The sequence below is a fragment of the Trichogramma pretiosum genome, unplaced genomic scaffold (genome assembly GCF_000599845.2).
Source record: "Trichogramma pretiosum strain Unisexual culture from Peru unplaced genomic scaffold, Tpre_2.0 scaffold21, whole genome shotgun sequence".
Classification (NCBI taxonomy): Eukaryota; Metazoa; Arthropoda; class Insecta; order Hymenoptera; family Trichogrammatidae; genus Trichogramma; species Trichogramma pretiosum.
In genome coordinates this window covers 2,236,859-2,364,373 of record NW_019640940.1, presented here as the reverse complement: position 1 = coordinate 2,364,373, position 127,515 = coordinate 2,236,859, and the positions used below count along the sequence as shown (strand labels likewise).

Genomic DNA, 127,515 nt, shown 5'->3' with positions numbered 1-127,515 from the left:
TCCAGGTTTAATATCCGGGTTGAAAATCCGGGTTAACAATCCAGGTTTAAAATCTGGGTTAAAAATCCGAGTTAAAAATCCAGGTTGAAAATCCGGGTAGAAAATCCAGGTTAAAAATCCGGGTCATAATCCGGTTTGGAGATCCGGGTTAAAAATCCGAGTTAAAAATCCAGGATTAATCGGATGTATAATCCGGGTTATAAATCCAGGATTAATCGGATGTATAATCCGGGTTATAAATTCAGGATTAAAAATCCAGGATTAATCGGATGTATAATCCGGGTTAAAAATCCAGGATTAAAAATCCGGGTTATAAATCCAGGGTTAATCCGGGTTAAAAATCTAGGATTAATCCTGGTAAAAATCCAAGTTCAATCCAGCTCAAAACCCGAATTTAATCCTGGTAAAAATCTTGGTTAGAAACCGGTGAATAATCGAGCTTTAACCCGATAGAATGTTGGCCGATACTCAGATGTAAAAAATCATATAAAACTGTTTACAACCCGGTTATAAAGCTGGTGAGTAACCGATGGTGGTAAAAATAGATTAAATGTAAGATGAAATCTAGTTAAAAACCTGGTTGTACACCAAGGCTCAGGATTAAAACCTATTTTAATCGGTTCGTACCCGAGGTGCGAATCAGTTAAAAGCCCAGGTTATCACTCAACTGGAATGCGTTCTAAAAAACAATATTGTAAATGAGTGCGAGTAGGAGAACACCGGGCACTATGCACATTTTCGAGCCGGGTAAAATTAAAAAAAGTAATTTAAATAAGCAGTTTGCAATAACCGTATTACTTGGTTTTATTTGTATCGTAGCTCTAGCCATGCTAGGAAACCCGGCTATCATGGCTACTGTGGACGCACCCATAGAGAGAGAAACGAGGAAAAGCGGAAAAGGCTAGAGATACGCGGGATTTGCATATCATTCGGAATTTTCGTACAACCTGCAGCTCGCTCGCTCTCGAATTCGTTGTCTTTTCGATATATACGTATAGCGCGCGACCGCGCAGGGTTTGCTGCTGCTGCAGCTGCGGAGCACACATGTAAAAGAATTTCCCTTTGTATCGCGAGCGGGGCGCATAGCGACTTTGTTTGCTCACTACGTGTACGCAGGCTGACTCTCTCTCTCTCTTCACCTGTGTGCAGCGCAGCGCGTGGTTGGTACAATATATTATACATCCCGTGGTTGTTTTTTTTCCTCTCTTTTCTCTGCGTATGCACGAGCACCGCGCATGTATATGTAATAAATTTGATTCATCGCATGACGCGAGAAAAGAGAAATGTTTGAATAGGTTCTCAATGATAACTCGATATCTGTAATACTTCAAAGGTTATATGTACGAATATATGTGTGTGCCAGCGTTAACCCATTGTGCATACATCTGTCATTCGTACGATGATTCGTTCCGGCAGACGTACATTGTGATTTTTGTACACATTATGGCTGCGAATCGTTTGCAGCGCTCAATTAGGAGCCGCTGTAAAAATCAACGCTAACGAGCAGCACACAGCGCTTTCCAAGTCTCTCGATATTTTTTCATACCTCCCAATTATTTCTGGCCCAGGCCATATTTCAATATATCCCTCTGTTCTACGCGCGTTTTCATAAAAATATGTGGATTTTTTAAAAGTTTGCCCTGCAGGTAGAGAGCGAATTTAGCGAAAATTGCAGAGGATATTTAAAAGGACTGACGAATTTTCAACCGGAGGCCTCTATCGTAGGGCAAGTTTGGCGCTTTTTGGTATTGCTTAAAACAATCATTTTCATGAAGATATAAATCTACGTAAACTACTCGGTAGAATTTTAACAAAATTGTTGCTCATAAAGTAGATGACACTCGCCATTAGTCTGCGATTCAAATAATGTTCAAGTATCGTCGTAAAAGACACGGCATTTCTCGATAAGACTACAGAACGAGTAAAAAGTTCACGATGAATACTCGTGAAGTTGAAAAATAGCAAATCGATCGCTCACCAAGCTCGTACATATACTATCTATGAGCCATTTCACGTCAAGCTTCAAATGGCTCGCGCACGCGGCATTATGAGGCGAAATCACATAATTTTCAAAAAAGCTCGATTTTAAGAAAGCTCCTAAAACCTCTTAGAAAAAATAAATGGCATATAGTTTTAATGGTGTATTACTTCAGGTTTACTATTTTGAAGATTTTTAAAATAGTTTAAATAGAAAGAGAAGGAAATTTCTAAGTAGAAAGAGACGGAAATTTACCGTTGAAATAGCTATTTTTCAAAAGGTCATTTTTTGATTTTTAGCAAAATATAGCGAAAGAAAGAAGAAAAACTAGGTTTTGGACTTTCAAGCCCAGCGCGCGCGTATACCACGTTTTTTCTTTTATAAATCTTAAAGGAGGTTCTCATCCAACACGACCAAAAAATTGATTTTTAGAATACGCTTGTGAAATCCATTTTGACGAATTCCATTGATTTTTAAGTTATAATCAAAAACCCGAAGTTGGCTTTTTACTTGCTCACAGCAAACATGTTAATCAAGGCCAATACAATGGCTGTGTGTCAATGTTGCGCCAATTGGAAACACAAGCAAGGTTCTTAGTATATGGAAGGAAAGTCATGAAGAATCATGCAGTGCAAATCATAAATGGAGTGCAGGTAAATGCAGGTAGATGCAGTCAAGGGCATGTTTTCACGCTCAAAAGATTTGCTCGACATGCAGTATGAATTTTATATTGATAATGGCCATACGAAAACTTTCAAGGCACTTTCAAATTTCAATTCATGCGACGAAATTTCAGTGTAAGATTTGAGAGATACACTGAAGCCACATGTACTAGTACCCTGAAGAATTGTTTATCTTTTGCGGGTACATCTGTTTCCGATGCTGCGCCACCTGGTAGTTGAACTAAAAGCTTCGAGTGGTAAAAGTGGAAAAGTGTACGTGACTTAACTATTTGAATCATAATCGTCACAAATCCGAAGGCGAATGTATCCGGTGTACCTTCGGAGACGACTGGCACTGTGCTCCTATAGGAGTCGAAGAGTGACTGCTAGGAGTGCTCTCAAAGTCAGAGTCCGAGAGTTGACTGCGTCAGTGAAAGAAGATAAAACGTGGTTTTTGGACGTTTAGCTGGCCCCGCACGCGCATAAATAAAGTTATTTCTTTTTTCTCTCGCTGAATTTCGATAAACCAAAAAACGGTTTTCTAGAGGATAGCCATTTCGATGGGAACTTTTCGTTTACGAAGTTTGTTTTTCGCAAATAACGTGCGTAAGAACGAAAAAAATTGCCATGCCTTTTTTTCTCACGTATATAAAGCAGAGATACGCACGTCAAAAAACATTTTTTTGTTGCGAAAATCATAGCCCCATGCATACATGATTGCCATGTGCCGTCGGCGCGTTGTATTCCATTATCGAAAGTGGCGCGCGAAGCTCGCTCAACGACGACGACGACGACGACATCGACGACAGCGCGGCAGCATATTTTTTACGAGGCATATATATATGAGATCATGTACGTATCATATGCATTTATGCACACACACTCTTGCTCTTTCTCCGCGTCCTCGGTATGTGCATGTGTGCGTGTACGAGCGCGTACACGAATAGCCGAACTTTACAATATATAAACGTACATATAGATATATATTTAAACCGGGGAGGTCACACACGTAGCTCTGTATATATGTATATAGGCAGCAGACGAGAAAAAAAAAAGCAAAACACAGTACAGGCGCAGTCGTCGAAAAACTCGCTATAAATATAGGTATGCGAAAAAAGCTCGCGCAGGATTTCTTGCCAGTCTCGAGTTCCAGAGCTTTTCTCGAGCTTCGCTCGCTCTCGCATACATTTGCGCGTCAATATATCGTGAAGGTATCTCTCCCCGGCTCTCCTCTCCTCGGCGTATTTTCCTCCTTGTCGCACTGAGCCGCGCGCCGCTGTTACTGCTGCTTTTTAATTTCGCGTCCGACTTTTCGACTTTGCATACATACACACGGCAGCCGAAATGATACTGCCCGTATATCGGAGCTTCTGCTGCATCGTATGTCGAACTGCAGTACCTCGCGCCACGCGTGGCGGTAGTAGGAAAAGATCGAATACTATTATATGCGAATATATATGAAATAGTTAAAAGTTTTTTCATTTTGTTGTCGCTGGGGTGTGTATTCGGCGTTTGTGAGCTACATGCATCCCGGGGAGAGAGAGAGAGAGAGCTTGAGTTAGAGGAAGCGTGTTTTCTTTAAAGAAATTGAAACGTGATTGCGTATCGCTGCAAGTCAAAACGATATGCAAAACAAGACGAAGAGCGACGGCAAACAAGCTGAAAAAACACACACACACACAGCACGGCACCGCCTTGGTGGCAGTAGTATATGGAACGCAATAGAAACGAGATCGAAGGAAAAAGGAGAGAGAGAGAGAGAAATAAAGGTGAAAGCTCAGTGAAGCCAGAATCGATGTGCATCCGATACGAAGCTATTTTGAATTTAGCTCGTACGATCGAACTTGACTCTCTCTCTCTCTCTCTCTAACTCCGTCTCTCTTTCCTCTATTACTACTACTGCAACTGCTGCTAGGCTGCTACTGCTATTGCTGGCGTAGCAGCCATTCTTGCAGCTTAAGAGGCTGGAAAATAACATGTATCCAATATTGTTATGTTGGGCAATTTTAAAGAGTTTGGAATTTCACTTCCGGACTTTCTCTCGCTCATGCACAGCATCAGCTCCCTCTTATCCCCCCGTTATTCGGATACTTTTGCGATACTTGGCCCCCCCCCCCTCATCGCGTAAAAAGTTTAACGACGAATTTTTCGTCTTGTTTGCGCGTGGTTCTTGGAATTTTTTATCCTTTCGTTTTATTTACATTCGCGGGATAAATTGCGCCGCGCAAGAGCGCTTTCGAAATATTTTTCGAATTTTGGCCATTCATTGTTACGACGAGGAAAGAAAAAAAATCCGACGCAAAAAAGAGTCCTACATATAATTCCCAAACGTATTCTCGGCACACACGCACACACTCTTGTGCAGTGCTTGCAAGCGCACACATCAGAGAAATTGAAAAAAGCCACGCACTCCGGCGCACCGCCACCCGGGTATGTACGTCGGTACGCAAAAATGAAATATTTCCATGGCCTATACATTTACGAAAACAAACGTAAAATCAAGGACAAATAAACGCGCGCGCGCGCGCGCGTGCAAACTTGCGTCGATGCATTTTCGCCGATATGTGTATGTATATAGCGCAACAACGCAGGACACGACTGTATCAACGCGTTGGTGCAGCGGTGGTTATATGTGCGCTTGTGTAGCTCTCTTTGTGTCTGTGTCTGTGAGTGGTGCAGAGTGAGTGAGTGAGTGAGAGAAAGGGCGCTCTCGCACACGTTCGACGCTCGCGCGCGCATGCAAATCAACTTTGACGGTAGTCCGAGTGAAAACAAAGTCAGCCAGACGCGAGAAAGCCCATTTCCATGGTAATTTCAATGGCTTTTATGTGTATATATATAGAACGCATCGAATATATATGTACCTGCAAACGTACACATTCAAGCTTTTGCCCTTACCAAAGAGAGACTGCGGAAGTTGCAAATATTCTCTCTCTCGCAGCCAGCCAGCCAGTGAAAGACATTATTCGACGTGTATATTTCGCGACGTGCTATGTAGGGCGCGCGACGAAGGTGCAGCGCCACGCACTGAATGACTTACAGCAGCAGTCCTTTAATGAGTCCACGTATATACCTCTTATACTCATGTAATTATGAACTGCAGGTTCACAATGGACTCGCGAGCCACGACTTATTGAAAACGCAGAATAATTCAAACGAAAATTCTATATTTATCATAGTGTTTAATACAGCGCGCGCACAACGATCTACTTCCCTCCTCTGTTTGTCCCTCTCGCTACCTTTCTCGCTCTTTTTGCGCTTGACAAAAGCATCTGCATTCATATACGCGCGTACTCTCTCTCTCTCTCTCTCTCGTCCTCCACACTGGGTGGATGCATGTGTATCGCAGCCTCGAAGAAAAAAAGACGACGAGTGAGCAGCAGCACCAGCAGCACCAGCAGCCACACAGCTGGTGCCGTGCGCGAGTCCGACTTTTCGTATAACCAAGAGGTGGTGTACTAGTGCTGCTCCCGACGCCACTACCGCCGCTGCTCCCCGTGTGTATACATTTTTTTTCCTCGTCGAGATAATTTGTTTTACGGCACGTCCGGTATAAATCATCTGGAGCTCACGTAGCTCACCTTTTTTTTGCTTCTTATTTTTGCTTTTTCCTCCCCCCTTTTTTTTTTTTTTTTGAAGCTCGCTCATCTCTTTGCCGGCTGAATAAATATACGTCGCAAGTACGACTGTAAGCGCACGTGCGTGTATGTGCGTGTGTACGTATGTATGCGTTTTGACGCTCATTACGCTATCTTCAACGCGTTCTGCACCCCCGCAGCCGCTGCTTGTGAGCGTATAAGGTGGAAAAAATTATGCACCAGACGTCGCGCGTGTATACGCTGGGGTGTATAAGTACACACGTTTACACGCCGTTTTCTTGCGCCATCCGTTTGTCGTTAAACGAGATATTGCGATGCCCGTAAAACAAATTATTTACCTGACCTGCGCACCTTTCGAGAGAAAAGACAGCGCAACTCAATTATACCTTTTCGTTGCGTATATACAACAACGCAACGAGCCAGCGAGGCAGCACATCGTATCGAGAGAGCTTTGCTGTATTTTTGCTGCGAATCCGAGTGAACGATATAGGTCAGAGGGAAAAATATTACATTACGTACACACATCACGCTGCATAAATATATTTTGGGAAAATCGAAAATTTTTGTGTACAAGTCATTAAGAATAGCCCCCGGAGCTGCAGCAGCAGCGAAATTCGCTTAATTATTATTTCTCGCGACGTGTAATTTTGGAACAATTTTCAAGCTCGCTAATCAAATATGCCGACGCGTCTCTGCGTAAATACTCTTGCGTATAAATACGTGTGTGGGTGTGTGGGTGTGTGTGTGTGTGTGCTCGTGTATTCACATTATACGGCTAAAATAAACAATTTGATCCGCAGCCAGCAGCAGCAGAGAACTCGGTACTGCTGCCGTTGCTGCTGTGTGAAATGTGCACCGGCGTATATATGTGCACGCCGCGTAAGACTATTGTATCTGTGAGAAGTGAGCAAATTCTCGCGAGAGTTGCGCGCCGCCGCGTAGATAAATATTACCTCCGGCACACACACGTGTAATTTAAATATCAAAATTATTCGCGTATAAATAATCACCGCTCGGCTGCTGCCTTTTTAACGCATCGAAAGTCACCTCCTCTTCGCGCGCGCCAAGTACTCATAAAATCCTGCAGCTTGATTGGGCGATGCGTTAGCTGGTGCGCGTCTATATACTTTGCAATGTTTATCGTAGGGGCCGACGCGGCGCGGCATATAATGAGGTTGGCTCGATGGAAATATCCGAAAATTTTTCAATTAATGTCAATAACAGCGATTACACGGCGAGCCCCGTAGATCGGACTTGCTGCGCGAAAATTATATCGCGCGCGAAATATTCGCGCTCGTGGATATAACGATAGCAACGCACAGAATCCTGCAGCTGCTGGATTAAGTGCAAAATGCAGGGGCTAAGTCACGCGAGAGAATTGATATTCGAGCGATTCGCGAGGGGCTCTCACCGGTAATATGTAGCAAAACAGAGCAGCAGCGCAGGTTTACATGTTTGTGCACGTGTATATTAAACGCTCATGGGCGCGCGTTGCGGGCTGACCGAACTCGGGCTCTTTCTACTTCGTAAATCGCGGTCGTGATATTGCGAGCCGTGCTCCTGCCTTCCGAAAAGCGGTCGTGTCGGCTCGTTGCATGCGCATAAATACACGCATCGCATTCGCAGAGCTTGATTGTGTAACGTCGGGTTGATACGTTATAATTCACTGGCGAGAGCGAGTTTCAGGTCTGTTTGTTTGTTTATTTATTTTATTTTTTTATCACCACCACACTTGAAAATAACAGTCGTGGCATTTCGCATTTAATATTTATCAACAAATATGTGATTAGCCAGGCAGCAGCATGGAGATTCGTTTAAACAGACGTGATTACTTAATTTTTTTTTTATTTTTCAAGAAAAACCCTTCGTTTTTGTTAATTTACACCAACTGCAGTAAATCAAACTTTACGCCTGCATTTATAACGCAGCGATGTGTCGTACGCACCGCGTACATATACTCGAGACCGAAACGAACGATTCTTCACCCAAGAGGTGTGTGGGGCCGAATGCTTAATATAATTTACAAACTCAACTCGCGCGCGCACGTGTAGAATCGTCGCATATAGGTATATATGCTATATATAATAATATGCGAATGCAGAGCTGCGTAAACACGTATACGTACGTACGTACGTACACACACGCGCGAGCATGAATTTAATTTAATGTTTCAGAAGCAAACGATTTAAGGGGTAAGGGGATTAGGAAAATACTAATGTAACGCCTGCCGAGTATAAGTAAAGCAGCCACAAAGCTACAGTACAAGTCCTTTAAAAATTCAATTTACCCAAGCGAGATTGGTTAAGAAAAAGAAGAAAAAAATTAAAACGAAAATCGCTTGGTTAGGGTAAATTAACGTCTTCCCGAGAGTAAACAAAATTGTTAAACTTTTTCGTAGGGTTTCATTTCGGTGCGAGGATGAACCACGTCACGATGGATCAAGATATGCGGTGGTTGAGAAAAAAAAAACGAAGAGAAATCCTTTCGAGATCTCCACGTCATAGGTCGTTACACAATTGCGCTCGCGATGCACGCGAGAGCGCGAGGCAAGTGCATTGTGAAAATTGAAACTAGCGATTCGTCGAGGGGGGGCGAAGAAGGGCGGCGAAAAGCTCGCTCGCAAGCTCGCGCGCGCTCTCGTCGAGCAAAAGAAAGAGAGAAGTACAGTGGAGAAAGAAGAAGAGAAGAGAAGAAGACGGGGCAGAAGCAGAAGCGCGGGCGAGGAAGATCTAAAACTCCCCGAGCCAACAGCCGGCCATTCGAAATCCATTAACCGCGACCGCCTGGAGTTGACTCTAAAGCGATGCATCATCCGCGCCACTCCGGCGTCAGTCCGTACCGAAATACGTACCGCGCACTATACTCTCTCTCTCTCTGCCAGCCATAGCCAGTCTGCTTGCCTGCCTCTCTCGCAGCTCTTCTTTGCAGTACTACTGTGTGCTGCTGCTAGACTTATAAATCAAGCATATATATATCTATAACACTTCGCACTCTCGGAGCCGACAACGTGTATTCGCGAAGCTTTTTCGCTCTGCAAGCTGCAATACACTGCACTCTCTCTCTCTCTCCTGCTTTCTATGTATATATAGCTCTGGCACACATACGCACGCGCACACACGCGCATTAGTAGCTCTATATTCTTTTGTTGTTTCCCCGATTGCACGTATGTATGTGTGTGTGCAGCTTTTCTCTCTCTCTCTCTCTCTCACTCACTCATCTAAACCAGCTGCGGTGATGTGCACACGCGAAATTTTCCCTCCGCAAGCTGTACTACTCTCGCTTCGTACAGCTGAGTTTTTTTTTCTCTCCATCCATATAGGAGAACGGACTGTCTGCCCGGGTTATATGTAACGTGAACGCGCGCGCGTTGCATTGATCGGACACAAATACATATTTCTCTCTCGGCTTGCATCCATGCTGCCACGCTGTATAAAGCCGTGGCGCGCTACGGCTGCCGCTAATGCTTTTTCTTTCTTCCTCTCTCACTCCGAGGCGGGGGCCACTACCACAGCAAGCACAACCTTAACGAAGTAAAAATGACTCGTGTATTGCGGCCAGCGGTAGCAGCAGCAAGCAGCAGCAGCGACTGCCTCTCTCGCTTTTTACCTATTTATTATTCATCGCCGCGGGTAAGAAGTTTGTAATCCGTTATTACTCTAGAGCGGAGAGTGAAGCTGCTGCTGCAGCTACTGAGCTTGCGAGAGGGAGAGAGAGGTAGTACATAATGCATAGCCAACCCTTAATAATAATTTTAGTTAATAATACAGGGGGAAATTTTTTAAGTATATTAACATTTGAAAAGTGCGCGCGATAAAAGTCAAATGAATAATTGAAGAGTTTGCCGGCCGCCGCCACGGTTATATATCCAAGCGCTCTCTCTTGAACTGCAGCTCCTTCTTTTCGTCCTCGAGAGCGCACAGAGTAGATATACGGAGAGCTGCTAGCTAGCTGACTCTTGAAACTTTAAAGCTTCCACTAATAAAAAGTTCTTCGTCAAAAACGTTTTCACACACACCGGGCGCGGGTAGCAGCAACTCGAGAATCGTCGCGGAAAATGAAACTTTATACAAACTAGACGCGCGCGGCTTGTAAGCGTGATATCGTATCCCCGAGATCTTGTATGAGGAAAATCGGTACTCGCGTGGCTTACGTGATACTCGAATTCTCGGGAATATATCCAAGCGAATTAGAGGGTATATAATCTCGCGCTTCGATTGTATAATAAACGCGTGTATAGTTACGCGTTGTTGGATTATCATTAATCGCAGCACATACACTACACTACAGTTCTCTCCCTCTTGAACGAAAAGGAAACGGCAGCGCAAGGAGATCATCGCGTTCTCGATCTGCAAGGGGCAGAAGCTCGAATATATAACATTTGCTCTCTTCCTCGCCGTACATATAGCTTTTTAACGTAAACGCGAGCGAGAATCTCCCGCATTATGGCGCTCGAATTCCAGTCGTGCGTGGGCATTTGCCGCGATCTCGTCTCTCGTTGCTGCTGCTGCTGCTCGTTCCACGTGAATTATGCCACGACGTAGAGCGAGGAGAGGAGGATCGCCTAATACCCGACAAGTTTGCGCGCTGCTAAAGCGGCCGGAATCCATACGCTGCTTCTCTCTTATACACGCCGCAGCCGACTTCGTAGTAGCAGATATGCGCGCGCGAGCTCGCAAGCACGTATATACATACGCACACGCTACTCACTCACTCACTTGTGCGTGCTTTATATACAGGAAAGAGCGACGAGCGATCAGACCGAGTTTAGAGAGAGTTTCGCCCCGGCAGCCGATCATCGCTCACTTGGCAGTTGGATTAATACTTGCGGGTTTACAGCGAGTCGAGTGCTACAATATGATCCGCCCGCGCGCTATCTCCACCTCGATACTATACACGCCGACGTGCATTACTACGTTTCGCTCGTGACTACGTGGCGCGCTTACAGTTCGGTATCAGAAACCGCCGGTTAAGATAACCATCGCGGTGACGCGCGGCAGCTGCTGCTGCTGCTGCTGCTGCTTCTGCTAGAGAAGGGTAATATTTGCATTGCATTTACGCCGTCGCGCGCGCAGTCACCCCCGGTATAGCCCCCAGGCGATACATGTATTTTTCACCCGTTCGTTATGCGTATATATAAGATCTCTCTCGATGTGCGCGCAAAGAATGAATGCGTCGAGCAAATGTAACGCTTTTTATCGCCTCGCGCTTATGTACCATACGGAGAGGAGTAGACGCGTCGTGTGTGCGCGGGGGCGTATAGGGAGCCAGGTGAAGCGCACACGCGTATACATAAACGATCCTCGCGGTGCCTCGAGGCGTATATGAGTAGTTACGCTCTGAGCTCGTCTCGTTCGCGCGAGTCTGACTGACTGACTGACTGCCTCTCAATGTGTATTATACAATACACGTACGTTTGCCCCCGCGTGCGCGAGAGTTTATCCTCTTACAACCCTCTCCTCTAGATACTGTCGCGAAGTAATTTATAAAATTTACTTCGCGGCGCGCTGCGAACAAAAAGTCCTCTTATCCTCCTCGACGAGCGAAGAGAAAAAATGTTTACTCCTTCCGCAACGAGGAGATCGCGTTCTATATATATATACACGCTGTGTGTATACGTCAACAAAACAATGCCGACTCTCGAGCTTTAGCGCGCTTCGCATCTCAGTAGCAGCAGCAGCAGTAGTAACAGCAGCAACAGCGGCAGCAGCAACCAAGAAGTTGAAAGTACACAGTCGAAAGCCTCGATTGCTGCTGCTGCTGTTGCTGCTGCATCGCGTGGCATGCCAAACTTTGGGTGGATTTGCAATGCCAACTCGACTATAATTGAGAAGCGGTATAGCAGTGGCGGTGGTGGATGGCGTCGTCGTCGGCTGTGTGTGTGTGTGTGTGTGCGAGCGCTAACAGCACCCGATGCACCAACAACCGGAAAGCTCCAAGTAATGAGAGCAAGTAATTTAACTATTCATAGTCTATAATGTTTCAAAGTGCAGCCGCACACTCGCTATATACTAATTTCTACGAATTCTCGGCTCTCCCAGCGCACTAGCGTAGATAGTGTATGACATGTATACAGGAGGAATTGCAGGAGCTGCAGCCTCTGTATGGGTGCCGATCACCGTCGCAGCCGCCAAGTCAAAGCTGTATAGCTTTGTAAGGAAGAAAAAGCGTATATATAGACTACACATAACGGAACCGCGAGAGTCAACGAAGATCGATTTTCACCAGCCACAATTTCCGACGAGTCCGTGAGAGAGAGAGCTGAGAGAAAGATTTTTCTTTTGCGCTCGTGCTCGCTCGTGGAATAATGGATTGATCAACTGATTGATTCGTACTTATTAGCCGCTCAAAGTTTTTATAGCTCGCGCAGATCTCTCTCTCTCTCTCTCTCTTTTCAGCTTCCACTTTTCCAAGTGGAATCGAGTCACGACGTGATATAGGATCGCCTCGACTTCAGTGCGGTTATATATACCACCATTCACCGCCGCGCTGCGCTCTTTGAATTTCATCTGATTCAATAACAGTTTCTGATAACCACGCGGGTAGCTTTTTTTTTCCTTCCCGCGTTGCAATGCTCGCGCGCGCGAGCTTGCGAGAGAAGGAAAAAACGAGAGATATATAAGTATTTTTGTCCGAGCTTTCGTTTAAGGTCGTCGATCGAAGCCCGCCAAAGAGTACGAGCGCGCGCGGCTGGCTCCTTTCCGATTCTCATTGTTCGCGTTCGTATAATACGACGACTGCAACGAGCGCGCGCGCAATCAAACAGATTGTCGATTGACTTTCAAATGGTGGAAACTGCGTTATATGCTAAAAAAAGCACCCTCCTACCCGCGCGCCGCGCCGCCTGCGCTCTTTGAAAAATGCCACTCGCTGAATACTCAAGCTCGTTACCAAGAGGGAGAGAGAGAGAGAAGGCCAACTCGCGAGCTGCATTGCGCCACTGCGATAAATAAACGGCTTCGCCGGGTAATCAGGAGAGGTAAAAAATATATTAGATTCAGCTCCGCGGAAAACGACGCGGCATTTAGTCATTCAGCTCCCCCGCGTGATTGCGAATATTTTATGGCGGGGGCTACGCGCGCGCGCCGAGAGTATTTCGAGCGCGCGAGTCTCGATAAAAGAATCGAAAATAAACACTGATAATGCATTCGGCGAACGATAAAAAAAGCACACGAGCTCAGATAAGAAATAAAAGAAGACATTCGAAGCTCGCGTAAGTATGCGCATATATGCGCCCCTCCAAGAATAGTCGTGTTGTGCCGCGCGCAAGCTCCGTCGCTGACGTTTGACGTTTTGAAACTCGTATTATATATATTCGAGAGATAGAGAGAGAGAGAGAAAGGAGAGTAGCTGGCATGGCACAGCGTCGCGCGTCGCGTCGAGGGACGTTCCACGTTCACGTTGATGCCGCCCGCGCGCGCGCGCGCACGAACGAACGGCGCTAAAATATACATGGTGATCCTCTTTGGCATTATGGGTCCTCTCTCACACGCTCGGCAGGTGTAAATTACTCAACGCGCCGCCGTCGCTTCCAAGGTCCATAAGCCTATGCATAAGAGGATATAATAAGCGACGATAGTGTGCGCTGCAGCCCTTGGCTCGGATTATAATAGACGAATCTCTCTCTCTCCCCCGTTCTATATATATAGGTAAGTCTCTCTCTCTCTCTCTCTCTCTCTTAAACATGCGAGCTACCCACGCGTGCGTCTAAGATGTAAGCGCGCCGAAGCTAAAGCTTCATGGAGATAGTTTGAGTATCCTAAAATCTAGCCTCGAAGTTTCGAGTAGCGGAGGTGGCGTCGGCGGTGGCGGGGCAGCGGAGAGGCGAGAGCGGTCGCTGCGTCCGTTCGCCTCGAGGGAGCGATTTTCCTTCATGCATCGAGTGCACAATGACCCTATACCCCATCTGCTAGTCTCTCTCTCTCTCTCTCATTCGTTCGCTCTCTCTCTAGCCCAAGGGACAGCGAAACCGGCCGTAATCTTTGGCTCGAAGTTTCTTGTGATGCCCCAATGCTGCGGTCGTAATATAATGTGAGCAGACCCGGAGAAAGATGAAAATCGTGACCAAGTTCGGGGCTCTCTCTCTCTCTCTCGCAGAGAACGAGCTCTTATCTGGTTGCTCGCGCGACTTGACCCCCATGTGCAGTATAGATATATCTGCGTGTGTATGCAGTAGCATCGAGTATGTCCTGGAGCACATGTATACGAGACGTTTATTTTGACCGGGAAAAGTTAATGCGCCGAGCGCCGATTGAAGACTACAATAACGCTGATACGCGCGAGACTATGGTATCGTATTACACCGAGAAAAATTAATGTGGAAACTTTTACTTTAACAATTTACTTTAACAAATTGCCAGTAGATGGCGAAAGAGGATTTTTAGCATATCTCGCAAGTGATAAGAATTTTTGAAAATACCATATACAAGAATTTTTAGACAACTAATCTCATTTAGTAACTCCTGGTATATTTTCGAAGTAATCCCAATAGTTTTGTTTTGAATAAATAAAAATTAACAAAGAATTGTTTTATAGTGACAAAAACTTCTCAAGTTCAAAATACTCGTTCTTCGTTTTAGCAGAAATGCGCACAATTCCAAACGAGAATTGGCTGAGGCCTCGCGATCAAAAGTATAACAAACAAGTTATCTTTTGCAATTACAATAGAAGATTTTGTGGCGAAAAGGATATGGAGAGCGATTGACGAGTCTCTCTGGAGGCTCGCTCGACAATAATCTTTCTCGTCGTTTTTAAATAACGGTTACGTATCGAACGAATTCGTTGATAATCTTTGCAATTTTTCAAGGAGGTGGGCTCAAAAATAAAAATAAATCAAGGGACACCTCAGTACGTGAAGTCGAAAACGGAGTATTAAAACTTTCCTAGCGCGAATTACAAGCGGCATAATGTATTCAAAATTAGCGCGAAAGAGCTGGAGAACCGCTTGGGCACGTGTTTGTGCACGTGTTTGGCTGCTGCTGCTGCTGCTACGCACACGACGTTATATTATGTCTACGACAAACACAGTCCTTGATGCTACGTACGGATTATATGTACGGCGTTATATATACGGCGATGCAGTATAGTGAGTCGCGCGCCCGGGTCAAAGCGCAAAGTTTGTTGCAACAACGTGTTTGCCGGGCCTTTGAGCTTTGCATCGCAGCTGCAGAGAGGCAACATCGTCGTCGTGTCGCGCGGTACCGCATACACACACACACATACACACACACACACACGTACACTCAGGCAGGCACACAGATACGCAACATTTGAATAATTTCGCTGCTGTTGATCCTGCTGCCTATTCGTGCGGCTCCTTAACCCGAAGCAGTAGCTCTGTGGTGGGCTTTCGTCAATCAAGCGGTGTTTATTACTCTTTTTTCTTTTTTATTCACAAAATGTTCACAACAGGATTAGCCACAAGGCCAGGGCAACTGATAGCAGTCGGGCGTGCGAGTTGCGTCGTTATTTTAACACGAAACTTTTACAAATTTTCACTTTTACGAATAGGGTCAATGATTCGTTTCATACACATTGTTAATAAATAAAAGTTATCATTGGTAAATAAAAACTCAGTGCAACAACGAGTAAAAAATAAAAAAAAATGTTTTAATCAAAATAGGAAATACATCACAAAAGCCAAAGCACAGGCAATTGCCCAAGCCAGCGAAGCTCGAACTACTGCTTGTGGTTCTGCGCCGTACTAATAAGCTCGTTACGCAAATTTTCAACTCACTTTTAATGCGCGGAAACGCGGGTAAAACTTTCCTTTTGGTTTTACCCTTGCACACACAAAAGTGTGCCACCAATGCGTGAGCCACGCATGGCGCGACGGCTGTACATTAAGCAATGGTCATCGTCATGTTAAATAATGGCAAAAACATTTCCAACTCGCGTTCATTGTGAAGCAAGCGAGCGTCGGCGTGACGATACAAAACACTCTGGGCGATATATAGAAAAATTTTTCGGTTCTAGGCTTTTGCAAGCTGCACCGCACCACCTCCGCAGGGCGTGTATATACCTTCGCGTCCATAATTACAAAAGTTTCGGGGCCAAGACTTTTTCGTCCTCAACTTTCTTTTTCCCTCGGTTCGTAGAATCTATAGAAAAGTTCTCTCCTGCTCGGCTAAGGCAAACTTTCGTTTCTTTTTATATATATACCCCGACGCTTATACGTTCTTGCGAGTTTGATGATTAATTCGGGCGCAATCGTAAAAGTCCAAAGTCACGCAAAAAAGGACCACGCGCGCGCCCGCGCACTTAGTGCGTAAACAGAAGGCGCAAAAGTAAAGATTCGACTTAACGATTATACAAAAATTGAACGAACTAAAAAAAACAACAAAAAACAAAGTAAGAATGGAAAGAAAATATATCGCCGATTTGAATCATGCAGCGGCCGCTGCGCAGCGAGGGCGGATAAGTTGTAGCCGGCAATGGATCAAGGTTCATTAAATCTGCTATTCTCATTCGGTTTGAAGGCTGCTATTTGCTTTATACGGCTACACACATTCCATACCAATCAATTTTGATGAAATCAAAATGTTTGCTCAATCGATTTTATTTTTTTTTTTCTTTATGCGAGCACCTCGGAATCGAATCTCCACCTCGAAATAGGAAAATGTGATTTTTAGTATCGATCGATCGCCTCGTATAAGTGTTGACATGTACCGACAATCAAAAATCAGTTAACTATGTAATCTTGATTTACCTTGAAAGTATCGTATATGATATATTCTTCGCACACTGATCTTTGCAATACTTTTTAATTGTAATTTTCAATTCGAAGAATAAGGATTATTTTTTTTTTTTTTTGGTAATTTTCTCTCAAAAAAGTTTTTTTCCAATTATATTTAATCTAATAATTATTTCTATCATTGTTCTAATATTTTCAAAATAGAGAATTTTTTCAATTTATTGAGATGACCTAGTTCACAATCACACGCATATTGTTAGTTCAAATTAAAATATTTACAAAACAAAATTATAAATCAAATTCCTAAAAATAAAAATAATGATGCATAACAACAACAAAAATTTACAGTAAGTTATTAATAAATTAAATAAAAAGAAATGAAATTGAAACCCCGTACATAAAATATACACGAAATAGAAGCAGCCTTTCACGAATGGCCAAGTCATAAGTACGAGCTCTCTCTTCTACTTTATGTCTCGATCCTCCTTTTTGCGCGAAAGAGAATTTATGGTTGCTCTTGACAATAGCAGGAAATATAGAACAGGGCAACTTGGCAGATTTGCCAACTGAAGGTTTCTTTTATACCTCGTCATTTGCCCTTCCATTATTTACATCAAGTATTGACACGTGAATTTAGACAAGCAAAGATGAATGTATAGAAATACTTTTTGGCCGGTGAATGTAATAAGTTTTAAATTTCTACAAAGGCAATTTTTATTCACTATAAAATCAATGTCAATTAAACGTCTACCTTCCAGTTAGATTAGCGGTATACATTCAACGATGGTGGTTTTATTTTTGACTGCATCATATATAATACCTATCACTCTGCCGTTCCATTTAAAGTTTTGCTCAGACTTGTCTGTCAGCTTCAATCTTCATAAGTTTATTTTTGTACCCGCTATCGATCCTATTACGGAATTCGAAGGTAGTGAAACCATACCCTCGAAATTTTTAAATAAAAAATGGTCACCGCAGTCGATTTTTGTAAATTAAAATGTTTCACGATGTAAAATGTTGTTTTCTAACGGTAATCATTTCGGAATATTATTAATCTTAAAGATGATATATTTTCAACCGCATACGTTCTAGGGCAAAGGGAGGAAATAAATCGCCACTTTGTAGGTAAAAACGTATGCATTACAGAAGATAAAGTTTTGGCATAATTCCAAAATATCGAAAATTCGAAAGAATTGACAAATTGAGAAAAAGCACGGCTACTTTAAGCTCTTATTGAACATTTTTTTTACGCGTGCCGTTAATTCAACTCTCTGAATTTTCAGCTTCGGGGTCATAGGGCAAAACAAGAAATAGATAGGGAGCGAGTAAAAAGAATAAATAGTGCAGGCGCGGTCGTCGTAGTCGTCGCGCACGAGGCACATGCTCGGGCGTAATAAGCGTAATCGTTCGGCTCAGAAGAAGCTCTAAAAAGCCGGGTTAAAGGAGCCTCATAAGCTGAATTCTCCATGCCCCCAGACGTCCCATACGTTTGTTTTACCTCTGGTGCTCGCGCGGTGAATACTCCCCGAAGCGTAAGCCCTTCGGGATCGCAGCGAGCGGTAAAAATTCGCGCCAGGGAAGGGAGCATATAAGGCAGCGAACGTAGCGTCTAGACAAATCTTCGCATAAGCTACCTATGCAAATGTTCAGCCGTATGTGAGATTATTTTTTATGTGTGTAATGTAAGGGTCGGTTGAAGCTGCGGAAACCTCAACGACTCCGAGAAAATAATCTCGCGGATGAGATATACATCGAGGAATGATTCCTAAAATCGAACGACTTTTGGGTTTTACAAATAATCCTTCTAGGAAAAAAAAATTATTTCTGAAAACTATTATATGTATAGAGAAAATCTCGTTTCGAACGAAAGGGCGGTCGTACGCGCTGTACGGCATCGATGCATTGTGATAATATCAATGCCGAGCATTAGCCATATATGCGGAGAGCAACATTCGCAGGTAGTAAAAGCCGATCGAATGGCCGCGCACCGTTGTATAAGCTCAATAATAGCTACATCTTGGCTGGCAATAGTGGCAGCGGCGCTCATAACACGTAGCACGTGGCTCAAAGTCGAAACTTTGCGCGTATTATATACACATACACACACCCACACAGCGGCAGTAGCAACATTCAGTTAAGAGTGTATATTGTGTGCTGCGGCACATATCCTATGCTAATGGGTTAACTTGAGCGAGAAGCACACCGAGCAGAAGCAGCAGCAGCAGCAGCAGCACACCACCGCAGCGTAGGGTTAGTCGGAGTGGCTAATCTCGGACCAAGTTTGTTGCCAATGCCACATGCTTTACCTGTCTCTCTCTCTCTCTCTTGAAGCTATGCTGCACTCTTGAACGTATGTGCGCATGGACCTATACGTATACATAGACGCAGGCGAATACATTAAAGGAACGTCGAGGGTGCTTGCGTTTTCGTGCGCTTATATACCCCTACAAACACGCGCACACACACGCATAGATACGATGCCCGGATTAATGGAATAGAGCCCACAACCACGAGAAAATCTCTCGTGTTTGTATGGAGCTATTATATATACGCGCGCGCGTTTATCAAGTGATTCGACCAGAGTCGTGACTTTTTCATCTACGTCAAAGTCACGCGCAACGAAGGTAAATATGCGCAGCTGCTGCGTCCACCTCGCTCGCTCGCTCGCGCGTTCTTTGATTGACAGAATTCGGCGATTAATTATTCAGGAGCAGAGAGTCGAAGTTAACAAGACGCACGCGCGTTGCAGGTGTGATATTAACTCGAGGGAATTTCTCGCGAGCCATTTGAAAGCTCTCGGCCCAATACCAGTATAGTACCGCAATGGGCCGGGGGCTCTGACTCTCGCGTATACATGACCGTACGCCGTGCAAAGTATACGTATACCATGTGGATATATATACTTTAATGGTGGTCTAAGTTTGCAGAATATATATGTACGCGCCGCGCGGCGTTTAATACGGATTAATTATAGAGTGCGACTCGGTGTTTCCCAACTCGCGCGGCGCACTGCAGTGACCGCTCTCTCGACTCTCGACTCTCGACTTTCAAAACATAACGATCGTAATATACTGCGCTCGAACGAATATCACAATGGGCATGCGTGCAAGTGCATCCGCGCGTTATATATAATATACACCCGATGGACATAATATCTGTCCGGACCTTACTGCCCGCTAGACATGAAAAGTTCTCATAATCATCGGAACAAGTGAAGTAAGGTCCGGACACGATATTATGTCCGTCGGGTGTAAATCGTTGCGCGCGGCGGTAATATTAAAATTATTCTCGAAAAACTGTATCGCGCGCGTGGCCCATTGACCACGTGTGGCTGCGCAGCTATTGTATGCATAGCGAATAATTGAACTTTACGCGCACGCAGGACAATCAAACTTCAAACGTTATGTACGCGGAGAAGCGCGACATATTACGAGCGCACGCGTAAAATCTGCCGAGACGCGATCGACAGATATAGAAGTTTACGAGAGAGAGGCCAAAGTAATTAGAAATGTGCAACCGGTCGGCTTCTTCGTTCTGTAAAGCGCGCGCGTGAGATAGATCTTATATATATCGCTCTATGCTTACGCCGGGAGCGTCAATTTCTTGGTAAAACGGTTTTTTCCTTTCCTTTGCGCCTCCGCCTTCTCTTTTCGTCGTCAACTTCTCGCCCAGACAGCGACGACGACGTCGGTGCGGCCAAGACGAAGAAAGCAGAAGTGAGGAAGCACAACGAAGAAAATGCCGGGGCCAAGAGCTCCGGCGCGTGCGGCGCGGGAAATTAAAAGTCTACTTTTTTTCTCGAGTTCTTTTATGCGTCGAGAGAAAGACGGAGAGAGAGAGAGAAACTAGCTCGTCTAGCGAAGAACAAGTGAAAGATGTAAGTGCACTATAAGTACTCGAGACTTTGTATCAGTGTCAAGAAATAGTAAAGAAAAAAAAAAGAGAAAGAGTCCGAGTGTTTCGCGCGACTGTCGCGTGGACTGCGAATTAATTAGAATATGCCTCATCAGGTCTGCTCGATCTCTTTTCCGCGTTCCATTTTTATTTTTTTTCGATAAAATAGTGTCTGCGTTATTTAACGCTGCGCCATAGATTCAAACGTTAAATTCGAGATGGCGCTCGATAAACGAGGCGTCGAAGATATCGGTGTCTACTTTACGATAACAGATGTTGCTGCGATGTCGTTCGAGCTTTATACGCACGCACTTGCAACAACCCTCCGCATGACGAGCTACAACGCACTCTGAGAAATCCCAAATAAGAAGCAGTAACACGGAGCTTCCGCGAGTTAACAGCCCTCGAGGCATGCATACAGCACATATATACACAAGAAAATATAAGTTTTGCGTTTTCCGCCTATCCAGACGTTGCATTTGCACAGTGCACTGCGCTATGATACATGCGCGGTGGATACTTGATGCGTGCACTCGTATTTCTCAACTAATTTCCAGAGAATAAATGTGAGTTTGCGTTTGGGAAGAAGATTTCAAAAAGTATCTCGTCGGGTCGGAGAGAGAGAGTTATGATTATATTCGTGGCGAATATATTCGACGAAGACGACGCGAGAGGCCAAGCATGACAAATGCCTTAAAAGTTGCAAATTTCTCCGAGCGCTCGAGCATCGTCTGTAGTTGTATACAGGGTTGCTGCTGCTGGTAGTGCTGGTGGCATAACCCAAGAACGATTTATGCGTACAGAGAAAAGACGAAGACCTTCGAGCTAAAACTAGACTGTTTGTTTGTTTGTTTGTTTGTTGGTTGGTTGGTTGGTTGGTTTGGCTCGCTCGTGTTCGATTCCCCGCGAAGCTCGTTTGCTTCGCGTACACACACATATACACATATACACAGCGTGTTCATGGAGAAGCTCGTGCGCCGTGCGTTGCCGCGACTAATGATGAGCTATAGTTGCCCCCCTCCGACCCCCGGCCGGCGTTCGCGCAAGGATTATCATGGGACCGCATAAATTTCCTTTCCACCGATGCAAATTAATGTTGGATGGCTTAATCAGAGCCTCGGACTACACGGGTATATATGCGCTTGGCGCGGAGGATCGGATTTCACTTCCATGCAAGGCTTCCATTTATATATAGACATGGGGAACGTACGATAAATTTACAATTTTTTTTCTGCGCGTCAACGCACCTGCGCGATTGTGCGAGATTTTCGCGGTGAAACGATCGATAGTAAATACAATTCTTATATAGATGGGATGTGTAATAAAACTTCCAATTTGATAGGACGTTTTTTCCAAATATTCAAATATGTGTATAGGGAGAAAAATATTGTAATAATCTTCATAAATATATAATGCAATAATAAAGCTACCTTAATATTATCCGATGATGAACTAAAAAGTATCATATCTTTTCTGGCTTGGTGATTGGTAATTAGCATTTGGTTTAGTGGTGCAGTTGCTAGATTGGATACTGATTGAATATTAATTTTTGATGAAACCATGTGATTTATTTTGATAAATTATTACTTATTTAGTTTTAACCTGAAAAGATAAATAAAAAAAACAATGTTTTGTTTCAATTGTTATCACGCTCGTTTTATTATTCGTTGGCTTAGTACTTGTAAATAATATAAAAATTGGGTAAAATGTATCTGATCTCCACTTACTATTTTTTTTACTTTCAAAATTTTTTTCTCATATCCATTTTTTCAACGGTAGCTACAAGTTGATTGAAAAATAATAACACTAGTCCGTATATAAGTTTAAAAATATATATTTTAAAGTCAAATGACTCAGAAACGCTAGTCGTACTTCAAATAGTACTACACCGTGATCCTAGTTCTTTCAATACTTTTCCGAGTGTTAAACTTATATTATATCATAAAAACGAATTGATCTGAAGTACAAAACTTCATTTCTTTACGTTCGGAATCGATTATGACATCTAGTGGTTAATTTGGAAGCTCGAAACCGATCGGTTTGTTAATGTTTTTTTTATATAGAAATTTTTTACTCGTCGGGAACTCGTACGGGATATGAGAGATTTTCTCTTGAGTCTTGACTCTTGAAAATTGAAATGAATGATGTACATATTTAAGGGGACTCAAAAAAGGGGCTGTACCATTATAAAAAAATCTGATTTTTAGCATGAGTCGATTTAGTAACTCCATCGGTATAAGAATCTATCCGTCAATCGGGATCATAAATATTAGGAATACAACATTATAATAACTTATATGTTGGGAGAATATAATAACCAATTCGCATCACGTCATTTAGAGGTAAAGTGGCAATGCTAAGGGCAAATGGCAAATAGGCGCAGTAACAATTTTATAATTTTTATTTCACTCAAATATTTAATTTATTTAATATCTCTTACCTTTTTGTTACAGAATGTATGTATATCATTACTAATTCATAACAATAAAAAAACTGTAATTTTATAAACATGAAATAATTTTAACAAAAGAATTCTTAAAACGTACCTGCCGTTCTTCAGAAGATTCGATTTTCTGAGCAAATGCACGTCACAATTTAAAAATCGCACAATGCGTGCAATTAGGTAATAGCGCAAAATGTATTGATACAAATATACAAAATATATTGATTTTGAAAAATATATGGTTTGACTACTTACCCATGCGACGACCTCCCCAGCATTTACCTTACCGTCAAAGTTAATTTTTGATGTTGTTAAGTGTTCCATGAATGCACCTTTAATATGAATAATATTCTTTCATTAATTTAGAATTGTCAAAAACTAGACACTATTCAAATTATTTTCCATAATTCATAAATTTCGTTGTACCGGGCAAGCAATTTAGAAAACATTTACGAAGTATGATATCATTGGGCTGCATCATTAAAATAATGAACTGCTGGGGATTTTTATTTCATTATCATTCGACAAACGACCTTAAACACTTTTTAGACGAAAATTGTTTTTGATATCAAGTGGGTGAAACCTTTTTTCCTAAAGTGCGGGACAACACTGGTCGATACTTCCGATCTTTCTCAGTCAATTTCGTTCATACCTAGACGATAGCACTCCTCAACCAATACTTTTCCGATGAAAAAGACCTTTAAAAATTCGATTTGAATGTTTGGACTTATTTAATACTCTCTACATAATGTTGCTTCAATAAGACATCTGTTTTCTTTATTTTTGCTAGAAATTGAAACTTCCCCTAGTTAAAATATAAGCACGGTAAAGTTTCTTATTATTAATAATATAAAATAAGTTTAAAAACTTAAACGCGGATGAGAGTGTACTTTCGGTGTTTATTTGCATACAGAAATAATTGAACGTCTTTCCGAAGTTGATTTTTCGCCTGAGCTGAAGTAATGACTTTCGTCTCGGGCGATAACGAGCACCAGCTATGAGCGAGACTCCTCTAGTTTCCGCGATGAGACCACCCACCCAACGCCGCCCTCACCCTTGGGCAAAATAATGACATTATCAGACGCTACTCTTTGCCTCGAGCCTGATTACATGGATAAATCTTTTCGCACTTTGCAAGTTACGCCCGAGCATATCCCGAGATTTTTTGCGCTCATAGGAGCTGAAAATAGTTGAAAGCAATTAAGCAAACTTTGAACCGGAAACGAGTCAAGCAAATTGACGAGTTTTTGTTCTTACTATACACAAAACTGCTTTTTTGAAACTTTGCGCAACCATGGTCGGAATATTTGACATTTTAATTTTCTCCGCATTATTTACCTCGCGCGACAACTTCTAACAGTGAATAATATACGAGATCAAGTAAAAAGTTGACGGTAAACTTTGAATGGTGAAAGATAACAAAAAAAAGTACGGGTTGGTTAAATTAACATCTTGTTTCGTACGCATCACGTCCGAGACCACGAATGAGAGATATATTTTCAAATCGAAGAAATCGATGATTTCTGCCAGGCAAGTCGCATTGAGTAAACCATTAAAGTTTTTCTTTAATCTTACTTGGAGCCTCGCTGGAAATGGCCCCCGCGCGCGCAAGTATATAACGTAGAGATCCTCGAGGAAGAAAAGTATTGGGAAACAAAACAGAAGGAACGGGAGGAGGGAAAAGAGCTGATGGTGGCGTGTATATATATCTATACGCGTATAAGACCAAGCCGAGCCAGTAGACGTTCTTGCATCTAACCAAAGGACTTTTATTGCCCGAGACTCGCTCGCGCGTATATATATAGCAGTCTCGCTATATATGTAAGGCGGCGCGCATGGACGTCTCGACGTTATCTTTTTGTTAAAAGCTTTGCACGCGCATTGCTCAACTTCGCTTTATCCTGTATGTTATTTTTCTCGAAACGCCGAAGACAAGAAAAAGTTTTCCATGTATACACACACAAACACATACCGTGTATAGGATACGGCGTGTTCGGGAATTAGCACGCCCGAATTTAAGGCACATCGAACATAAGTTTTGTTGTTGCCTTGGATTATCTCGATGAGTGCGCAAACACGCCAAGAGGAAATGATTTTTACGAAAAGCGCCTGGCAAAACAAAAGGACGCGATCACGACAACGATGGCAGAGGCGAGTCAAGAACCTCCCGATCGATATTCAATCTTGTCGAGGTGGCGGCGAATAATAATGATAATATTAATAATCCGTGGCTTGCAAAGTGGGCATTATCTTACACTTTGAGAATTAGGTTTATAGAAGAGAGAGAGTAGGAGAGAGAAGGACAGAGATAGAATACAGCGCCTAGGGCAAGCTCTGCTCTCCTCGTGGCCGTGTTGTGTGCGATGGCGCAGGATCGAGGTGCATATCAAGCGTGCGGCTCTCGCGAAACGTGCGCACAGCCCGCGCGAAGCTTCTCAGCATTATATGCTGCTGCTTCCTCCTCTCTCCCTCTCTCTCTCTCTTTCTCTTCACGCGGTATGCATACGTACGTATACTACGTGTGGGAGTCTCGGAGTGGCGAGGATGTGGAATAGCGCGCACGCGAGGCTAATATTAATTAACGCCTCGACGTTAATTAGCCTAGTGCTTCTTCAAGGACGTCAACGCGCGCTTTTGGGGGAGGCGTTAGGACGGAAGAGGGGTGTTAGCGAGAGAGAGACAAGTGACAGTGTACTATATCTATACGTGTGCAAGCCTGAGAAAGCTATATGGGCTTCGAACAATGACCAAGCGCTGCCGCCGTCGTCGTCGTCGCACACCAGCTCGGATGTCTCTAGTGCGAGAGAGAGAGAGAGAGAGAGAGCTCGTCGTAGTGTGCGTATTATATATATACGTAGATATGGTTTATGTGCCAGAGGCCCCCCCGAGTGCCTCTTGTGCCATTCACCGAGGCACGGAGTGCGCGACGCGCGAGAATTATATATACTGCGGCTTTTTACTCCGATGTCTTTATTCAAAATTAATGCGCAGATGGTATAGTATAGTTATTATGACCCAGATAAAAATTAGACGCGGAGGATTTCGAGCATCGACAGCGCGAATGAAAATTATTCGGAGCTCGATTCTCGAGTGCCATATATACGTAACGGGAAGGTTGCAAAATAAAATTATCATCGTCATTAAAATTTGAGTATTAGATAAATCCGATGCGGAGAGAAACGTAACGAATATATATCATTGGATGAATTCGTAATAAATATTAATGATCCCATAAACTATTTTTAATTTGAAATAAAATAATTACGACAACGATTACGTTATAATTTTGATGGATTTATGAAAAAATTGTTGCGTAAGGATAAATGGCAATTATTATACTATTGGCAAAAATAGTGCTTATAATTTGTAAAACGTAACATTTTGTATCGCCGTAATTACTATATGTACGCACGCGAACAAAAAAAAAACTCGGAAGAATGTCGGGTGAAAGTGAGCTAGATTTAAGAGTCCGAAAACTGGATTAAAAATATACCAGTTATCCTGCAAAATATACACTTCATGATTATCACCTTAATCTATACGACATTTCAAGTAATTACCAAAATCCAAAGGATCAGCTGTTTCTCAGTGCCCTTAGCCCGCCGTGGAATTAATTATTTATATTTTACTTTTCCATTCACTGATATACAAATGAATCAATGATGTTGAAGTGTTTACCGTTCGTTAAACTTGACATGCATAATGCCGTTTCTTCAATGATATGGATATAATGACTTCGTTTTGCTTCGTACACATCCCTGCTTGTAGCTAATGTGGTATACAGGACAAAACATCGTGTCGCGCAATACACGCAGAAGTCATGTATACCCGGCACAACGTGAACAACACGACGAGCGCAACTTTGCACTCTTCGCCAGTTTTCCCGTAAATTTAGCTTGATAATCATAGAAAACACAATTGTTGAAGGATATTCAAGTGACCAACATGGACCCTATTGGTTTATTTAACTGTGGTGCCAGGTAATTTTAATTTTATAAGATTGATACCGTAAAAATATAATAACAAATTACTTGAACTTTTTGAGGTTATTTCAGAGTAAAAGAAGAACCTTCTGATATCCCCACTACTGAAAATAATAGTGAAGTGATTGTGACGAGAACCACAATCTTATAAACACTGAACTCTTACCAATTCCATGAGAAAATCCAGTAAGTTATATGTAAATTTCATTGTAGTAGTTTCTATTCTAAAAATTCTCACGTAGATTTAATTTTTCGATAGACCCAAGGGTTTCGAAAATGTGATGGAAATCAAGAAACTGAACTCAGCAACGAAATGGAAATTGTTTTTGAATGTGAAGACGTCAAGCCCAAAATTGATTCATTCATCGTTAAAAAAGTTGAAAATTACTCTCCAAATCATTTGCATAATGAAAAAGGTGACAACGTTTATAAAGGCCAAAACATTATTAAAATGGAACCTACGGACGAAGTAAAACAAGAATTTTTGAGTGACAACGCAGAACAATTAAAATTGAATTCAGACTGTAAAGTTCAACAAAAGACAAAAAGGAATATTAAGAAAAAATTTAACAAAAAACTTAACCTCAAAACACACATTGGTGCTGGGCATACTGATACAACCCGCTCATGCGATACATGCGGCAAAACATTTTCACAACGATGGACTCTTAAAGTCCACATTAATTCAGTACATAGGGGTATCACACAGGCGTGTGATATTTGCGGCAAGAAATTTTCACGAAAAAGTCATCTTAAAAAACACATTGATTCAGTGCATTATGGCATAAAACATACATGTCTTAAATGCGGCAACACATTTTCACAGCAGTATAATCTTAAAACCCACATTGATTCAGTGCATAATGGTATCACACCTACATGTGACGTTTGTGGAAAGTCATTTTCATACAAGTGTAACCTAAAAAAACACATTGATTCAGTGCATAATGGTATCATACCTACATGTGACGTTTGTGGAAAGTCGTTTTCACACAAGTATAACTTAAAAAAACACATTAATTCAGTGCATAATGGCATCACACATACATGTGACATTTGTAGAAAGACATTTTCATACAAATATGATCTTAAAGCTCACACGGATACAATACACATTGGTATGGCACTTGTGTGTGATATTTGCGGCAAGAAATGTTCACGAAAAGGTTATCTCAAAAAACACATTGATTCAGTGCATAATGGTGTAAAACATACATGTCTTAAATGCGGCAAGGCATTTTCGCAGCAGTGTCATCTCAAAACCCACACTGATTCAGTGCATAATGGTATCACACCTACATGTGACGTTTGTGGAAAGACATTTTCATACAAGTGTAACCTAAAAAGACACATTGATTCAGTGCATAATGGTATCAAAAAGTCATAAATGCGGCAAGACGTTTTTAAAACAGTCTCATCTCAAAGCTCACATTGATTCGGTGCGTAATATTATTACACATGCGTGTGATATTAGCAGCTTGAAATTTTCTTGATATTTTAATCTTAAAAAACACATTGACTCATTGTATAATGGTGTTGAAAATGATTGCAAGGTATGTTGATAAACTCTCACACGAAAAAATTATCTGAAAAACCATATGAATCAATAAGGTGCATAATTATCTCACTGATACATGTGATACAAGTGGAAAGTCATTAAAACAAGAGGGTAACCTGAAAAAACACATTTAGATAGTACATCAATGCATCATTCATGCTTGTAGTATAGGCGGAATGAAATGCTGACCGAAGTGTAATCTAAAAAACTAATTGAAAAAATGGTATTTATCATAATATCTTGACATCCTCAAATATTATCTCATTATTGAATAAAGAATGTTCAAATGTAAACAAATGAATAAATTTTGTAAAAACACAAGTATTGTGAAAATGAAAACAAGTATTGTGAAAATAAAAACAAGTATTGCAAAACAAATACAAAATTAATATTTCAACAAAAAATAATTTGTCCCAGCGATGCTAATTTTAACGACATCGTCCGATAGCGTAGATAGAAAGGGGCGCGAGAATAAGCGAGGGAAATTAAACTCGAGAGAGGCAAAATCAAACAAGCCACGTCGACAATGTTGAAGCACATTAACTAAGTCAAAGGTTAACCCCGAACTTTTCATAACAACTGCTCGACGCAGCGGTAGCAGCGCCCACATAGGCAACAGTTTTAAAAGTTCGAAGCCGTGCGCGAACTGCTCCCCGAGGAAATCTGCACGCGCGTCTTCGACGGCGGCCCAGGTCCTCTGTGCGCCGCGTGTGTTATGTATAAAAGCTGCGACGACGCGACGCGACGCGCTCTACATTCTCTACTATATAGCGCCAATTGTAATCCCAATCTCGAACGCGTAGGTAAAAGGTGGCAACTCCACGCGGGGTTATTAAATTTTCTCGAGACCAAAGAGGCGTGAGTAGCCTTCGAAGTGCTGCTTTTCTTTCGTGTCCGCCTCGTCCCAGTGCGCACCGACACAGAGCGCGAAGTGCAGTCTTTATAACACTTCACCGAACGTTAACAGCCGAATTCACAGCTGCAAAACGGAATCGGGTAACTGTTACGATACGTTTGCGTCTCCAAAATGAAACAATCGCTACAATTAAACAATAAAATACAATGAATGTATGATTACGCGGCAATGGCGTACACGCAAGTAAATTAATGCAATTATAAAAGGAGAGAGAGAGTTGCTGCGCGCGCGCGGGAATCATAATAATACGAGAATGTCTCTGGGGCTCGTCTGCGCGCCAGGAGGGACGAGAAACGAAAGAGTATATTATATATAACTGCAGCGAAGAGAGAAGAGCGACCAAAGGACCCGACGAATGATAAATAGCATAAATGTGCACAAAGTGAGCCGGAGAGAGAGAGAGAGTGAGTGGCCGAGTGAGAGATGCTATTAGAGAGAGGCTAACCTCGTTTCGTAGCTATAGTTATGCTCTCGCTTGGCAATGTTTAGACAGCACTGAGAGACGACATCATCTTTCTCTCTCTCTCTCTCTCTCTCACTTCTCTTTCGTTGCCAGGTACGGGTTCGATGTTCCATGGTGTGCCATCGCCATCGTCGTCCTCGTTGGTAGTTAATAGAATAATTACTGATTACCAACGCACACCATCGTGTGCGCCGTGAGCCGCCTCTTCTCTCTTGCCTTTTCGAACCCTTGGGCCTTGCGCCCGAACTTTAATCTCGTTACACTCGTGTGTGGCAAGACGAGCAGCGACCGTGTATATCTATACGTAAAACTTCTTCGCGCCGCAGATAAATTAAAATTAGATATCGAATTTTCGACTAAATGAGGCGTTTTTTCAATTACGTTAAATTTATCTCGTCTCGCACTTAATTATGCGTCGTTCGCCGTTGCTGAAACGCTCGCAAGGATCGTCAGTAGAAATAACCAAATATAAGTACTCGCAGGGCTGCTGCTTCACGGGCTTGAATATAAGAGATCCCCGAGAAGGGAGGAAAAACGCGGTCGAAAGATAAACGCGGGAAAAAAAGGGTGAAGAATTAAAGTACGGAAATATTACGTAACGCACCAAGATAGAAGCTTTTTTTTATACTTGTCCTGCAGTTACTTCTCCGCGCGAAGCGCCGATTTGTAATACGAGCTTTTTATCTTTCGTATATATTTTATAAAGCGGCTCCACCTGCGACGCTCGCGTATATATAATGCTCGAGTTATTGTAGGGCAGTAAAATGACGCTCGAGGCCAAGATCCATACTACGTACGTTTTTCAATTGAATTCCGGTTTTAATCTTTCGATTACCGATTCCACATATGCCGGCTTATGTACGACTATTTGCCAAGATATAACAATCGCATCGAAGCCCTCCATCGTCAAACACAGAGCGAGAGAGAGAGAGAGAGAGAAATGAGCTCGAGCTCGAGCGAGTCATCGTACACGCAAGACCATCGTCAAACAGCTGCAAGTATGCCGAGTGTAGTTGCAAGGCTCTGCTCTGATGCACGTCGTACTCCACGGCATTTCATTAAATCGTTACGTGGAAATAGCTTCAACATATCGTTTATTTGCCATCCCCCTCCGTATATAACGCGCGCGCGAGCAGACAGTATATATATAGAAGTGCATTTCACCTCTCTTCGTTGGGATATCGTACGTACGGTCTACTTATACACATCCTTCCTTCGCGTCTGCAGCTCGAGGCGAGAGCTTGAAAAATAAATGACTACCTGGCACGTCGCATATAGGTTTTAATCCATATAACACGCGCCCAGCTATAGGAGAGATTCGAAGATTTGGAATTTTCACTCAATTATATAATGGCGCATCGAGCGAGGCGACTATGTGACGTCGCGTATAGGCGGCGCTTTATGCACATTATGAGCGAATTGCCCGAACCAAGTCCGCGCAGATGACAATAGTACAGGAGGTATGCCTATTATGCTCGTGTTTCATATATCTCATAGCTTTACAGAGATAAAGATACGTACCGAGCGAAGCTGCATAAAATGTATGGTCTCGCTCTACTCTGAATATGAGCTTATATTAATTCAGCGCAAACCATTGTATCGTATTGATGTACGTTAGATGTGAACTCAAATTTTACAGCAGTAACGCGAAAACGCTAAGAATCTGAACTATGTGCAAACAACCAATTTTGTTGTAGGTTTGATCGAATACGAATACTTGACACGCATCACAGCTTGCTTTACTGCGTATATAGCAAGTCGACGGTAGAGGGGGTAAGTAGCTTCAAGGAGCTATCACAAATGCGCTGGCAATGTATCATCATACGATCAAGTCCAATAAAAATACACAACTACTATCACAAATGCGAGATCATCTCGCTGATGCACGAGTACAGTTCGTTCGGTCGCTAAGGAAGAGCGAAATTCTTCGAGTGAGCGAGTTGTTTAAAAATCATATCAGCAAAAGTGTACATAGGTGAAAACGAGAAACAGTGTTGGCTACTCTAGGCTCATAACCTCTAATACTTTCTCAGTGTGTAAAGTGCAAATTTTATAATCGAGCGAGAGATGGAAAACTGCGAGGACATAGTTAGGTATAACTATATTTGTGCATGCCATTAGTATTTTTTGATCTATTGTTTTATCGAATTGAATTATTCTTCAGGATAAAGCAGGAGTCGAACGATTCTTGGCCAGACCCGGTGGACCCTTACGAAGCCAAATACGTTGAAACATTCACGTTTGATAAATCATCGGTGAGTTACATAATTTGATTAATGTTCTGTTTTTTTTTATTATAAAAAACTATTTCACCTTTTCTATTCTAGGAAAATCACATGAATGAGGTTATGTCGTTAAAAAAAGAGTTAGATGAAAAAATATTTATAGATTTGGAGTGCAAATATGTTAAACCAGAATTAAAGTCTTCATCGACAACCGTTTGCAAATATGAGAATCAAAGTTGCCTTCCTATTTTAAAAGTAGAAAACGAAAATCGAACCAAAACTCACATAAACACAGTACATGGTTCGATCAAATATTTTGAATGTGAGGTTTGTCACAAATCATTTAGTCGAAAACATTACGTAAACTATCACGTAGATACAGTACATAATAAAATAAAACCCTTCGAATGTGATATTTGTCATAAATCATTTGGACTAAAACAGCACCACAAAAGACACATAATTACGGTACACAATCGAAGCAAAACCTTCGAGTGTGACATGTGTCACAAATCATTTGGGCGAAAAATTAACCTTGAAACTCACATAAATGCAGTACATCATCGCATCAAACCATTCGAATGTAAGATTTGTCACAAATCATTTGGATACAAGAGTTCCTTTAATTCTCACATGAATGCAGGACATGATCATACCAAACCCTTCAAGTGTGACATTTGTCAAAGATCATTTTCATCAAAGGGTAACCTCAATAAACACATAAATATAGTACATGATCGTAGTAAACCTTTCGAATGTAATATTTGCCACAAATCATTTGGACAAAAGAGCCATCTCAAAACTCACATGAATACAGTACATGACCGTAGCAAACCTTTCGAATGTGACATTTGTCACAAATCATTTGGAGAAAAACAAAACCTCAAAAGGCACATAAACGCAGTACATGAACGGAATAAACCCTTTGATTGTGAAATTTGTCATAAAACATTTAGAGTAAAGGATAACCACCAAAAGCACATGAAAGTACATAATTGTATCAAACCATAGGAGCAGGAGTTTGTTCCAAGACATATGTGAACTCATCGGAAACTTTATTTTTACACTCACATGAGTACAATATGTTATTTTGGAAATCTCTCACATGAATATCATTCAATTTTCAAAACAATAAAATATTTCAAACTTTAACTCATGTTTTCGTGACTATCGTTGTACGTAAACCCTACTATTAACCCAGTTTTGTATTCAATTCAATAATCAGTTGAACAATAAGTTGAACTCTTGCTTATATTGTACGGTTTTGTATCTATGTAAACATATTATTATTGAAAGCGCATTCGGGTTTTTTTCGATGACACGATCACGCCGTCATTTTTTCAAGAGTGCATTCATCAAAAATAATTGTTATTACTTAAACGCATCACCGAACAGCGTAGTTGGTTGCTCGCGAGTGTGAGAATCTCTTTCATCTTGCGCGTCGAATGCCTAAATTATAGTGTGGCAGCAACACGCGTGCGTGCAAGAGACGTGGAAAGTGAAATATTTACCGCGGAGAGAGGGCGAATTTCAAAATTTTACACCTCGGTGCAGCACGATGATTACAAAGCACATTATAAGTTGTGTGACTTTTTAAGAAACAACGTATGCGAAAACGCATCCTTGCACGCACACATGCGACGAATAATTTTTTTTTTCATAAGTATATTGCGTATTAGATTTCGTCGCGCGCCAAGAGACATCATAATGGAGGATGTTCGTCACATGGGTGAAAACTTTCTCGAGCACGAGTCTGTCCACCATCACTACGTTCGTTCCTCATGACCATAAAAAAATTTAAATACTGACGCGTTTAATATAAGTCGTTTCTCTGGTGAGTATATCCAAGTTTAAGTAATCCGAAAACATTGAAAATCTTTTCGAGTGCATGTGTGATCCATGCGCCACGAGGCTATCGGCTTTATAGAACTATTAGGCATCAACGAGGCTTTCAGACACTCGATAAGAACTTGCGTAAATAACGCGACCACATATAGCAAAATTGGCTCCGAGAGAACCGATATAAAATCGGGGTGCTTCGAGCTAGTCGATATTTTGCATGGTGCGTTGCGTATACGTGTATCCGTATGTGCCATGCGCTTCATCCTCGCGTTAATCGGTGCACGCGTGCAGGGTGTGAGAGCTCCGGTGTACGTATATACGCACACAGCATAGCGCCGCAGCACTGCACACGAGTAACATCAGAAGCAGTTCGATATTGCCGCCACCGCCTCGTCCCTCCCGATGTTTTTGGGTTAGCCGTTAATGGCCTGAGCGCGAGTGCATAAATTACTTGATTACCCCCCCCCCCCCCCCCCCCCNCCCCCCCCCCCCCCCATAGTAGACGTGTACGCAGCTAACGCTAATGCCTCCCACATCTCGACCCCTCGATGTTCCTCCAGCCATCCTCTCTTTCTCATATACCCTCTATGTACACTTTGCCTCGATTTTCCCGCGCGTATACAAAATGTATCTATATATCTTGGGTAATACACGTTTTTTACACCTCAATTAATTGATCGGGATATACGTGCGATTTCATTCCAAAAGCGCAATGCCGATATTCGTTGTAAACAGATAATGCAAAAAAGGAAAATGTATGAATAAATTCCATGTGAAAGGTTTTTTTTACCGATTCAAAAACATAAGTACTCTTACGTTGGTACTAATGGTGCCACTATAAAATAAAACTATTACACTAGAAATCGAGAATTCTACAAAACGTTCGTACGAGTGTAAAGCACTAGATATGCTCACTTTTATTTTTATAAATTGGAAATTTTTTTCTTCTTACTTTCCTTTTTCCATTTCTCTCTTTCGACACGTCTCTACATAATAACACGGACTCGAACGCGTCGGCGTTAGCCATTACGCTCTAGGTGCAGAAGCAGTAGCAGCAGTGGTAGTAGTAGCTCGGGGAGCAAGAGTTTTATCGCCCTAGAATTCGCAGCCTCGCAGAATAATGCCTCCGACTCTTGAAGGGCATCTCTCCTCCGAAAGTTCGCTCTTTGGAAAATCTCTGCTCGTCACGCTGCGATCTGCTGCTGCTGCTGCTGCGAGTATATGGCATGCATGTATATGGCGCCGCGCGCGCGTGTGCACGTGTACGTAAAAGTTTTCGGAGCGTGAGTTACACGTAGGTATATATAAGGAGCGCAAAGAAAACGACGACGACAACGAGCTACGTCGCCGCGCCACCCCGAGAGTTCAAAAGCCGTATATAGAGAAGGCGCGTAGTAGTAATATAGTTGCTGAGCGACGAAAGGATTTATGTACGTTCTTTTCTCGGGTCGGTATACGTATAATACGCTAATTGCAGGCACCCGCTGAATAAAAAACGCTCCCAAGTACATTCATAATTTTGCCATCGTAAATAAATTATAACGATCAATTATCGGTACGTATAACGAGACGAACAATATAATAACGTATCAGAAGCGGCACGTATCGTATGAATTCTCTGGGCAAGCGAGAACAACGAAAAAAAAAGAGAAGAAAATAAAAGACACAGCGATTCCAAGCATCGAAGCTGTACGGTACGGTTCGATCGCGTGTAATATCTGATTTACGCTAGTATTGAACAGTCTGCAGTGTCACGGAGTAGAAAAAGAGGCAAGGAGAAAAAAAACGCAGAAAAGAAAAAAGCGAGATATAGAGAGACATAGAGAGAGAGAGAAACAAACGGGCAAGCGGCGCGTATATAAGCACATTTCCGGTGAATGTGCCTGCATTGCGCAAGAAATAAAAAGGGTGTGCGTTCGTGCAGCGTAATACTACGTACGGCTTACAGGTTAAAGAGAGTATATAGAGCGACCGGTTATGCATACACGCACAGGCACACACACGTACGTATAGCTGCGATCTGTTGCGGAATAATATTTGTGAAAGAGCCTCGTGCGCTGCGAGCACAGCGTATTAGACGTTATATTGTGAATGGCAAAGATCTAGGTTACGCCGGCGAGCGAGAGTGTACTATAGCGTTTGCTCGCGTTCGTATATAAACGATGCAGACCTGCTGCAGCTGAGAAATGATCTGTCATAATACTTCAATCGGGCGTCCTTGATTGCTGCTGCAGTGAATACCTGCAGCAGCCTATAGGTATGCATTATAATACACACGCGCGCGCGAGAGCGAGCAAATTATTCGTCGTTCGCGCGCAAAGCGTCGATCGCTGGCGACTGATTAATCAATGCATTTTTACGTCGAGTCTCCCTTGTTTTTTCACTTCGATTCCTCGGCGCTTGGCGATATGAGGTCTTTTGTGCCTCCGTACTACATTGTGTGTATGTGTTATTCTTTGTTGTGTACTTGTACCGCGTTCGAGGTTGATAAATCGTGTAAAACAACTTCGACGATTTTCTTGCGCACCGAAAGCGCGAAAGATTAGAAGCCCCGTGTACTTTGGGCCACGTTTCGTACGTACTGTATAGGCATCGCGAATTAAAACGCCACCGCCGCCCACGCGCTGCTCTTCTTTATATAGCGAGTAAAAATTAAAATTTTCTTTCGTTCATGAATAATTTAACAAATTTCCATTTAGATTGATGTCGCCAGATGCGTGCAGTCGTGCGAGCTTGAGCACGCGCCTGTTGTTGTGTTGCTGCCCCCCTCGCGCGACTCTCTGCACTGTGTTTTGTTGTTGTTATAGTACAAACTGAAAAACTTGCCTAGTGTTTTCTTTTTCACCGTCGAAAAGGCACACACAGAAAAAAAATTAATAAAAGTAGTTACCGCGTACTTTGAATATCGTATCAATTTAGCCCCGCGCTTGTGTATCAAGCTCGTTGATTTACTCGTTACGCTTATGGAATTGAAAAGAGGGAAAATTCGTGAACACGGGGCGCGCGTAATGTTATGAAGAACAGCAGCACATCGCGCCGTAACAAACTTACAATGAAGTTAATTCGTCGAGTGATCAATTATAAACATTATATAGGCGCGGGTTCGGTCGGCTTTCGCAGGTACAGTATCCATAATCGGCATCGTATAGATAATTACGAATGTTTACGAAAGATGAACAATTACGAATTTTTTTTAGCTATAAATATCCTAGATATAATAATATCCATAAATATCCGTATAATGCACGTATACCGGGCTATATATGACAAAACAAACATCGATACACACAGCGAGAGAGTATGTTCGAAATGCAAGCGTAATAGGTAATGTAATAAACGTTGCGGCGTAATAAGGCGCGCGCGTAACAAGGAACTCCTCTCCTATAATAGGGAACATGCACACAAATAGCTCGTGTGCAAGTGCGGCTCTTTCTCTCTCTCTCGCGCGGGATATTTATCGTTAGTTTAATGCATCTATGAGACGCGCGGCAAAAACTAATGGTTAAATACAGATACACGAGTTGCATTTACTACATATATACAAATCGGTTATATAAACGAACAAGTTCTCATGCGCGTGTACGTAAATATCGTATGTACGACACTTTATACGTCTTTCTATCGGTGAGGTGAAAGATTACTGACCTTATGTCACGCTGATTAACGACTGCGGCAGAAGTTAAATTTTTCTTACCACGTGTCATCTCTATATGCCACCCCGAGTCTATATAATTCGCTTGTGTCGAATGTTACATCGTTGTATGAAAAAAAAATTCAGTCAAGGATTGCATTGTTGTCAATGAAAAAAAATCTAGTCGCAAATTCATTTTTTTGTTTGTTTTTTACTATTAAAAATAAATTGTATTTATAGAGACGTGGATACAGCTGACGAAATGGCCCACTGTACCAAGACAGGGATCCAGATCCAGCGTGTTATCTACAATTTGGCATGTATGAAAAACAGATCATGGACTTATAATGCTCTATAATGGTAAGTGCGTCGACAATTCGTCACTGAACCGATCTATCGGTCAGTCGATAGATCCCAGTGACGCGGCTCGACGAAGCTCGCGCGCCGCTATTTGCGTACAAAATAAAATAAGTATTGTTTTAACATTAATCGAAGCTAATCTCATCTGCACATTATAAATATTTACACCCGTGTTTCTTTTTCTTTTTTTTCATTTTTTTTGTTCAAATTTATTAAAAAATAAGTGAAGCTCGAGAGCCAAGACGATTTAATGCCAGATGTCGTGTCCGTGATGATGGCCGTGATCCTTGACGAGGTAGGGCACGTGCTCCTTGACGACGTACGGCACCTTCACGGGGTAGGGCACTTGTTTCTCGACGTGCACGGGCACCTTGACGGGTACGTGGACCGGGTAGGGCTCCTCGACGGGCACGTTGACGGGCACGTGGACGGGATAGTGCACCAGCTTCTCCACGGGCACGTGGATGTTCTTCTGGATGTGCACCGGGTAGGGGGCGGGCACGTGATAGGGCACCGGGTTGTCCACGGGCACCTTCACGTGCACCGGGTATGGCACGGGGATCTGCTTCTCGACGGGATACGGGGCGGGCACGCCCACCTTGACCTCCTTGTGGATGGTGACGTCGGTGATGTGGCCGTGATCGTGGTGGCCGTGCAGCTCCAAGCCATGGTGGCCGCCGAAGTCGTGGCCGAGGTCCAAGCCGCTGTGGTCAAAGTCGTGAATGCCCAGGTCGAAGAGACCGCGCTTCGATTTCGAGTCGGCCTTCTTGTCCTCCGCCTTCTCCTCGGGCTTCTTGCCCTCTGGTCGAGCCAACGCCAGGCTCACCAGAACGCAGAAAACAATCGATATCTGTTTGCGGTAAAAAAATTTTGATGGTATCTTGATCGTACTTGGTAATGTTTGGGAAAGGTGGCTTATTTTAATTGCGTTCGTCACTTTTTTTTTGGATCATATAGCCAAAGCTCTTTAAAAAATTGTTAGACTTGCCTAGTATAAGAATTACCGAGTAAGAGTTCATTTGTCTTTTGCGTGACAGGTTAATTTATATCATTACGAAGTACTATTCGCGTTATTAATTGAAAAATCACACGTTAGCATTTTACGACCACAAGATTGAAATTTGTAAAATTATACAGTAGTTGTCCAAGGGGCAAGTTACGATCGACGTAAGTGATACAGGAAAATTTAAAATCTACAGTGAACGAATAATTTTGAAATCCAAAAATATCACACAAGCCTTACTCACGCACTTGCTGCTACGGTTATCCTTTGATAACCAATTGATTTGTTAATTGAGACTCACATACAAGCATCACTTTTCAGAATTTAACTATACAACCAGCACAAAAACGTTAAACGCGAATAATAATAATACACCACGGAACCGCGAAGATAAAAAAAAAATCATGAAGTTAAAAAAATGCAAGGGTCGCTCTACATGGATACTCGAAAAATGCTCGATATCAAAGTTTTTCTCTCTCACCTGTACTCTCATGGCGGAAACTCACACACGAATATCAAACGGACTGATCGCTCTTGGCAACAATCAGCTACCTATATACCTGAGACTTTCGCCTGGCGCGCGGGTACAAGGCTCGCGCCATACGCCATAGGCGGCGTGTGCACAGGCGACGGCGGTCCACCTCCTCCCCGCTTTTAGCAGCAACCACCGCTCCATAGCTCTCTTTTACCCGCGCACTAGACTAGACTATATTACGGAGTGTGTGTGCGTGTAAGTGTGTGCGTTTATACACACGCGCGCTCAGCCTCGCGGACACAAATGCACGCAAGTACAAATACGACATAGTGGTAGCCCGATATATGGTATTAAAAGGCTTTTTGCCTGCGTGCGTTTATGTGCATAGCATGATTTCTAGAATTTCTAGAGCGTCCAGCTCTGCCGCCGCCGTCGCCGCCGTCGTGTGTCGTACGCGTCGTTTTCCCACGAGTCGCACACAACTCTATAACCGATCGCACGCGCTCGCGAGCACGTCGATTGCCAAATTATCCAGTTGCACAAATGAAAATATACATTTCAATGTATTTTTTTTACGAAACTCCGAAAGCTAAAAGTTCAAACTTATTGCGCTACATTTGGAAGTTATCATTTTAAGAGAGAGAGAGAGAAGTTAAAAAAAGGGTAGAACAGATGCCAATGATGCGTGACACAATCGAGAGGTGTTTACAAGCGCCGCGCGCGATCGCGACTGCATAATTATTATGCATACAGCGCCTTGCGTAACGCGAGCCTTTGGAAGCTCTCAAGTTCAGCTCGCAAGACCATAACTCATATCGCGGATTGAAAAAGCAAACATTAAATTGATTCTATGAATTGATAGTGATTTACTGTGCGCGCGCGGCGCGATTTGAATAAACACAGAGCTCTTTCTTCAGATGCAGCGCACGCGCATGTAACAAGGCGCAGGCTCGGTAGTATGGGCAATAAAAAATTAATCGAGGCGTCGATGCGAATTTATGAAAAGAAAGAAAAACAAGTCGATGCGAGAGAAAAAATCCGTGGTTTCTCCATTCAGTGCGCCGCGGCGTGCACATACCCCCGTACACGCCTCTGTGCGGCTCGAGCTCTATACACACACACAAGACTCGCGCGCGAGAACTAGTTTTTATGCAAAGTAAGATGCACTCATTAAACGACATTCTTGCGTGAATAATCTATATATATCTAGCGTGTGTGTGAGTGTGTGTTGTGTATTACACGCGTCCACACTGCGTAAACGCGATGTTTATTAGCACAATCGAGCATTTCAAAACGAGCCAAGAGCATTTCTCTCTTATACGTCTCTATATCGCAATTGTAAATCCATCGCAGCTAGTCTCGGCTCGACTCCATAAATTGTAATAACAAAATGAGAGAAAAAAATATATATACACGCATAATATCTTTGTCCGGCGAATTCGTAGTATATACGACACGACACGCGCGCGCGCGCGCAGGACATCTGAATTTCCAGTGGCTAAACTCGCCGATTGAATAATCGCGCGCCGCGGCAAGGGCTTGTTGGTAGTGTGTGCCTCATGCCTGTCGATTCGCATAGACATGCAACTGCGTAAGATCGCGCCGAACGTTATGTGTTGTACTACGACGCACACACATACACACAGGCGGGCGACAAGGACTTTCTCTTTCCTAGGCCGATTGTACGTATATATATATTGAACAATGTCATAATGTACACCGGGGAATATATAAGTTTTGCCGCGCGCATTGTGTTATATTACGCACACGCGGCACAAAAGCTGGATCGACGCCGCTGCGCTGATACATTTGCGGTTGGAATAATTATTAATTTTTTCTCTCTCTCTCTCTCTCTCTCTCTCTCTTTCTTTCTTTTTTTCTTCATCGATAATGTATGTAATTGCCAACGCCGCTGCATAGGGTACGGCGCTGCTGCTCATACAGCGATTTTAACGCAACTTGTTAATGTCAATATGAGAATTTAATACTTTGACCAATTACACAGCGAAATCTTGCAATTTTTCATCTCAACGCTCATATTAATCGATGAGGTTTCCCAACGCGCGCGCGCACGCGGCGCAGGTTAATATTGAAAAACAAATATCCCAATGCGCAATTCTTTACGCGCGCGTATTTTCTTTAACGCATAGTAATATCGATGCCGAAGAGAGGTGTGTGTGTGTATATATAGCAGCGTTGATTTGACTAATTGGAAGAATTGAAATATTGATATCTATATCGATATTCTTTTCGTAATTGCCGTCAATTAAAATTCATTCATTATCGGATGAAATCGTAGAGAATCGATACAACAGCTCTTCCAGCTCGAGTATCAGGGAAATGAAGATTTCAAACGACTTCTCTCTTTCTCTCTGCGTATTAATAAATAAGCAAAACGTCAGTCTCGGATCCTATTTATATACATGCGCGCGAGCTGCCTGGAGTTGCTCTGCTGCACAATTGAATTTACGCAACTTTATATGCACGACGCACGACGACGAAAAAGAAAGAAAGGGGGATATTACAACTGCGCGACTGCTGACAAGAAGACGAAGAAGAAGAAAAAAAAACGCACACAGAGAGACATTTTACGTAATGAATATAAAGATTTATAGGGACGATAAGCTCTCGAGCGCGCGAGTACTAGGAGTTGTTGAAAATTTGAATGTGGAACACACGAGAGAGCTGTTACAGTGCACGTAAGAGCTTACAGTTGCGGCAGCAGCAGCAGCAAACGTATGTGCGTCGTGCAGGCACTGCACACACACAGACACACACATACACAACGCTAAACAATATAACGATCGTTTCGCTTTTCGGAGAGGGTGTCCCTAGCTCGTTGCGCCTATGTTATATGTATGTATACGTTTGTCACCTTATCTCTCGTGTCTCACTCTCCGGCACACATTTATAAGCACACGTATACGAGCTTTGTGTGTTTTGTCTATATGTTACGCCGGGCCCGCGTGCACGATCGAGAGCTATGTATGTTATAAGACACAAAGCTGCTGCTGGCGCGTGTTCGCTTCGCGTAATCTTGGCCAATGAAATAAATAAAGACCAGAGAGAGAGAGAGCTTAACAAGTATTTTAATCGCTCGAAGCTAAATTTACAATTGTAATATTTTATGTAATCCGCCGTCTCGCGTATATAAGGGAGAGAGGGGCTTATAATCATAGAGTACGCAAAGCGCGTTTATGCTATATCGTGCGTAAGAGTTTGACCCCCTTCTTCCCCCCCGTTATGCGAGAGCACTCGAGAGAATTGTCGTTTGACTATATTTCGTTACAATTATAACAATTACTTTGCATAATAATTCTCTCTGTCTCTCTCTTTCTCTATATATTCTGAAACAGCAGAACGTGCGTCATAATGTCGCAGCTCCGTAATTTCCTTCCGATGAGAGATCGCGAGGAGTGAATTGCTCGAGCGAGCTGTGTTTTACACCCCCCACGTGGCAATGCAACATTTTTCCCTCGCGTCAATGAGAGAACATTCAACAAAGGCGCGTGTTTGTATCGATGTTAAATCGCCCGAAAGTTCGGTAAATTATTTCTCAAACCGACTCGAAAAACTGTACAAACAGGTGCAACAATGCAATAAAGCATATTGTGTGTCGATTGCCGTCCAAAAATTTTTTTTTCTTCGTCAAGCACACGCCAAGCCGGTTGAATAAGTATATGTAACGCTGATTAAGTAACAGGTGCGTGACGCTTAGGAAAATTCGCGCAAGGTCAAACATCGCACCGTATCGTTGATTTATACACATCGGATTATCGAGCGAAAGTTCAAAGTCTCTCGCAAGCTTTATTGGACTCCTTTGTCGACGATTCCTTTTCCTTATCAAAAATCAACGAGTCATCGAAATCGCAACCGCACGCGGGAGTTTCAAACATATATACTGTCGAAATGTGCGCGCGTGGACGAAACCTTTTGACACAGGCTGATTATCTAATAATATAACGCGCGAGAACATAATATACATGAAAACTTATTGCACGTATATATACGGTGGAACACGTGTATATAATGTATAATAAATTAAATTAACTCAAATTCAACTACGCGCGCGCGTGAAAGTTTTATACATTATATTATTATGCACACGCGCGGAGAGATTATCATGAAAAATCGTAAACTAAAATGTTTCAGTGTCGAATGATCTCGAATCGCGTAACTCCGCGTACAGCATAGTTATACGTAAGTTTTCTGTGTATTATACTTATACGCGCAGCGCATTGGGAACTTTCAAAGCTCGGCGCGATCCCCCCCGCCCCCGCACTCATTGGTTATATGTGTATGAAGAAACGCGCGTATAATATAGAGCTGTAATTTCACCCTTAATTTTCCTGGTAAATTCTGCGCGCGATATTAAAGTCATCCCGCGCGGGTAATACTCGGCTTACCTTCCAAGGAACGACACAAGTCGAAATATCATATCGCGTCGAGTCACTCCGAGCTAATTCAGATACGCGAGCGCGGCGGCGAAAGCTAGATAGCAGATATCGTAGATATGGACAAATATCATATCCGCGTATAAAATTATTCATAAAGCGTATCGGAAGTACTTCGTACGTATAAAATATATATATGCATGTATTATGCGTGTGTGTGTGTGCTCCGCAACTATGTCTCCTTTACATAAGAAAAGGAGGCCCAACGAGAGCAGTACGTATAATATTTGATGGAGCACACTTGGCGCATTATGTGCGTGTATGTGTGTGTGTATAAGCGCGACTTTCTCAAAGTAGGCAGTATCAGCTTTCGACCGCGCGCGGCATAGCACAAACGATCGTAGTACGTATAATACTGCAACTGTAAAATATCCCGCGAGTTTGCTGCTGCGCGTGTTTCTCGACACGCTTACGCGTGTATAGAGACGACGACGATGACGCCTCGTATTCGCGTATTTATGCGCTTTATCTGCAAATCGGAAGTGTTTTATTCGATTACCGCGAGAGAGAGAGAGAGACTCGCGAGACTCTCTGTATAAACGTATACCTGCCGTATTATAAGTTTACGGTGCACATGTATATTATACGTACAAGTGCCTTACGTAATGGGACAATTGCACAATTCGTGCATGTGTGTGTATGTACTGCTGTGACGTGCCACTCGCGCGCATACATAGAGAGATATAGAGAGTGAGAGTAAATAAATCATCGGTGAGACGCGCGTGAATCAAAATAATATATCAAGTTACACATGCATAGCGCAGTGCGCGGCTGCAATGTATATAGATTATTACATAGTACATCCTCGGCTCGCGCGCTCGACCGATCGCGCATAAATTTTCTCCTCTTGTTTTCTTAGCTTTGTTTCGCTCTCTCGTGACCGCGTGGTCGAGATTTGGCAAAAGGTCACTCTTAACTGGGTCGAACGTTTATCCACGATCTAGGCACTCTTCAGGACTGCTGCGAGCGCTCGATCCGCTGCAAATGTATAATCCTCTTTAATCGATCACACGCGCGGGGGTTACGCGAGCGCACGCAACAAGACGAAACGCACACATTTTCTGATATGACCTTCTGCATGAACGAAGATTTATATATGTGCGACTCGGCTGGGCTGCGAGCGCGGAAATTTAATGACGCGAGAGTAAACAACAATTTCTAAAAGTTCAATGGCCCACGCACACGTGCACGCATTCTCGATTGTAACGTTACAATAACGCGTGGATTTGTTACAAAGTTAAAAGGATCGCAGCGACGTTTAAATAAATATTTGTTAACCCATAGTACGTACGTATGCCTCGCTTTGTGCTCTTTGTTATTCGCGCGCGAATATCATCTCCGAAATAATTGGCAAAAACACATCGGCGCGCGCAATTATAATTGCTCTCTCTCTTTCTCTGCGTATACGTATAATGAGATTCAATCGGACGTGAAACTGAAAACGCAGCCCGCCGTAAAGCCAGCCGCCGCGCAAAATCTCGACGCTCATTATCGAATTACAAGTAACATTTAATAATTATTATACGCGCGTCGAGCCGATTGGAAAATATTTTATATAGAAATACCCGAGCTCGATCGAGCTGCTGCTCATGCTGTGTTTGGTCAAAAAAGACCTAGGAGCGACAAAAAAGAACACGTAGTCTCGCGACTGCATTATCGAAAAGGGAGGGTCGAATGGAGAGAAAAAAAGAGTCGTTTTCGAGTCGCGCCCGATTCGAGCGATCCTATATGGAATCGGTCAGGAGAAAAGTAGTTTATATCGACGTCGCCGCCGCCTAGATCGATTCCGAAAAGTGTCAAAAACGTGCGCGCCATAATACGCACATCTAGGTATGTAGTACAAGGCGCGCGTAAGAAAATGTAAAATGGCCGAGAGAAACGATCGGCGCTATTTATCGCGCTCGCTCATAGAGTTGCTGCTGCTGCTGCAGTCGTATGGCGTTGTGCACTGTAATATGAACAACCTTTGCCTAAAACGAGTATGTGGGTCAAGCTAACGAAAACGATTCGCGAAGATTCTTGCGTTAATTCGCGCTCGAGCTCTCGCGTATAGTATACATAGCGACGACGCTCAATGACAATCGAAATTCCTCCGATACGCTGCTGCGCGTATATATACGAGCTGTCCGTAGTCAGTCACACGTATATATATTTGCCAATCAAACGATTTTACGCAAGCAGCCGCGACGACTACGACGACTACGACGACGACGACACTTTATTCACGTATACACATGTGGCTGCTGCTTTTGCTTCGTCGTGATCCTTAACGACCGAGTCGATCGTGTTTTTGCTCCGCAACACATATGTATCTGGTTTTTCCTCGCCGCGCTCGTATAGAGCAATGGGATTAGAGGTCGTTGCATTTTTGTCATTTTTCTTCTCCTGCTGCTGCTGCAGGTGGTGCACCGGGCAGCAAGACACAGCGCCAGGCACGTAAACACAAGCGCGTGACAATTAATTATTCCATTAAGTAATCAATCGCGTCGATATTACCTATATATGCCACGCGGAGATAGAGAGAGAAAAATCATAACGCGCGAATACACATATAATCTCGCTGCTCCTCTTCATAATTCTCATTTCGAGCCGTTCGTTTTTGCGCTTTATTTTCCCGCCGGCAATAGCAATTTAAATATTCATCAGTCAATAAACAAAAGCGCAGATAATTTTGTAGACTCGAGCTGGCAAAGGTATTTAAAAGGCCCGGTGCGCGTGCGCGGCTGTCTCTTTCTCTCTCTCTCTCTTTATCTGTGGTTTCTGTTTAATCGACCTAGTTTCGTTCGAAATTTGCTTCCAAATGAGCGATCGATTGTCACTATGCATACAGCTTTTTGCGCGCGCGTCTGTAAATAATCGCTAATTGTGCACAGCGGGCACGAAGCAGACAGCCAAGCACATTCGATGCTTCGTACAGTCGAAATTCTTCCGATCGAGAGAAAATATTATGCATTTATACGAGATCGGCAAGAGAGAAAAGGAGCATCATGAACTTTGCAGTTTAATATCAGTCGAATCGAAAAATAATCGATGTAGTTGACTAATTTGCGTACGATGCATCGATAAGTAATTATAACGCGCTGAACACAATGAAAAGTAAAATTCAGTCAAGATTTTACAACGACCTGCAAATTAATTGGCGCATCGCACGTTTGGGATGTACTGCGTTACTCTTTATTATACTTGTATCGCATATCGAGTTTTTGCGAAAACGAAAACAAAAAGTTTAAACAAAAAGAAAGGCGCAAAAACAAGGGCCCGCGCGCAGGTGGAACACGATACACGCACACACACACCGATACTTTGCGCTCGAACGAGCGAGCTCATTGTTTTAGAAAAGGATGCTATAATTGGAGAGGAGTGCAGTATATACGGAGGAGCAACGGCGTAACAGAGATACGCGTTATCGCGCGTGCTGTTTGTTTTGTGTAAGTATGTGTGTGTGCATATACACGTAAGCGATGCACGCACGATCGAACGAACAAATTAATTGGACACGATGCTAATAAAAAATGCCGATCGCTGGTACAATACGCGTGGCTCGATTCGTACGTATACATGTTTCACGTCGTATCGATTATATCTTTTTAAACTATTGCACACACGTCGTTCGTGCTCGCGCGTGAAAAACCATGATGGCCCGTCGCGTCCCTATATACTACATCACCACCCCCCGTTTCGGAGCTGCGCTCAACGAACGCGTATACGTTTTATGATGGTTCGAGGGCGAAGAGGAGGAGGAGGAGGAGGGAGGATCCCCGCCGAGTGCATCGATTTTTATACACGAGAGATTAAATAATTTTCCGAACTTTTCGCCATTGTTCATATATCTCTCTCTCCGCATATAAATTTTTCGTCGTTACCTTCGCGGAGCCGTGGCGATGATGTCGAAACGCGCGATGGAAATCGTGTAAAACAATTTGCGCACAATGACGATGATCGCGGCGATCATGATGATGATGATGATGACCGTCATTCGCATACACACACGTACACCGCGAGATTCTATGTGTGTGTACGTATACACCATATACACGATCCAACACACAATAATTAGAATTGCCAAGCGAAATCGCTGCAACGTAGCAGCAGCAGTGGTGGCGGCATAGCGACGCTGCAAGGGCCAAGGACGAAAGAGAAAAGTCAGTGCAGCGGCGGCGGTGGGATCTCTCTCTCTCTCTCTTTCTCTCACACGGGGGCGTTTGCAACGAGTTGCGATGGTCATCGCGGCTACGTCTCGGTCGTCATCATCATCGTCATCATAACAATAATCGGCATAATGTGCACTCGCACACACACACACGCGGGTAGCCCGCGCAACAGACACGTACGTACACACGCACGAAGGAGATACGTATGTATACACACAACATGCCCACTCTGCAGTACACACACCGTGACTGCTGCTGCTCGCCTCTCGCCTTATATATACAACTATCTCCTCCTAGACTATAAAAGCCGAGGGTAAACGCTCGCTAGGACTCAGTACGCGTTACTCTCTAAAACTCAGCTCTGCCAGCCCACAAGCATGGACGGCAAATTGAAAGTGAGTAATCATGCGCATTCGTCGCAATGACCCGGAGATTTAAGTGTGCCGTAGTATCATTATTATCAGTGACCGTAAACTCGATTCTTGCTCGAAACAGCAAAACTGCTTTTTTTTTTTCGTCAAAACAAAAAAAAACAAAATTTGTGTTACCCGCCACCTCTCTCTTCTCTCTATCCGGCAAAATCTTTTGCAGGCCCTGTTATTCCTGAGCCTGCTGGCGTTCACGCTGGCGGCCGAGGCCGAGAAGGCCGCGGAGCCCGCCGCAGCCGCCGAGAAGAAGGACGACACGGTCGCGGCCGCGTCCAGCGACGAGCCCAAGAAGTCCGAGGAGAAGACCAAGCGCGGCCTGGGCCACCTCTACGGTGACTACCACAGCTACGGTCTGGTGGATCACGGCTACGACTCGCATCACGGTCTCGATCTCCATCATCACGCGCCGATCATTCACGAGCAGCACCACGTCAAGACCCACGTCGTGACCAAGCACGTGCCCGTGCTCCAGCCCTACCCGGTCATCCACGAGAAGCACGTGCCCTACCCGGTCAAAGTGCCCGTCAAGGTGCTCGTCGACCGTCCCGTGCCCGTGCACGTGCCCCAGCCCTACCCGGTCGTCCACGAGAAGCACATCCCCGTCACGGTGGAGAAGCACGTGCCCTATCCCGTCAAGGTGGCCGTTAAGGTGAGTGATCGATTTGTTCATTTTTTTTTCTTTTGTGTGTGCAGGACATGATAAATTATGCACGCGCCACGCAAGCGTAATTAATCGACGCGCGTTATCTCACTGCCACATTCTCTCTCACACACACGCACAGGTGCCGGTGAAAGTACCCTACGAGGTAAAAGTACCAGTCCACGTGCCCGTCGAGGTGCACAAGCCAGTCCCGTACCCAGTCAAAGTGCCGGTCGTCGTCAAGGAGCCCTACCCCGTCTACGTTAAGGAGCATCATCATGGTCATCACGACTATCATGGACATCACGGTGGTCTCCTGGAATTGGGACACGGACATCACGGACTCCACTATTAAGAAATAAAACTCACTCAAAGTAAAAAAATTACCAGGACCGAAGATCTCTATCTCGATTAATTTTTCCGTTTAACTTGAACTATGAACAAAAAAAATGAAAGAAAGAAGAAAGTAAATAATTAACTCGAGTTGTCCCGCGACGCGAACTAATTTTCTTTATATTATACGGATGACGTTGAACGCGGTACGCGCTCCTTTATGCGGAGCCGATCGCGTTTTTAACTTAATTTTTTTTTTTATACCAAGAGAGTAATACAGCTCGAGAGACATGTAACCATCGATTAGAGGCCGTTAATTGTTATTATCGATAACGGCGGCAATATAAAAAAAAACAACAAGTCTTTGTACATGTAAATTGTGAATAAAATACCATATTATTTATTTTTTACCTAAGATAAAAACACCTGTTATCATTTCGCAACCACCATACACCTATAGATGTGGCAGCTATTACATGCCTCGTAATGCACGCAGTACCACTCCATCCATCCGAGTAAACACTGCGCGATGTTTTTTTTTCTTTTCCTTTTTTTTCAACTTTTTTTTTTGCCGTTACCAAGTCGCGCGGCAGCGGCGCGCGTATAGTATATACAGTGGTTTGCGCAACGTATCATTTGAATATCTCATATATTATCAGGCGCGTATTTGCCCTTGATGTTTATTGATCCGCAACGCGGGTATGTACTTATACGTATGTATTTACACCCGAGTGGAGAGAGAGAGAGAGAGATCTCCGCGAGAGCAATAGAGAAATGATTGAGTTATGCGCTTTTCGCAACCCTTATAATAATTACTTAGAGAGGCATATAAACACACGCGTGCGCGCGCGCGCGTCACGGGTATTAGTGCTGGATTTCATTACCGTACGCAATTCGCGCGTGGATAAATACCCGCCTGAGAGAGCACGGAGAGCATTAGACAAGAGCGATTATCCCTTTATGAACGAGAATTTGATAGAAAAAAAAGGCGCGCGCGCGGGATTAAACGCGCATACACACGCCTCTCGAAAATTGCTTCATTTTTCCAGCGCGCGATATACGATACCCTCGCGATAGTAATTGAAAAAAAAAACGATTTTTTCATAGCGCGATTGCGGATACACGCGGGCGCGCGCGCGCGCAAGCGAGGAAGAATTTTTCTTTATGCGAATAGAAAATGCACCGCCACCACCGACATTACTGCTGCTGCTGCTGCTTCAGCGCGACGTTATTATTGTACGTATATACGTACGACAACGATGCGGCGCATACATACACGGAGAAAAATGTATAATAAGTATTCTTATTATTAGAAGAAAAATTACTATAATGCTTAGTACTCGTGGGACATCTAAGCGTTGTGATGATTTCTGTTTTTATAAAAATAATTTTTACAACAATTTTATTAAATTATTGCTAAAAAATATAGTAAAATTTCATCTATTACATAATTTAATCCTTATTTTATTAATATTTAATATATGTTTGGGAAATTTTATTAGAATAAGAATGAAAGTTGAAATTATTGTAGTAAATATTCATAGCTACTATAGTAAAAATTCTATAGATAAGCGATTCGAACAGTTTACATCAACTGACGCTAGGAGCGCGAACGCGAAATAGACCACTCAGTGTGTGCCCCGCGCATACGTGCAAAAACGTAACCCCTACGTAATACGAGTCCTTGAAGTTACATAAAAACTCGACTAGTCTCAAGGAAACGTTTTTGCTTGACTCGACTATATTTTTGATCCTGAATTGAAATTTTTGGTGTGTTTACCTATGATCATCGTTTCACTGATTAAAGCGGTATTTAATCTGAGAACAAAATCGAGAGAGGCCAAGATTATCGTCAGAGATCAAAATTGAGGTTATACCATCTCTGCAGGTCCCAGACACCGCCTAATCTCAATTGTTATTCTGGTAAGTATCGATCATATTCATTTAACATATATTTAAGTTTAACATAGTTAATGTAAAATCATTTTATTCATACTAATCACAATTGGTAATAAACATATATAGATATATTGGTGTCAGGGGTTTTTGATCATTTATGAAAAACAGGTGAAATGGCCAGTTCACAGGTATATCACATCTATGTTTCTGTGCAATTATAGTAATTTTTCATTCTGTGTGTGTTGCATTTATTAGATACTAATTGATTTTTGTGGTTTTCTAGCCGTCAACTTCAAGCTGTAACCCACAGCTCAATCCAGAGCTTGAGACTAGCAACGTTGAAGTAACTTTGAATGACGAGTCATCACAGAGAAGAAAACAGAACACACGGGATTTAGACAAGGGTGGAAAAGAAAATGTTGCTACAGTACCAGGTGTTCATGAACCACGTATAGAACCACAACACATTAATACCGTATGTACAGCAAATGTAGTTTTTTATTGTGAATTATACGTATAGTGTTGAGTGTCAGTGTTTATAAGTACATTTGTGTATATTATTTACAGGGGCTAGAAGAGTACATAAAAAGCACATCTGAAGGCAAAGCGATCATCAAACAGTACGAAAAGTTCTCTGCTCAGCGAAAACCTCTCCCAAAGAATATCAGATGCAGACTTGCACGATTGGTCATTAAAAGAGAAAAAGACCTTGCTCTTCGAAAGATCTCTGCAGACCAAATACTAGAAAAATTTGTGTAAGTTGCAAAAGTGCAAGTTTAACCTATGTACATTAATTTTTATCTATTAATTCAAAATTTTGTATAGAATCACAACAGAAAGATTCACCACCCTTGCCAGTGAAATTGACAGAATATTCAAATACGAAAGTGCTGAAGTGTACTACTCTCCATACAAAAAATCTGGTAAAACAGTAATCAACACATCTGGGACACTATGGACTCATTTTTGTTACAAAAAGGATACTATGAAAGCTGATGATATTCTAGCACAAAAAGAAATCATCGATGAGGACCAGATTATTATTTCAAATAGTGGTACTTAAAAACACTAAGAATGAAAACATTTTGTTTTCATAATAATCTTTCATTTTGTTATCATCTTTTCTGAATTAATATTCTTGATTATAGAGGAAGAACGTATCGATTGGTTGAGTGAAAATATTGACCCATGGACTAAGGTGGAACAATACTGGCAAGAGACTTCTGTCGCTAGACGACAACTATTTCTGAAAAATACAGAATTCACAGTTCATGCCTACTTTGAGAAATTCAAGTGCTTGTCTACACAAAAAGGAAAGGAACTGGTACTTGAAATTTTAAATATATATATTCTCTGATTCCATTTATTTTTTTTTATTGTAACTATTTTATTATTTTTGTTTTAGCTAGAATTAGATTTTTCTCTATTGTATACGAATGTTACGCCTATTGATTATAGCGAATGGAAGAGGATTAGAGATTTATTGATGAACCAATTTGATATGCACAAAATTAAAAATGCAGAAGAATTGGGACTTATTAATAGTTTGAAATCTGGTGATCTGAGCAACGGTAACATTTTTTTCGGTTCTTACAATTGATTTTAACATTACGTTAAAAAATCTATTATTTTATTCTTTCAACATAAAAATACATGTAATTCTGTTTTTTAGAGAAACAAGATTTTTTGCTTATGTACTTATTAGTACACTTGCTTCCACCAAAATCTAGAGGAAGAAAGAGAAAAGCAACGAGTGAAAATCAAGAAATTGTTAATCAAGCATCATCGAAAAAATCTCTAGAGGAAAGAAGAGAATCATTTATTTTGCATGTTGAGGTAATGAATTCTCATTTGAAAATGTGTGCAAACGAAGGTAGTTCGAGAACCTTTCTACTAGCGCTACTACGATGTATCAAGTACAAATGAAATACAAGATACATTTATGCGTCTTCAAAACAACAACAATTAATATATCTTTTGTCACTCTCGTGCTCAATTGCAAGTCGCTTGGGCTTGGAAAACTATAAAATATAAAATACTCGCATTGTTCAATTATATAAAGATTGAACTTTTTATACTCGCGGCCTTCACAAGTTCTATGAATGAATCGTCGTCGAAAGTAGCATGTACTGTAGCAATATATTGAGCCTAAGCCGTGTATTGGAATATTATGAATAACATTTTTTTCGAGTCTTATTTCAAATCATCTTTTCGAGCAAATAACGTACCCCTTCTAGAGGGTAGTCCACGTAATGCATAATATTATATTAAATACATATACAGCTGCAACACATCAAAATCTAATCGAATTCATAGTTAGAGATCTTTCTGTCATTTTTTCTTCCGCTCATTTCATTTTCCTTGTGCTCTCTCTTTACGAATCTTTTTCAGTCAGCAATTGTTGCCTTTCGGTAATCACATCATTTGATACTCTTTATTACTGCGCCATTGTATAAAATGGTGTTAATTGTAATGAATTTTAGAAATATATGATTTTGTTTTTACTTTTTCAGAGTGATGCTGAAGTAGAGCCCAAGATACTAGAATTAAAAAAACGTCTACAGATTGCAAAAGAGACGTTTCAACCTCTTATAATAGCGGTGGGCAGAAATCTTACAAGTATAGAGTCCTACCATATAGCTGTGAATGATCAGTTGTACGAGTTAAGTAACTGTTTAGAAACAGTTGTAGTTGCTTTGAAAATATTTTTCAGTTTAGACTGTGAGTACCCCGAAAATACGCAAGTAATTTGGAAGTTCTTACAACAAGTTTTGTTAAATATTAAGGAAGAAAAGGTTGTTACCGTACAGATGAAAACTTATTTCGGTCTTATTAAAATTTTGCAAGACAATATTTAAAAATGATTACGTGTAAAAATTGTTTTTTAGAGTATGAAAACTCGAGCGAACTTTATGATCACATTGTAATATTTCATAAGGATTTGCAGAGTTATAGTTGTATGTTTGAAAATTGTAATCGCGTTTATAAACTGTTGAATTCGTTAAAAAAACACGTAGGGAATAAGCACATTGTTGTCCCTGTCAGAACTCAAAGCCCTCCTCCTGAACAGTTTTTTACTGACCAAAATTTTCAACACAATGTTCAGAGAGAAGAAGAAATCCTTGACAGCGACAATGACATGAGCGACGACGACGTTTATGAAAATTTTCAGTCTGTTGAAAATGAAAGTTTCGATGATATAGATACTTATGAAAATATTACCTGGGAAAGTGACTTGAAAAAAGCTGTATCAGTATACGTCGCAAGTTTATTTAATTTAAAAAATATTCCTAGAAAGTGTGTTAACGATATAATTCTTAAGTCGGAGGGATTTATAAAAACATTGTCAAATATTTTGAAAGAAAACATAAAAAACGTATTGACCGAGTCAATATCTCAAAATTTAGTAGAATTAAACAAAATGTTTGACACACTTTCAAAATCTTTGACGACTGTAAATTCTGAGCATAAACGGTTAGTAGTGTTTAAGAAATTAAAAACGTTCGTACCCCCTAAGTCGTATAAAATTGGTGAGAGAAGGGAATACCGCAAAGTAAACAATGCTATGAAATTAATGCATATCCCAGTTAATATTCAAATGATTCCTCTCAGATCTGTACTCAAATTGTTTTTTGAACTACCTAACGTTTTTGAAGAGGCAAATGAGTATATGAAAAGTTTAATTTCTGATGACACAATTGTTAGCAACTTAGTTCAAGGGATTTATTGGAAAAATCGCTCGAAGTTTCACGGCAATAAAATAGTTTATCCTCTCATATTTTATTTTGACGACTATGAAAATAATGATCCTTTAGGTTCTCATAAAGGGATTTCCAAGACAGGAGCAGTTTACATAAGTATACCCTCTTTACCCCCTCACTTCCAATCCAAATTAGAAAATATCTTTGTTTTTGCTCTATTCAATTCGTTAGACCGAGTAATATTTACTAATTCTGTAACTTTTTCTAAACTCATTGACGAAATCAATTATCTGAACGATTTCGGAATTGTTATAGATACTTCATTAGGTACTATAACAATTTTCTTTGAACTCGTTCTTTTAATTGCTGACAATCTTGGACTCCATTCACTTTTAGGTATGACTGAGAGCTTCAAAGCGAATATCTTTTGCCAACATTGCTTAATAAATCAGATCGAAAAAAATGATGTATTTTTAGAAAAAGATTGTATTTTACGGACTGTTGACAATTATGAGAACTTGTTTTTAATGAATGATTCAAAACAATCTGGTTTGAAAGAAAAATGTACTTTTCATAAGATAAATAATTTTCATATGAGTGAAAACATTTGTGTGGACGTGATGCACGATTTGTTTGAGGGCGTGTGTCGGTATGACGTTGCTTTAATTTTAAATCATTACATATTTGTAAAGAAATTGTTCACTCTTGAAAAGTTTAATTTAAGGACTCGTAGTCACGAGTATGGGCCAAAATATAACGTAAATAAACCCCCAGAGATTCAGGAGAGTTCGGTGAAAAAAGGTTACATTATTATGTCTTCCTCGGAAATGTTATGTTTAATTAAGAATATATGTTTAATTATTGGTCCTTTGGTTCCTCAAGATGATGAGGTATGGGAATTATTAATAATTTTGAAAGAGCTTGTTACAATGGTATCAAGTACTATTATAGATCAATCGTGGTGTAAAGCCCTAGACATCATTGTGTACGATTATTTGTCATCGTTGAATGATTTATTTCCTAATCATCTGAAACCAAAGCACCACTTTTTAATACATTATGGGAGATGTATGTCGTTATTTGGTCCTTTATGGAAACTCAGCTGCCTGAGATTCGAAAGCAAAAACCAAGAAGGTAAACAAATTTCCAAAAGCACAACGAGTAGAATTAACATTAATAAGACGATTGCTGTAAGACATCAATTATACTTAAATTATAGGTTCTTAACAAAAAAATCGTCTTATGAACTTTTTAAATCTAAAAAAAAAAATGAGTGTATTTCAGATGTTGATAATTATGTACAATTCATGAACTTGTTAAAGAACAAAGAGCTTGAACGTTTGGTACTTTTGAAGCATATTGATTATGCAGATAAAAGAATTAAAAAAAATACTGTTTTAATAACATTTTGTGAAAATGGGCCAATTTTCAATATCGTTCAAGAAATTGTACAATATCAGTCTGAATATATACTCATTTCGAAAAAATTAAAAAACTCGATTTTTGTTCACCACTTGCAGGCTTTTAAGTTATATGATTTTTCTTCGTTCGAGTGGGTATTATTGGACAAATCAGATATTGAGAATTCTATTATATCTTATCACATTTTTATAAAAGATGGTGTTTATGTTAATAAATCTTGGGTTTAATGTTTGTATCGTATGCATTTACGATGATTGATATGTAATATGTTATATTCAATAAATACGTATTATTTTAAAAATTAATATAACTTTTTTATTTGCGTCTGAAAGCATCTCGATTTTGAGACTTTTTCCTCCTCGTTTTTCTCAACAATCGAGGCACGCGCGCGCATATTAATACATTTTCCTACCCTCATTTCCAAACCGTAAGTCCAAGTATCAGCATGTTTTTCCCTTTCTCTGACGAAAAGACTTGCCTCACTCACGATTTGTTCGGGGTGCTCTATCAAAGCTTGCACTTCCTTTCTTAGTTTCGCGAACATTATTAAACAATCTATTGGGATCTGAGATGGAAGCGGGTATTAGCTGCTCGGATCGTCAAATTTACATAGATTATATACCTATATTTATAGAAACATGGCCACCAACGATCCGAGAGTCACGTTTATTTTGGATGTCTATTTATGGCCATCTCAGATCTCAATACCTACTACATAGCCTCCTAACATCTTCACCAGCAGGTGGCGTATAAGAAACCCGCATGCGGCAAAAAAAAAAAAAAGATTGATATATAAGGAAGATCCAAATTTCCTTTAGTATTAAATATGCGAGGCAATAGCCAACTATAGGTAGCTAGATATAAGTTAAAGCGTAAATAAATGTAATGCGATTTAGAATATGTACAATGCGAGCGATATATGTAAATTAGTGAAACATCGTAATTATAAAAATTTGTCAGAATCGTTATAAGTTAAAATTAAATTCCCTAAATTACTTCGGTAAAATATTCTAACTAATAAATCAAAAAATATTAGTTTGAATATAAATCCGAACATCTACATTTTTGATATTTCAACCACGGTTTTAAACTGCTCCTATCAAAGAAAAAAGTACTCTTTACATTAGAAAAAATGGTTTTTTTAGTAAGAAAAATTGTTAATATTCGTTGGAAAAATTAATTATATTCTTTAAAAAAATTATTCATATTCATAAGAAAAATTGTTCATGCTCGTAAGAAATATTGTTCATACTCGTGAGAAATATTACTAAAATACTTAGTAAAAACTAATATAAGTAATTTTTGCTATGGTGTATAGTAAAATTTCAAATAGGGTCGAGATGTCACACTTTTACTATAAATTATAGCAATTTTTCCTAAAAAAATAGTAACATTTCTTATACTATTTTTCTCCGTGTACACGCGATTTCGAGACGCACCTCGCGCTCTTTCGACATTTCCTCGATTGCAGCTATCTCGCGCCGCGGTTAAATTTTCTCAACTGCGCGAGGATGCTTCTATACGATAGGTAAGCGAGGAAAGAGGGAAAAAATTGTAATTTCTTATCGTTATTATTAATTATTTGACACGGGTGCGCGATTACGACTACACACGTATATTCCATACGCGCGCGCGCGTAGAGGAGAGAATTTTTACATGTGTACAGCGAAACGGTGTGTGTGTGCACCCTTGCGTAATACACGGCCACGCTTGATATGATTTTTATAAGGCAAGAACGGGACGCGGCGCACTTCGATGCGGCAATGATTCGTACGAAAATATTATTATATGGTCGTGATGGTACATCGTGTACCATTTTTTTAATCAACTCCGCGTGAACTTGGGCGTATACGTATGAAAAATGCTACATTCGGTATATAAGCGAGGGATTACTCCTTTTTCCACAGAGTTTCAAAACAAGCTTATGCAGCGCGAAAACTTCGGCAAAGGAAACGCGCAGGTATATACGCTGTGTGTGTGTATAAGCCACGCAGCTGAGAATGGAAGACAATACCGTTTAATCTCGCATCGGCATCGCGGCCCGTTCTCAACGTGATTAATACCGCTTCGCGTGTAGTGCATTTTTTCCCTATACATGCATACGCAACATATATACAAATACGAGCGTAAAAGTGTCGCTGCTGATCTCCCGGTCACACCTACGAGGGCCGTACTACAGCACATGCCTATACATAGGCCGCGCGAAAGCAGAAATTTTAGTTTACAGCCGAGGCGTGCAGTATATGATACGCAGCTGCATCGACTTCTTGATTCATTGTTCGAGTGATAATGGAGATTAGTGAGAACCGGCACGGGGTCAGGGAGGGCTGGCTGGGCACTATAGACGCTATATAGACACTCTCTGTAGGCACGAGAGAGATAAAGAGGAAAAATGTGCGCGGCACGACGCCTGGAAGTTTAAATCGAATCTCAGCTCCAAAGCCGGGAGAGTATAGTACTGTGGTGTATTGCGACACTTTTCGTATGCAGGCATGTAACACGTAATAATATAAAAGGCCCCCGTGAGCTATTGTTGCCGCGCAGAGACGCTGAGAAACGTGAGTACACGTTTGTCTGTGTATGCGTACGAGGGTACTTTTTATTGTCTCGATGACCGATATTATTCTAACGATTTCAAGGAAAAAATTCAAGCGGACTCAAGGGTTTAATGGGATAATATTATCGCATTATATGGCTAACTTTTAACCCTCGAGCATGCAGAGATCCATTCGACGTCGTAAACTCATATTAATAAACATTCAATGTACAAGCGATAGCCATTAAGTGATTAAATTAATTTCGTTAAGATGCAAGGCAAAGCACCACGGAATGCGAAGTATCGCGCTTTTATGATCGAATCCACATTTTATCCTGGAAACCGAGGCTTGGAATTACGATAAATTTACGATAAGTTAATTTACGACAAATTAATTATACCTCTATGGTAAACAGTTTCCATCGATAGAGAAAAGTAAGTTTTCGAACTAACTGACATTGATATTCTCAATGAATCAATAAATTTTCCGTTTTTAGCGCGTAACGCCATAAATTAATTTTTTTCAAAAGTAGCCAGTTTATATTTCAACAATTTCGGTGTAATGAAGTCAAGGTGAGAGTAAGAGCATAGTTTTGAGCCATAAAGTCGATATATTGTATGTTTAAAGACACTTTTTTTTAGCATGAAAACGTAATTTTTTGTATTAGGTGTACAAAAATATATGTAATACACGTACATCACCAAATAATCGCTTATTTGCGACTGCCTTAATAAAATTTTTGCATTCGATTTAAGGCCTCACAGTCTTCAGGATGAAACGTGAATTTGCTTATATAGACAAGCTCGGCAGCTCACGCAGATCCGCCTAAAATCGCGCGAGCATTAAACAATTGCGACACGTGCTCATAACGGTGATGGCCAGCGGCTGCTGCTGCTGCAGTTGCAAGAAAATAAACTCTTACTCGCCGATACGAATCACAGCTCGCGTAAGAAATTGCTTAATCGCATCGCGCTGCATATACAGCTCTCGCGCGCGCGTATGAGAGAGAGAGAGAGAGTGAATCGGATGATGTGCAACTCTCGCGTGCGCGGCGCGAGTGAAAGAGACAGCGCGAGATGCCTTGAGCCCTAACTGCTTCGGAGCTATAGCTGCGCGCATACCGATCCTCGCGAGAGCTGTCTCGAAATGCATTTTTATTATTTTTCTTTCTATGCCCGCGTGCCACGCTGTGCGATGGTTATACATTTTCAACCGTGGCTGTCGCGAACGAGATTAAACGATCTCGAAAAAAATTATTTTGCAAATGCGCGAGAAAGCCGGAAGCTGCCGCTGCTGCTGTGAATTTTTTCGCAACCGAGTGGTCGCGCGACGACGACGACGAGTGGCGTTATCACCGACGCACAGACGTGTTACGCGATTCAAAGTCCGGTGCATATACGCGACACTGTATAATATACAGGTAGAGACGTTAATGCATAATATAAACGTGCGTCGCGTTGTTACGCGTCCTTGGAAATTTTCGCGAACGTATATATAATACTTTCGACCGTGTGTGCACACGCGTCTATATAGCGATGCATTTGGCTCGCGGCCGGCGGCGGCGGCCCCGCATAAGGAGGACTGGAACTTTCCTTTGCAGTCGCGCGCTGCATAGCTCCCTGAACTATGCTGTTATACTTGGAGTGTATGTGTTATAAGCGCGCACACACAGAGACGCAGACAAAAAGCGGAAGTCGCCCGTTGACCGACTGAACCCGCCGCCGCGCGCTCGCAATTAAAGCCGGTCGCTCTCATAAGCCGGGGCTGCTGATTATCATGTACACGATACGACGCGACGCGATTTAGGTGCACATATAACGAACGCTGTTGTCTGCTGCTGCTGCTGCTGCTATTGCCGGCGGGACATTTTTTTTATTTACTACCTCTTTATACTTCATTCCTCGCGAATCTCTCGCGGGAGAGCTATTACGACGTTATGCACGTGTACGAGCGCGGATAATTCTCACGAAAACAGGACAACGACGACGACGACGACAACGAGTGCAGGTCAGGAAAACCACTTGCACTTTTAAGCGATAGATATTCCGCGTGCGACACACATAAACGCCTGCGAAAATTATAACGTACGGGCAACGTTTCGAGCCGAAAATTTATTATCCATCGAGCGTTACTACTAATTAAGGAGTCCGGAGACGCAAGAGACCGCGTGCGCGGTATGTCCAAACACACACACACACACACACGCACGCAAACCACTTCTTCTAAAATTTCGCAGGCACGCATGCGAGAGGCCGAGAAATGCCATTTAGGCAAAAAGAGAGACAGAGAGCGAGAGAGTGAAGTTTTTCAACCGGTTTCAACATTTGACAAAACGAGAGACTTTAAGGCTTAATGGTGTGTATATAAGTATCGTGTATCGAAACACGTGTAAAATTACTGTTAAAATGGTATGCAAGACATCCTAATTTTTTTTAATTAGAATCGCTCGCTATATAACGTTCAACGCGTTCGGCCGAAAAGGAAATCGATACGCGACCGTTCGTGCTACCAGTGCGCACGAACTGTTGTATGTTCCTCGCGAATAATCTGTTAATTTTTTTTATATTTAAAAGAAACCGATGCCATAATAATCGATGGGAAAAGAGCTGCTGCTACAATTGCGATCACGGAAGTCTTGGAGACGCAGTATGCGACCGGCTCGTCGAGCGATGCTCCGTGGGACTGCACGCGAGCTGCAGGCACAATCACGTCCAGTTACAAATCGCGTGACTTTTATATACTATCACAGTTACAACGAGGTGTAACGCGATGAAATTTATACTTGCGACGGAAATTTCGCGTGAGAGTAAATGATTGAATGCACATGTGCAAGCGTTTATACATGATGTATAACTTTTGGACTGCCAATAAACTGGTCGAACATAATTTTTTTTTGACAAAGTCAATCATTACATTTTATTAATCAAAAATTAATATTTACTCGAAATGATCGACTCGTGAGTACACAGAAAACGACACAAGTAGACACACGTGTCGGTCGTATAAAGGAATTTGTCGAGCTGCATGGCATGGCATGGCATGCATACATGCAGCAGTTTTGCTTTGCTTCCGTCACCGTGACCGATTCATCAAAGTCCTCTCATTATACTTATTTTATACATACAAAAGTCGCACCGCGTCTACACAGAGTCTCTCTGCGTATAATACAGCTGCGTGCACACACGCGTAGGTATATATACGCGCAAAACTTTTACCTCTTGCGCAATACTTAGATGTGTATACATATAAATTTGTCTCGTTTGTATACATACACGCGCGCACACATTTAACGCGTGCCGAAACCGAAATCTTTATATACTTGTTCGCGGGTAATGTAAAAAAAAGTAGATATACATGAATGCGCGCCGGCTATATTAGGGCTTTTGTGTGCGCGCGCGCGTGTATATATATCGAAGAAAGTCAAAGTGTCAAAACAATTTTGCCCGTTGAGCGATCGTATTCCGATATATCGCAGACAGCGCCCGCACGGCCTGGATGTAGGTATTCATACGCGTATATAATACTATTTAGACTGTATATAAACCCGTGGTGGGCGCCATTAATTACCAGCTGAAAATTATTAGATAATAATAACGGATGTGTGTATTATACGCGCCCGCGGCGGTGGTTGTTCTGGATAAGAACGGAGAGCGAGAGAGAGACACGCGGACACAATGAAAAGGCAGCTGCTAATGCGACTATGACGTGATTTCATATATAGGTACACATATAACGACGCGCGTATTACTTTGTGTGTGTATTATATATAGGACCGTGGCTTGATGCGAGCTAACGCGTATATGGATATTATGTATTATGTTATGCATTATATATGCGCTTACAAGCGGTGAATATTACAGGGTGGCTTCGTTGATCGCTATGATTGATGACAATTACCAACTTGCGCCGATGCGCAGCTACGAGGCTCTTTTCCCGCGACGATGATTAAATTACATCGCTATGGTAGACGTTGAGGTTTTCTTTTTTTTTTTTTTTTAAACTTTTTCTTTTTCAGGAAAGAAATTCGATGCAACGACGAGAACTCGGAATTGGGTTGCTTGTTTATCGAACGATTTGATGTAAAGAAAATGGATAAAAACTTGTCGATTTGGATCATACTTGAGAAAATATATGGCAATTGCATGAAAGTAAGAGGTTCGGAATAATAGAGACAATAACAGAATTCGATCGATTAATGTGCTTTTGAAAGCGAGTCAGCTGTGGTGCGGTTTACGGAGTCGAAAGATAACAAATCGAAGGCAAATTTTATAATTAGTAATTGATTTCGCGCTGATAATGTACTTCGCGATCTGTGACGAATATCGTATACTACGTTTGACATTAATTATTCTTTTGAGATCGACCAAGTAGGAAACATGTTATTCATAATATTAAATCTCGCGCTTCTTTTGTTTTTGTCGCCCGCGCGAGCTGCTTTGGAAACGAGTGAGTTTTCTTCTTTCCTCTTCTAATAGATTTTATGTTTTTACCGACGAAATGTTCTTTTTTTCCAATACAGAATGTCCGGTGGATTACGCGAAGATTATCGAATTCGAGCAACGTTTCCATTTCAGAATTCATGGACTGGATGTGAAGTTGCATTACGACGATCACGATCTAGCCGATACTACTGTCACTGCAGGAAATGAGACGCAGATATCGATACCCACGGCTAATGTCGCTTTTACGGGTAAGCTAATTTTGCAGATTTTATACGAAGTATCTTGTATCAAACATAATCTCGAAAATATTGCGATTGCACAACCGACTTCGCCACGTTCTTTGAGGTTTGCTAATTTAAACTTTTTTAGCCTTCGTGTCGAGAGAGAACGGCTTATCCACGGAAAAAATCCAGGATACTTTTAAGACGGGACGTTTTATCGTCAAGGGTGTAAGTAGAGCTATTTGCAAAATATGATACCTCGCGAAACATCTTTTTTTAAGTACATAAGTCAAACTTAACTTGTATCTAAATTCTTACCAACCAGCCATCGAAAAGCGTCAACGGGAGCGACGGATGCAAATTAGTGAAAGAGGAAACGTATTCATTGGGGTATACATCAATTAATAAAAAATATCATAAAATTGTTTATTCGCCTTTTTAATTATTTTTGAATTATTTTGACAGTCAAAATATACCATACGATGTTGGGCCTATCGTCAGACACTTAGTAAGAGAGTGCGGAGTGAAAAAAGTCTGCGCAGAATTGCAATCATTGAATCACAATGGCAACCCTTGTATTCGCCCAACTGATGAAATTTCATTCAAAGATCATCAGCAACATTTGCTTGAAATATGTCCGACATCTATGATCGAAGATATTAAAAAAAACCCACAGGTAAGTTATTGCGGATACGAAAAAGTATCCATCGCTACAAAATACTATCGTTTATTTTCAGGAAACGGTCAATGCTTTGATTGATTTCGTAATATCCAAAGGAATTAATTCAGTCACTAAGAATAGCTCCGGTATTGTCGATATTCCTCGAGTTCACCAACCTTTCGCAACTGGACGTTCGTTCTGGGAGGTTCAGGGAGCTTTTGATATTTTCAATGGAACTGTTCGGTATACACAATTTTGTTCGAATTCATGATATTACCAATTATTGATAATTTTTATTCACAACATACTTGAATCGCAGGGATTTGAGAACTTTGGAAAGAGTCGGAGATATCGTTTTCTCTAATAATCGTCAAAGATTCGAAGTATCTTTGCTCTACAAGCTATCTGATTTATTAGTTGAAATCGATCATTACAATGTGAGTAAAAGAATCGCAGTGGTATCTACATTTTTAATGCTTGATTATTGACCATTAATTGAATTGTTTTCAGATAAGGTACGGAAAAATTAACATCAATGGAAATGTTACTATGGCAGTTAGCGACTTGGAATTGCTCGCTGATTTATCCGTGGATTACAACGAAAAGCCGTGCAGAGCAACATTGAATCAATTGGTAGAGAGAAAACCTTATAAGGTGGAATTTCATCTAACCGGTCTATGGATATTAAATCGTCCAGTCTCAAGTATAATAAAATGGTTGATACCAAAATATGCCATTCCTCAAGCTCAGAAGGCGCTCGCTAATTTAGTAGCCAATTTTGATTGCGAAATGTATAGGCCTAAAATTCAACTGTAACATTTATTATGTTAAAACATTTTTTGTACGAATCAACTCAATTTTTATACGAAGAATAAACAAATCAAATTTTTTACGGAAAAATGAACTGTAAATATTCAAATTATCAGACCACATTTGCATAAAAGCCACGCTTAGCCGCAAAATTTGACTAATTTAATATTTGTATATCTGACGTAGTTAAACATGTTCTCAATAAAAAAAAATAATGTGTTTGAATAATATGATTTGACAATTAAAAATAAAAATAATGGCAAAAGTTGTTTATCTACTACACGTGTATACACTTTGAATGCGTGTGAAGTTTAACACTGAATGAATTTCAATCGGATGTAATTACGTATAATCTCATTCAAATTTTAAAAATATCATTCCACATCTGTTATCACAATAAGACATGAGTTTAATTGTTGCATGGATTACTTCTTTGAAATTTATCGTGCAATAATCAAAATTCAAGTCGATCGATCTTCAATATTTTAAAATTGTCTTTCAGTCATTGCGCTCACGCATCGCGTTACATAGACGCATAAAGATTAATATTTCCGTTGTTATTCAAAGAAAAAATAAAGGCAAATGTATTTTGTGACGCTATTTGTTTTGTTTATAGAATTCGAAAAAAACCTGAATAAACGCAAATAAAAAAAAATAAATCTGTCGAATTAAAGTAACTAAGACATTATCAGTTTTAATTAGACTCTGTGCTTAAGTGGTTTGTTGTAAGTGAATAAAAAAGCTGCGAAGATGAAATTACAGTTGACGTTGGCCTGTATTTTTCTTTTACAAATAGTAAATTCATACGCGGTTGATACTATAAGTAAGTAATTTAAATTCTTTAAAGAAGATGAAATTGATTGAGTATAGTTCGTGCAAAGTAAACGTCTCTTTCTAGACTGCAAACCAGCTCTGAGCCACATAATTATTCTCGAGAAGACTCATAGACTTCATATACACGATGTAGATTTGAAATTGAATTTTGATAAAGCCGACCTGAATGATCAATCAGCAAAAAATGGAACTCTATTCTTGAAAAAGGCTAATGTTCATTTTTCAGGTGAAATATTTTTCCTTTTTCTTTTTACGTTCATAACAATAAACTGAAAGTTGATTTTATTTAGGTTTTGTTGTTGGAAACGGAGAACGAATAATACGTAAAACCTTGAATTTTAAAACCGCTCCGTATGCTTTCCAGTTATCAAGAGTAAGTTAACAATACTTATAATTGAAGAAAATTTTAATAAATGTTCATATCTCAATTTTTTCAATAGTTCAATGATTGGGGTTTGCAAGAATGCAGTGTCAACACAGGAATGAACAACAGATTAAGGTATCCAACTCGACACGCATTTGTATCAAATTTTTGGAAATATTAAAACAAATTTTTACATTCAACAGTTTAGGTCTTTCTCCAAATGTTGAGAAAGCTATTGCTAGTCTAACGGAAGAATGTTTGAAGTCAACTATTTGTCACAATGCAAGAGCCAAAAAAACTTCTCTTCAAGTTTTGAGTTCGCCAATAAAAAATGACTTTAACGCGGACTATCAATGCGGTCACTACAAAAATTTGGTGTACAACCCAACTGTAAGTAAATATATATCTTAAATTTATGAAGTTAAAAATTAAACCCACGTCAATGAACAATTATTTTTGTAGAAAACCCTTAATGTATTATTCGATTTTGTCATTGATTATATGAGAAATAGTATTTCAAACAATGGAAACTTCACAATACCAGATCTCCACGTTGATGGAAGTCTCATGGTGCCTAAAATTGTTGCATATAACGGAAGCGTGAGGTAAAACAGTTTTTAAATCATTATGGCTTGATTGCATCAGTTAAATTAAATTACAACTACGTGAACTTTAGTGGTCTCGACACCTTGAAGAGAGTCGGCGATCTAAAATTGAAGCACGACAAGCAGCGTTTTAGCTTTGGTATCGCTTTCACGGTAAAGGAAGCAAAGATACAATATCAAAAATACAAGGTAAGCCCGTATGAAACTCAATGAAAGCTCAAAAGGTAAATGTAAAATTTTACTGCAGGTAACGAGGATGGGCGTCGGACCCCAAGGAAAAATTTCCGGAAAATTGAAGGATGCTCGGGCAGAAATACATATCGTATTTAATTATAACTTGAAGCCTTGCAAGGTATTCGTCGAGAAATTCGATCTGTCTACTAAAACGGAGCTAAAACTGACTGGATTCTCCGTGCTGAACAGCGCCGTTGCGAAGACCCTAAATTTTACAATAGGAATGATACTGGAAAAGTCGGCCAGAAAGGGCATCGAGGCAGCATTAAACAATATTCAATGTGAGAAGTTCCGCCCGTGAAACACAAAATATACTAAATTCAATTTACCATTAATTGTATGCGTGAATTGATTTTTCAATCTTTATAATTTTATAGTTATCTTTTTATAAAATATCACCTCGCAATTGTAAAAAATTGGCCAAGAATAAAAATGATCGGAGACACGAACGGTGCAAAGTGGGATATTCCGCTTACACTCGAGATGTTATGAAGTCTATTATTTGATCGTAAGAAAAAAACAGAGATGAACATTATTCATCGATTCTATATATAACACGTGTATTATCTCCATCTCTTTCATCTCGAGACGCGGAGTAAACTGAGAGAATAGAAGTAGGGAAAGAACAGAGAAACAAGACGTCGCGTCGTCCACTGTAAGTCGGGACGAATAAGCGAGAAAAACGAGTTCTCTTGAGACCTAATAGAAATCATTACAGCTGCACAATGAGAAGCGTAGTAAGAACATCAAAGTCTGCGTATATAGTTCCCCTCCAATAATGTAGCACACTATACATAAAACCCAACCGTGGCGATCATTTGTTGTTTATGAATCATGGCGAGCGAATTGCTCAGTCAGCTTCGAGTGACCGCTCGCGAAAGGTGTTGAAATACAAAAAATAAAATCGTTCTTCCTCTGTCACGTCGATGTTTTAAGCTCCGATCAGGTCAGTGTGCAGTGCGATACAAAAAACAAAATAAAAAATAACCACCGTATACTACTGGTAAACCGAGTGGGCCGTAGGCGCGTATAATATAATTTCGAGCGCGATAAACATGGTCTCTCGTTTTTATCTCGCTCTGCCAAATGCGTGACGCAGTCTCGACGCGCGCGAATTCCAACTGCGTCGTTCGGTGTCAACTATATATATATAGTAAAGTACACGTGTAGCATGATAATAAGCATCGAGAGTTCAGATATCGTTCGATACGCGGTATATTAATAAAAAAAATAATAATAATTATACGTAAATAATCGCTTGAGAGTCCGAGCAGGTAAGCGTACGATATATATGAGCGATGTTTATGGCTTGTTATACTCGCGAGCCCACGCGTCAAAGAAAGAGAGAGAGAAATTCGAAACACGAGGGATAAGAGGTGTCAAGTTTTCACGCTACTCGAACTTGTCCGTATCGATAAACGCGGAAAAAGCCGAGGATAGAATAATGCACGAAATAGCAACCGCACTAAAAGACTATTTTGTGCGAGTGCACGCACGGAGAGTAGTAACCGTAAAGCTGCAAAGATCGCCTCTTTCTCTCTACTATATATGCACGTTATAGTACAATCACGCCTGCCGCTGCTGTTGTTGTTGTTGTAGATATATATACTCCGCGAAGCACAAGGCCGATGCGTAGTGCAAATAGGAAACGACTGCTATGACTACGACGACGATCACGTTGGCGCGCGTTCCTTTGGCGATCGCCACCGCCACTGTTCTGCTCCTCTTGAATCTGTCCACGCCGCTATCTGCCGAATGGATAGGTAAGTTTATTTATCTCTCCGTATACTCTCGCCGATAAGCCGCGCAAAAAAAAGTAAAGAATTCGATGTATGTAGTTCATATAATAATTAACGCGTGGTGCGAATCGCTGACCGTTGAGTCAGTAATTAAATATTTTTTCTCTTCACTGTATCTTCTTCTTTTTTCATTTTTTTTTTTTTTGCACACACCAGATTGTATCTCGCCGTCTGACGCTACTTGGATCGTACAGTCGGACGACGTCGGTCGCGATCAGCAGCAGCTCGCCGTTCGCGATGCCGACGTAAAGATCGCCTACGAGAGAGACCAGCTGGCCGTCTACGAGTATGTGGGCCACGATCTCGTCAATGTGCTCTTGAACGATACGCTCGTCTACTTTCAAGGTAATGTTATTATAGAAATGTGCATAATGGAGTGCGCGTGCAAGAATCTTTTGTGCGTTCGTATTTACCTCTCACTCTTTCTCACTCTTGAAACTCCTCGACAGGTTCCATAGTAAATACGGCCGACGACAGCCAAGACATGAGTTCCAAGGCCAAAACGACCAAGATGTTCAAGTCGAACTTGGCCGGCACCGCGAGATTATCCGTGAGTTATACAAACAAGACGGTGAAATCGACGATCGGTGATCGTGTGGTATAGTTTGTTGGTAATGATTTGTGTGTGTGTTGTTTTAGCAAAGCGGGCCGAATCTGACCGACTGCAAGTGGTATTTTTCGAGGAATCCAAAGAACGCGTAAGAACAATAAGCTCGATTTTGTATCAAATTCCATTGATTGATTCGAGTAATTGAAGATATTGTGTTGTTTTCTCTCATTCAAGTGATCAAAATGTGCCGGAAAACGTGGAAGTATCGATACTGCGAGAAGCAGCCTCGTGCGCCAAAGCGAAATTATGCAAGCGAATCGGATCGATCAATTTTCAAGACACCGTGAGAGCGATCAAGCACCCCTTTCAATTCGGCTCGATCTCGGTGCTCACGAAAATGGTCAACAAGACGATCGACGACAAAGCTCTGAGGCAAGAGGTCAAAACTCTGCTGCGCCAGCTCAATCCCGAGGATTTGAACTCGCGCGACATGACGTCAAATCTACAGGTGACGAGTTAAATTGTTCAATTAAAGAACGAAGGTTCGATCTATTTTAACAATGCCTACAAATTGGATTCGATACAGATGACGATCAATCGATTGGTTGATCTAGCGGTGCTCGAGATCGTGAAAAAACTGCGCAAAGAAAATATGGAGCAGATCAACATACCCGATTTACAGCAGAACTTCACCACCGGCTCGTCGTGGTGGACGACCACCGGCGATTTTATTGCTCAACGTGGAACATTCGAGTTTGTTTTTAATGAAATTATGATAATTAATCAGGAAAAATTATAAAAAAAATAATGATATTCATTTCATCGTTTTACAGAGATCTCACTACGCTTTCAAGGACAGGAGACGCGAAGTTGTCGCACGACGGGTTCAAATTCATAGCCTCGGGCAGTTTTGGCCTATCCACCGCCAACATGGCTTATAAAAAATACAAGGTAAAATTGAAAACGCGTTGAAACGTCTACTTTAAAAAAGTCAGATTGATTTTACAAAAAAATGTTTTTGTCCAACGTAATTTAGCTTCGTTACGGCATCATCAAAGTCAACGGTAAATTGTCAGCGGACGTTGAAGATGCAGCCATAACAGCGACAGCGAGCGTCGATTACAATCAAAAGCCATGCCGCGTTCAACTCAGCGATCTTCGAGTCAGTAACGTTGGTAAAGTTAAAGTAAAGCTCACAGGCTTGGGGCCTCTCAATAAATTATTGTCTAAACTTGTCTCATGGATTACCAAGAAATGGACCAGTGAAATAGTGAGCCTAGTTGAAGATAAACTGCGAATTATCGTTGCAGAGCATCTAAATAATTTTGATTGCGAAAGATTCAGATTATAATGAGACTGAGCTTGTGTTGAGTAAACAGAAGCCATGAACATTTTTTAAAATTATTCCAGGAGATTATTAAGCATTTTGCCACAATTAGTTTAATACTTAGTTTCTAAAAATAATTTGTATGAATTATATTTACATAATAGTGTTATGATATATATTTTTAATAAAATCATGATATACTGTAAAAAACTTGTTTTCATGAGAAAGTTTTATAAGTTTTCAAAATAATAAGTCAATCGTACAAAATAAAAATGTGGACTTACCACTTAGCTCAGTTGAGAGGATTGATAACTTTTCCAACAATGACACTTATATCGTAGTACATAATCATAAATATGAATGGTTTATTTACATGAAATTCTGGTGGATTAACGTAATGACTGGTTTCACTGTTTAAATTTGAAACTATTTGAAAGAATATAATACAATTAATACTTTGGTTTATGAAAAAATGTGAATTGCTATAGATCATACATACACACTGTAGATGAGGGTTCTGAACCGGCTTCCACGATATTCACAAAGCAATTTTGAAAAATGCTGTTCAAGACTACAGATTTTTCACATGTAATTCCACTCAAGTCGGCTTTTTCCAAAAATAGATTATACAAGCCCAACTGAAACATTAAAAGCACCATGAGCGTTAAAAAATAAATCATTTTACCTTCAGTATAATCACCTCTCACAAATTATATTCACCTCTTTTAAAGAAATTTCCAAATCCAACTTTTGATCAATCTTGAACTTTGGCAAAAGAAGCAAATAGGTAGCTCCTTCTCTTTTTGTAAAATTAGAAATTATTTTATCAAGTTCGTTCTCAACAATAGACAGTTCACTCGCTTTATAAGGCATAATAATTAGCATAGAAAAACCATTTACCTGTAACAAAAATGTTTGTATTGATTCATCAAAAAGTTCAAATAGGCTTTGAATACCATAACTTACATTATAAGGTATGTTTACCAACTCAGCGTTATGGGTCTTTGCATAAGTTAGATCAATGCGAACTTTAGCTTTCATGGTAGGGACATCAATACTCATAGAATCGTCAATAAAAAAAGGTAACAATTTTGTATTTTGTTCCTCAAATGGATATTCCCAGGTAAATTTAGGAATCACAATACTAAATATTATGATGGACGGTAAGCACGTCTTTTCAAAATGCTCTGCAAAAAGAAATTTTGAAAATCAAAGTTGCAGTTGGAAGATTGGCAGTTAGAATTCGTTTTATCAACGAATTAAAATTTCAATAAAATACATACTTGAGGACGCAATATTATTAACCTTGCCATCGGTTTTCTTTTTGCACCAAACATTTGTAACACGAGCCACTTCCTCGCGATCATGCAAGTCCATAACGTCGCATCTAACGTGAAGTTGCGAGTTGATGGTACTTTTGAATCCGTCAACGATTTCAGTATTCTTAACGTTCTGAATGTATATTCGGTTAGCTAGATAAAGTTGCTCATAACAGTTATCGTATATCTGAAAGCAAATAAACAAAATCGCAAACAATAATCACTTTCCCATGTCGAGTATGAGCTTCAACGTACATTCAGATTCGTAACGGTCAGCTCGTGGAACAACCTGTTGAAATTCGCAATCGCGCCATCAATGGCGTCGTTGAAGTAAAGCGAGATGCCCATATCTTTTCGAGTTTTGCCCCTTGCACCAGACCCGATTAATGCCATCGCAAAATGAATGCACAAGGGTGAACAAACGACATTTTTTGATTCTTGACCGCTCAACGTCTAAATCAAGTATGAAATATTACCCGTCAATGAAAGAATACAATGCGAACTTACGAGGAATTGGATATTGTACTTTGTAAAAGTCAACGGTAAAACTTCGAATGCTCTTCAAAAACTGTAGATCCATGGCCGTTATCTTAAAGTTTTTAATTATTAATTGATTTATTAAAAGTTCAATACAACTAATAAAATGAATCTAATCACTGAGCATCGGGGTATATAATTCAGCCGATTGCCGGCAACCGGTAGTTCTGAACATTGGCGGTTATGAATTCGGATTTTCATAGGGGTTTCGGCGGGCTCCGTAGTGCCAACTGCGCAGATACAAAAAAAATAAGTTTGAATTTTCGAAGTATTCTTAATTTGAAAATTCATTTCGTAAAACGTTTTCTAATTAAGAACTTTTTTAATAAATAACTTTGAATGAAGTAATAAATAATAAATGAAATTTTTGGTTTAGTTTTAAAATAAATATTACTTTATTCTCCAAGAACTATCAGCGTCATGAGTCATATTGTACATGAATACAATTATTTACACTTCTTAACACATTTTTTTGTACTATAATAGAAAAAAATATATTAATAGCCCACAAACAAATGATTGAAAACTACTAGTCAATATTGTAATTAAGCTTTTTACAAATTATTCACTACTCGAAAATTTAATCTGAGTACTATTAATTGGGCTGTTATTCAACAAAATATTTGAAACTTTTAAAATCATTTGATAAGTTAAACGAAAAAGTATATACAAAAAATTTCTTAATTTATCCATAATAGTAGTCTATAATTTATATTACTAGCACTAGTCCATTAAGATTGCTTTAAGTCCTGCTCACTTTCAATCTTTGATACTTCATTATTTATTTCTTCTGTACAGTCAGTCTTGATATTAACATTGGATATATAAATATCTTCAATGATTCTCGGATATACTTTTACTGGTTTTTCCTCATTTAAATTTTCAATTTCACAAGGTTGATTGGAGGTCGTTTGAATTTCGTTTGATACTGAATCTCCAAGTATCTTTGCTACTGTCTCTACAGTAATATTTTTAGAATCAACCGTTTTCTCTGAACTAATGGATAACATTGGTTTACTTGTAAACACAATTTTTTTTTCTATCTCTGGAGTATCATCTCTCTGTTCTGTCTCTGGCGTACTTACTTCTTCAAGAGATTTATTCTCCTCTAGAGGTAAATCTTTTTCAGGAGTATTTTCTGCATCTTTTTCATTTTTAGCATTCGATATACCCTTTAGTGATAAATATTCTTCAACAGAGCCAATTGGTTGAACAGAATTCTGTTCAGAATTTTCCTGAATCAAAGGTTTGGGTTTGAGTTTTATCTGTCTTTGTCGTTCTCGAAGCCTTTTTCTAATTTCTGATTGCATCTTTGATTCCTTTATCACAGATTGTACTTCATCTTTCTGATAATATCTTGTAGCCCAGGTTTCAGAAGTCATAGATCCTTCATCTTCATTTTTCTGTTCAGTCTCTGGAGGTGTATTGTTTGATTGATTATTTATATTTGACATGTTTTCATCATCTTCATCATCAGGATAATCATCTAAATTGATAATTTCCTGAATGTTATCGAGAGCTTTATCAAGTTCCATATCATCAAAAATCTCCTCTTTGATCTCTTTTAAATTTTCAGGGGAATCTGGAATTTCTATTGGTTCATCATGTTTTATTTTTTTTGTACTTTTTGATGATTTAATGGAAGTGTCAGCAGAGTTCATTGATTTTTTACTGATTTTTTGTGGTGACCTTATGTGAGGATTTTTTTTTACTTTCTTAATTTTTTTCCCACTTTCCAAATCTTGATTACTTCTTTTTTCAGAGTTTATTTTTTTCATTTTTTCTGAATCTGTTTTAGAAACAACATTTGGGGTATCTTTCAGAGAATCAAGTGTGACTTGAACATTTTCATCTTCATCACAAATTTCACCATCTTCTAAATCCATAGGTTTTTCTACACTTACAGAGGTTCCATCAACTTCCATACTTTCAGTAACACTGATAGGTAAGTTTAAATTTATATCTGCATCTATTTTTTCTTTAGGATCTGAGGTTTTATCTGTTCCTTTTTCTTTTTGGCTATCTTGATTGTTGTTTGAACTCTCTGGCATGCCTTCAATCTCGTTATTATTTGTTTTAGTAATACTTTTTTCGTTTTGTTCTTGGTTGACTTTTTTACTAGAACTAATTGAACTTTTATCTTTCTCACCCATTAAATCATTTTCATCTTCACTGGAAATAAGTTCAATTGTTGGAGCTGGATTAATAACAATAAAAAGATCTTCGTCATCACCATGTTTCTCCATCAATACATCAATTTTTTCAAGTTGTTCCTTTAACTGGTTCTGTCTTACTTTAGATGCAGAATCAATTACAGTCTTAGAGCCAGATGAAGTTGATGCAGTTGAATTATTAGTTGGTCCAGATACAACAGTACTTGTAGTTTCTTCTTTACGTATTAAAGCTCTGATAGCTCTTGCTCTCATTTCTAGTTCAAGCAAATCAAGTAAATTTTCACCATCTTTTCCTTTTTCTTTTCCTTTTTCTTTGTCTTTTTTCTCTGTTTTAATTTTTTCACTTTTTATTTTTTCATTTTTAATTTTAATATTGGTTTTGCTATTTTTATTTAATTTTTCATTCTTTTTGGATTTTGACTTTGAACTTTGAGACTTTTTCTTTTTTTTATCTGTTGTATTTTTTGGTTCTTCTTCCTTAATTATAAGGTCATCATCACTGATAAGCTCAGTATCCGATACGATTTCCAGTGAGGGACCTGAAATAAATTATTTCAATTGTGATTGGGTTTTAATATAACTATGTACTGGAAAAAAATATTGAAGAATTTCAATTACCAGAATCATCAGAATCAGTATCCGATGATTGTAACATTTCTCTTTTGTCAATAATACATTTGATCCTGGTCCCTGACATTCCAATCAACTCATTTATACACAGCTCTTTCAGCTGTTCAAAATCAATGTTCTAGAATAAAAAATGTAATATATAATAGAAAAATACAAAAAACTAAAAATGATTATCAAAAAAAAATTACCCTTAATTCATTGGGTAACATCCTGCTAATACTTTTATGTGTCATTGCCTTGAACATTTGGGAGACCAATTCTTTTCTATTGTTGACGTATTCCTTTATTGATTTCAAATCTTTTGCATCTACCTCATCATCGGAAGAAAATGGAGATGAAAATGAACTGGACAAGTCGCTTATGTCAGACTCCTGTCAATTGATGAGAAAAAATTAGTTATTTACATGAAACACATAACCTAAACTTATGTATGATATTTTTGGTTTTTAAACCAATTAAACCAATTGTCTCTTCAAAATGGAATCGAAAATATATTTTTAAAACTACAGAACATCAAGTTCGATGGAACGAATAGATATTACTTGGTGTTAAACAATTCATAAATTGACTAAAGTAACAAAATTCCAACCCCGGGGCACAATATCAATTCAAAATTCATTAATTAATGTAAATATCGACATACCCCACTCGACAACCTCGATCTTCTGAATTTTCTTCCCCTCTCTGACATGGCGAATTGTTTTTGTTTCTCTCAAATCATCAACTATTCACAGCACATCGAAGCTCGCACTATCGGACCGAAAAGCCGAAACAATGGTAGCCAGCCACAACAAACTGCGAACGTAAACACGGCGTACTTATTTCGTCTGCACTTTGACTTTGGTGAAATCTCAGTTTTTTACCCCCTCCACCTTGTCATCGCAGAAGTCCGCTGCTCATATAATCTCCCTTGAATGAATCTTCGTCCTGTCAAATTAGACCATTGTATTCAACGATTGCGAGAAAAAACCTTAAAGTTTAAAAAATATCGATAACGTTGGGCATTAAATTTCGAATCGGAGTCTCAATATAAATTTTTAGTCATAGTAAACAAAGAAAATAGCCACCGTCTAATCGTTAAATACAAAATCATCTAATCGGGTCTTTCTTGACATACATTTTTACTTGTTTTGTTTAGCTAAGCGTATGTGTGCTGCAGATACCGTTGTTTACATTATTCATCGGCATGGCCTGCTTGTAGCGCCTCTCATTGAACTGCTGCTGCTTCTGCCTGCATGTGTCTGCGTGTGTCCATCCCAGCACAGCACACAGTACAGGTGTAAACGTCACACATACACACACATATCGTTACACGTATTGTACACACGCAATGACACATCTCCTGTACAACAGCTCCATTTGTGCCGTGCGTAGGAGGTATTAAGCGAGAGCCTATACTCAAAAAATTACCTCAAGTTTATATATATGTAACAACAACGTGTGCGTTGCGTTACGTGCAGTGTGTATACAATATGTGCGCGACGACAACATGTCACTTATCGTGGAAATAATTGCTCGCCGCCGAACGAATTGATAAAAAAAAAAAGAGAAAAGAAAAAAAATGTGGCATTTTTACTGCGACGGTGTTGTCGTGGTGCAGGCTGATCGCTTGAGGTGCGACGACGACGGCTACGCTGGTCGCGAGAAGGAGCTGCACCTATCCTCCTAATAACTGATATCATGCCCGCTCGCTGCTCATCGGATGAATAATAAACGCTCGTATTTTTTTCTCCATATTTCTGCTGCAAATCCGACGACGATTGTGTGCACAGAGCCGTGTCGTAGTTTTGTAACGAGTCGAGCCTTCATAGCGCAAGCATATTTCATCGTAATATGGTAAGGTATTAGAATGCAGCTTAGATTTTCTCTCTCCTTTCTCTCTCTCTCTATCTATCTTGTTCCGAAGCACGATGTGCAATTATGCTTATAAGTGCACGAGAGAAGCGTGTGGTATACCGTCTGCGATCGAATGTATCAAGCATGCAAATCAGTACTTATTTGGCGAAAGTCCGTGGGTGTATGTCGCGTTACAGATATACAACGTTAACTATCTGTTTTTGCGTTTTTTTCTTTAACATTTTCTAACTCAACGATACTCGTCATATAGCGCGCTGTCTCTTTTTTCTCGTTGCATCTCAGATAATCGCGAAGTTTGCCATAGTTAATGTATTTGCGTGTTTGTATTTGCAGATTTTAATCATGTGAATGAGGAGAGCAAGTATTACATTTTCAACTTACATTCCAAGAAGTGATAAACCAAGTATTCTCTAAGCTATAGCACAGTGTCGACACTACTTTTCATTAATTTATTGGACGACAAACAAACAAAATCACCACAATGTTGGGACGATTCAAGTCTGCCCTCATGAATGCAGTTGGTGCTTCGGAGATGGGACTGCAGTATAATAGTGATTCTGATACAGAATCAGTTACAGATCTTATTAATTCCAACTTGCCGATTGCTATTGAAACCAAACCCTACAGTAGACCAAGTTTTCTTGGACTAACAAATGAAGAGACACAGGTATGTTACTTCTGTGATAATTAGAGTTCATAACATCTGGAAATTCTAATTTCAAGAGCTTTTCACCGTTTTAGGTAAGCGCGGATCACAGGGTAAGGCCTATTATTGTACCTAGAGATCTTAGCAGATTACCATGGTGTGCTGGTTATGCGGAATGTATAAATGCTGGAAAAAGTACATGGAATGAAGATCAAGCTACAGCAATGAGAGGCGATTTAAGAATATTAGATACAAATGTAACGATACCTTACGTGATGTTTTCAATGTTTGATGGGCATGCTGGATTCCAAGTTGCATTAACTTCAAGATTACACTTACACAGGATAATTTTGGTAAGAATTAAAACATGAATTTTTCCCAAACAATGCAATAATTATTTATTTAATTTTATAGGAAAGGTTAATGTCAATCCCTGGTGAATTATTACTTAATGAAGATAAAGATGCTACAATTAAGGGAAGAGAAATGGTAATTGGAGCCATTGAACTTGCATATAAGCAGATGGATCAAATAGTAGAACATCAAGCACATAGAGGAGGAGGTGGTTGTACAGCATTAACTGTTTTATTTTTAAATGGGAGGCTTTATGCAGCTGGAGCTGGTGATTCCAGGTTTGTAGTTTTATTTTTTATCAATTTTTTTGTAACTGAAAATTTCAATAACGTTGTTTGTTTTAATTCTCAGGACAATACTTGTCTTAGGAGATAGTGAGAGAGCACTAACAAGAGATCACACTCCTGATTCAGAGTCAAGTCGAGTTAGATCTTTAGGATATTTGAAAAGTACAGAACTTCTTAAAGGACAATTTACACCTTTACAATTTAGAAAAAGACACTTTGAGAGAGATGTTGGTTCAGCAGTCATGTATAGAGAACCATTTATGACTGGGTGGGCTTATAAAATATTAACTCAAACTGATCTGCGGTTACCTCTCATATCTGGGCAAGGCAAACGAGTATGTTTTCAAATATCAATTATGTGAAAAAAAATTTAATTGAGACATTAAGTTTACTGATATAATTTTTAATTCTATAGAGCAGAGTAATGGGTACCATTGGTGTAACAAGAGGTTTTGGAGATCATGGATTAAAAGCTGGAAACACAGGAGTCAGTATAAAACCATTTTTATCATCTCAACCAGAAGTACAATCATTGGATTTAGAAGAACTAAACCTGACTGAAAGAGACTGTATAATTTTGGCTACGGATGGGCTGTGGGATGTTGTTTCTGATGAAATGGCTGCTAGCATTCTTCGTAAAACATTGGCACCAGAAAGTCCATCATTAGAATATAGGTAATTATATAAAAAGATAATTTTTGAATTTGAAACGTTTTACAAAATAAATTGACTTTATTAATTTTCTTAGACTAACAATGGGAGCTCAAGAACTTGTTCAAGGAGCACGGGGTCGTTCATTTGGACGAGAATGGTGGTTGAAAAAAGCGCAAGATAACGGTGATGAAGAAGTGAAAATGGCATCTGTAGATGATATTAGCGTAATGGTGGTACCACTTTATCCTTATTTATGCGAGCATCGTCAATGGGTCAAAACTCAACAACAAGAACGCAGACATTCAGTGAGTTCCACGCAGTCCTCACCCGAGAGTACCTAAACAACATAGCATTAAGATGAAATATTTATTACAACTCGAAAACAAAAAATGAAAAAAACTATTAAATTGTTTTGTCGAATATGAATTAATATTTAAGAGCGAATTATACGATGACTTTTACATCGTGTTTTAAAATTAACAATTTAAAAAATCAATTGTGACTTAAAAAATGAATTTATATATCTTTATAAGTTCGATATCGGACCGAGAAATCGACTGCCAGCATAATTTTAATTCATTTTGACGTTTTTAGACCTATATCTTGCCTAAGCATTTGATCAAATTAAAAACATTCCAGTTTTATACAAATTTGTCGAAGATAAATTTTCTTAGATATGAAAACATAACTTTTATATCGTGATACAAAATATCAAATGCTACGGACCTAACATACCTTATTTTGTTAATTATTCAAAAACAGTGTATTGCATAATATTTATTTTATATTATATATATGTCAAGTTTTATGTTAAATGTTATCTTCAAAGATGTACCACAAATTTTTTTGCTGCAATCATGCATGTAGATGTTTAAGAAAAAAATATAAAAAGTATTGTAAATACAGTAGTAATAAATGGAAATGAATATTTTTTAGTACATAGTATAAAAGAGACGCAAAAATTATTATTAAAATTGTGTTTATTAATGTACTTGTGCATATATTGATAAAGCTTTTTTATAGAAATCTTGACGATTACTTAATTAAATAAATGCCAACAATTATGCTTTGTAAAGACAAAAAAAATGTGACTTGTTTATTTATCCTAAGTTGACTATAATTCTGTTTACATATTTGGGGTAAAAGTTAATTCAGTTTTTCAACGAATTTTTTCAATTTCAGCGCCATTTTTCGACTGTCGTCCGCTGTCGGTAGTTGTGATCCTGAGCGCGCCGCCACGGCCATATGTAACGGCAGCACATCTGCCCTGGTTTTCTTTTTCGCGTCTACCGCTGTTGCATAGGTAACGTGTCTTTTTTACTCGTTCTAAATCTTTTAATATCTTTGTGGTTATAATAAATAATTTGGTAAAAAATTTGCATACCATTATTCTTATCACACGGTCGACATTTTTATCAAAATATTTTTCAACTTTATGTTTACCGCATGGTTAAAGAACGTGGTTCTCGTTTGTTAGGTTAACTTTAAGATAAACATACTTGGAAACTAAAGCATAAATTATTCGAACTATTTGCGATAAACTTGGAACGGAACACTTATTACTTCTTCATTTGTTATTGCTCCTACGAAGCTGAAACAAGTGCATTTTTTCAATTAGTGCATGAACAAAAGAAATCAACTTTATCGATGAATTGAAGCAACGTTTAATGAGTGAATTTATGATCATTTTCAGACTTCAACATGCCCCGTGTCAAATCTGGAGAAAAGAAAGGACCACGCATCGATGATGTCGTGACCCGCGAATACAGCGTCAACCTCCACAAGAGGTTGCACGGTGTAGGATTCAAGAAACGTGCCCCACGTGCGATCAAGGAATTGCGCCTGTTCGCCAAGAAGCAAATGGGAACAGATGATGTCAGAATCGACACCAGACTTAACAAAGCCCTCTGGAGCAAAGGCATCAGGTTAGATCTACATTTCTTATCATACGTCCTGATGTAACTGTCAAAATGATCAAGCAAGGCATCTCTTTTCCTAAGAAAATTTTGCTTGTTTAATTCAGTTGACAGAGAATTCATCAAATTATAAACTTCTAAACTCATTTACTTGTCCCTATAATTAATGAATATTATTGTTTTTCAGGAATGTACCTTTCCGCATCAGAGTACGTTTGAGCAGAAGACGTAATGACGATGAGGAAGCTCAAAACAAACTGTACACCCTGGTCTCATACATACCAGTTGCTAGCTTCAAAGGATTACAAACTGAAAATGTAGATGCCAGTCAAGATTAATTTAATACATAAATTATTTTTATTGATATCTAAAAACTGTTGTACTCATTTAACACATACCTTTTAATTTCATAAGTCTTTTATACTAAAATTTACTCATGTAAAATTAATGTTTGGATATCCAGTAACTAAATATCCTTGCAGTAGTAACTTAAGTTTTCAATTGGTATTTAAGAATACTTCATTTCTTATCATTAACTTTGATGGTCAAATAATACAGCAAAATTTATTTAAATTAAATTTCGGTTTGAAAGTGACTTCATTCCAGACCTCAATCTTTGCTTTATTTAGAATTGAATTAAGGAGATCTGTACTCCATACAAAATTTCAAATTTTCAAACAAGTTTTCCAAACTTTTACTGAATATTTCTCTAAAAGACTCTATGGGATCTTTTATTTTGATGTTCTTTAAGTTTTCTATAGAACCTTTTAAAGAAATATTCAGTAAAAGTTTGGAAAACTTGTCTAAAAATTGGAGTTTTGAACTAGGTTACGCATCTTAAAAAAAAATGCCCATGAAGCTTCATTTTAAACATTACAAAATTCTTGCGTTTTGCAAATGCTTGTGAGCTCAAAAATTTATTGCTTAAAAATTACTCAAAAATGGGCATGTTGATGCAAAAATTTGAAAACTTATTTTCCCATGCTACAAAAAAATACGAAACATAAAAGTCTTTTAAAAATTTTGGATTTAAGAAGTATCACAAAATAATTATAAAGTTTGAATGTCGGGGATGATAAGAGCTATCGTTCATCTAAATTCAATTAGATCATCACTATTTACGTCTACATGAAATTGAATTTTTTTCCAAACATTACAGAATATACAAAGAGCATAATTTTATTATCCTCTTTTATCGATCATAAATTCTCTCGAATATCCCAGAACTTTCAAACGAGCTGCATCGGATATGACGCAAAAATATAAATCTGTTACATGCACCGACAGGATTTAATCGCTATCGAGCCAATCACGGCTCACCACGCCGCGACGTGCGTGCCGCGAATGCTACGAAGGGAATCAACCAGTGTCCAGACCATGAGTCATATGTAGTTTACATTTGTACCGAGAGCTGCACTTTTACTCCGAAATTTTAATCGTATGCATCGTCATACGCGCGAGAGTTTTGTCTGCTACGTGCTCGAATGAGAAACAATGGGATTTGCGAATGCACTTAAGCTGTGCACTTTCGACCGGCCGTCGAAGCTTTCATTTATTTTTTCTTTTTTTTTTATTATTAATAAAACACGAAAATTCGATTCACGCTTTTCGTGACATGGAATATCGAATTGGCAATTATCGGGCCCATAAAAGCGCCTGTGTAAACAAGTCGAAACCCGAATACCTCTCGCGAAAACTCGCGCGGACCAATGGGAAGACACCGAGTAATCGCAGGCGCATACCGGGCAGCCATTGTTCTCGCATTGTTATAGAGCGGGCTACTGCTAGTGTACTACGCAGAGCAGCCGGTATATTGTAACCCGCAAACATGCTCGCGCGAATCTAGTCGTCAGTGACACGCGCGAGTCCGGCGATAGCAGACCTGCTCCGCTTTGCTCCGTTGTTTCGATAGATTTGTATGCATGCGCGATCGCCGCTGCGAGTGCCAGTGCACACACACGATCGCTGCTGCGCGACTGCACCACCAGCACCGATCGACAGGGAATCCCTGCTGCTGCTGCTGCTGCTGCTGCCTCGTTCGCCACCGACTTTTTTTCTCTCGCGGCTATTAATACGGCGGTGTGCAGCGAATAATTGACTGATCGTCGTCGGCCGAGGGTGTTTTTCTTGATTTTTTTTGGATTGTGGCGTTTCTCGAGACCGGTTGAGATCATCGTCGCCGCGCGATGGCCGAGAACATGGAAACCGATGCAGCGGCGACAGCTTCCAGCGAGATCCAAGCGAGGCCTTATCAAGTGGACCTGTTCGAGCGAGCCAAGAAGGGCAACAGCATACTCTACTTGCCCACCGGGTCCGGCAAAACTTACGTCGCTGTGATGTTGATTCGGAGTCTCAGCAATGATCTTTTAACGTTAGTGTTTATTTACATTTCCTTTAACGCGGCTATTCGAAAGATGACACTGATCGAGAGAGTCGAATGTAAATCCTTTGTTATTGTTATTTTTTTTTTTTTTTTTCATTCATCATTATCTTATCTTGTCGTCGCGTCTGTACTCATACATTAATAAATTATTACAAACTTTTTGAATAATTAGCTAGTTTTGTTTCCAAATGATGATGAGCCTTTACTGTAGATTGTTTTTTTATAACACTACATAAATTATCTTAAATTTGTAATATCTTTTTTCACAATAATCATTCTAATCAATTTTCAGGCCATTCGAAGAAGGTGGCAGAAGGACCATTTTTATCGTTAACACTGTAGAATTGGTGCATCAACAAAGTGCTTTTATTACACGTCATACAGGCCTAAATTGTAAAGGATACTCCGGTGATATGCGAGTAGATTTTTGGAATAATGAAGTATGGTTACATGAGATCGTTACGCATGAAGCAAGCATCATCATCATTTATAATTTACTTCCAATTGTCTAAATATCTAAATTAAATTATTATTGCATAGGTGCTAGTCATGACTGCACAAATTTTTTTGGACCTTCTAACCCATGGAGTAATAACACTGCAACAAGTAAATTTACTCATTTTTGACGAATGCCATCATGCTACTGGACACCATCCAATGAAACTAATCATGCAAGAATTTTTAAAATGTTCTCCAGATCATAAACCACATGTATTAGCAATGTCAGCTTCATTGTTAAATTCAAATGTTAACGCCATGCAAGTAGAACAATATATTAAAGTAAGTTCTTTTTGTAATCCTCTTATAATTTTAGTATTTTATGTTGAAATATATTATTGTGAGACAAAACACTATTATTATTTTCAGGATTTAGAAGCCACATTTCAGGCTAAAATAATCACAGTAGAAGACCGAAGTTGTGTGGCACAGCACTCTACTAAACCAATAGAAGATGTAAGGAATTTTGACATTCATATAAAATCAGATGAAGAGATAAAAGTTATTAACTTAGCTAATAAAGTAGCACGCACAATATCGCATGTTGACATTCCGTCTGTAAATGTTAATGCTGCAACTAGCAAATATTTTAGGCCAGATCCTAAACAAAAAAAGATGAAACGATTATTTGAAGATATTATTCATCACTTTGACGAAATGGGATTATTGGGAGGATCTAACTGCATATTGCAGCACTTGATTCAAACAGAAAGAATAAAAAGAATTACAGCTACTTCTCCAGTAAATATTCATGACAATTTACAAATTTTAAAAGAATACATTTTCTTTGAAAATTATGAGTTACTTAATATATTAAAATATTCTATTTAGGAATTAAAACTTTCTTTAGATTACGTGACAACCCAATTGATGAAGATGCAAAAATTAATGGCAAGTAAACTTGGAGATTTAGGGAAAACTCAGATAAATTTTAATGCAATAAAAGAGTAAGTCCAAAATTGAATGTTTTAATTTTTTTCTTTATAAAAATGTTTGATTTCGATAGATATTCATCGCCAAAAGTTATTAAATTATGTGAAATTTTACATGACCAATATATTCGAGATGGAGATAAGTTCTGTTGTATTATTTTTGTAAAACGTCGTTTCACCGCTGTCGTTTTATACCATATTTTAAATGTGAGTTTTTAATATTACATTTTAAAATATTATTTATTACATTTTAAAATAGTATTTATTAAAAGTATAATAATAAATTTACATTTAACCTTTTCAGAAATTAAGTTTATCTGATCAAGAGTTTAATTTTTTGAAACCAGATTATTTAGTAGGCAACAGTGGCGATCCTTACAAAAATGCAAAGGAACATTTAGTTAACAACAAAGTGAATAAAGATGTTTTAACAAAGTATAGTTTTTTATTTCCAATAGTTTTTTTTTTTTTTTTTTTTTTTTTTTTAATAAAAAATTCTCTAAATTGATGTCATATTTGTAGATTTAGAGCAGGAAAAACAAATTGCATCGTGGCTACCAGTGTTATTGATGAAGGCATTGATGTTCCAGCATGTTCACTTGTAATTAGATACTATGCTCCAATGGACTATCGTGAATATGTTCAAAGTAAAGGAAGAGCTAGACATAAAAAGGGTCGCTTTATTTCTCTTGCAGAGAGAGGCTTAAAGTATAAGGAACGATACGAAAATTTTCAAAAAACTGAAAAACTCATGGAACAGGTAACTCATATATGTTACAACTATGGCTTTAAAATTATACTGTAATTAATTGGAATTTTTTTCAGATCCTCTATGGATCCAACAACGATCGTCCAGAGCCAACAGAAGAGCAAATACATAAATGCTTTGAAAATATAATTGCACCTTACATAGTTAACACGAATGGAAGGATATGTAGTTTGACTGAAGATTCAGTGATAAGTTTAATCTATCGTTATTGTTCCGCTTTGCAGTCGGATCAATTTTCCACAATGCTTCCAACTTTTCAAGTACAAACCGTTCGTTCTGAACCTCCTAATGGTTTAAAATATAAGGTCATTTGATATTATCGGTAAAAAAAGTAAATGCTGATTATTTCTAAATCCATTTAATATCTTTTGTAGGTTCTAATAACTCTACCTCCTGCGTCAATTTTGAGGGATACTATAGTAGGCGAGGCAATGGATACAATAAAACTTGCTCAAAAATCAGCTGCCATGAAGACTTGTATAAAATTGTACGAAATTGGAGAATTTAATGATTATCTGTTGCCCAAAACACCAGCCGAAGTTTTAGATCAAAAGAACGTGAATATTTTATTTCCTCTATTTGAAACTGAGACTCCTAATGGTGCAGCTGGTACAAAAAATCGATTTAATTATCACGATTATGTTGTAAGTTTTTTTTGATTATTTAGATTTACTCTTAACTTATCAAGATTTAAACGAATACGTCTTTATATGTTATAGTACCCTGAAGCATTTACATCTTCCTTTCCGAAGCCAGATCAGCCATTATATTTGCATATCATCAACGTTATACCGAATTGTATTTCTTCGAAAAATAAAGCTGTCTTAAAATTTTTCGAAGTATTAGGTTCAAAAGAAAGATTAGCAATTTTGTCAAGGAAAAAAATGCCAGTTACACCAGATTTTCCTATTTTTATGAATTCACTTTTTAACGTGACGATTTCAATTGAGCCTAACATTCAAACTTCTCCTCTTTCTGACTCCGAAATTGATTCGTTAAAACAGTTTCATATTGTTATATTTAATGAGGTTTTAGAACTTGTAAAAAGTTTTATGATTTTTGATTACAATACAATTCAAAATAACTACTTGGTGGTTCCTGGTGAGTACTAATTACTAACACCATTTTGCAAATGTTAATATTCATATCAATATTATTCAATTTATGAATTATTTTCTAGTTGATGAAAATCAAAAAATTAATTGGAATGTTGTCCAAGAACATCGAAAATTAGACATAGTCTACCCTGACCACCCTATTCAAGTAAAAACATCAGATTATGAAAACAATTTTGTTAAGGTGATGTATAGAGACTCCAGCTATTACCTTGTGACAACTGTGTGCGAGTTTGATACTTGTAAATCAAGGTTCCCTTCAAACGAATTTGAAACATATGTAGAGTATTACCAAGGAAGACACAACATAACTATAAATAATCCTGATCAACCATTGATTTTAGTAAAAGCCATTCGGAAAACTTTGAACTATCTTAGACCAAGGTTGGTTATTTTGATTTTAATCATTATTTAAAGAAAACAAATAACTGTAAAATTGTTTCTTAGAGATGCGGGCGATGGAGTTTCCAACAAAAAATTAAGATACGAAGATTATGAAGAATATCTTGTTCCTGAGCTTTGCTGCAGAATGACTTTCCCTGGAGTGTATTGGTTGAAGGCCAATTTACTACCTACTGTATTATATAGATTATCGCAATTACTTGTTGCTGATGATTTTCGAATCAAAATTTTACAAGAAGCGAATATTGGTATCAAGCCGTGGGATCCAAACAGTAGACCACCACCATTACCTTTGAAAGTAAATAATGACGAAGAAGAGTCTGACAATTATAATAGCTCGGAGGAAAGCCTTGATGATACGATATCAGAAGAAGATGAAGAAAGTCAGAAATATAATCGTAAAGTGAAGATGACTGGAAGTGAATGGGCGGAAGAACAAAGAAAGCAGTTGGAAGATCGAGCCATTGAGAGTTATCATTTTCTAACGCCGGAATTGAATGGTAATTTTTACGTGATGTCAATAATTTTTACTAATTATAGCTAAAATATTATTTTTGTGTCACTTATTCAGATATAGCTAGTAGCAAATATGTGTGGAGATCACAAGAAGCCTCAGATATATTTAAGTATGCTGATGATCTCAAAGTAATCGATCTTGAAGATTATTGCAAGTTTATAAGTGTATCTACAAATGAAGATGAAGAAAATCTCGTAAGATCATAATTTTTAATAATATACAAATGAAACAACATGTTGTTTAATAGCTCAGTTTTATTTCAGAAAAATATGAATGCAAATAAAAGCAAATATAGAAAAGCTGATTCTGTACCTACTCCTCCTATAAAAATGTTTAAGGCAGATAATATTCATGGGCCGAGTTGTTTTGATATGTTACAAGTAAGAAAAAATATGTTCGAATTCTGTATAACTGATATACTTGGCCATTCAATTAATAATGATGATTAAATTTTGCAGGCACTAACATCAAAAGGCTGCATAGATTCCTTCGATTATGATCGAGTGGAAACTTTGGGCGATAGTTTATTAAAGTACATTTCAACTTTATTCCTTTATCACAATTTTCCTGCGCTAAACGAAGGAGAATTAACAATGATAAAATCTAAAATGGTCGGCAACCGTAATCTATATTATGCCGCTAAAGCAAAAAATTTACCGGGAAGAATGAACAATGAAGAGTTCAAAGTTAATTCACATTTTATTGCTCCTTCATTCAGGTGTGCCTTAGGAAAAGAAGTTATTGAGGCTAAAGTATGTTTAAAAACTTAACATCATACATTTCTTATAATTTTTATTAAAACGAAAATCTCTAATTCTAGAAATCGCATGGTGTCATTTACAATTTGGAGATTCCCGACGAAGAAAGATTTTCGGGTCAACTATCAGATGAAACGAAAATAACCATAACTAATCAACTCATGGATTACTTTGATGAAACTAATGAAGTAATCAAACCATCAGGACACGAGCAGTACTTCAATATACAAGTAATGGGTGACAAATTTGCGGCAGATTGCGTTGAAGCTCTAGTAGGTACTTACTTATTGGTACGTATAATAATTTATGGTAATTTTCAATCAAAATGATTATTTAAATTTCATCGTTAATCAACTTGAACTTTTTTCAGAGCAACGGTATTAAAGGATCTATTCAGATATTAAAGTGGTTTGAAGTATTACCGCCATCTCTGGACGTGGATCATATTTTGACTTGCAAACCAGAAAATCCCCTTTTAAGGGATGTTGATATCAGGCCATTCATGCCTTGGTCGAAACAAGTTGAAGAAAGAATCGGTTACAAATTTAAAAACCCAGCATTTCTTTTACAAGTAAGCTCATAATGTTTCATCATAATGATTTCTAAATGGGCAACTATTTTCACCAAAAAAATGTAAAACTCTTTCAACATCAATTTTAGGCTTGTACGCATCCTTCTTATGCCTCTCATTCAGCCACCAGAACTTACCAGAGGCTGGAATTCTTGGGTGATGCCGTTATAGGTAAATTGTTCATAATATAATAAAATAATGTAATCTATGGTAGTGATACTTCGATAAGTATCTAATCGATTCATTTGTACAGATTTTCTAATAACTGCTCATATATATGAAAAATCTCAAAGTCTTACACCTGGACAACTGACGGACCTGCGCATGGCGCTTGTCAACAATATAACTTTTGCTTGCCTAACCGTTCGTTACGGTTTACAAATTGCGTTGGAAATTGCACAGCCACAGTTATGGGAGGTAGTCGACAAATTTGTTAGGTTCCAAGATACACGCGATCATCGAGTCGACGACGAGGTACGTGAAATAATTTAACGAAGCATAGCAACTACTTGACATATCTGTTTCATTTAACTGAGAGAACGTTTATTATCTGTTCTTTTTTAATTTTCATCAGCTTTTGTGGTGTCTTCTTGAAGAAGACGATGTTCGCATGAGCGAATACGTGGACGTGCCCAAGTGTCTCGGTGACTTGTTCGAGTCGATGATCGGTGCGGTGTACTTGGATACCGGAAAAGATCTCGATGCTACGTGGACAGTGTTGTATAACTTGATGCACGCAGAAATTGCCAAATTCAGCAAAGAAGTACCCATGCACCCGATTCGTGTGATTCACGAGTACCCCAACATTTATCCGAAGTGGTCGTGAGTATTTCGCTTATCGAACCAAAAAAACTATTTCAAAGCATAATCGAATGTATTTAATTAATTATGTTTTTGTTTTTCTAGACGATCGGTCGCCAAAGATGATTCGTCAGTGGTAACGCTTACGATCATGGACAAGGGAAAACCGCAATTTTTCCACGGCGTTGGAAAAAATCAAAAATTCGCCAAAGCTGCCGCCGCCAAAATGGCGTTGAAATACTTAAAGACGCACGATATTATGAAGCGATGATTTCTACATGTTGAATTTTGTGCATGATGACTTATATACACGTTGAAGATCTCGATGATCGCAATTATTTGTATCTATATAATGTATGTAATTTACAATTTTGTTACAAATTGCAGATGCTTTTATACTTTTTAATGAAGTTACGAATTAAATTTTTATTCATAATATGAACGATGAAAGAAATTATCGAGGAATAAATTATTTCATCCACAAGTGACAATTCCTTCTCATCGTCCCTCGTTCGGAAGCGCCACCGTCGGCGCCTGTGCGACGGTTCACCGACCACCAGTCGAGCACTCGGCAATACAGCCTATAACGTCTTTTATTGCGTAGGGCGCGCGAACCTCGATTCGTTTGTTTCGCAGGTGTCCGCGGCCGCGAGTTGAAACGATACCGATAACCATCGTCTTTCGCACGCAAAGCACTCGTCGATCGTCATGTCCGGAAGAAAGAGAAAAGCCCTGAGAGAGACGGCCGCTGTAACCCTCAAAAAGAGACGCAAAGTGTTGTGGGACGAGCTGTGCCGAGAATGGAAACTCTCGGCCGCACAAAAACCGGACACGGACGCCGCGACGCTTCGAGCCCTGATAGGCGTCGGGGTCGGCGGCACCAAGGACGAGGACTGGCTGCTGGCCGAGTCCGCGAGACTGGGCAACGACGCGATGACTCGTCGTCTCCTCGCCGCCGGCGTCAAGGTCCGACCGTTCGAGCGCAATACCGGCGAGACGGCCATCCACATCGCGGCGGCTCGTAAGAAGTCCCTCGATCTGGCGCGCACCCTGTTCGATCATCGCGCGGACGAGACCGCGAATCACAAGGACAAGCACGGACTGACGCTGTTTCATCTGGCCTGCAAGCTGGGCCGCCGCGACGCGGTCGAAAAGTTCATCGACGAGGCGGGCGTCGATCCGAGCCTCGGCGGCAACAAGTCGCGCTCGAGCCCGGGCCCGCCGCTCCACATCGCCGTCGAGCACCAGCAGGCGGCCGTGGTGGAGCTGCTGCTGCGGCGAGGAGCCGATCCCAACGCGGTCGACGGCTGGGGCAGGACGGCTTTGTACAAGCTCGTCAACGCGATGACGGACGTCGAGAGATGGGGCCAGGGCGAGGAGATTCTTCGTCTTCTGCTCGAGCACGACTGCGACGTGAACGTGAAGGCGCGCGACGGCACCACGGCCATCACCGTGCTGCTGATGGGTCGCTGCCCGCGACAGCTGGAGATACTGGAGACGCTGTTGAGCGCGCGCGAGGTCGACCTGAACAGCCGCGACAAGCGGGGCAACGGCTACCTGCACAACGTCGTCCGGCCGGGATATCGGGTGGGTCCCCCGCGCCTCGATCGCGACATGGAGTACCGGCTGCCAATGATGAAGACGCTGCTCGAGCGAGGCGTCGATCCGCTCGCGAAAAACGACGCGGGAAAGAGCCCCCTGGACATGGCCGTGCTGGATCACAGGCGCGACATGGTGGAGATGATACTGGATCAGGAGGGCGTCGATCCGAGCCGAGCCAATATTCAGCTGAGGAACGGCTTCGGCTACTATCACTACGTGCTGGATTACGAGGGTACGCAGAGTCTGCTCTCGACGATCGAACTGCTGCAGCTCAGAGGCTACGCCATGAGCCCGGTCAACGAGCTCGAGCTGCTGAGGTTTTTCCTCGGTAGCAGGTACGATCCGACGATGCCGTTGGAGCACGTGTTGATATACGGTACGTATAAATGACATTGTGCTGAACGGAATCTTCAACAATATTAAAACCCTTGTATTTTCTTGAACAGCCAACGAATCGAGATGCCTCAGCTATTTAGAGGGCAGGGTACTCGTGTACAAAGACTTGGACGTGTGCACCTCGTACTTCATTCCCGTCTACACATACGCCATGCACGTGACCAAGGAAGCGAGGGACTTTTACGACCGCTACTTCCCGTTCTTCCCCACGCTGTCGTACGACGAGGGCAGAGACGTGCATGACGACTACGATCGCGACAGAATCCACGACGAGATAGATCTTCTGGCGAAGACGCGCATCGGCGACAAGCGCGTCACGCTGCTGAATCTGTGCAAGGCCGACCCCGTCAGGGCGTATCCCCTGCTGACGAACTCCAAGTACAGGGCCGTGGTCGAGTCGGAAAAATTCGAGAAGGACTTTCCCTACGTGGGCAAGATCGTGAAGGGATACATCGCCAAGAGTCTGATTTGGAGATACTGCAGGAGCGTGGGCATCAAGTACGTGCAGCGGTTGACGCGCGCGGACATGCCGGTGGTCTGTTGCGAGAAAATAATGAATTGCATGAAAGACGCCGATCTGTTGAACGTGTGCGAGGCAATTGTATCATGCACAGATCCGGACTGGAGCTCCATGATGTAATTGTGCACTATGTGAGCTCGTTCCACGAAAGATTATTTATTTTCGATTAGCACTTCAACATTGTCATTCTGTTATTAACGATGTTTTAATGTTTACTTTAAAAGATATGCATAAGTAGGATTAGGTGATTTGATTCAACTTATAAAAGATTATTTATATACCAATGTAACTTCAACATTTCTATTCTGTCATTAGCGATATTTCGATGTTCACTTTTGCAATGATATACGTAAGTAAGAAGATTTTGTGTGATCAAAAGACAATTTATTTCATACTTTATTGGGATATTTTACATTTAAAATTATATTCTACAATATTTACACGATTAAAATTATGTTTGTTTTTTTTATCGTTATGTACAGTTACATAAATATACTTTATGAGCATAAATATATTTAATGATTTGCTGTTGGCATAATTTAAGCTGAAGCTCTTCATCTCCATTATTTATTTAGTCCAACTGACTTTAGGTATGTCAAAGTGTTCCGTTAAGCTATCCAGGTGCCTATTAAATTCTTCCACTCTTTGTTTGTGTGGTTTTGCAGCTTTATTTTTTATACGCTCTGCTTGCTGTAATTAAAAGAAAAAAATAACAGTTAAAGATCTCTGCAAATCAAGTATTGTGTAAATTGTTACTTTAAAATTTGTACAAAAACTTACTGTTTTTTCTTTCATAGCTTGAAACGCCATTTCAGCCTTTGTCTTTTTTACTTGGGTAGTTTGAGGTACTTCTTCTTCAATGACTTTAGCAACTTCAACAAGCTGTTTTTCTTTCTTATGTTTCTTTTTTTTTCTGAAATGAACATGATTAATTTGGTAAGTACTTATGAATTAAACTCTTAGTAATATGAAAGTTTGTATGATCCATAACATAACCTCAAAATTTGAGTGTCAAAAATGAGGAAGAATGGTTTATTAGAATCGATTGAATACAATTTGTCGAATGAAAAAAGTTTCCTGAACTTTTGAGACACTTACTTTTTTCCAGAAGATTCGACTCCTTTCAACTTCAAAGGACCTTTGGCAACATGCGCATAAGGATCATCTGCGTTATCCATGATCAAACCTAATTTACTTTCAGCGGTTAACAAAGTTGCTTATTAACTGTTCAAGTGTTGATTATACCAGTCGATGTAACTGCAACACTTGGAATTTACTGCACAACTTATAAGCAGAGTTATGGTACACTGTAAGCAATAACAAGCAACTGAGCGTCGTCAGCTATACACGCAGAACGCGATAACTGTCGTCTTTTCCCAAGCCAGAATTGACGCCTGCGGCTTGACAGCTATAAGTAAAATAGTGGGGAGTGTAAAGAGTCAAACCACGTAAAGAACGCGCGAAATGACGCGTCTGAAATAACTGTTCTCGTCTCGCTGTATTTTACAGCTCAATATTGACATATTCATAATATAGAAGTAACAAAATTTAACAGGAAAACTCATTCGAAAATTGCATGAACATTACCAAAACTTATATAAAAAACTAGTCCATCGGTCAATAACTTATTTAACAACTTTCAGAATAATCGTGAATAACTTCATATTATAATTTGATTTTACATATTTTATTTTAAAATATTGATATTCATATTTTAGATCACCTCTACAAAGATACTTGATAATGTATTCAGATTCATTTTACATTATATTATGAATTATATATCTTAAGAAATAATTCAACGGAAAAATTCCATAAGTTTGTACAAAATACAGTATGAATATTAAAACTATAATAATAGACATAACTTGTCAGTTATCAAATTTAATATTCACATTAATTACATACATAATTTGATGACAGTGACCGTTTTGAGTACTTATAATAAACAAATAGACTATTAAATATTTATATGACTATTTACAAGAATTATTGACATTTATAAATAATTATGTAATTTTTAATCTAATTTTCTTTTCGTCGTTTTAAAGATGGTTTTTCAAATATTTGCTTAACACCAGCTGCTAAATTGTTGTGGAATTTTAAATTTTGGGCTGTTTCAGAGATCCACGGTGAATCAAATTGTGTCGTGTCTTGATCTACCAAATGTGTGTATTTAGTTCTACCACTACGGCCAAAGTTCTTCACCTGCATAACTTTAGGTAGAACTGTTTTGTCAAAGTGATCTTCCAACGTGGCTCCTGAGAAATCACGTTTGAATACAGTTTCATCCTTATCCAGATAAAAGACTCCACGATGATAATACTTCTGCAAGAACTTGTATTTTCCCTTGGCTGCTTTATTAGTAACAACTTTAGGATTCAATCTAGCTTCTTGGCGTCTTTCTTCCTCTGTCATGTTTCGCAACCTCTCTATTTCTTGTCTTTCTTTTTGATATCTTTAAAAAAAAAAATAGTTCGTTAGTTATAAACTTGTTTGACTAATATTAAATTTTTATGATCAAAGTTGTATTATATTTTCTTCATATACTTACGCTTCACGTTCCTCACGATCTCTTTTGTTACGTTTTAATTCACGAAGCTTCCAAGCTTCATAGGCTTGTTCATCATTTTCGTCATCTGTGTTAACATCATTGATATTACCTTCGGCTTCGTAAGTATTTGATCTCATTTGTGTCTCTTGTTTAATGGAGTCTTCAACCATCTGCCAGGTTTGTTTTTTCCTCTCATCAGCCAATTTTTTACTTTCAATTTCCATTTGTCTTTGTTTTATTGCCTCTTTTTCTTTTTCCATAACAGTAATTCTGTCTCTTTTCCTGACAAATACAGGCTTGAGCCTAGTACCAGCTTCTTCTTCAGAATCAGTATATTCTTCATATTCAGAACCAGATTCAGAGCTTTCACCTGATTTTTCTTCTTCGATGTCTTCTTTCAAAAGTTCTTCTTCTACGGCAGCCTTGGACAGAACTTTAGCTTTCAAAGCTTCTCTTCTTCTTTCAATTTCATCGTCAGATAGATCTTCTTCGTCTGAAGACTCAGAGCTGTCTAGCTTGATTCGTTCTTTAGCTGTCTGAATCTGTTGTTCTTCAATGTAAACTTCTGGTTCTTCGATATACCTCCTACGCTCATGGCGCTCGACTTCCAATTCCTCCCTGTTTCTGTCGATTCTCGTCAATCGTCTCAAACGAGGATCATCAGTATCTCTTGAGTGGACTTCTTCCAATTCCTGGTCGGAAAAGTCTTGTTCCTTCTCCACGGGATGGCGTTTCTCCAAAAAGTCATCTTCGTCAGACTCTTCGTCGGAGCTGCTTCGAGCATACTCGGGCCTTTTACCAGATACGTATCGGTGCACTTTAACTTTTTTCATAGACACCTCACCCTTATCATTTCTGACCGGGACTGCCCCGGCCGTACTCTGAATACCCGAAGGTGCTGGCACCAAGGCCGTGTTGGCCACAAAGTAATCCATGATCGAATGAAGAACTTGTACGTAAAAACGTAAAACTGATATGGAATCCTAATTTACACAATGTTGTAGCAAACAAACATCAGAAAGGTTAAGTTAGTTGATACTGCTTGACATGAACTGAGTGTGTTTATAATTGTGGTCGAACTGCGAACCATGCGTGACTGTCTAGTGACGACTTACATTATACTGCTAACTGCACACTTGAACCAAAACATTAAATTGAGCACTATTTTCAATAACATCTTATTCTCCTTTCTCTTCTGTAAATTCTAATTGCGAATAAAAGATAGCTCAAGTGTGGAGATTTCAAAAATTCACATTTTTATACACTTTTTATGGGAGTGGAAAAAAATAATCAAGTTTACAATCTAGAATTTTAAAGAAAAAATTAATGGTTCAGTGAAAGATCTTTCTTACTCATTTTATTGTGTAAAATCATTAGTATCCGTGGCCCAAGAGACAAATTAAATTTGATATACTTGAGTTCAGGGTTTTTTATTTTAGTACATTGTCCTCATTAAAGCTTACAACATCTCTTGTTTCAAATTTACTGATACTTATTACATAAGCAAGGTGGGATACATAAATCAGAAGTCATTAGAAAGTTAAATAATAATACTGTCTTGAAACTATGATAAGTACAATCAAAATTTTAAAAAATCCTTCACCGTACTTGACTTAAGGAGGCTGTAGCGACATTGAAAAAATCTTTAGACAAGAGTGAAATTTTAACCACTGAAATAATTATTAAATGTGAAGAAAATTGGTAATGAATGAACCAAAAAAGGTTTTATTTATCAGAACTGATCAAGACATTTATAACAAGAAACAGCTGGTAATTAATTATAGCTTTCTCATCAAATAAGAATTAATATATTTGCATCTAAACTTCCAATAAAAATTTTATTGAATTTTATTGAATTTCTTTATTTTGTCAAGGAATGTTGATTAAATTTTGAAATTCAATCGCATTTAAAATTTTCCACTATTTTAACTTTTTCTAATCAGCTGTAAAACATCCTTCTCCTTTTGAACATAAAAATATTATAAATCCAAAATATCTTGGAAGTGTTTTTCATGCCAATGTTCTGACTCATTCAATGGTTTTGAAAAATGCAAAAATGCTTCAATAAATTATGTGGTAGAAAAATTTTTTTTATTGAAAAAATAAAAAAATATGTATATTTCTCTGTGAATAAATAGAGTATCCAAAATATTCACAAGTATGCTATAACATCTAATGACGATCTCATTTCTTTTTAATAAAAATTATTCAAACTACTGCTGATATAGCCAATTGAAGGAATTAATATTACTAACGACGAGAGTTACAAGTAAAAAAATAAGACAGTAAGACATTTAATAAAAAATACACTACAAATAGCATGATGATGGTGGTGAACTGGTCAGTGGGCAATTGAGTCGAAGTTCCTTGCGACACCTGTGTTCAAAAACATGTCAAGTTATAAAATATAACAATTAACCATGTATTTTTTGTTTGTTTAATCGTTGAAACCCATCGTAGCCGTTCGTTCATTATAATCAATTGGTAGTACTCACTACAATGTCTCAATTGAGTTTGTAACTCTGGAATACTTACCTTTTTCCAGTCAGATGATTCAACTCGTGATCGAATCATTCAAGAACGCGTCCATAAAAATCTGCGTGATCCTCGATTGACGTAGTTTACTACGAGGTTACCAACGTTGCATACCTATTGTTCATTAATTAGTAATTGATACAATTCATATTGACCTCACAAATTATAAACTATACTATAGAAGTACACTGCATGCAGTAATAAGTGCCCTCCTCGTTGTTATGCTGTTGTTATCCGCACCTTTACAATAAATGTTTGGGTATCATAATATTAAAATATTAAAGTTCTATGAAAATATAATGAAAACAAAGTACAAGATTAAACAGAAAAATTCATTCAAGACGTTATTGACTTGAGGAGATCTGGACCCCACATTTTTATCGACCGAGACACGCAAAGTTTCTTTTATTTTTAACTTTTTCTGTGATTCGAATTTCGACAAATGGCTCTATGGTGACCTTCATTTTGTCTCTAAGAATAAGTAGTTAAAATTACAGCCCATTCTATTGAGCAGATTTTCCGGAAAACTGGATTAAAATTTTTGATCCTGACTTTTGATCCATGGCTTGATCAAAATTTTCAATCCAGTTTTCCGGAAAATCTGCTCAATAGAATGGGCTGTAATTTTAACTACTTATTCTTAGAGACAAAATGAAGGTCACCATAGAGCCATTTGTCGAGATTCGAATTACAGAAAAAGTTAATTATAAAAGAAACTTTGCGTGTCTCGGCCGATAAAAACGTGGGGTCCAGATCTCCTTAACCCATTAGCGCCCAGCCGGACACTTTTTTCAACTGAACTTTAGGCAAAAATCTTTACTATTCAGAATTTTGCTAAAAATTAACGAGTTCATGTATCTAACGGGAAATTTAATGCCCTTTTCGAATATGGCTTCAAAATTAATCTTAAAATTATTGTTCAAAAGTTATAAACAATTGAACAAAAAAAAACACGAATTTAAAAAAAAAAAATTGTCTTCAACTCGAATTTTAAAACAGAAACAGGCTTGATACTTAGGTCCCGAGCACATTAAAGGTGTCCATGGGATGTAAACTGAAAATCCCAATATCCATAATATCGGAATTGGACATTTTTCATAAAAAAATGGCGCTTCGTAGAAAAAAGACCGTATATGAGCTAAACCAATTTTTTTACATGACAAGGATGCATTTAGGAAAAAAAGTTATATTGTAAAAGTTCTTAGAATTGTTCAAAGAACAACCCTGAATTTTTTCAGAATTTTTGGTGAAAATTTTTGAATTTTCGGAAAATGATGAAATCCAAAAAATCCAAAATTATTCGAAAAATTCAAAAATTTTCACCAAAAATTCTGAAAAAATTCAGGGTTGTTCTTTGAACAATTCTAAGAACTTTTACAATATAACTTTTTTTCCTAAATGCATCCTTGTCATGTAAAAAAATTGGTTTAGCTCATATACGGTCTTTTTTCTACGAAGCGCCATTTTTTTATGAAAAATGTCCAATTCCGATATTATGGATATTGGGATTTTCAGTTTACATCCCATGGACACCTTTAATGTGCTCGGGACCTAAGTATCAAGCCTGTTTCTGTTTTAAAATTCGAGTTGAAGACAATTTTTTTTTTTTCAATTCGTGTTTTTTTTTGTTCAATTGTTTATAACTTTTGAACAATAATTTTAAGATTAATTTTGAAGCCATATTCGAAAAGGGCATTAAATTTCCCGTTAGATACATGAACTCATTAATTTTTAGCAAAATTCTGAATAGTAAAGATTTTCGCCTAAAGTTCAGTTGAAAAAAGTGTCCGGCTGGGCGCTAATGGGTTAAGGAGGTCTGTAATCCACATTTTTAACCTACATAATCGAAAAATTTGTTTAATTAATATCTTTTTTTCCAAATCGAAAATTGAAAAATGGCTCTATGGGAACCTTCATTTTATTGCTATGAATAGCTGGTAAAAATTTGAGTTAATTCCACCGACCACATTTCCCGGAAAACGTGTTTGAAATTTTCACACGTTTCCTCAGCTTGAAATTTTCAAACACGTTTTCCGGGAAATCTGGTCAGTGGAATTAACTCAAATTTTTACCAGCTATTCATAGCAATAAAATGAAGGTTCCCATAGAGCCGTTTTTCGATTTTCGATTTAGAAAAAAAGATATAGATCAAACAAATTTTTCGACTCTATGAGGTACAGAACACCTTAATTGTAGGTAGTCAAGAGAAAAAAATAAAACACAATAACAAAAACTTTTTGAGTTACAGAAACTATTTTTCTATAGTAATTACAAAAAGTAAAAAGGATAACATTTTCAACATTCATATTCTTGCATTGATCTTTTTTGAAAGGGTTATCGTTCGGATACTTAAGACACTACAAGACGATTTTCTTATAATTTTATATTTTATTTGTAAAAAATTTGTCACTATCGAATAAGGAGGTAGAAATGATAAAAGATACATTTTTAATCATATTTCAAATTTCACGGTGTTTCCCTGTTCTTTGCAGTAAGCTGAAAGAAAACAATATGGCGCTATGCACTGTGTATACCTATAGCTAGTAAAGACTGTCCCCTCCACTACGTTCGGACGGTAGCTCCTCGATGTGCTCAGCATTCGTATATTAGTAAGTGACTGGCTCAGTTAGCCTTAGTACCGTCTCGCCTTTGGATATAGACAGACGTTATTTATCATCGACTGTGCTTCGTTCAGCCATTGTGATTTGTGTTACCACGCGTTTTTCTGCTGAGAGATAAAATACCATAAACTTTATAACATGTCTTTCATGTTACAACATCTTAAGAAGGCTCGGCAAGTAGACGAGGCGATTCTTTCGGAAGAGGATCGAATGGTTGTTATAAGATTTGGCCGCGATTCGGATCCCGAGTGCATGAAAATGGACGAAGTTCTATATAATATTGCAGAAGAGGTTCAAAACTTTGCTGTAATTTATCTAGTTGATCTAGATAAAGTGCGTGATTTTACACACATGTACGATTTTGACGACCCATGCACGCTCATGTGCTTCTTCAGGAATCGACACATAATGATAGATCTGGGAACAGACGACAATAATCAATATAATTGGGCCCAGGGAGACGAGCAAGAGATTATCGACATTCTGGAAACAGTGTGCAAACGTGCGAGAAAAGATCCAGGCTTGGTTGTATCGCCTAAAGGTTATTCAACCTCGTGCAGATACACATTTATGTTCACCTATACGAAGAAAGCCTGAGAGAGCACGTGCGGGATAACATAACCTCACTTGATTGGTTCAAGTGAAGATTATAAGGGCTACCATTTAAATATTCATATCAACTCAATGGTGCAGGGTTGATCGTAATGTATGAGAAAAGATACGAATAAAAGTGTGTTAATGAGGAAATAATGTGTATCTATACATATCAAGTCAACACTGAACAAATTCAATAAGAGAAGCTCCTTACTCCGGCTGCTGGAGCCGATCTTTCATGATCCAATTGATGAAGGTCAACCAAAGAAGAATAGAAAAACAAAGACTGCCCATCTTATTAAAATACAGCATCTGCAGGCTCTCAGAAAGAGTATTAAATGTTCGGTCAATAAGCTGACACATAAATTATTTACTCGATAACGAGTCATGTAAGGAGAATTTCTGCCCAACTATGCTCCCTTTAGTTAGTGCAACAAAAAAAAACTGTAAAAATGATAAAAATTGTACAAATAAACAGTCTATTATATTTTATTGAAAATAAATGGATTTTTTTTATCCTTATTCCCCTAACACAGAGCATTGATTTTTTTTTTCTCCACAACGCGGTGGCTTCCATTTCGGACCTGTTGTGGACGGTGGCAGAACGGTAGCCGCAGTTGATTACAAAGTCTATGAGGCATTTGCAACGATCGGAGTTAAAGTCTTCCCGACTTTTATGACATACTATCGGATGCTATTTTTTTTTACCGAAAATTTTTGAAAGTTCTGGATGTCTGTTAAAATTCCAATTCTTCATTACAGGATAAAGTACTCGATCAAAATAACCAAATCTCCTTCCTTTAGCATTTGACCACGGGACGCGTTTTCCAATCATCTCCAATGCATTAAATTTTTCGTCGAAAGTTGCGTACTTGTGCCACGTCATTTTTTTTTTTAATCCCACGGAATGTTTCATGCACACTATGCACACACACACTATTAGAGTTTTTTTTGATACTGCACGTGTTGACATTCGTAGACTAACTGATACTCATAATGGGACTCACGAGCATGAAACATGGAGCCTCACATGAAAAAGCGCCGAGAAAAGCGCAGATGCGGAAAACGCGCAGATGGAGAAAATACGAGCGGGAAATTTAAATTTGTGTAAATAGATAATTTAAAATATTCATTTCAATACTTTTTTCGCACTTATTGAATTGAAAATAAATACGCTGACTCAATATAAGAGAGATATAATCATATTAATTATTAAGCTATGATTTTGGACCCAATAATGTAAGCCCTCACACAGCGTATGGTCACTGTGTGCACACGTGTATACATATATGTTTTCATTATGCCTGTTCGCTTATATTTTTACATAATTATCGGTTGTTTATTCTAAAAAATTTCTTATGCGGTCTCAGCAGATATGCGGTAACGTTACTATTCAAAAAAATCCCGCTCTAGCAGAAAGCACGAATCAGCTCTTTAATATATTATGCATCAAAACAAAGTTCAAGAGTTAGTCGAATTTTACGTGTCAGACCTCACATGTTACCTATAAATAGTTTGTGCTAATAAACATTAAGCTGTGATAAATTTTATTATATTATGTTACTAAATTCTAAAAAATACCAATATGCTGCTAAAAATTATAGTATCAACTAATTTTAAAACAAGATTTGTCGCGAAATGTGTTTTGTGTCGATGCCTAACCACAACGGGCTATCCGCCAGACTCATTTCAATTTCGGATTTTAAATTATTTCGAAAATTCATTGGCATCAAGAAAATCTATTCAAAATCAAGAAATTTCAACCCAAGTTAAATATGCTTTACCAGAAAATTTTAAAATAAAACAGCAATTTGATCAACTGCTGCAGGATATTGATTCTCTGTCAAAGTTGACAGATAAACAAATTAAAGAAAAAATACTTGGTGAAATTGATCCAAAGTGGTCGCCAATGGTACAGTCATTACCACACATGAATATTTTCAATTTACTCATTGATATTTTAAAAACATCACCACATATTCAAAGCAGTTTTGTATCAACACAGCTATACAAAAATTCATTAGACACACTAATGAATGCCGTCGAGAGTGACCTACTTGATCACAGTGAGCTCGTGCAGCTTCTATTTTTTATCTCTTTACAAAATGATGAAAGCTCTAGCTATATCAACTACTTAAAGTCTTTTTTACCAGATCTAAATGAGCTTGATTTGATGGATAAATGTATAATTTCACAAGCTTTTTATAGGTGCTCAAAAAAACTATCAAGTTCTCAATCTAGAATTTTAGAAAAAATAATTGAAGAAAAAAGTGATGATTTGATAAAAGATCCATTATTGCTTGTTTGTTTGTGTAAAATTATCAGAATTAGTGGCCCAAGTGACAAATTAAATTTGAAAAATTTGAGTTCAGCCATTCTTAATTTAGATAGGCCTCTAACATTTACAACGTCTTGCCATATTTTAAGTTTGTATGCACAAGCTTTGATGCATGAACCACAAGTCACTGAAAAATTAATCGATAATGCTGTAGAAGAACTAAAACTTGATGCTTTTCAACATCGTTTGAGAATTAAAGATTTTGATAGATTTTTGTGGAGTATAAGCTACTTGGGTGTGAATTTAAATGAAAATAAAAAAATTTTACTGAGAACTTATCTAAAACAAAGATCATTAGAGTATAAGCGGAAAGAGAACTTGGGACTTTATGTAAATAGTACATTATGTTTACATTTATTAGGGTCATGGAGTAAAAATGTGAGAACAAATTTTTTGTTTAGACATTAACAGTAATGTAATTCTTGTTTATAATAATTATCATTTCAGTTGCTGATAAAATCTTTTGATAAAGATTTATTCAAGCCAATATTTGAAGAGAAGTTTCACTGGAAAGTTAGATCTCGTTTTCAGCTTCTCATAACTCAAATTCAAATCGAACTCGGTTTGGATGTGCCAGAAGAAATCAGACAACGAATCAAAATTGAATTTACTCCATCTGAAGAATTATTGAAAATAAAAGATATTGGCAAAGAATTAACAAAAAAAGGTCTTATCAGAAGAGTTGCAATAGAATGCCCTATCAATACTTTGAATATTCCAGGATTGACCTTTACAACAAAAAACAGGTAATTAATCATGATCTTTTTCATTAAATGAGCATTAAAATATTGACATTAAAAAAAAACAGCATAAGTCAATTTTTGAATTTCTTTTTCTTTCATAAAATGTTGAGTAGATTTTAGAATTAACACGAAATTTTCTTACTATGAAGTTTAATGTATCTTGTGAGTTGTTAAATATCAAGTATACTTCTTTTAAATGAAATTGTTATAAATGCAAATAATGTTAACAGTGTCTACCATGCTGATATTCTGAATAATTCAACATGCTTGAGAAACACGAATATACCTCATGGACTAATGCAATTAAAGATTCGTCTGATGAAAAAAATTGGAAAATATAAGCATTTTTATGTGAGTAAATAGTGTATTTAACATGCTCATAAGTATGCTAACATATAATATTGACATTGACAAAATATTTCAGATTACTGCTGATGATATTTCACAGGGATCTGATAGAATACAAACTGTTATTGAAGAAAATATTTTTAACAATCTCAAAGATAATGAATCAACAGATTTTAATGAAACTGAGAAAGTTTTTATAAGTTGAAACATTAAAATAGTGTATATACTCTGTGTAAATAAATCGTAATGCTTAAGAAAAGATCAGTTTAACATTTATTGAAAACTATTTTTTATAAATTTAATAAAAAATGAATTAGGAAACATTATTACATTATTTCTTTACAGTATTTGCAACATCTATAATACATAAATTATTTTAACTATTACATCATTTGATATACAATGAACCATCAGCGGGTCCTAAATATCTCATGGATATTAGCATAACATCTATTAATGTCCACACTCCAAGACCACCAAAACTAAAGAGTTTACCAATACCCTCTTGCCAATGTCCCAAATAAAATCTAATGTAGAGAAAAATTTGTATCATTTTAAATTTTCGTGATGAATCATTAAAAAAGTATCAAATATATTTTACCTGTCAGCACCAAAACCGCCCAGCGTTATACTCAATATAAGAGCTGTGGACCATCTGTATCCACTAGTCCAATTACAAGGTAGATTTTTGTTAAATATTCTGTTGCCCAAACATAATATATTACCATATACTGTACAATTGGAACTGTTGGAATAGATGATTAATAATGAAATTTTAATATGTAGCAAGAAACAATTGAAAAAATAAATGTTTACTCACCGGTAATACTGTTTTGGCGAAGCAACAGAATTGCAAGCATTTTTTTTCAAACATTTATGTTCTGAAGGTTCGGTCTGATAGCAATATCGACAAATATACGTTTTTGTGAAATTCTTATTACCCTGTTGACCGATGAGACAATATCAATCAAAAATACATTTCGTAAACCAATTCGAATGAAACTGTTTACAGGATATATACTAACCACACAGTCGACCTGTTCCCTCACTGAACAATTGGTGGTGTAGGTCGCACCGTAGATGCAGTCTTCCTTCATAGGACAAATCAGACAGTCCACGTGAAGTTCGGAGCACTGCTTGTCGACGGGACATACCACAGCCGTGGAGTCGCTCTAAAAGAAGCAAGTCAATCGAAGAAATTAGTATCGTTGCCGATCGTTGGAGGGTCGCGTGTAAACACACAAAACAAAAACAAAACAAAAACACTACAAATATGAGGATGACTGGTGATGGACTGGTGCTCGGTAATATACCAACCCAATTGTGCTCGAACGCCGACGTCGTGTTCGAGCCGAAGTTCGTCTGGGAACCTGTGGCAACAGAAAGAAAAAGTCAAAAATTTACACGGTCGAGCATGACCACAAAACTTTGTTGTTGTCGTCGTCATCGTCGTTTACTGCGTTCGTTGCACTGGAGAGACACGGGTAGTGCCTATATACTCACTGCCATGTCCCAGTTGTGCTTGCTTCACCGACGTCGACAGTATTGCCATCAGTATGAAGAAGACATTTTTCGAGTTGATGCGGACGACGTTCATGCCGAGCTCTGTAATTCGCAGCAACAACGATGACAACGAGGCGAGTTCAAACGAGCTGTCGTGCGTAGCACATTGTAAACACTCATCGTGTTTTGCTTCGAGACATGAATTGGGCACTGTACTGACACATACAGCTGCGCCGTGTATATATATGAACCGAAGAGGCTCGAGATGGGCGACTGCCGCGCACGCAGTGTCTATATCGCCTGCGGAATTGTAATGATAATAACGTTTGCCTGCGCACCGATACTCCGCCGCGCGGTCGGTAATCGAGAAATCTCGTGGATATGATAATGTCGTCCCGTACCGTTCGATGATAATTGTGCAACAGTTTTTTAAGTAATTTCCACGAACGAAAAATAATTTTTGTTAGTTACATATTTCTCCTTGTCGTATGTCATTTGGTTTTTCTTTCGATTACTTTTTTTACGTGTATTGGTGAAAGAAGTCAGACACCTGCAGATGATACACAATATACTCACTGAATGTTATTCACAGATGGAACCAGTTCGTCATCCTGAACCTCGAGACATTTAATTATCCTAAAGAGATTTAAAAATGAAAATAATAATTGTTTGAAATTTCGCATTTATTAGCTCCATCCTCGTGCCTTGTACTCGTAAATCTTTACAATTCAAAAAATTGTCCACCGTATTAAAAGTCAAATTCATTTCAATTCCAGCCGGAAAACTAGGCAGTCGCTCGATAAAAATTCAACAGAATAACCTCGCCTCATCGTGGACGAACGAGCAACAGCCGCACTTTAACTCGAAGGATAATACGGTATAGAAGTGTAAAAGCAGGATGAGAAAAAAGCCTACACTCGAGATCGGTATACACCGCCGAGTAAGTTTTTTTTTCCAGTCTCGGCGTATAAAGTGCGCGGAAGGTTTCAAAAGAGAAAGCGGATTACGCGCGGAGAGCGAGTTAGTATAGGAAGACGCAGCAGCTGATTCCGCAAATGAAGAGAAAGAAAAAAGTAGTCGAGGATTAGTAGGGGGCTTTCCAGATGCCGGTGAGCTTTTTTTTTAGCTACAAAAGAAACTTTCGAGAAAAGGTTTATGCATTTTAAAATTCTGCGACTAAATTATTATTTCGTCGAGTGCGAAACTTCAAGTTATCGATGCATTATTTTACAGTCGAGCTCGGCGGGTAGATTCGATCGAGCCGCGATAACAACCAATAAAGCAGGAGCGTCTCTCGGAGAAAAGCTCCTCGGCACGGGGCTCGGAAACCAGAGCGCAGCATCATTGGATTACACCGCGCCCGGCGGAGCTTAATTTCCGTCATCGCGGGCTTCCGCAGCGGCACCGCAGAGCTTCTCTCTTCCTCTCTCGCTTATGGTCCTTCGCTGCAGTTTTGTCGCGCTCGTCCGCATCTCGAAATCGCGTAGGAAGATTCTCTCTACTTATTACTTTTGCGAATCCTCGTAGTCTTTCCTATTTTATTAATTTTATTCGCTTTTTATTCGCAGCTGCTCCTATACCCGACAGCATACCGACGTATACACGAGCGAAACAGTAATAGAGCGAGCGAGAGAAGAAACTGTTTGCATATCATTATGCACGCTCTGCGACGGGCTGCTCTCTCTCTCTCTCTCTCGTATACAAATGTACGAATGGAGATTAGCGTGATTTTTGCATAATGAGAGAACCGTGCGGCAGCTTGGCACACGGGCGCGCGACGTTATAACTGCGACGCTTGCATTTTGCCGCCGCCGCCGCTGCGCGACACGTATTTAAGCGCGAGTAAAGCACCGAGAGACGCGTTACGCGCGTATAATATCTAGCTATAGGCGTGTGTACACTTGTACGTGTGTGTATAAGTACGCGCCCGGCACGAGATCGTGTCTTTTCGGAGCTTTGCTGCACCACCGACTGCACCAGCGCGCGCGACTCTTCGCAGAGATCCTGTAATTCCATTTAACTCCGTTATATAAACTGCGCGATGTGTTTGCGATACGCTCGGGCGCATAATTTGGCGCCTCGTTATAATTGTATGTATATAATAGGGATCGAGAAAAGTTCCGGCGGTGCACGGCTGGCAAAATTAAGAGCCGTGCGATTGCTGCGCCGTTGCATCAGTAGTGTGTTTACGTAAGGATTGCGGGGGGCGTGCGCGTGCCCTCGCGGATTCGCGATGTTGGCATTTTTATAACGTTGACATTTGTATTCGCTCGAGGCAAAAAAAAAATATGAATCAAGTTTCGGGATCATCTAGAATTACGCCGCGCATTCGTTCGTAATTAAAACGTTAGTTAGTCTCGGATAACTCTCCCTTTTTTTTTTAGAAATTTCCGAACGATATCCTCTTTGTGTAGTTTCGAAGTTTTTCTTTTTTTTTTTTTTTCATCGAACGTCGAAAGCTCGATATCCACACACAGGCAGGTCGCTGGAAAATATGACAATGCACGCGCGATTGTCGAAAAGCTCCGTGTACACACACGCGCACACATATATATAGCTCCTGACAATTGAGCGACAGCGAAAAGAGAATTTTCGCGAGAGTAATAAAAGGAGCAAACTGCGCGCGTACAGGTAGCGGCGTGGGTCGAAGGGTACGTAATGAAAAAAAAAAGAAAAAAAGAAAAAAAACTGGCATGGAACGTGTGTGTATATGTCTATCGGATATATACGTAAGCTTTGTACAGCTGTATATACGACCTAATTTGCGCCGGGTCTCGTCGTTCCCAATGAATTGTGAGCGAGAGAGTGAGAGGGAAGGAGGGAGCACACGTGTGAAACGTTATAGCGTAGTAGTATACCTATATATAGGTAGGTACGCGCGCACAGTTGAAATGACTGCTAATTGGATGTGAAAATAATAAAGCAAATATGGCTCGGGCTTGCTGCCGCTGTACCATACGTGGATCGTAGTACACACACACCTTCGTTTTATTCACGGGGTACGTCGCAAATATACCTTATAGCGAGAAGCGTCGACGCTCCAAAAGCACATACGTATACATGTACGGGGGTGTTATATGTTTTTTTGTTCGGCTTTTTGTTTCGCTCTCTCATCTCGAGTCGCTCGCGCGCACCTTTCAACCTCGATAATTGGGTGCAATAAGCGTTTGACTCTCTCGAATGTACATTTCCAGCTCGACGCACTCGGCACGGCGCAGGGAAAGCTTCGGAAACGATTTTTTCCTTTTTTCCCCGAGCGTATATATACGAGTGCCGTCGAATACATATACGCAAGAGAGAAATTTTGCGACGTCGAGGCACATTTTTTCGGGCTCGTTCGTGGCGGTCATGGGCTCGCGCGCACACACACGCGTCATTAAAGCGAGCGATTTCGGGGAATGCGCGTCAACAACGAACGATATGACGCGCGGTTTCGTTCGTCAATTATATACGCAGCTGAAGCGTAATGCAACGTATATATGGATGCATAGAAATGTAACGCGCGCTTGCGATATGACTGCACGCTAAAATAATCGCGCACTCGTGACGGAAGAGAAATTATATTAGTTTGTATTTATTCTCGCTGATGCGAGAATTAGAGATATACCGATATAATTATCTCTAGGTGGCCGTGAAAGTGATTAGTTCGCAACAACGAACCCGATCTCTTGATGCTATTGGATTACTCTGCGAGTGAAATTATATTAACTATCTCGTCCTTTAAATTTAAAAATAATAACATTGAATTAGCTTTGAATGACAATCAAAAGCTACATAAATATCAGATATGTTTTGACGCATCGTGTAAGCCTCCCATTCGTTACTATTCAAATTGAATGAACTAACGAGGTAACTCGAAACTTTTCATAAAATTTATTATTGACAATAGGATCAGGAAAAAAAATTTTTTTGTAACAAATAACAAGAATGTATTTTACTCCAGGCTAATTATTGTTTCGTATGCTCGAATTTTTGTTCGTTATTCAATGCATACTTACAAATGAAAACATCCTCTCTCTCTCTCTCTCGCTTTTATACGAATTTTTTCGACGCGGCTGTATAAAAGTTTTCACTCCGCGCGTTAACGTGTAACGCTTTTGAACTCATTATGTACATCGTGTACAACGCGAAGTATACACGGCGAATTCAAGTGCCACGAGGAATTTTTCGTACGGAAGCACGAGAGGCAGTAAAATAATGACACTTTTCACGAGGGCAAATATTCTCCTTTGCGCGCGAGCCTTCGCGGAAATGAATGAAAATATAAATGCAGGCTCTTTAACGAGTTAAAGGGCTGACAAGCGCGCCCGTCCACGATGAAAGAAGAGAGAGAGAGAGAATTCGGGCTGTAGCAAAGACACGAATGTCGAGGCATTGGAGAATTTCTTTCGAAGTTTTGGCAAGTTTCTTCCCGAGTTCGCAATATAGCGGTACGGTACAGCGCGCGATATACAATTTATACAGAAAAATGTTAACGCAAAGTCCGAAAAGGGAGAGAAAGGAAGAGAATTGTAACGATTTTTCTACCGCTGCACACTTTATTAGCGCACAGTTGTGCGCGCGCGCGCACTGATTAAAGTAGAAAAGACAGAATGAAAAAAAAGACGTAAAATAGGTACTGTACAACGTATGGTACACCCACGTACTCACACACGCCGGTATGGTTCAGATTTTACCTCACTCTCTCTCACTTTTTTTTTCGTTCATTAGTTTGAAAATTTTTAATTAGCTCGTATGGCGATTCCGCGGAAGCAAAGAACCGAGAAGAGGGCTCGAGCGCGTATAATAATACACATAATCAGTACTAATGAGTAAATTTACGCGCGCGTATATGTGTGCGCGGCAAAAGCGAATTACTTTGGGGGGGCGCGCGCGTATTATGACTCGGCGCGGTCTAATGACGTTATGAATACCCTTGCGCGCGAGGGTCTAGTTGCTCGTTTACACAAACTAATCATGTCCCTTACTCGCCTCCAACTCGATGCGCGCCCTTGTTGTTGTATAGTATAGTGTAGCTTACTCGCACGGTGGTATATATAACACGCGAGCAGAGGAGGGAGGTGAGGGTGCGGAAGGTGTGCCGCTACACGAAGCGCCGGTGTACACGTATAATAAGCAACACAACAATGAGACGACGGCCGAGCGTAGCGTGATTAGCAGCAGCACCAGAAGGCAGAAACACCCGCTAGCCGTGACGTATCGTGTGATAGTAGCAGTGGTAGTAGTTGTAGTGGAGGATGTTGCGTTGCGCTGCAGCAGATGCACGAGATGCGCGGCGGTACTTATGCGTCACGCGTGAAATCTGCGCCCCGGCCAGAGAGAGAGAGAGAGAGTGAACTCGGTCAGTAGGATCGACGCGTGTCAGCTGCGAATTCGTGCAATGTCGTTGTGTATAATAAGGCATTAATTCGACGCGTCGTCGTGTCGGTTGGATGCGTATTTGAGTCGCGAGAGATGCGATATGGTAATTCGTGATGATTGGAAAAGAGAATGGCAATCGAATTGAAGTAGCTATACGTGAGATTTGAGTTAAAGGTACAACTATATCAATATTCATTTTTGAAAATGAATATCAGGAAAGATTGAAAGGCAATGATTATAATTATAGATTTTTATTAAAAATAAATTTTCAAATCCACCAGAAAATCCAGTGATTCTTTTCAACGCGGTATACAGGTTGTCAAACTGCGAAAAAAAGTATGAATCTGTCCGACTATTCGAGACAGGTTATCATCTCATTTCATGTTTGTTTTGTCGCAGTCAACAACCTGATTCGCGCCGCGACGCGCGGGCGCGTTACGCGCTGCGTAAAAAATATGCCCTTAAAACCCAGGGTCTTCTCGAGATCGATTTAAAAAAAGGCACAAGTGACGATTCGAGTTTTTTTTTTTTTTTAACCAGTCCAGCGATCAAACTTATATCATCGTAACGACGTATTCGTAGCTCAAAAGTTCGTGCATGTAAAATGTTAACCATCAACGAGGCCAAGTGCTACACGAAAGTCGACAAAAAGGAGTTCGTGTTCACGTGGGTGATAAGCGACGTCATGCTGCACTGGAGCAAGCAAAAATCGTCGACGCTGACGTCGCCCGCGTTCAACATCGATCCCGACGATCACAGAAGATTCGAGCTGAGCTTGATCAGGCTCTACGACTCGTGCGATCACACGACTCAGGAGAGGCTGGACGTGTACTGCGTGAACAACAGCGCCGAGCTGCCGTGCAGGTGCAAGCTGTCGCTCGTCGGCCAGGACGACAGGATCGGCTACGCGCAGACGCACTATCACACGTTCCTCAAGTACTCGCCCGTGCTCGTATTCGACATTCCGCGCAACAGATTCATCGGTTGCGTCTCCAGCGAGGGCTCGGTCACGATTCGCTGCGAGATGACGTTCGCCGTCGGCGATCGCAAGAACTCGCTGAACTACGATCGTTGCAGCCGTCCGTTGATCAGCGAGGAGGAAGAAGCGTCGACGGTACCGAGGTACGACTTCGACTGGGTGTTTCTCGGCCGGGATCTGAGCGACGTCGCGCTGAGAACGGCCTGCGGAAAAACGATACCGGCCCATAAAGTCGTGCTCGCCGCCGTGAGTCCCGTCTTCAAGGCCATGTTCAGCCAGGACGTGCCGGAGAACAAGAACAAACCGGTCGACATGGCCGACGTCACTTACGAGGCCGCCGTGGAGATGCTGCGTTACATCTACACGGGCAGCGTCGAGTGTCAAGAATTTTCATCGACCGCCGAACTGTTGGAGGCTGCCGACAGGTACCAGCTCGAAGAGTTGAAAAATAAGTGCGAGCAATTGTTGAGCTCCAAGCTGTCCATTAAGAATTGCGTCGAGGCTCTCGCGATAGCCGATAGGCTGAATTTGAATCGTTTGAAAAAAGATGCGATAGATAGCGTTAAACGTAATATACACGGACATTCGAACTTTGATAATGCGGGCAATATGATTCTCAAGATGGCACAGTTTCTCTCGGAACAATTTCAAAGTTGATATCGGTGCTTTTTTCAATATCCTGAATTGCTCGTAATTGCCTGCTACTCTAATCAATGCCAAAATATAATGTTATATTATAGTTAATTGAATAAAAATAAAGGTTCGAATTCGTCAAAATTTATTTTACTTTACTGTTGCATGCATTAGTTGAATAATGTAATAATGTAATAATAATGATCAGAGAAAAAAATGGATTTCTATAGATATAATTACATAATCTTTCAATATTGAATTTGAAATTTTTCACAACATTTTTCACAAAAACCTATGGCTTAATTATTTTTTTTTTTTTTTTTGAGATGCAAATGAAATTTGTAAGGATATTTCAATTTTAAAATTTTATCATTGAGATTCGAAAGACTCCAGTCATAGAGACCCAGCAACTTCTGTTGTTGAATATCCGATATTCATGAATGAAACCATGAATTGTCTGCTTTTCTTTTCAACTTCATTCATGTGACTACTGTACTTTACGTAAAAACGTCAATAAAAATTGAACATCAAAATTTACTTTTCCCTTGTGTCACGTTATTTCATACACTTATAAACAATGCTCGACTAAATAAAACAATTAAACCTACAAAATTCCTCTATTCATACGAGCGTCTAAACACGTGAGTATGTGCGGTAATCCAATGATCTGCACGTAACATTGCCTTGGTTGCATGATCAAAGTATTTCGTGCCTAGACGTAAGTATTCGAGTTGACCTGTCAAAATTCTTATTGTTATTTGTCTAAAAAAAAAAAGGAAGAAACGAATGATTTCTTTTCGTCGACGCAACGGTTCTCGAGTTGCAACTAAGCAGCGCTCACCGCGGCTCATAACGCCACTCGAGGCTCGCGATACGCACTGCAGACAACTCATTGAAACAAAGGGTCAGTTGCAGAACACACGTGTAGCGATACTATACGGGTCTCGACTCGTGCAACGGTCAGTATAGGTACAGCAGTCATACACAACAGATCGTTGTTGACGCATACTACCCGTCAAAGTCTAAAACTACTCGAGAAACAATCAAACCTTTTTTGAGATCTTGCCAATGTTTACAATGTCAAGTACCGACAGAGGCTCGAGCACCACGCGTTTTATTAAAGAAGAATGTGATTATATGTGGGAGATAGAGAACTTTCAAGCGTTGTGGCAATTAACAGATGCAGTGATGATGTCGCCAATGTTCACTGTCAGTGGCTCTAGTCAAATACAGTTTCAATTCAAATTTCACAAAATCTACGACAAACAATATCCTCATGGTGTCTTAAAATTGTATCTAAGCTGCGTAAATAGCAATAGTGTGATATGCAATTACAGGATATCAGTAATTAGAAATTACCAAATTTCGAAAACTATATCGAACTTATATACATTTCATAACCGTCGGGAGGATTTAGAAATTTTTTCATATTTATCTAAGAAAATGAACCAATTAATTACATGCAACAATAATACCGTGAACATTCGCTGCAAATTGACAGTTTTCGTAGCGGATACAAGTAACTTGCTAAACTGTAAATCCGACAATAACGATGAAGTACCAAAACTAAAATTCGACTGGGTATTTTTGGATGAAAATTTGAGTGACGTGAAGCTTCGAACTGCATGTGGAAAGGAAATTCCTGCACACAGACTCGTGCTTGCCACTGCCAGCCCAGTGTTCAGAGCCATGTTTAGCCATAGTATGCCGGGCAACAGAACCCAATCAGTTGATATGATGGATGTCAGCTACGAAACTGCGGTTGAGATGCTCCGGCACATCTACACGGGTAGTGTTAAAAAGTGTGAAATTTCGATGATTATCGAGCTTTTGGCGGCCGCCGATACTTATCAATTTGAAGAGTTGAAAAATAAGTGCGAAAAAATATTGATAACCAATTTATCGACTGACAATGTCTTGGAGATTTTGGAAATTGCCAATAATCATGGTGCAAAAATTTTAAAAAAAGGAATAGCTGATTTTCGCAAAGTATTTTGAACAGACTTTTTGAACGTTATAATATATTGAATTTTATTTCAATACGCCACAATTTTTTTTCGAAATAATTTTAAAAATGATTTTAATACTTCTACCCCTATAATTATCTGCCAATCTCATTAACTTCAAAACATGATGTCATTATTGTACATTCAATAAAAATAAAAATTCAATACTGTCAAAATTTACCTTTTCCATACGTAACGTTATTTCATTACAATTATAAAAAAAATATATTTTTTGAAATCTTCCTTGAAGGCTGAAATCCAAACCTTATTCTGATTTTTAAAGATAAAAAATTTCTTAGCTTCGTCATGCTATCTACGACTTGAAGCTTGAAGACATGATTCTTTCCGATCCAGTGAATGGCCTCGTAGTCGATATCGAGCAAGAATCAACATTTTCTTCGCAAGTACTTCGATATTTATGCACCTCACTTCATCAGATAATGTCGGAGATCATACGAGACTAAAAGTCTCGCCAACAACTTGAATAATTAAAAATTTCTGGTAAATTAAACCACGATGATTATTAGTTATAATAAAAAATTGAACTGCAAATACCATCGTTTATAAAAGCTTAATCACATTGTATTAATTTGATATTATATTCTTCGATGTGATTATGAAATTGACGCTTCCTGTAGCGATATATGAATGCTGATCCGGAAATCAGAACAAAATATTATTCTACTTCGTACTTGTAGCAGAATTATGCTGATAAGATTTCGCGGTAGCATACTTCTGATTTGCTCTCCAAAGCAAAATTAATATCTCTAGCAGAAATCGAGGTGCTGAAGATTTTATGTTTTGTTATGAAAAGTTTAAAATTTTTCAAAGATTTACATTTCTGTTCTGGTGTAAAATCATTATAGGAGATAGACAAAAATTATTTACTTATTTTTATCTTCGCCGTAAATACAGCGTCTACTACGGATTATAAACTCGTTTACGATTTTACAGAAAAAAAGTGTATTATAAATAATGGTCCATGACGTCGTTTAAATTAAACCGCTAAAGTTTTATTTTTTCAAATTACATTAATAAAACCATTACAATTGAACAAATGATTTCTATACTTCGACGCTGCAATTGCGCTGCATAGTTTCCCGAAAATTCCGCTTAGCGACGTTACCAGCGCCAGTCGGGATTTGCTTGCGACTTGCGAGTCGATAGTCGATACACTCATACATTAGACCGTAGACGCTTCACGCTACTCGCTGTGTTCTAGTCCTTTGTTGCTCGTTTGTTGTCGCTGTCGGCTGTGCTCACAGTTGTTTTAAACATCGGCCACAGTCGGCGCCACTAAGGGAAAAAGAAGAAGTGGACTGTATTATTCAATAAATGGTCGTGGCCACACATTGCCCAACAGTTCGTGCGTGCGATAAAAATTCCAACCGACTTGAGAGATATTCTCCTAGTGTATAAAATGGCAAGTTCCAATATAGTTAAGTGCTCTACGCGCATTGATAAAAAAGACTGCGATTTTACGTGGTCAATAGAAAATTTCACATTCATCCTAGAAAAGAATAAAGGTATAATAATATCGCCCAAGTTCTATGCAGGTAGTGACACGGAAAAAGGATTTTATTTGTCCATAGATAAATACCGGTATTCTCCTTGTGGTAAACCTAGTGCGATCGATTTTATGCAAATACGTCTGGAATTGGTCAACGAACCTACGATCAAAGATTACGAGTTCGAAGTATCAATAATCAAAGATGGAAAAATTATTGAAACCCATACAAATAGTTGCAAATCTTGTATTTCGAAGCCCAACCGAAAAGTGATTTTGGACGATTTTCCAGAAAAGATTACGAAATTCATTTCGTCTACGGGTGCTTTAACCATTCGCTGTAAAGTAACTGTCTCAAACGGAAGTATAACAAACTTTTTTGACTATGGACCCGTTGATGGGAGTAAAGTACCAAAACTGAAGTTCGATTCGGTACTTCTTGATGAAAAATTTAGTGATGTGAAATTACGAACAGCGTGTGGGAAAGAAATCCCTGCGCACAAGGTCGTGCTCGCCACTGCTAGTCCAGTATTCAATGCTATGTTCAGTCATGATATGTTGGAAAACAAAACTCAATCAGTTGATATGGTGGATATTACTTACGAAGCAGCCGTTCAAATGCTACGATACATCTACACTGGTACTCTTGCTAATCACCAAACTTCCTTGATTCTTAACCTTTTGTCGGTCGCTGACAAGTATCAACTTGAAGACTTGAAAAATAAGTGCGAGCATGTAATAGGCACAAATTTATCTACTGAAAATGTTTTAGAAATTCTTAAAGTTGCTGATGATCACGGGGCTAAACATTTAAAAGAAAAAGCGATCAAATTTGTTAAGAGTAATGTAAACGGACCTTTAGAATCTAATAATGTTGGCGATTTTATTCTCAGTATGGCACAGTTTCTTCACAAATAATTTTATAGCCCATTTCAATACATTTATGACTCATATTTATGATATGACTAATGCTTATGATTGTTTTCTTTTCTCATTAATTTCAAAGCATCATGTTACTACTGTACTTTCAATAAAAATAATAGTTCAATACAATCAAAATTCATTTTACCCTTGTCACATCATAAAATTCTTCACAATATATAACACGTAGCACTGAGAAAGCGTAATACGAGAATACCAGTGATAATGTCGTAAAACACGAACGATGCTTTGGTATTGGAAAAATAATCAAATATGCATCAAATCAGCATATCAATCCGACTTACGGTGATGAACATACAATTTGTAAAAACTCTATTCCTGCTCGGGTCGCCTTGCGAAAAAATAGATTTCGAATAAAAATTAATAAACACCAACGTGTTTTCCAATGGTCAAACTGATATTCGTTTTAATTTTTATCTTGAAATTTTTTAAACTAAATATTTATAACTGCAACATTTTTAATCGACAATAAAAATTTCAACGAAAACTATGTGTCTGCCACAGATATGATAATAGTTTTACAAGTGTAAAGCCTTTTATTATTAGTCAAAGATACTCATTGGTCATAATCAATGACAATAAATTGTCGCCAATTTAAAATGTTAAAAGTATCTAAGCATATGTTCGAGTTGGGTTGTCTGAAATCATTATTTGTCCGAATAAAATACTAACTCGACTCTCGCTCGAATTTCAGCTAAGTAAGTGACGCTCACATCACCCGAGGGCCGAGGCGCGCAAATCGCTACTTTCAACAAAGGGTCCCTTGGATGATCACTATTAGACGGCAGACGCAACGCGGTGTATAGCTGTGCGAGTCTTGACCTGTGCTGCGTGCAACAGTCCATTAGTCAGTCGTATACTGCTGTGAGCTGATAGTCGTTGATACGTATTGTGGCGAACGTTTGTGCGTGCGATAAATATCTCAGCGCCTCGAAAGACAACTCAACTCATTTAAGATTTTTCAAAAGTATAAAATGTCAAGCGTTAATACAATCATAGGCTTTACTGAACTTGAAACGAAAAAAGCCGATTTTACGTGGGTATTAAGACAATTTAAACGTATTTGGGACGGACGACAAACCAAAGGGATACCATCACCGACATTTACATTCGGTAGTGATGATCAAAGAATATTTTATTTATATTTGTGGAAGAATATAAATCGTACTCAAGTGGATCTATTCGGCATTAAGAAGCAAAGTGACTTCGAATTAACCTGGAAGTCATCAGTTAATAAGGATGACAAAACTGTATGCACTAACTCTGGTATTCTAAGGAGTTATCATGGTGATATTTATGATTCTAAACCTGATCACTTGGCATGTATCGTCACAATTCCTAATGAAGAAATGATAAATTATATTTCATCGACGGATACTGTAAGTGTTCGCTGCAAATTGACAATGACTATGGTAAACTCAACGAAATCACTAAGCCATATATCCATCGATACTAATGAAGCATTGGTACCAAACTTTAATTTGGACTGGATGTTTCTCAATGAAAATTTAAGTGATATTAAGCTGCGAGTATCTGGAAAAGAAATCCCAGCACATAAAATTGTGCTCGCTAATGCCAGTCCTATCTTCAAAGCCATGTTTAGCCCCGAAAACAAAAGTCAATCGATAGATATGTTTTGTATTACTTATGAAGCTGCAGTTGAGATGCTGCGATATATTTATAAGGGCAGCGTCAAGATTATAGATTTCACCTTGGCTGCTCAACTTTTGATGGCTGCTGACAAGTATCAACTCGAAGGATTGAAAAAAGAATGCGAAAAAATGTCGAATTGCTACAAATATAACATGGAAAGTTTGAAGAAAGAAGCAGTTTAGTTTACAACTGAGTTCCAGCGTATCCACAGTTTCTGACGATGTGGGTAATATTGATTTTCAGTATGGAGTGACTTTTTTTCGAAATAATATAAAAACTTCAATATGTTCTTTCTCAAATTTACTTGTATCTATTGTTCACATCATGACATGTATTATTTAAATGCTCTTTATACTTACAATTTAACTGCATAATTTGATTTGTGACTATCCGATTATTATTGCCCGTTGCTAATTCATAACTTATCGCGGTATACTTACAATTGTTTTTTCGAATATTTTTTTATGAATAAAGGGTTGTAATATATAATTTGTATTGCAAATTTTTTATTTCCTGTCCTAATAAAATGACAACAACAACATCTTTCAATACCAAACTATTGATTTTTTATGGGAATTTTCACAAATGGTTTATGAATTACTATTGAATTTTTATAATGAAATACTTTATTCTAATGAGCAATATTTTCATGGTCAAGTGAATGGCCCTTGCAACGATTTGTTTGTGCAAAGATAATTTAATTAGTATTTTTGGATTTAAATTTATCAACTCTCGATGTATACAGTCGTTGCAGGACGAAAAAAAATTGAAATTCGTCACATTTTTGTCCAATAAAAATTTTATTTGTAATGAGTATTGAAACGAAAGGCTGTTCTGATCATCGACAATTGCATAATTATCGCGATTTGAATCAAAGGCGATTCGACTTTGAAATTTCGAGCTACGTTTGGCGCGTACATTTCCATTCTTCAAAGGCTACACGCATCGTCAATTTTCTTTACAAAACGTCTCGTCACATTTAATTTCTTTATTAAACTGTCACTCTCAATTTTACGCAATAAAAAAGTGCGGTACTGTTAATCGATCGTTTTCGCGTCTGACACGAGTCCTACGAGAAAGAGTCGCTCTCTGAATAATCGGTACAAGATGCATCGATGATCAGTAGTTATTTTCTAGAGAAGTATTCGCTGGTAGATGTGAGGGTAAAGGATAGCTTGAGGTTTTTTTAGTGACGAAACGAGTTTTAGAAGCGAAACGAGGTCAACGAGCTGACTCGCTGCTCTTTACGTTCTAGGCCAATAAAAATGTGAATTTGGTAGTATCCCAGCAAGAAAATCAAAAAGCTTTACGGCCATCAAAATTTACTACGGCCGCATTCAAACTTATTCAATTTTCTACTATGATAATTTTTATTCGCGTCGCGATTACACGCAGGAACAGAGTGAAGCGCTTACAAATGAGTCCTGTTCTAGGTTTTTCTTCCTTTGATCAAAGTGTACGGGTGAACTCTGGAGAGCGCAAAATATTTTACGAGAGAATTTCTCACTTTAAAAAATAATCGTAATGACGCACCCACACTTAAATACTATAAAAATTAATTTCAAAGTGTTGTTAACATCGACTATGATGTAAGACGTATAAAATTTCATATCGCGATCACGTTTTCGTGACGAGCATTTCAAGTTTACACGAGTTTTACGCATCTTTTCTAGAAAATAAATTAATTTACTCAGTTAGCGGAATCGCTCGCACAAGCTCGGTCGAGGCAAAAAAAACACACACAAAATCGCCATGTCCACGAAATCGCTGCTTCGTTTCGCGCTCGTGGCCGTGGCCGTTGTATCCAGCGCGAGATCCGTCGACGTCGACATAGCCCAGATCTTCTCGCGCGGATTCGACCTGCTCGGCTCGATACGCGATCCCGTGCGGCTGTTCGAGTCGATCTTCGGCCTCGTGCAGATCATCTCCGGGCAGATCAACGAGAGCGAGCGAGTCGAGTCGAGCGGCGCCGCCCTGGCGACGATCAGCGAGAGCCTCGCCGAGATCTCGGCGGATATCCAGGACTTCCGGGAGGATCTGTTCGACGAGCTGAAGCGGCAACAGTCCGAGTACGAGGTCACCACGAAGCTCGACAAGTTCTTCAAGATCAAGGAGGAGATCGACCGGTACTACGTGCAGTTCAACAATCTGCACAACTCGAGCCGCGTGGGCGGCTATCTCAACTCGACGCGCGAATTGTTAGCCAAGAAGATACGCGAGGTCGGCTTCAACGGCGTCACGGGCCTGCTCGACGAGATGCACGCGCTGGTGCGCACCGATCGCTGGTCCGGCAGCAGCTTCAATCTGCTGTCCGACACTACCCTGGTGATAATATATTTATTATTATTTTCTTTTTTAAATTAAAAACAAAAGTAATCGTTTAATTGTCGAACATCATCCTGCAGACGTCGACGCTCGTGTGCTCGAGAGGCCGTCCGGCGCAGTTGATCATTCACAATATTTATTTGGCCCTGTGCGCCACCGAGATGAAGGGCATCATGCTGGACGTGTGGGCCATAACCGAGGCAATGAAGAAGGAGGGAGTCAACACCACTCGGGAGATCGCCGACGTCAAGGAGGCGTTCACCCTGCGACTGACGCGCACCAAGACCAGCACCAAGCGTGCCATGGAGAGGGCGTCGCGCGAGCACTGGAGCTGCGCCAAGCCCGATCCCGTACAAAGTAACGATTGTATTACATGGGCTAAGACATAGCTGGCGTCGAGGTCAAAAAAATTTTTTTTCTTAAATTGTGTACTTTTGAAGAGTACATTGAAAAGTGAAAATCCTGAAAGTTTCAGCCCTCTGGGTCCAACCGTATTGGGTTTTCAGGGTCTTAAAGTTGAATTTTTTTTTTCTGCTGGTACTTTGCTCGCAATTCTGATTTTCTTGAGTTTATATGAAAAAATTGTTGAATCATGGTTTTTTATGTAAAATTTGATCTAGAATTCTAACTTTTACTTAAAAATCAAATTAATAAGTTTAATTCCATAAAAATGATATTTTCATGCACTGATAATGTCACTGTGCAAAAATAAACAGCGATATGGTCAACATTGTAATATGTTCATTGATACATCAAATTACAACTTCTGATAAATTTTGGTTGTCAGTAGACAAACATAATTCATTATTGAGCTTAATATGAGTCAACAATCAAGGAAAATGAGAGAAAAGCCATGTTTCTTGACTCATATTAAGCTCAATAATGAATTGTGTTTATCTACCGATAACCAAAATTTATCAAAAGTTGTAATTTGATGTATCGATGAACATATTACAATGTTGGCCAAATCGCTGGATACAAATATGTTTATATTTTTGCACAGTGACATTATTAGTGCATGAAAATATCATTTTTATGGGGATTCAACTTGTTCATTTGATTTTTAAGTGAAAGTTAGAATTCTACATCAAAGTTTACATTAAAAACCATGATTCAATAACTTTTTCATATTAACCCAAGAAAATCAGAATTGTGAGCAAAGTACCAGCAGAAAAAGAAAATTCAACTTTAAGACCCTGAAAATCCAATAGGAATGGACCTAGAAGGCTGAAACTTTCAGGATTTTCACTTTTCAATGTACTCTTCAAAAGTACATAATTAATAAAAAAAAATGTTTGACCATCACGCTAACTATGGCTTAGCCCATATACAAACGATTACCGATCCGTACTCAGATCAAAAACTCAAGGGTGACGATTTCACGCAGATAAGACGTACTTGCAGTTCGGCCCGTTCATACAGATGAGCATCGAGCGCGAGGAGCGCATCTATCAGGTCTATCCGCCGACCTCGGGCTGGCTCTACTGGGACAGGTGCAACGGCAACTGCGAGCGTCACGCCTACAGTCACGTAATGGCGCCCGGCGAGTACGGCTGCGGCCATCGACTGAGAAACTGTCGCGCCTTCGATAACAACGTCGATATTTGCTACGCCCAGGTGATTTGAATACGCGCGAATTCGCTTTTCTTCTTCATAATTTCTTTTAATTAAATTCTAATTCTGTTGTTTTTTTTTTTTTTGTATAAGCCTGCCATGCCGCGAAGGTACGAGTACGCGGTGGGCACCAACGACAAGGTTTACGGGAACAACGACGAGGAATGCGGCGGAACGAAAGAGACGCTGGCCAAGTTCACCAATCTGAACTCGTTCGCGTGCGAAATTTGCGTCTGCACGTGCGAGGAGCTGCACGCGCCGGATCACTTCGTCGATCTCGGAGAGGTCACGTCCAACGTGGACGAGAATAAGTTAGTATAACATTTCAATTTTCGATCTCGTTATCTCTACATCGCACTAAAATTAATTTTGTTTTTGCAGAGTCATAGTCGGACTTCGCTTCAAGCGTATGTTCGGCATACTGTACATGGAGGCGAAGACGGCCAAATTGTTGCCGTCGGGCTTGATCGATCCCAAGACCAAGTCCTGGACAAAGAAGGAGTTGAAGAGGGAGGACGTGGAGGGACTCGTGGAGGGCGTCGATCACGTGCGACTCACCTGGAGAAACAGGTCGTTCGCCCTGGACGACATCGAGCTCGAGAACGACTACGTCCTCACCGGGGTGAAGTTCGTCTACGACGGCGGCCTCGTCAAGGTCGCGGCCCGAGGTAATTTTTACGACTTCGAGGCGGGCACGGTGGATCCGGAAGAGGAGTTCTGGAGCGTCAGCGGTGAATCCAAGGGTCTCGAGGAATACGGGTGAATAGAAAAAATTTTACGAGTTCAGATGGGTATGAATTTTTTCCAAATAAGTCTCGTTTTCGACAGCCAACTGTCGGTGGAGGATCGGGACGTACCGACGGATCATTTGGAAAATCACGTCGACTCGGTCGAGGGACAGTACCTGAACTTGACGACGAGCAGCATGAAAAACGACGCGGGCCAGAGCGTGGTGCCGTTCGTCGACGCGCTGCCCGTCGTGCCCAAGCAACTGATACCACTGTCGGGCTTTGGACTGATCCACAAGGGCGGCAGAAAGACCTCGGGATATCTGGCGCTCAAGCTCTTGGGCTACGACTTTGAGCCGCACGTTTCGTAATTATTGTAAAGGATAATTTTTTTTTTTTTTTAGGTAACATTGTTCGTTAGTGTGTAGTAAATTTTATTATTAATGTATTTCTATGGCGAATAAAAAAGATAAATCAATGTTTTCAATTAATTATTTGTATAAGAATGAAAAAGTTTTAAAATTTGTAGTAAAAATGAAAAACGAAAAAACAGTATTGCCCTTGTTTCGTACGTTTTATACGATCGTAAATTTAATTTTTTTCAAAAAGTTCCATGCGTCATAAAATAGTTGAATCAATTATAACTGTTATCACCGTCTTCTAGGTATATAGGTGTGAGTTCAAAGTTATTCGATACCATCAGCGCCTTTGATCATCTTCAACAAACCAACAGCTTATTTACTGTTTGCAGAGAAAATTTATTGTAAAATTATTACATGCTTTTTGGCAAAGTTGAACCCTTAAAACCTTCATTTTTCTAAATTATACCGACGATAAAGTATGATTCACTTGAACCTACCTTACAGTTTCGCAAATTCTCCGCTAATGATTCAACAACAATTGCCTGCCGCCCGCACAAGATAAGATAGCCGGCAGGTTAGCCGCAGCTCACAGGTAGCCCGCGTAGCTGCACAGTCAGTTGATCGTTCGATTTAGGCAACAGTCAGTCGCATTGCAATGCTTTGCGCGAGCACATAGTGTCCAACAGCTTGTATTTGTCATAAAAGTTTCAAGTTAAATTTTTTCTCGAGATTATCCCACAGTGTAAAATGTCCATTGCCAATAAAATCACAGGCTATACGCAAATTCCCACAAAAGATTGCGATTTCACGTGGGTGATAAAGGATTTTCCGTTGTATTGGCAGAAAATCAAGGTAAACTTAATGTCACCAGCATTCAATGTCGGTGGTGATGATCAAATGCAGTTTGCATTGAAATTAAACAAAATTAGTACACTTGGTGGTGCAGATAAAGGAAGATTAGATCTACACCGCGTGCAGAAATATGCACAACCATCATGCAAGTACAAGATAACTTTCATCAAGGATGATAAACCTGTTCACGCTCAATCCATGAAGTATACATTTTCTACGACTGATTATGTGGTTCCAATTCTCACCTTACAAAACAACGAATTACTAGAATTTATTTCCTCCACTGGCACGGTAATTATTCACCTCGTGTTATCAGTTTTCACTGGAGATGAAAAGAAGTTCTTAAAAAAAGAATCTGTTGATACGAATAAAGTTTTGGTGCCAAAATATAATTTTGACTGGATATTTCTTAATGAAAATTTGAGTGATTTTAAGTTAAAAACTGCTAGTGGAAAGGAAATCCCAGCGCACAGGGTCGTACTCGCAAATTTTAGTCCAGTATTCAAAGCTATGTTTAGCCTTGACATGTTGGAAAAGAAAAGCCAATCGGTTGATATGATCGACATTAGTTATGATGCTGCAGTCGAGATGTTGCGATACTTCTACATAGGTACAATAGAGAGTCGCAAAGTATCATTGATTATTGATCTTTTAGTGGCAGCTGACAAATATCAAGTAGACGAGTTGAAAAACGAGTGCGAGAGAATATTGAGCTCACTGTTGTCACCTGAAAATGCTGTGGATATTTTACAAGTAGCCGATAAATGTAACATGAAAAATTTGGAGAAAAACGCAGCTGAATTGATAAAATAGCATATCAAGATATCTTCAGACTCTGAGGATGTAGGTAACATGATTCTCTGCTTGGAATGACTTTTTTCGAAATAATTTTAATATGAATTCTTTGTTAATAATATTATCTTAAAAAACACTATGCTACTTTTGTACTGAAAATGAAGAATCGTCAATATTTACAATAACCATCCGTCCTGAAACTTTATTACAATTATAAACCATTTTTGATTTAACCAAAGTGAGTCATGAAACATTCAAAATCCACCTTCAAACTAATTCAACTTATTGTTATGTTAATTTTTTCGTAACATGATTATACTGGTAGGAATAGAGAAGTACTCACGAATTAGGCCAAGGTTTTTTTCTTTAAAGCGAAGTGTACTATAGGGTAAACTATGCTTCAAGACTGCCTCGCGTGGTACTAAGAAGCTTAAAATATTTTTTAACGCCTCTTTTTGTGGAGAAAAGTATTATTCAAGTAATTCAAGCCTTTGGTCAAGTAAAATCGTTACAACTTTCAACTTACTAAATTATACCGAAGAAAAAGAATGATCAATTTAAATCGACCCTGCAGTTTCTCGAATTCTCCGCTGAGCGACGCCCAAGACGTCAAGTATCGCAAATCGCAGATGATTTAACGTAAAAACGAAGGGTCCTTTTGATAAGTTTTAGAACGCAGTTATAGTGATATTATAACGAGTATCTTGCTTGATTTGGGCTGCACAGGGAACGATCAATACGCAGTCATAGTTAGCCGTTCGTCATAGCCTCTTATTATCCAGCAGTTGCGATAAAAGTTTCAAGTGAATTTCATACAGTTTAAAATGTCAAATAATAAAGTACTCTGCTTCACGGAACCTCAATCACAAGACTGTGATTTTTTGAAGACTCACAAAAAAAATCAATTTGACAAAGCAAATAATGAGATTCTTGACATGATTTATAAGAATAACGAAAATATATTTATATGTATTATTATTCTTCGATCAAAGAAAATCCAGGAATATTTACAAGACCTAATGAAGAATTACAAAAAAAATCAAGTTGAAAAAGCAAAGAATGAGATTCTTGACATGATTTGTAAGAATAACGAAACTATATCGATGAATATTTTTTTTCTTCGATTTAAGAAAATCCAGGAAGATTTACAAGACCTATTGAAGAATTACAAAAAAAATCATTTTGAAAAAGCGAAGAATGAGACTCTTGACATTATTTGTAAGAATAACGAAAATATATTGATAAATACTATTATTCTTCAATCCAAGAAAATCCAGGAAGATTTACAAGACCTAATGAAGATTTACAAAACCTACTGAAGATTTCTAAGTAATCTCATTGTTTATGATTCAATGTAACTTATGTACGCATTTTGAGAACCTTAACTTGCAAATGTTATTTACTAATTTACTGAAAATAAAAAATTGTCAAAATTGATTTATCAGTCTATCTGTCATGTTATTTCAATACTATAATAAACTATTTTTAGCTTGATAAGAATCATAATCAGTCATAGATACTTACTTTTGCCGCCTTCAAAACTTGATCAATTTTTATTTCATGTTAATTTCCTTGGACTATGATTACACTATGGAAGAGAGAGAAGTACACATGAATTATCCTAAGGTTTCATTTTGAACAAAGAGTATGGTAAGAAAATTATAATTATTATAAGAATACTTTTTTGATGTAGTATTGCTTACTAACAAGTACTGAATTCCATTATTGATGAATTTTTATCAAACAGATA

At 39.3% G+C, this 127,515-nt stretch overlaps 21 protein-coding genes across 29 annotated transcripts; 15 read left to right on the top strand and 6 right to left on the bottom strand.

Moving 5' to 3' along the window:
• Nucleotides 1–23,297: 23,297 nt before the first annotated feature.
• LOC106659721 (serpin I2-like) lies at nt 23,298–72,315 on the bottom strand. Of its 3 annotated transcripts, none has more exons than XM_023457870.1 (5): nt 72,101–72,315; nt 71,855–72,034; nt 71,634–71,772; nt 71,419–71,560; nt 23,298–23,598 (listed from the first exon to the last, which is right to left on the bottom strand). In XM_023457870.1, exons 1-4 carry the CDS (start codon nt 72,194–72,196, stop codon nt 71,427–71,429), a joined length of 549 nt encoding a protein of 182 aa, XP_023313638.1. In that variant the 5' UTR covers nt 72,197–72,315; the 3' UTR covers nt 23,298–23,598; nt 71,419–71,426. The 3 variants fall into 3 exon arrangements, with proteins under 3 accessions (XP_023313638.1, XP_014237883.1, XP_023313639.1); XM_023457871.1 differs by lacking the exon at nt 23,298–23,598 and adding an exon at nt 39,029–39,094; XM_014382397.2 differs by lacking the exons at nt 23,298–23,598; nt 71,419–71,560; nt 71,634–71,772; nt 71,855–72,034; nt 72,101–72,315 and adding exons at nt 38,214–39,094; nt 39,729–39,789.
• Nucleotides 27,114–29,024, top strand: LOC106659936 (gastrula zinc finger protein XlCGF52.1-like). Of its 2 annotated transcripts, none has more exons than XM_014382716.1 (3): nt 27,114–27,246; nt 27,322–27,435; nt 27,509–29,024. In XM_014382716.1, exon 3 carries the CDS (start codon nt 27,563–27,565, stop codon nt 28,634–28,636), a length of 1,074 nt encoding a protein of 357 aa, XP_014238202.1. In that variant the 5' UTR covers nt 27,114–27,246; nt 27,322–27,435; nt 27,509–27,562; the 3' UTR covers nt 28,637–29,024. The 2 variants fall into 2 exon arrangements, with proteins under 2 accessions (XP_014238202.1, XP_023313636.1); XM_023457868.1 differs by having other exon boundaries at nt 27,312–27,435.
• LOC106659720 (histidine-rich glycoprotein-like) lies at nt 38,166–49,878 on the top strand. Of its 2 annotated transcripts, none has more exons than XM_023457869.1 (3): nt 38,166–38,244; nt 48,919–49,404; nt 49,538–49,878. In XM_023457869.1, exons 1-3 carry the CDS (start codon nt 38,242–38,244, stop codon nt 49,748–49,750), a joined length of 702 nt encoding a protein of 233 aa, XP_023313637.1. In that variant the 5' UTR covers nt 38,166–38,241; the 3' UTR covers nt 49,751–49,878. The 2 variants fall into 2 exon arrangements, with proteins under 2 accessions (XP_023313637.1, XP_014237885.1); XM_014382399.2 differs by lacking the exon at nt 38,166–38,244 and adding an exon at nt 48,595–48,722.
• LOC106659937 lies at nt 51,248–57,055 on the top strand. The gene is made up of 8 exons (XM_014382717.1): nt 51,248–51,651; nt 51,911–52,102; nt 52,195–52,382; nt 52,453–52,682; nt 52,776–52,951; nt 53,033–53,198; nt 53,300–53,463; nt 54,141–57,055. The coding sequence occupies exons 4-8, from the start codon at nt 52,613–52,615 to the stop codon at nt 54,483–54,485; spliced, it is 921 nt and encodes a 306-aa protein (XP_014238203.1). The 5' UTR covers nt 51,248–51,651; nt 51,911–52,102; nt 52,195–52,382; nt 52,453–52,612; the 3' UTR covers nt 54,486–57,055.
• On the top strand, nt 68,278–71,303 carry LOC106659934. The gene is made up of 9 exons (XM_014382715.2): nt 68,278–68,404; nt 69,058–69,221; nt 69,414–69,602; nt 69,707–69,807; nt 69,897–69,955; nt 70,042–70,315; nt 70,394–70,560; nt 70,641–70,758; nt 70,844–71,303. The coding sequence occupies exons 2-9, from the start codon at nt 69,116–69,118 to the stop codon at nt 71,156–71,158; spliced, it is 1,329 nt and encodes a 442-aa protein (XP_014238201.1). The 5' UTR covers nt 68,278–68,404; nt 69,058–69,115; the 3' UTR covers nt 71,159–71,303.
• A 70-nt stretch (nt 72,316–72,385) lies between the features above and the next one.
• On the bottom strand, nt 72,386–73,129 carry LOC111693370 (serine protease inhibitor-like). Its single transcript, XM_023457861.1, has 3 exons — nt 72,980–73,129; nt 72,709–72,906; nt 72,386–72,640 (listed from the first exon to the last, which is right to left on the bottom strand). The coding sequence occupies exons 1-3, from the start codon at nt 73,031–73,033 to the stop codon at nt 72,386–72,388; spliced, it is 507 nt and encodes a 168-aa protein (XP_023313629.1). The 5' UTR covers nt 73,034–73,129.
• A 233-nt stretch (nt 73,130–73,362) lies between these two features.
• Nucleotides 73,363–76,997, bottom strand: LOC106659957 (protein starmaker-like). The gene is made up of 5 exons (XM_014382752.2): nt 76,912–76,997; nt 76,438–76,721; nt 75,983–76,165; nt 75,783–75,912; nt 73,363–75,703 (listed from the first exon to the last, which is right to left on the bottom strand). The coding sequence occupies exons 2-5, from the start codon at nt 76,483–76,485 to the stop codon at nt 73,722–73,724; spliced, it is 2,343 nt and encodes a 780-aa protein (XP_014238238.1). The 5' UTR covers nt 76,486–76,721; nt 76,912–76,997; the 3' UTR covers nt 73,363–73,721.
• A 107-nt stretch (nt 76,998–77,104) lies between these two features.
• Nucleotides 77,105–80,665, top strand: LOC106659958 (protein phosphatase 1H). Of its 2 annotated transcripts, none has more exons than XM_014382755.2 (7): nt 77,105–77,630; nt 77,985–78,318; nt 78,393–78,650; nt 78,712–78,929; nt 79,003–79,273; nt 79,354–79,613; nt 79,687–80,665. In XM_014382755.2, exons 2-7 carry the CDS (start codon nt 78,133–78,135, stop codon nt 79,931–79,933), a joined length of 1,440 nt encoding a protein of 479 aa, XP_014238241.1. In that variant the 5' UTR covers nt 77,105–77,630; nt 77,985–78,132; the 3' UTR covers nt 79,934–80,665. The 2 variants fall into 2 exon arrangements, with proteins under 2 accessions (XP_014238241.1, XP_023313647.1); XM_023457879.1 differs by having other exon boundaries at nt 77,105–77,635.
• Nucleotides 80,666–80,793: 128 nt separating this feature from the next.
• On the top strand, nt 80,794–81,882 carry LOC106659824 (60S ribosomal protein L31). 2 transcript variants are annotated; one of them, XM_014382536.2, is made up of 3 exons: nt 80,794–80,895; nt 81,286–81,517; nt 81,696–81,882. In XM_014382536.2, exons 2-3 carry the CDS (start codon nt 81,294–81,296, stop codon nt 81,844–81,846), a joined length of 375 nt encoding a protein of 124 aa, XP_014238022.1. In that variant the 5' UTR covers nt 80,794–80,895; nt 81,286–81,293; the 3' UTR covers nt 81,847–81,882. The 2 variants fall into 2 exon arrangements, with proteins under 2 accessions (XP_014238022.1, XP_014238023.1); XM_014382537.2 differs by having other exon boundaries at nt 80,895–80,959.
• A 1,464-nt stretch (nt 81,883–83,346) lies between these two features.
• Nucleotides 83,347–90,668, top strand: LOC106659953 (endoribonuclease Dicer). 2 transcript variants are annotated; one of them, XM_014382743.2, is made up of 22 exons: nt 83,347–83,879; nt 84,184–84,331; nt 84,432–84,671; nt 84,759–85,130; nt 85,221–85,336; nt 85,396–85,528; nt 85,626–85,756; nt 85,844–86,081; nt 86,147–86,395; nt 86,465–86,734; nt 86,810–87,191; nt 87,271–87,589; nt 87,653–88,107; nt 88,179–88,318; nt 88,388–88,504; nt 88,583–88,876; nt 88,945–89,172; nt 89,253–89,453; nt 89,543–89,624; nt 89,707–89,927; nt 90,028–90,275; nt 90,360–90,668. In XM_014382743.2, exons 1-22 carry the CDS (start codon nt 83,695–83,697, stop codon nt 90,523–90,525), a joined length of 4,935 nt encoding a protein of 1,644 aa, XP_014238229.1. In that variant the 5' UTR covers nt 83,347–83,694; the 3' UTR covers nt 90,526–90,668. The 2 variants fall into 2 exon arrangements, with proteins under 2 accessions (XP_014238229.1, XP_014238228.1); XM_014382742.2 differs by having other exon boundaries at nt 84,184–84,361.
• A 2,466-nt stretch (nt 90,669–93,134) lies between these two features.
• On the bottom strand, nt 93,135–94,151 carry LOC106659801 (protein FAM32A-like). The gene is made up of 3 exons (XM_014382503.2): nt 93,871–94,151; nt 93,553–93,685; nt 93,135–93,462 (listed from the first exon to the last, which is right to left on the bottom strand). Exons 1-3 carry the CDS (start codon nt 93,948–93,950, stop codon nt 93,340–93,342), a joined length of 336 nt encoding a protein of 111 aa, XP_014237989.1. The 5' UTR covers nt 93,951–94,151; the 3' UTR covers nt 93,135–93,339.
• A 489-nt stretch (nt 94,152–94,640) lies between these two features.
• On the bottom strand, nt 94,641–96,406 carry LOC106659800 (microfibrillar-associated protein 1). Its single transcript, XM_014382501.2, has 2 exons — nt 95,327–96,406; nt 94,641–95,230 (listed from the first exon to the last, which is right to left on the bottom strand). Exons 1-2 carry the CDS (start codon nt 96,259–96,261, stop codon nt 94,798–94,800), a joined length of 1,368 nt encoding a protein of 455 aa, XP_014237987.1. The 5' UTR covers nt 96,262–96,406; the 3' UTR covers nt 94,641–94,797.
• Nucleotides 96,407–100,493: 4,087 nt separating this feature from the next.
• Nucleotides 100,494–101,492, top strand: LOC106659840 (thioredoxin-like protein 4A). Its single transcript, XM_014382557.2, has one exon. It carries the CDS (start codon nt 100,621–100,623, stop codon nt 101,077–101,079), a length of 459 nt encoding a protein of 152 aa, XP_014238043.1. The 5' UTR covers nt 100,494–100,620; the 3' UTR covers nt 101,080–101,492.
• A 1,075-nt stretch (nt 101,493–102,567) lies between these two features.
• On the top strand, nt 102,568–104,758 carry LOC106659818. The gene is made up of 4 exons (XM_014382526.2): nt 102,568–103,792; nt 103,862–104,160; nt 104,388–104,508; nt 104,582–104,758. The coding sequence occupies exons 1-4, from the start codon at nt 102,662–102,664 to the stop codon at nt 104,708–104,710; spliced, it is 1,680 nt and encodes a 559-aa protein (XP_014238012.1). The 5' UTR covers nt 102,568–102,661; the 3' UTR covers nt 104,711–104,758.
• A 2-nt stretch (nt 104,759–104,760) lies between these two features.
• LOC106659819 (TM2 domain-containing protein almondex) lies at nt 104,761–106,241 on the bottom strand. 2 transcript variants are annotated; one of them, XM_014382527.2, is made up of 6 exons: nt 106,009–106,241; nt 105,775–105,875; nt 105,531–105,677; nt 105,326–105,447; nt 105,107–105,250; nt 104,761–105,032 (listed from the first exon to the last, which is right to left on the bottom strand). In XM_014382527.2, exons 1-6 carry the CDS (start codon nt 106,100–106,102, stop codon nt 104,894–104,896), a joined length of 747 nt encoding a protein of 248 aa, XP_014238013.1. In that variant the 5' UTR covers nt 106,103–106,241; the 3' UTR covers nt 104,761–104,893. The 2 variants fall into 2 exon arrangements, with proteins under 2 accessions (XP_014238013.1, XP_014238014.1); XM_014382528.2 differs by having other exon boundaries at nt 105,823–105,875.
• Nucleotides 106,242–111,973: 5,732 nt separating this feature from the next.
• On the top strand, nt 111,974–113,005 carry LOC106659722 (speckle-type POZ protein A-like). Its single transcript, XM_014382401.1, has one exon. The coding sequence runs from the start codon at nt 111,974–111,976 to the stop codon at nt 113,003–113,005; it is 1,032 nt and encodes a 343-aa protein (XP_014237887.1).
• A 1,053-nt stretch (nt 113,006–114,058) lies between these two features.
• On the top strand, nt 114,059–115,451 carry LOC106659723 (speckle-type POZ protein-like). Its single transcript, XM_014382402.1, has 3 exons — nt 114,059–114,325; nt 114,422–114,970; nt 115,287–115,451. Exons 1-3 carry the CDS (start codon nt 114,059–114,061, stop codon nt 115,449–115,451), a joined length of 981 nt encoding a protein of 326 aa, XP_014237888.1.
• Nucleotides 115,452–116,407: 956 nt separating this feature from the next.
• LOC106659724 (speckle-type POZ protein B-like) lies at nt 116,408–117,412 on the top strand. Its single transcript, XM_014382403.1, has one exon. The coding sequence runs from the start codon at nt 116,408–116,410 to the stop codon at nt 117,410–117,412; it is 1,005 nt and encodes a 334-aa protein (XP_014237889.1).
• Nucleotides 117,413–118,410: 998 nt separating this feature from the next.
• Nucleotides 118,411–119,271, top strand: LOC106659725 (protein maternal effect lethal 26-like). Its single transcript, XM_014382404.1, has one exon. It carries the CDS (start codon nt 118,411–118,413, stop codon nt 119,269–119,271), a length of 861 nt encoding a protein of 286 aa, XP_014237890.1.
• Nucleotides 119,272–121,745: 2,474 nt separating this feature from the next.
• LOC106659726 lies at nt 121,746–124,127 on the top strand. Its single transcript, XM_023457860.1, has 5 exons — nt 121,746–121,771; nt 122,802–123,031; nt 123,122–123,339; nt 123,410–123,787; nt 123,857–124,127. The coding sequence occupies exons 2-5, from the start codon at nt 122,837–122,839 to the stop codon at nt 124,125–124,127; spliced, it is 1,062 nt and encodes a 353-aa protein (XP_023313628.1). The 5' UTR covers nt 121,746–121,771; nt 122,802–122,836.
• A 738-nt stretch (nt 124,128–124,865) lies between these two features.
• Nucleotides 124,866–125,783, top strand: LOC106659728 (protein maternal effect lethal 26-like). The gene has a single exon (XM_014382406.1). It carries the CDS (start codon nt 124,866–124,868, stop codon nt 125,781–125,783), a length of 918 nt encoding a protein of 305 aa, XP_014237892.1.
• The last annotated feature ends 1,732 nt before the right edge of the window (nt 125,784–127,515 follow it).

Coding starts and splice junctions, on each gene's coding strand:
- LOC106659936 (XM_014382716.1), top strand. CDS start 27,563: ATGGAAATTGTTTTTGAATGTGAAGACGTCAAGCCCAAAATTGATTCA.
- LOC106659720 (XM_014382399.2), top strand. Junction 49,405..49,537: donor CCGTCAAGGTGGCCGTTAAG/GTGAGTGATCGA, acceptor ACACACGCACAG/GTGCCGGTGAAAGTACCCTA.
- LOC106659937 (XM_014382717.1), top strand. CDS start 52,613: ATGAAAGCTGATGATATTCTAGCACAAAAAGAAATCATCGATGAGGAC. Junction 52,683..52,775: donor GATTATTATTTCAAATAGTG/GTACTTAAAAAC, acceptor TCTTGATTATAG/AGGAAGAACGTATCGATTGG. Junction 53,199..53,299: donor ATCTGGTGATCTGAGCAACG/GTAACATTTTTT, acceptor TCTGTTTTTTAG/AGAAACAAGATTTTTTGCTT.
- LOC106659934 (XM_014382715.2), top strand. CDS start 69,116: ATGACTACGACGACGATCACGTTGGCGCGCGTTCCTTTGGCGATCGCC. Junction 69,603..69,706: donor TACGCTCGTCTACTTTCAAG/GTAATGTTATTA, acceptor ACTCCTCGACAG/GTTCCATAGTAAATACGGCC. Junction 69,808..69,896: donor CCGGCACCGCGAGATTATCC/GTGAGTTATACA, acceptor GTGTTGTTTTAG/CAAAGCGGGCCGAATCTGAC.
- LOC111693370 (XM_023457861.1), bottom strand. CDS start 73,033: ATGGATCTACAGTTTTTGAAGAGCATTCGAAGTTTTACCGTTGACTTT. Junction 72,907..72,979: donor TTACCGTTGACTTTTACAAA/GTACAATATCCA, acceptor TACTTGATTTAG/ACGTTGAGCGGTCAAGAATC. Junction 72,641..72,708: donor TGACCGTTACGAATCTGAAT/GTACGTTGAAGC, acceptor ATTTGCTTTCAG/ATATACGATAACTGTTATGA.
- LOC106659957 (XM_014382752.2), bottom strand. CDS start 76,485: ATGTCAGAGAGGGGAAGAAAATTCAGAAGATCGAGGTTGTCGAGTGGG. Junction 76,166..76,437: donor GATCGAGGTTGTCGAGTGGG/GTATGTCGATAT, acceptor ATCAATTGACAG/GAGTCTGACATAAGCGACTT. Junction 75,913..75,982: donor TGTTACCCAATGAATTAAGG/GTAATTTTTTTT, acceptor TTTTTATTCTAG/AACATTGATTTTGAACAGCT.
- LOC106659958 (XM_014382755.2), top strand. CDS start 78,133: ATGTTGGGACGATTCAAGTCTGCCCTCATGAATGCAGTTGGTGCTTCG. Junction 78,651..78,711: donor ACTTACACAGGATAATTTTG/GTAAGAATTAAA, acceptor TTAATTTTATAG/GAAAGGTTAATGTCAATCCC. Junction 79,614..79,686: donor AGTCCATCATTAGAATATAG/GTAATTATATAA, acceptor TAATTTTCTTAG/ACTAACAATGGGAGCTCAAG.
- LOC106659824 (XM_014382536.2), top strand. CDS start 81,294: ATGCCCCGTGTCAAATCTGGAGAAAAGAAAGGACCACGCATCGATGAT. Junction 81,518..81,695: donor CTCTGGAGCAAAGGCATCAG/GTTAGATCTACA, acceptor ATTGTTTTTCAG/GAATGTACCTTTCCGCATCA.
- LOC106659953 (XM_014382742.2), top strand. CDS start 83,695: ATGGCCGAGAACATGGAAACCGATGCAGCGGCGACAGCTTCCAGCGAG. Junction 87,192..87,270: donor TAACTACTTGGTGGTTCCTG/GTGAGTACTAAT, acceptor ATTATTTTCTAG/TTGATGAAAATCAAAAAATT. Junction 88,877..88,944: donor AAGAAGTTATTGAGGCTAAA/GTATGTTTAAAA, acceptor CTCTAATTCTAG/AAATCGCATGGTGTCATTTA.
- LOC106659801 (XM_014382503.2), bottom strand. CDS start 93,950: ATGGATAACGCAGATGATCCTTATGCGCATGTTGCCAAAGGTCCTTTG. Junction 93,686..93,870: donor GTCGAATCTTCTGGAAAAAA/GTAAGTGTCTCA, acceptor TGTTCATTTCAG/AAAAAAAAAGAAACATAAGA. Junction 93,463..93,552: donor AAGCTATGAAAGAAAAAACA/GTAAGTTTTTGT, acceptor TTTTAATTACAG/CAAGCAGAGCGTATAAAAAA.
- LOC106659800 (XM_014382501.2), bottom strand. CDS start 96,261: ATGGATTACTTTGTGGCCAACACGGCCTTGGTGCCAGCACCTTCGGGT. Junction 95,231..95,326: donor GATCGTGAGGAACGTGAAGC/GTAAGTATATGA, acceptor TTTTTTTTAAAG/ATATCAAAAAGAAAGACAAG.
- LOC106659840 (XM_014382557.2), top strand. CDS start 100,621: ATGTCTTTCATGTTACAACATCTTAAGAAGGCTCGGCAAGTAGACGAG.
- LOC106659818 (XM_014382526.2), top strand. CDS start 102,662: ATGCTGCTAAAAATTATAGTATCAACTAATTTTAAAACAAGATTTGTC. Junction 103,793..103,861: donor TAGGGTCATGGAGTAAAAAT/GTGAGAACAAAT, acceptor TTATCATTTCAG/TTGCTGATAAAATCTTTTGA. Junction 104,161..104,387: donor ACCTTTACAACAAAAAACAG/GTAATTAATCAT, acceptor TAATGTTAACAG/TGTCTACCATGCTGATATTC.
- LOC106659819 (XM_014382527.2), bottom strand. CDS start 106,102: ATGAACGTCGTCCGCATCAACTCGAAAAATGTCTTCTTCATACTGATG. Junction 105,251..105,325: donor TCGCCAAAACAGTATTACCG/GTGAGTAAACAT, acceptor CTATTCCAACAG/TTCCAATTGTACAGTATATG. Junction 105,033..105,106: donor GGCGGTTTTGGTGCTGACAG/GTAAAATATATT, acceptor TCTCTACATTAG/ATTTTATTTGGGACATTGGC.
- LOC106659722 (XM_014382401.1), top strand. CDS start 111,974: ATGTTAACCATCAACGAGGCCAAGTGCTACACGAAAGTCGACAAAAAG.
- LOC106659723 (XM_014382402.1), top strand. CDS start 114,059: ATGTCAAGTACCGACAGAGGCTCGAGCACCACGCGTTTTATTAAAGAA. Junction 114,326..114,421: donor TATGCAATTACAGGATATCA/GTAATTAGAAAT, acceptor TATTTATCTAAG/AAAATGAACCAATTAATTAC. Junction 114,971..115,286: donor GAATAGCTGATTTTCGCAAA/GTATTTTGAACA, acceptor AAAATTTCTTAG/CTTCGTCATGCTATCTACGA.
- LOC106659724 (XM_014382403.1), top strand. CDS start 116,408: ATGGCAAGTTCCAATATAGTTAAGTGCTCTACGCGCATTGATAAAAAA.
- LOC106659725 (XM_014382404.1), top strand. CDS start 118,411: ATGTCAAGCGTTAATACAATCATAGGCTTTACTGAACTTGAAACGAAA.
- LOC106659726 (XM_023457860.1), top strand. CDS start 122,837: ATGAGCATCGAGCGCGAGGAGCGCATCTATCAGGTCTATCCGCCGACC. Junction 123,032..123,121: donor TCGATATTTGCTACGCCCAG/GTGATTTGAATA, acceptor TTTTTGTATAAG/CCTGCCATGCCGCGAAGGTA. Junction 123,340..123,409: donor TCCAACGTGGACGAGAATAA/GTTAGTATAACA, acceptor TTGTTTTTGCAG/AGTCATAGTCGGACTTCGCT.
- LOC106659728 (XM_014382406.1), top strand. CDS start 124,866: ATGTCCATTGCCAATAAAATCACAGGCTATACGCAAATTCCCACAAAA.